Source organism: Schistocerca cancellata, chromosome 11 (genome assembly GCF_023864275.1).
Source record: "Schistocerca cancellata isolate TAMUIC-IGC-003103 chromosome 11, iqSchCanc2.1, whole genome shotgun sequence".
NCBI lineage: Eukaryota > Metazoa > Arthropoda > Insecta > Orthoptera > Acrididae > Schistocerca > Schistocerca cancellata.
Genome location: NC_064636.1, coordinates 164,172,731 through 164,298,003, shown reverse-complemented (window position 1 = coordinate 164,298,003; position 125,273 = coordinate 164,172,731). Strand labels below are relative to the sequence as shown.

Here is a 125,273-nt window from a genome sequence, read left to right as displayed (position 1 = left end):
CACCAGCCGGTAGATTCAGATGAGGAGTATATAGCATTACACGAGTAGTGGGATCCACTTTGCGTAACACGAGTGTAGGGGAGTCGAAAAAAGTAGTGATCCATGACGCCATAGCAACTTGAGGTTTTTTTATACATGTAATTCATTTCTAAATTTTATCGATTATTCGCAGAGTAATGAATTTAATTATAAACAACATTTAACAATTAACGAGTTTTAATGAGATAGATATAAATATGTTTTGACATAGCAAATCACCTTGTTGCATTATGCACGATATGTTTTCTCCTTGTAAGAACAAAAACTTCCGTGTTGCTTAAGTGCACGATCAAGTAGTCCTAGAGTACGGATCTTCTGTAACTTTCACGAATGGGTACAGAATTGTTAATTTACAACCCAGAGTTTATTTAAAAATTATTCTACGAAACCACAGCCCGACTTTAGTGCAAACAAATCGCGTGCGAATTCTCAAATATCAGCGCGGATTTTAAGATACGTGGCTGGATATCGGGCGTTATCGTCACGTGTACGGTTCAGTAACATTAACTGCAATTTACGGACATTAGCTCGATAATAACTATCAGAGACTTTTACGAATGGCATAGTAATCTTCTCGATGCTTAAAGCAAGTGAGAAGCGATTTACTGTCAGGATACGACAAATATCAATCATTACATAGTCAACTTAGCAACTCATAAACAGACAGTGATAGAATTATTGAAATGATCTACATGCATATCAGAAACTAATTACTCTAACTGTGAGTGACTTGTGGATTGGACGAGTCTTTTATTTCAGCTAATTGGTATTAATAACTTCTTTTGAGGTTGAAACTTCATCAATGGTGTCTCACTCATTCAGTTTAGTAGAATGATACATAGTAGTAGATACACTACTATTTATAGTTTTAAAGGAAAAGAGAGCACATACCTGTTTTTCTTTTGAGAAATGCTCGTACTTCAGTCGTCAGTCTTCTCAAAGCATAGACACGAGTGACACTCCCTCACAGTATTACGATATCATGAACCGCCACACACGTGGCCCCTACCAACTACATTTCTGAACTGAAAACCCTGAGATATAGCCACATTATGAAGAAGGAACAAAGAAGAGGAAAGATCAGCCGAAGAAACGGAGCAAAGAGAGAAGGGGAGGTCACAAGTGGCTAGTTTAGTTAGGATTGCTTGTATTGGAGACACGAGAGTGAAGTTTCTGTTCCTTTCATTAGCAATCCGGAATTCCAAAAGCTCGAGTTACACGAGATGATGGTAATAGTTGTTGCAAATATGTATAGTGTTTTTTTTTTTTCAGTCCTAACATGTAAAATGTTTTTCAAGTAATTTGTGTAAACAATGATTATGTCACAAGTTTAAAAGTTACAAGTTGTGAACATAAATGATTTATTAATGATGAAAATTAATATGAAATAACTTGTCACAGTAATATTGCCTTATGAATTTTGAAGGGGAAAACAACTTCTCAAATATCATTCACTTCTATTTAAATATTGTCCTGCGAACATAAAAAAAATGGTGTGACAAATTCATGCATAAACTTGCATGCAAGTAAAACATCTTAGACTGTGTGTCAGCTAATATTAAAATGACACTTATGGGTAGTTATAAGGAGCAAATTTACATCATGTTTTAATTTATTTATGTAAGTTTTGCAAAATTTTAAGCACTCGTACAAAGACATAAGGGACACTGTATATGAAAAGGGTCTTCAAGAGAAACTGTCCACATATCAAATATTTAACGTGTGTTGAATAAGGAAAACACACACACACACACACACACACACACACACACACACACACACACACTTGTGAAGTAGTGGTCAAACTTTCATGTGCCTACAATGATGAAAACATTCTACGTGCCCGTTGTAGTCACGATGGACAATGAATTTTACTATGGAGGAGGAACTAAAGCAAGTAATTTATGGTCGTATCTGGAATATTTTGAGCTCTTGACGTGATGGCGATGATACGGAATGATCTTTCAGACACTGCAATGTGTGATGGACAATGATGTCTGTATAACCACAGTCAGAACTTTATGGCTTCTCCGTCGTGGCATTGAATTTTTTAACCACACACATCAACATGCATTTATCCTACGGACACTATAATGATGTGCAAGTCGGCGTAGTCTACAAAGTCACAGACCTGAGGCTGAATTATTCTCCATAGTAGCACCGATAGTACCACAAGGCATGTGCACAAAAGACACCAATTGACGAGCAGAGATGCGGCTGCAGAAACTATTGGTGGTGGTTGCACCTCAATAATGAGCAAAATGCTAATTCAACCATTTGTTGATTCATGGTCTCTTAGAAAATGAACCTCTAAAGTTTTGTAAACTTCATTTAAACTGTAATATAAATAAAGCTGACATGTGCAGGGGATAAATAAGATATAACCCTGGCCACAAGTAAAGGGATTTGATCCCCCAGCCAGGCCAAAAGGTAGTTATGTTAGTATGTTTGTAAAACGCACCACTAACCATGGACAATAGTAATCAAGGAAAACATCAGTATACAGTACGGGGGAGGGGGGGGGGGGTAGTTGTGATAGGTCTTATTTTGATTTAGCCATAAAGTATACGTCATTTAATAAGAATCTGAACACTGTGGTGCAAAGATGCAAATAAACATGCCTGTGCCAAAAAGAGATTTGTAAGAAAAGAGAGATTAATGTATATCTGTATTCCAACATTTCCTTAGGCCAATATCAAATTATTCACTCTTCAACTACCTGTCTCTTCCAGTCAGATTCCGGGTGTACATATTTTATGTATGTCAAACAACAATATATATTTGTGGAAAAGTTTTTACAATATATCTTTTGCAAAGGGAAGTAATTTCATTTCTAAATCAATTCATCCAGAAAATGATACCTGAATACACCGTAGCCGGCAAACTTTGGAACACACAGAGATTGTATTATTTATGGTTGTATTATACTGCATTCTTTATCACAGAGCTGGACACTGCATCCTTTTCTTCAAGAAAGAAGAAGTGAATATCACTCTGTTTAAAGGAGCGTTAATGTATCAATCAATTTTGACTGTTACACTGGTAATCATGGCAAGAGGCTGTGGGGGTGCAAACTTGACAAGTGAATCGGTGCTGGTGAAAGTAGCCGCCAGCCATACACCTTGAAGTAATGTAAATTATTCGCACCTCCTTATGGTGCCAGTACTTACCAACCAGTTCACTATGAGCAGGTAAACACACATTATTCCTTAAGTGGCTACGGTTAGTTTCCTCAGCTTAACTGAAACTAACCACAAAGTATGTTAATGGAGAACATTTAAGTTTACATACGACTGATACTGACTTAAAACATAGGTGTCACTAAACGTCTAAACAAATATCTTTGGTTGCCTATGCAATGGTGACAATCTACAATAACTATTACAATGACTTCCAGTGAAGATTACAGAAATTTCTCGTCCTGTTCGACATCAAGAAATATGAAGCCTCAAACCATTACTGCGGTAACAATATTTAAATTGAAAGGAATTAAATCTCTGTGGTAGTGTTTACATGGCAATACACTGTCAATGTAGAATTCTAATACGCCATCACATTTGGTACATCTACATTAGGTGATATAACAGTAGGCAGATCTATGCAAAAAATAACTGTAGCTTCTTAGCATATTGGTATGTCCGTTTCTTCATGTTTTTCCAACTATTCAGTAACATAGAAGTAGTACATTATTAAAAATAAAGTGAGCAGTTGCGTAAGACTTTATTTCAAAGATAAATATGGATACATAAATTCAGATCCACCCTTAACACAAATAGCTGATGCTTCCCACTACAGTACTTTGGACACAGTGAAGTCAGTCAGTCTGCCTCAGGCACCAAGCGGCTGGGTTCCTAGTCAGTTGCCACTCTCCGACACGTTTGAGGCCGGGCGAGAAGTCACTGCGGACGGTTCGTATTGCTGCAGTGGCCAGAGTGACCGCACCATTTCCCGTCTCCACACTGGCCGTACCGCTAACCACTGTTCACATGAGAAAAACTTCAATTAACATTTTATTTCTTGCCTTACATACTCTCATTTGGATTTATTGTTATTTACATGCAGCTGAGGTAAATAGTAGAGAATCTGATAATGTCAAATTTGTTCCCACGTTTACTGATGTATCACTACATATGTTGTGAGAAAATTGTGAGATACCTGTTTAAATGTAACGTCTGCATCAAATCTTTAAGTCCTCTAATAGTGTGACCGTAATAACAGTAACTATGAAAGTTAATTTAAAAATGCTGTAACTGAGAAGGAAACAGACACAATAGTGCAGGTTGAAATGGCTAATGGCTTTGCTCAGGCAGCAATTATGAAGATTGCAAGAAAAAATTTTAATAGAGTAGGAAACAAAGAAATGGCTAGCAAAGGAGGGGAAAAGTATATCTCATTGTCATACTTTGCGTCTGTGTCAGATAGGATAGCAGTTGTCTTCTGCAAATATGTCATTACAGTGGAATTTCAAATGGATAATAAACTGGGTCAGTGCTGTGACATAGCTTACAACCAATACTGAATAAATTCTGTAACGCAAGTACCTGTAAGATTTTCTGCAGTTCATGTGAGAAATATTACATTGGGTAAACTGGAAGGGAGTTTCAAATTAGATTTTGTGAATATGAATATGCAAGTAATTGAAGTGTGTTGGGATTTCATTTAAAGGAGAGCCAACATCAGCTTAAAAAAAAATACTGAAGGTGACATACAAATTTAGCATTTTGGTTGTGAAGTTACATTACTGATAATTTTAAAAGAAATAAATATATACACACCTAATCACGTAGACGAATATTAGAGAATCGTCTTTCGTAAGTTTTGCATATTAACATGGGCAACAATGTAGGAAACGACATAGTCCTACTTATTGTAAAGAAGACACGTCAAGTTGCAGACAGGCATAGCTGGAAGACACTTACATATAGGTTTCGGCCACAGCCTTCATCAGTAAAAACACACACGCACACCTCGTGCACACGACCACCAACTCCTCCATCTTGGGCCAGAATGCCATTCTGGCCAGGATGCTGAAGTTGGCGGTCTTTCACTTATAACAGCTGTGTCTGAAAGCTACATGTAAGTGTCTGTCTTTTTAGTAAGTAGCAATCTGTCTTTCCCTACATTATTGATATTCCTATCTGGAGTTTCCATTGCACATAACAGTTTTTCCATGAAATCTGTATTGTTATATTGTATTTTACTGTTTACTTCATTGCACAATTGTGTTGGTAAAAATGAAATAATTTTAATCACCTTCACTTATTTAAAAATAATTATTTTAATTAACTTTGCATCAGATGTTATACTCTCCACTGCAATTATGAACAAATCATCTAATGTGGATCCATATGACACTGCCATTAATGGAATGTCTTTTACTGTTACACTGTATTTTACAGCTGACCTTTGTGCACGTGAGTACTGATGCAACTTTTATTATTTTACATTATTATTTCTGTTGCACAATAAAGTCTGCATTACGGATTCATTAGCGGTTCCTCGACAATGCAACTGTAGTCGGCTCCTGTTAGGTCAACTCTTTGTAGTTGATAACACGTTTTGCTCGACCTTTGCATCGACATTATTCAGCGTCCTTGGCAATGCTCGAAAAGAACTTAAATGGTAAGTATTTGTGTTCTTCCAAAAATGAATACAATTAATTTCATTTGACGTTTACATAATCTCTTTTCTTTGATTACACTGTACTGTATGATATCATCATTTGCACTCTTCTATTATTTGTCACCAGGTCATGTGATGACGGGCTACGTCCAAAACGTCTAGTGATCACAAAATAAAAAATTCAATACCGTCTGGACCACTATTACTTATGCAACTTACCAGCATTTTTAAATTCACCTGCATCGTGAATAGTCTGTGCATGGAAAAACAAACAGCACTCAAACAAACAGACCAACAGAGAAAGCCCCAAATAAAGTAAGTTAGGAGACACGTGCATACACACACACACACACACACACACACACACACACACACACACACACACACACACACTTTTTACAATCACATTTTATCACTAAATTAGAATGAACACATTTTTAATCTCTCTCTCACACACACACACACACACACACACACACACACACACCACACACACACTTTTTACAATCACATTTTATCACCAAATTAGAATGAACACATTTTTAATACAGGCATTAACTTTTTTTTGTAAATGTTCTATGCTATTTGTTAACAGAACAGCACAGCTCCCTGATACAAATTATGTGATGTAAGTTTGACAGGAAAAGACACGTAAATTACACAGAGAACTTTAGTTTCAGTGTTCTTGTGGCCACCCAGATGCATACTGTCAGAAAGTTTATACTATTCTGCATAGAAACTTGTACCACCGAGACAAGATACGTGCGGCACTTGTCGAACTGTCCACAAACTTGCAGCACTGGGCAGGCCGATACCTGCTCTCTGGAAGATTTGACTGCAGTGCTACGGAACCTCTGCCTACACAGCTTGGGTCCGTGAGAAGGAATGTCGCAATTCGTTCACCGCTCCTCACTCGGCAATTCGTACAGACACTCGAATCATTATCAATGTGTAAATCACAATTAGGTGTACAATATTATTTACAAATGTAGAAGATGTAGACTGAGCATTAACTTGATGCAAATGTTAATAAGCCTCATTAATAAGGGAAGGGTTCACACACTAGTAAAATGCAACACACTCCAGAAAGCTGCCATACTTGCACTAGCTGCAGTCAATCCTCATATAAATTCAGATCAAACACAAAAATAGGTATTAGTTACACACTTATTCTTCGTATATATAAATATGTGACATCACTAAAATTAAACAAGGCTCTGAGGTGTGATTGAATCGTATACAGAATTTGCAAATGAATTAGTTATTCTTCCAAATTGTACAGGAGGAGCTAGATAGGATGAGGAGGGAGAAGGGGGTTGGGGAATGGGAGCTGGCTGTTGGCAAGAGATCTGCTAGGAGGAGGAGATTTTCAGATAGTTTTACTATTGGTGTTTGTAATAGATTTGACCAACTGTCAGAGTCTAGTGGAGAGGAATCTCTAGTAGCTGTAGATGTAGGAAGTATGCAGCAGACCTCGGCAGTTCCGGTGGCTAGGACAGTTGCAAAGTCGGAGAGGAAGAAGAAGGTTCTGCTGTTAAGTAGTTCTCATGGTAGAGGTGTAGGCCAGCAGTTGCAGGAAGTGCTGGGGAGTCAGTACCAGGTCACCAGCATTGTGAAGCCTAATGCAGGGTTGGCTCAGGTGACTTAACATAGGGGGGGGGGGGGGGGGGGGGGGGGGGGGGTTATGTAGGGATTTTACAAAAGAGGATCAGGTAGTGATTGTGGGTGGGGCTGGTAATAGTATTGATAGGGATGGGGAGTATAACATAGATGGTGACCTGGAAAAGATAGCCACTCAGACTGGCAATACGAATGTGCATTTCGTGGAACCATTTCAGCGTCACGATCGACCTCGTCTTAATACAGCCGTCAGGCGTAATAATGTGAGACTCGGGGGTGCGCTGATGACAGAAAGCACAGGTCACATTTCAGTGGTGTCGGTGGAGTCTATCGGCAGGACGGGTTTCACTAGACACGGCCTGCACCTCGACAGGTATGGGAAGGGGAGGTTGGCAAAGCTTATAGGTGACAGCATAGGTGGGGTTGGTGGGATCACTCATGGGAAAATTCCTGCAGTAGTGAGTGTTAGAGCTGCACCTTTATTAGATTGAAGTCCGCTGATAGGTATTCCTGCTTAAGGGAAGTCTCTCTTAACAAGGGAATCACTTTTGACAAAGCTCAGGTAGCTGAGTAATGAGGGAATTAGTATATTTCATCAAAATATACAAGGTATTAGAGATAAAGTTAGTGAACTGCTTATAGATGTTGACTCTGAAATTATTGGTATATCTGAACACTTCTTAAATAAGGAGATAATTCAGAGGCTTCCTTTACCAGGATACAGGTTGGCTGGCAGCTTTTCTAGGAGCTCTTTGCAGTGTGGGGGAGTAGCCGTGTATGTGAAAAACGGTATCCCATTTGAGTCAATTGATGTTTCAAAGTACTGCACTGAAAAGGTGTTTGAATGTTGTGCAGGTGTGGTTAAATTTAGTGGAGCTAAACTTCTTACTGTTGTTATTTATAGATCCCCAGACTCCGATTTCACACAATTTTTGCTAAAGCTAGAGGAGGTTCTTGGTTCACTTTATAGGAAATACAAAAAGTTAGTTATACGTGGTGACTTCAATATTAATTGTATAAGTGATTGTGCAAGGAAGAGGATGCTGGTAGACCACCTTAATTCATATAATCTTATGCAAACCGTATTCTTTCCAACGAGAGTGCAAGGGAACAGTAGAACAACCGTAGACAATATTTTTGTTCATTCGTCATTACTAGAAGGGCATTCTGTTAGCAAAATGGTGAATGGCCTTTCAGATCATGATGCCCAAATTTTAAGTCTAAAAGATTTTTGTGCTGCAACGCAGGTTAAATATAGTTACCAACTTTTTAGGAAAGCTGATCCAGTTGCTGTAGAGACTTTTGTAAACCTTATCACTGAACAAGAGTTGCAAGATGTTTATAGTGCTGATACAGTAGACGATAAATATAATGCTTTCCTCAAGACTTTTCTCGTGCTCTTTGAAAGTTGCTTTCCGTTAGAACGTTCAAAACAGGGTACTAGCACAAACAGGCAGCCTGGGTGGCTGACTAAAGGTATAAGAATATCTTGTAGAACAAAGTGGCAATTATATCAAAACGTTAGAAACAGTCACAATCTAAATGCAGTAGCCCATTACAAACAGTATTGTAAGGTGCTTAAAAATGTTATTAGGAAGGCCAAAAGTATGTGGTATGCAGATAGAATAGCTAAGTCTCAGGATAAAATTAAAACCATATGGTCAGTCGTAAAGGAAGTTACTGGTCTGCAGAGACAGGTCGAGGATATAGAATCAGTGCGTAGTGGGAATGTCCGTGTTACTGATAAGTCGCATATATGTACAGTATTTAATAATCACTTTCTGATATAGCAGGTGAACTAAATAGAAACCTAGTCCCAACAGGGAATCATATAGTGCTCGTGGAAAAAAGTGTTCCGAGACTGTTACCTGAAATGCTCCTCCATGATACTGACAAGAGGGAGATTGAGTTAATAATTAAATCACTAAAGACCAAGAACTCTCATTGATATGACGGGGTATCTAGCAGAATACTGAAGTATTGTTCCATGTATGTTAGCCAAGTACTTAGCCATATCTGTAACTTTTCCTTTAGGAGTGGTCGGTTTCCTGACCGATTAAAGTACTCTGTAGTGAAGCCACTTTATAAAAAGGGAGACAGGGATAATGTTGATAATTTTAGACCTATTTCTATGCCATCGGTGTTTGCTAAAGTTATCGAGAGGGTTGTATATACAAGGTTACTGCAGCATTTAAATTCACATAATTTGCTGTCAAATGTTCAGTTTGGTTTTAGAAGTGGCTTAACAACTGAAAATGCTATAGTCTCTTTTCTCTATGAGGTTTTGGACGGATTAAATAAAAGGTTGCGAACGTTAGGTGTTTTCTTTGATTTAATGAAGGCTTTTGACTGTGTTGACCACAAAATATTACTGCAGAAGTTGGAGCTTTATGGAGTCAGGGGAGTAGCTTACAATTGGTTCGCCTCTTACTTTAAGAACAGAAAGCAGAAGGTAATTATCCGCAATATTGAGAGTGGTAATGATGTTCAGTCCCAATGGGGCACTTTTAAGTGGGGCGTTCCCCAAGGGTCGGTGCTGGGGCCACTGCTGTTTCTTATTTATATAAATAATAAGCCTTCTAGTATTACAGGTGATTCAAAAATATTTCTGTTTGCTGATGACACCAGCTTGGCAGTGAAGGATCTTGTGTGTAATATCGAAACATTATCAAATAATGTAGTTCATGAAATAAGTTCGTGGCTTGTGGAAAATAATTTGATGCTAAATCACAGTAAGGCTCAGTTTTTACAGTTTCTAACTCACAATTCAACAAGAACTGATATTTAATCAGACAGAATGGGCATGTTATAAGCGAGACGGAACAGTTCAAGTTCCTAGGCGTACGGATAGATAATAAGCTGTTGTGGAAAGCCCATGTTCAGGATCTTGTTCAGAAACTAAATGCTGCTTTATTTACCATTAGAACAGTATCTGAAATAAGTGACACTTCAACACAAAAAGTAGTCTTCTTCGCATATTTTCATACGCTTATGTCGTATGGTATTATTTTTTGGGGTAATTCTTCTGATTCAAAAAGGGTATTTTTGGCTCAAAAACGGGCTGTTCGAGCTATGTGTGGTGTAAGTTCGAGAACCTCTTGTCAACCCCTATTCAATGGTCTGGGAATTCTGACATTACCTTCACATTATATATTTTCGTTAATGTCGTTTGCTGTTAGCAATATTAGCTTATTCCCAAGAGTTAGCAGCTTTCACTCAGTTAATACTAGGCAGAAATCAAATCTGCATGTGGAATGCACTTCCTTGACTCTTGTGCAGAAAGGAGTGCAGTATTCTGCTGCATCCATTTTCAATAAGCTACCACAAGAAATCAAATCTTAGCAGTAGCCTAAACTCTTTTAAGTCTAAACTGAAGAGTTTCCTCATGGCTCACTACTCCTATTCTGTCGAGGAGCTCCTGGAAGAGCTAAAAAATTAAGCAAATTCCAGTGTTACATTCTTGATTTCTTTATTTAAACTAATGATGTGTCGCCTGAATATGTTTCTTATATTTCATTTTATCTGTTTCTGCAATCGTGTTATAATTTCATGTATTGACTCGTTCCACGACCATGGAGACTTCTCCTTAATGTGGTCCCATGGAACAATAAATAAATAAATAACAGAGTTTGGCAACAATCTCCTGTGAGTATACAGAAACTAACTCAATTAAACTTTGGAATTTTCCTATAAGAATTAGTGATGCAAATCTTTCTGTGCCCTCGTAGTCTATAAATGAGCTAGAATTAAATGACAGGAAGACAATTTCTACTTACACAATATCCTGTTTTAGTCCAAAACTGTTTTGCAGTTTATTATTTGTTTGAAGTACGCCTCTGACAGTGTGCGGCAGTTGGAGTTTATCGGCAGAAGTGCCTACGTCGCAGCAGGTGTGCAAAGAGCTACCGACACTGCACAGAGTACCGAGGAGGACTTCAGAGCTACCACCACGAGGGATTTCTGTCAATGTAAAAATAAACAATGAAAATAAAGAAAAATCTACATAAAAGCACTTAACATTCAGCTGGGGCCTAGTATCCATTTAAGATACAAGCTTACACTTGATCGTCAAACAAAACTTTATTGCTAATTGATCCTCATGGAAATCATTTTTAACAACAATTTAAGATCACCGATATCGAAAAGTAGGTTTGGCATCCAAACCCTTTCACTTTAAATGATCAGAAACGTGAAATTGTGGACATCCAGACACTGAGAAAAAGAAGCCCAACCGCAATCAGTTGACCTCAAAAATATCTCTGTGTAGCAATCCAAAGGGATATAAAATGGAACAATCACACTGGCCCAGTCGCAAGTAAAACAAGTGGCACATTTTGGTTCATTGGCGGAATAGTGGGAAAATGCAGCCCATCTACAAAGGAGACTGCCTAAAATCACTTGTGCCTGATCTTGGTCCATTTTCACAAAATGGAGAAATCACAACAGCTGTCGAACCAATAATGCTTTATTCTTTACGGCCAACTTCACAATAATATAATTCCACCTTCTGGCATACACTGTAACAGGGGAAACACTATGTTATAATAACCCCAATTCAAAAATAAACACATAAGAGGAAACTGGTGACTCGAAATTACTCACATAAAAGCACAGACTGTTCTGGTGTAACCACAAGCACCAAAACGAAGGGTAAGAACGCAAGACCAGAGTAGGCAGTGAAACGATGTCGGCCGACGGTGCGCGGAATACGACCACACGACAGGAGCGCCCTTGAGACGAAGTGAATGTAAGTGCCGCTCCTGCCTGCCTCGGCACTCTTATCGGCCCAGTATATGGACATTAGCAAACAGGATTTGCAGAGCAGTATTAGTGACGTGTGTCAACTTGCAGGAACATTGCGTACAGAAGGACTGAATTATATTGCACGTCACCCCTCGCCTGCGACAAAATTTTCTACATTCAAGTTAAGTATTGTAAATTCTGCATTATAGAAATAAAACTAGTAATGTTATTTTTTTGAATTGTTGCATCGTATTCTGAGAACTCGGAATCCCTTAGGCACCCTATACGAGACGAGTGGGCAAGACCCGACATAGATGAACTAAGGAAACTCCAGATCGGAGTATCAACAATATACGGAAAAGGATAGCTAACTGCTCACCGTAAGGATAAAACACTAATTTGCAGAAAGGCACAATGAAAAGCATTCCAGTCCGAGCTACTGGAGATAGCAGTCACATGGACGTAAGGTGTGTTTGGATGCTCTAAACACTAGAGAGGAAGGGAACCTGTACATATAGCTATAAAACCAAAGCTGTGTAACCAATTTAAAAGAAAATAATCAGACCAATTAATAACACAGTTAAAACAGAAAATTCTCCAAACAGACAAAACACCGAAACAAACTTAAGCGGTAACTTTAAGTATGTCATAATCAGCTAAAATACTTCTGTAGCACAAATCTCTATGTTCATTAATAGTTTCAAGAGGGTGAGAATGAAGACTTTTTAAAATTTCTCTCTCTTTAAGAACATTCAGTATACAACTTTTTTTACCTCCAGTGTGCAAGATTACCAAATTATCATTAACCTATTGTAGCTCACACCAATTGTCAATCAAATGCACGACCTGGAATTACCGACATCTTTACGTTTGTTTAAATCTCGTAAGAGCGTCTCTTTGTATCTGACCAATGTAGCTACTATTACACACCTATCCTGCATTACCATCAACACAATATACAGCAGTGTTAGGAAACGGATCCTTCTTGTACAGGTCATAACACTGCACATTAAACTTAGGTTTGGTGTGGGCAATGGCAGGTTAGGCCTAAGCTGTTTTAGTTTCCCTGTTAAAAATGGGTCGTGACTTGTTAACGTCTACCTGACTGCCTCGATCCAAAGCTTTCAGTATGTCAGGTGAAAAATGTGCCAGATCCGTTTTCTCCACGATGTTTCTTTCAGAATTATGATGATCGGCACGGAAAAGGTCATTCTGTTCAAGATGTGTCAATGTTGAGCTCACAGTACGTTCTAAGCATCTACAACAAATCGATGTCTGGGAAATTGGATGGTAGTTTTGTCTATCACTTCTACCATCCTTCTTGAAGATGGGTGTTACTTGTGCCTTCTTCCAACTTCTGAGAAAAGTTTCTCGTTTGAGGGATTTGCGACAGATTACAGTTTAAGGACTGACTCCAGCCACAAATTCAGTATACAATCTAATGGGATTTTTCAGTTTTAACCATTTCAGCTGTTTCTCAATCCAATAATGCTAATACTGATTTCGCACATTTTCAGTGGTACAAGAATTAAATTGAGGCAATTATCCTGGAGTTTCCTTTGTTAAAGGAACATTTGGAAACAGAATTAAGCATTTCAGCTTTCACTTTGCTACCCTCAATTTCAGTTCCTGTCTCACTCTCTAGGGACTGGACACTAACTGCAGCGCCACTAATAGCCCTTGCGTATGCCCAGAATTGCTTTGGATTTTATGAAAAATCATTTGACAACATTCTGGTACAATATCTTAGTCATTTAAAGCTTCGTGCATCACTCTCCTGACAGTAAAATGTGTTTCATTCATTATCTCTTTACCTATAGTCCTATGCTTTGTTTCACACCTATTATGCAGTAGTCTGTTTCTTTAGTGACTGTGCACCACGGAGGATCCCCTCCCCCCACCATTATGAATTGTTCTACAGGGTACATATCTATCCAGAGCATGATCAATTATTCTTTTTAACATGAGCCAGAGAACCTCTACATGCTCCTGCCCTGTGCTGATAGTTTCACGTTCCTCACCAAGATACAACACTACTGATTCTTTTTATCTAGCTTACTGAACATATATCTCTTTCTACTTACTTTTGTTGTCCTTCGTACTTTGCTAATCGTCGTTGCTACAACTCGATCACAGTCACTGATACCAGTTTCAATGTGGACATCCTCAAAGAGGTCAGGTCTATTTTTTGCCATTAGATACAATATATTTCCATCATTAGTGGGGTTCCAAACTACCTGTTATGGATAGTTTTCATAGAAGGCATTTAGTAATGTTTCAGATGATGGCTACTACTACAAAAATTATAATTTTCGATTGTTGGATAATTGAAGTCTCCACCAATAATTACAGTGTGATTGGGGAACTTATTTACAAGTTAACTGAAGGGTTCTCTAAAGTTCTCAGTTACATTAGGAGAAAAATATGTTGGCAATAGAAGGATCCAATTTTTTATGCCCACCCCTAATGTTGAGTCTTGCCCAAGCAATCTCTCAATCTCTCGTGCATCCCTAAACATCACGAGTCAATCCAATCTAAAGGTAACAAATCTAGCAGTACGCTGTGACGCCATCCTTTACTCTGACCTGATGGGCTTTACAAACACTAAAGAATGGTCACACAAGTTTTCTGTAAGTGGTGTCCTTTGTAACTGAAATGCACTTTCCTAATACTCTCCCAATAAACTGCCGTCAACTATTCGTCTTCTCTACAACTGTCCATATTTTCACGAGTAATTGGGAAGTATTAATTGCGTTCCTCTCACAAGTACAGAAAAGCCTGCAGCTCCAATTGATGAAACCTTTCCCGATTCGGCCCATTGAAAGTTTGGTGTGTAGAACTGGTAATTCTTAATTTATTCTTTATATATCTAAAAAGAAAGATGATGAGACTTACCAAACAAAAGTGCTGGCAGGTCGATAGACACACAAACAAACACAAACATACACACAAAATTCTAGCTTTCGCAACCAACGGTTGCCTCGTCAGGAAAGAGGGAAGAAGAGGGAAAGACGAAAGGATTTGGGTTTTAAGGGAGAGGGTAAGGAGTCATTCCAATCCCGGGAGCGGAAAGACTTACCTTAGGGGGAAAAAAGGACAGGGATGCGCGCGCGCGTGGTGGTGGGAGGGTGCATGGGACAGGTTTTACACCGGGGGCGGTTACAGGGGTAGGAGCCAGAGGGTAGGGAAGGTGGTTTGGGGATTTCATAGGGATGAACTAAGAGGTTACGAAGCTTACAGGGGTAGGAGCCAGAGGGTAGGGAAGGTGGTTTGGGGATTTCATAGGGATGAACTAAGAGGTTACGAAGCTTAGTTCATCCCTATGAAATCCCCAAACCACCTTCCCTACCCTCTGGCTCCTACCCCTGTAACCGCCCCCGGTGTAAAACCTGTCCCATGCACCCTCCCACCACCACCTATTCCAGTCCTGTAACCCGGAAGGTTTACACGATCAAAGGCAGAGCCACGTGTGAAAGCACCCACGTGATTTACCAACTGACCTGCCTACACTGTGAAGCGTTCTATGTGGGAATGACCAGCAACAAACTGTCCATTCGCATGAACAGACACAGGCAGACAGTGTTTGATGGCAATGAGGATCACCCTGTGGCTAAACACGCCTCTGTGCACGGCCAGCATATCTCGGCACAGTGTTACACCGTCCGGGTTATCTGGATACTTCCCACTGACACCAACCTATCCGAACTCCGGAGATGCGAACTTGCCCTTCAGTATATCCTCTCTTCTCGTTATCCGCCAGACCTCAACCTCCGCTAATTTCAAGTTGCCGCCACTCATACCTCACCTCTCATTCGACAACGTCTTTGCCTCTGCACTTCCGCCTCGACTGACATCTCTGACGAAACGCTTTGCCTTTACAAATGTCTGCTTGTGTCTGTGTATGTGCGGTTGGATATGGGTGTGTGTGTGCGCGCGAGTGTATACCTGTCCTTTTTCCCCCCTAAGGTAAGTCTTTCCGCTCCCGGGATTGGAATGACTCCCTACCCTCTCCCTTAAAACCAAAATCCTATTGTCTTTCCCTCTCCTTCCCTCTTTCCTGACGAGGCAACCGTTGGTTGCGAAAGCTAGAATTTTGTGTGTATGTTTGTGTGTCTATCGACCTGCCAGCGCTTTTGTTTGGCAAGTCTCATCATCTTTCTTTTTAGATATATTTTTCCCACGTGGAAAGAGAGAGAGAGAGAGAGAGAGAGAGAGAGAGAGAGAGAGAGAGAGAGAGAGAGAGACCCCCCCATGAACCATGGACCTTGCCGTTGGTGGGGAGGCTTGCGTGCCTCAGCGATACAGATAGCCGTACCGTAGGTACAACCACAACGGAGGGGTATCTGTTGAGAGGCCAGACGAACGTGTGGTTCCTGAAGAGGGGCAGCAGCCTTTTCAGTAGTTGCAGGGGCAACAGTCTGGATGATTGACTGATCTGGCCTTGTAATAATAACCAAAACGGCCTTGCTGTGCTGGTACTGCGAACGGCTGAAAGCAAGGGGAAACTACGGCCCTAATTTTTCCCGAGGGCATGCAGCTTTACTGTATGATTAAATGATGATGGCGTCTTCTTGGGTAAAATATTCCGGAGGTAAAATAGTCCCCCATTCGGATCTCCGGGCGGGGACTACTCAAGAGGATGTCATTATCAGGAGAAAGAAAACTGGCGTTCTACGGATCGGAGCGTGGAATGTCAGATCCCTTAATCGGGCAGGTAGGTTAGAAAATTTAAAAAGGGAAATGGATAGGTTAAAGTTAGATATAGTGGGAATTAGTGAAGTTCGGTGGCAGGAGGAACAAGACTTCTGGTCAGGTGGCTACAGGGTTATAAACACAAAGTCAAATAGGGGTAATGCAGGAGTAGGTTTAATAATGAATAGGAAAATAGGAATGCGGGTAAGCTACTACAAACAGCACAGTGAACGCATTATTGTGGCCAAGATAGATATGAAGCCCACACCTACTACAGTAGTACAAGTTTATATGCCAACTAGCTCTGCAGATGACGAAGAAATTGAAGAAATGTATGATGAAATAAAAGAAATTATTCAGATAGTGAAGGGAGACGAAAATTTAATAGTCATGGGTGACTGGAATTCGAGTGTAGGAAAAGGGAGAGAAGGAAACGTAGTAGGTGAATATGGATTGGGGCTAAGAAATGAAAGAGGAAGCCGCCTGGTTGAATTTTGCACAGAGCACAACTTAATCATAGCTAACACTTGGTTTAAGAATCATGATAGAAGGTTGTATACATGGAATAACCCTGGAGATACTAAAAGGTATCAGATAGATTATATAATGGTAAGACAGAGATTTAGGAACCAGGTTTTAAATTGTAAGACATTTCCAGGGGCAGATGTGGACTCTGACCACAATCTATTGGTTATGACCTGTAGATTAAAACTGAAGAAACTGCAAAAAGGTAGGAATTTAAGGAGATGGGACCTGGATAAACTGAAAGAACCAGAGGTTGTACAGAGTTTCAGGGAGAGCATGAGGGAACAATTGACAGGAATGGGGGAAAGAAATACAGTAGAAGAAGAATGGGTAGCTTTGAGGGATGAAGTAGTGAAGGCAGCAGAGGATCAAGTAGGTAAAAAGAAGAGGGCTAGTAGAAATCCTTGGGTAACAAAAGAAATATTAAATTTAATTGATGAAAGGAGAAAATATAAAAATGCAGTAAATGTAGCAGGCAAAAAGGAATACAAACGTCTCAAAAATGAGATCGACAGGAAGTGCAGAACGGCTAAGCAGGGATGGCAGAGGACAAATGTAAGGATGTAGAGGCTTATCTCACTAAGGGTAAGATAGATACTGCCTACAGGAAAATTAAAGAGACCTCTGGAGATAAGAGAACCACTTGTATGAACATCAAGAGCTCAGATGGAAACCCAGTTCTAAGCAAAGAAGGGAAAGCAGAAAGGTGGAAGGAGTATATAGAGGGTCTATACAAGGGCGATGTATTTGAGGACAATATTTTGGAAATGGAAGAGGATGTAGATGAAGATGAAACGGGAGATACGATACTGCGTGAAGAGTTTGACAGAGCACTGAAAGACCTGAGTCGAAACAAGGCCCCCGGAGTAGACAACATTCCAGTAGAACTACTGACGGCCTTGGGAGAGCCAGTCATGACAAAACTCTACCATCTGGTGAGCAAGATGTATGAAACAGGCGAAATACCCTCAGACTTCAAGAAGAATATAATAATTCCAATCCCAAAGAAAGCAGGTGTTGACAGATGTGAAAATTACCGAACAATCAGTTTAATAAGCCACAGCTGCATAACACTAACACGAATTCTTTACAGACGAATGGAAAAACTAGTAGAAGCCGACCTCGGGGAAGATCAGTTTGGATTCCGTAGAAATACTGGAACACGTGAGGCAATACTGACCTTACGACTTATCTTAGAAGAAAGATTAAGAAAAGGCAAACCTACGTTTCTAGCATTTGTAGTCTTAGAGAACGCTTTTGACAATGTTGACTGGAATACTCTCTTTCAAATTCTAAAGGTGGCAGGGGTAAAATACAGGGAGCGAAAGGCTATTTACAATTTGTACAGAAACCAGATGGCTGTTATTAAGAGTCGAGGGGCATGAGAGGGAAGCAGCGGTTGGGAAGGGAGTGAGACAGGGTTGTAGCCTCTCCCCATTGTTATTCAATCTGTATATTGAGCAAGCAGTAAAGGAAACAAAAGAAAAATTTGGAGTAGGTATTAAAATCCATGGAGAAGAAATAAAAACTTTGAGGTTCGCCGATGACATTGTAATTCTGTCAGAGACAGCAAAGGACTTGGAAGAGCAGTTGAACGGAATGGATGGTGTCTTGAAGGGAGGATATAAGATGAACATCAACAAAAGCAAAACGAGGATAATGGAATGTAGTCGAATCAAGTCGGGTGATGCTGAGGGTATTAGATTAGGAAATGAGACACTTAAAGTAGTAAAGGAGTTTTGCTATTTGGGGAGCAAAATAACTGATGATGGTCGAAGTAGAGAGGATATAAAATGTAGACTGGCAATGGCAAGGAAAGCGTTTCTGAAGAAGAGAAATTTGTTAACATCGAGTATAGATTTAAGTGTCAGGAAGACGTTTCTGAGAGTATTTGTATGGAGTGTAGCCATGTATGGAAGTGAAACATGGACGGTAAATAGTTTGGACAAAAAGAGAATAGAAGCTTTTGAAATGTGGTGTTACAGAAGAATGCTGAAGATTAGATGGGTAGATCACATAACTAATGAGGAAGTATTGAATAGGATTGGGGAGAAGAGAAGTTTGTGGCACAACTTGACCAGAAGAAGGGATCGGTTGGTAGGACATGTTCTGAGGCATCAAGGGATGACCAATTTAGTATTGGAAGGCAGCGTGGAGGGTAAAAATCATAGGGGGAGACCAAGAGATGAATACACTAAGCAGATTCAGAAGGATGTAGGTTGCAGTAGGTACTGGGAGATGAAGAAGCTTGCACAGGATAGAGTAGCATGGAGAGCTGCATCAAACCAGTCTCAGGACTGAAGACAACAACAACATATATATGAGAGAGAGAGAGAGAGAGAGAGAGAGAGAGAGAGAGAGAGAGAGAGCTGAAACAAAATGTACTCACCACAAAACAGCATCCTGGATTCTGGACTCCATTATGCCAACAGCCATGATGACAAAATCGAGCATTTTCTTAAAGTATGTGCCGTCCCCGAGACACACTGAAAAAGCCAAGTTACAGTGAACATCAGACAGCATATATAAATCCAGCTGTGGAGATTCAGTGCATTAACGATAATTTTTTAGAATTGTGCATACGTAACAAAAAATTAATAACTGAGCATTGATAGGAATTTCTGGATTTCAGCCACTCAGATCTGGTGCCAGTTATCTTCACTGTTCATCAAAGTGGGGTCAATTGTCATCATGGCAGCTGAGTATCTTTTGGAATAGGAAACAAAGCTGGAGAAGGCAATTGTCTGATTATCTCAAGTAAGACCTACCCCGGACAGTGAGGGAGAAAGAGCTTCTCACAATTTAAGAGGGCACATATTTATGGAAATGAAGTACAAGGGTTGTGTTGTGCAGTCTCAGATATAATTGACTCATGTAGCAGGATGCTTAGGAGTAAGAAATCAATTACACTGCTAGCACTGTATTTTCTTAAACTGCACAACCGATTTCAAGATAAAAGCTATCCAATACTTTAAACTAAGCTGTACATACTTAAAACACTATGAGATGTTGCTTATCATCTAATAAGGCATAACGCATGGTGATGAAATTGTTTAACAAACTGCCATTTTATACAAAACAGTTTAAAAGGGAAGCTTCTCTCGCTAGTATTTTACTAAAAAGTATGTGAATAGTATTAAAGAATTCCAATGACAAACAGATATTCTTCATTAGCACCATATTATAAATGATTGAAGTATATTAATTTTTAATCTGATCCCACAAAGTTAAGACATTAATTGTAATGCTGTGAGTGTACAGAATTTTAAAAAAAATTAAATTAGTGATTTCTGCCATATGCATTGTAGGCGTGAAGTTTTCTGCACTCTTATCATCTACAAATGAGCAAGTGTGTGTGTGTAATGAATGTTGTTATGGTGGCTACTGTGATGTTTTGTGTTAGTTGAATACTTGTTTAGGACAGTATGGTGTGGCTGGAGTTCAACAGCAGATGTCCTTACATCACAGCACATGCTGCATGCGGCTACCCACACTGCACAGACTTCTTACAATGAACTTGGAATAAAGTAAACTATAAGAGTCACTATTTCAAAAACAAGAGTCACAATTTGAATCTAATCTTGTATTTTCTTACGTATAGTAAACAAATAAATATATGTATCTTGTCAGTCTTAGCTATAATGAAAGATGACATATGCTATGGAGAAGAGCTGCATCCAAAACTATTGGCAGTTTAAAATCATAGCAGTGAAAGACCCAACGAGAGAAATTTTTTCAAAAAAAGAGAGGAGGGGAGAAGAATGCTACAGTCAGTAGTGTATGCAGTGGGGGCAGCAGCGTTGTGGGGACAGGAGGGGAGGGTATCGACGAGATCTGCTCAAAAAATTCCAAAACATTCGTAATTTCGCACCAATGGAGAGTCGGAGCAAAATGCGATTGGCATTCCTGCACACGCCTGTGTTTAATATGTAACTGCCGGAAGTTTCATTGTTGTATGTCTATCAGTTATTGTTCTGTGCTGTATTGAGTAGAACATTGTGTAGCACAGTTTTTGAACTTCGAGATGGCAGTTAGAGGAGCAACACGTCTGCATTACATTCCTCAAGAAAACCTTTACAGAGACACGCACCAAATGATGCAGGAAGGCTACAGTGGTGAGTGCTGAAGCCATACTCAGTGTTACGGATGGTTCACACGGTTTAAAGATGATGATCGATCAGGACACTCTTCGATACCTACCGACGACAATGTCAGGAACTGTGTGAACCAATTGAAGACAGACTGTCAGAGAGATCGGAAAAAAATGTAGCTTTTCATTGGGATCATCTCACGAAACCCTGCCACAGCATCTCGGAATGTTTTGTACTAATTAAGCAGATAACATATTGATTTAATATTATTGCGCACTTTTAATTTTTAAGAGGTGATCCCAATTTCATGTCCGCCTTCCTTTAATTAACCTGCATTCAAGTAATTTACAGTGCAACAATCACAGCAGCCGATGCAGCCAACGATGCCATTATGTGGCAATATTAACTTATTAAATTTAGCGGAAGCGAAAAACTCGCCCACTATTAACACAATATACATTTTTTTCCATAGCCGCCAGACGTTGCAGAAAATCCGTAGCTTTAAGATTCTTATTTTCAGTATCACAGCCGAGAGCAAGAGCCAGGACTCCGACTACAATGCAATGGTTAACAAAGGTAAGAAGAAATTCTCTCTCTCTCTCTCTCTCTCTCTCTCTCTCTCTCTCTCTCTCTCTCTCTCTCTCGTGTGTGTGTGTGTGTGTGTGTGTGTGTGTGTGTGTGTGTGTGTGTGTGTGTGTGTGTGTGTGTGTGTGTGTGTAACTCAAGATTTTTTGCTTTAAAGTGAGCTGACTAGCCAAGGAAATTAATATGAAACGCTTATTCCATTGTTCAACTCATATGCTCACGTTTTAAGATTCAGCGAGTCTAACATTCATTAACGTAACAAAAACTTAAGATTAATATTGTTAAAAAGGAGAACTTCACAAAAGCATTTAATTGTAAATCAAAATTAAATGAAATATTTTGATTCAGGCCCACCACGTAATTCAATAACAATAAACATTACCGATAAATAATAAATTAAATTACGACGGCCGACGGATGCGAGACCGCTGAGTTCATCCCACAGCTCACAGGTCGAGTCCAGAAAGACCTTCCCATTGTAATCTATGAAGAGCTTTTGGATCGTGCATACGATAATGAAATAGTACTTAAGAGAATCTTAACTGGTGACGAGACACAGGTTTACGCATTTGATGTCGAGACCAATGTTAAATCTTCACAATGGGTCAGGAAAGGTTCTCTAGGGGGGGAGGGGAGAAAAAAAATCATCAGGTCAAGTCAGATGCCGAGGCCGTGCCGATAGTCTCCTACGACCTCGAAGGATTAATTTATCACGAATTCACACCACAGGGAAAAACTATCAATCGGTAGTACTATCGAGACGTGCCGTGGCCTCTGCGAGAAGGAAACGGCCCGAAATACGGCGAGACAATTCGCGGCTGTCGCATCCCTGTCTGTGTGCAACTACTGTACAAAAACAATATCACTACGCTGCCTCCCTCCGTACTCTCCAGACCTGCCCCTACGATTTTTTTTAAATTTCAAACTCGAAAACCCCACTGAAAGGGTGAAGATTTGCAACGATAGACGAGATAAAATTCGCAGATGGCACTTTGCACAATCCAGCAAGAAGTGCACCGAGACTGCTTCTGGGAGGGGAAACAGCACTGGGAGCGACGTATCCACTGTGACAGAGAGTATTTCGTGGGAGACCGTGCGCAGTAAGCAAAAGGTAAGGGTACAAAAACTTTGTGGACAAAGTTTCAGAATTTTTTTGAACAGACATCTTACATCTACACTACCGTGGCAGAAGGTACATCCCACTGTACGGTTATTAAGGCTTCTTCCCGTTTTATTTGTATATGCGGGATGTGGAAAGAACTTCACTGCTCGTTCACGATATTTGAATAAATGGAAGTCTGAAAGTTTTTTAAAGCACTTTTTGTATTTACAAATGTAAGTGGTGTGCGTGTGTGCAGTGTGGGAGGTCAGTGTCGTGCAATCCCAGAGAAATCTTCACACGAGTATTTCGTCTTTCACGAACTGAAATTTTTAGATCTAATCCTGCTTAGCACTAACAATTGAAACACTCGTACTGCGATCTTTTCTAAGAGTTTTACTCTAGTTATCGACAGAAAAATTGTAACGCATATAATATGTGGCAACTGCCGATGTTCGAGTCAGGGGTTATGAAATCATTACCAGACTATCTTCAATATCTGTATCAGTATTCTCTCTATTCGAGACATTTTACTGTATATCACAGAAGGTTTTATGGAATTAACAGTACATTTAACAATGTTACATACACCGTACTGAACAATACAGATAGGGAAAGTTTTGCAGCACAATTCGACAAATCAATAATTTAGTTCCACTAGGTTCAATATTAGATACACTGTTTCTAATACGTAAATTACCTCCCATTTAATTCCGATCAAATGCCACACGAAGCAAATGAGCTAGTGTGATTTGGCATAACAACATTAGCACCACACACTATATCCTCGCCACAAAGCAACTCACACTCGCTCGGATTTCGGCAATGCGTGCAGTCGGAAAATTCTTGTTACCTCCAGCTGCTCATTTGGATAATTTTTTGAATAATTGGGAAGCCTTTTCACAAGCACATACTGAATAACCTGCAGCTCCAATTTCTGAAACCTTCCTCAATTCGGTCTCCAGAAAGTTTGGCATGTAAAACTAGCTTTCTTTTAATTTATTATTTATTTGACTCCTACGAACATTCACTTCTGTGACATCAAACTTTCTTCCTGCTGCAATGATGTTTGTTGTTTGTACAAGACGAATAACCATTATCTTAAAAGCAGTTTTGTGTTGCCTGTGTGAATCGGCAGAAACTGCACAACTTTGGCCAAAAACCGTGCCTCGTCATTTGCTGTCAACCTTGAAAATCGACAGTGCTGTTGAGCTGTACTTGCTTTAGTGTTGTTCTCGAGTCTAACACTTCATTTTTTTATGCCCATTCCTAGTGTTCTGTGCAAAAATATTTATGTTAGAATTAATTTGTTTCTTGTAGATATACATACTACTGCTGAGTATTTGCCCACTTGTGAAGTCTGCATATAAAATCAGGCGAAATGCTATTCAGAGGTGGTAGATGTTCATAAAAGTGCACAGGACACGTGATGCCCTACCACGATTGGTAGCACGAATGAAAGTTGCTTCCACTGTGCCCCATCCTACCCTTCAAAATCATCAAACTGAAGCAGTGCATGTCATCAACTACCAAAGCTGCTTCTGTGAATACAAAATCCTATCCACAATTCAGTGCGTACGTTAAGTCCGGGAACACTTTCAATTATTTATTGCACAAGAGTCAAACACTGCACTGATATCATACATATGTCACTTTGAAGAGAAACCCTGAAAGATTTTTTCACTTATATCGCCACAGCGTAGTTTGGTAATTTGCCGATAGTCAGTGCTAATCGGAAACACGGTGAGTTCAGGAGCGGAGCTGTGTGTTGGAGCTTGCCAAAAGCAAGTGTGCTACAGCTGTTCAACTGATGTGTACAACTAAGTACGGAAAGAAGCCACCAACAAAGAAGACCATTTACCACGGGCACAACAAAATCGTTACGGCGGGTTGCTTGTGCCTGGCAAGGCCCAGAGTGAGTGAACTGAATGTGGAGTGCGTACGAGAGACATTCGTAAAGAGGCCAAAGAAATCTGTGCGTCGTGCATCCCGTGAACTCGAAATGGCTCCAGTGGCAGTGTGGAAACTCCTGCAACGGAAGCTGTCTATGAAACCATTCAAATTGGAGCTAGTGCAGAAGCTCAATGACGATGAGAAAGACAAGCATTTTGAGTTTTGTTTGCGGTTGCAACAACTGAAGGAGGATGGGGATGGCATTGTTGATTGATTGATTTTTAGCAACGAAGCCACTTTTCTCACTAATGGGAAGTCAACAGAAATAATGGTCGAATCTGGGGTACAAAGCATCCACACAAATGCACTGAATTCGAGTGCGATTCGCCAAAGGTAAATGTTTTTTTAACCTCGTCACGTCGAAAACTGTACAGGCCGTTCTTCTTCGCCGAGAGCACTGTCACCGGATATTCCTACTCGGACGTGTTGCAGCAATGGCTGATGCCTCAAATGCAATCGGACTCCCCGTTCATCTTTCAGCAGGCTGGGGGCCCACCCAATTTTCATCGTGAAGTTTGTGGGCACCTGAACACGGAACTGCCACATCGACGGATCGGCCGTGCTACAGAAGGGGACAGCTGTTTCACGAAATGGCCTCCCCGATCACCAGATCTCATTCCCTGTGACTTTTTTCTGTGCGGACACGTTAAAGATCTGGTGTACGTACCACCTCTACCACGTGATGTAGCCGAGCTCCGGGAGAGAATACGGGAAGCAACTGCCACAGTCTACGATGCCACGCTGGGACGGGAATGGCAAGAATTCGATACCGTATCGACGTATGCCGCGCCATTCGTGGCTCGCGTATCAAATGTTTGTGAAAAAACTGTGGGATAATTCGTGCCCATTTATATTTTACTTATGTTAGTGTCATTTGCCTTGTGCACATTAGGAAATCAGTTCGTATGTCTTAGATCGATTCTTTAGCAGAAAAGGAACCAAATGAAGCTTGTGGAAACTCATTAAACCATCGCAGTGTAGCACTGTCCACATCGTCAGCAGCAGACGTCTTCATTCTTTCCTTGAAGGGTTAAATTTGCCACCTACAAAACTTTCTTCAATTTCTTTTCATGTTTTAAGGAATGTAGCTAACATTGATTCTGCAAGTCCATACTTCCTCGCCATGTCTACTTGTTTCATTCCACTATCAATGTCTTTGAAAACCTCCATTTTTGCCTCCAACCTTATTTGTTTCCGAGTGCGAGCCACTGTCCAAACCTTAGCGAAGTCCAAAGTGTTTACATCAACTAAAAACATTCACAGATTGCAAAAATCACGGAGATAAGCTGCATATGAACCAAAAAGACACTTCTGTCTGCTACTGAAGCTCAACAATGGACAAACTAAACACTCGTTCAAACAAAGGAGCTCTCTGACATTGGTCGGTCAGGACAGCTCGCCCGCGGCTGTACGCTACGTATTCTCTTTACCGCTAGAATAAATACAGTATTGTAGCATGTAGTGAAGCTTCTAGAAATAAAGTGCCAAAAGTCTTGCCTAATCAACTAGGGCCATACAAAATTATCGCTGTACCCGGGTTAACGTCGTATTGGTAATCGTTATACGGAGGTTTGACTGTACAATGCATTGTATAAGATTAAATACCATGATACATGAAGTCATCCCCCAGAAACAAATCCACTTTAAGAAATTTTATTCCCCAAGAAAAACTTGGACAGTTATATGTAAGCTCTTCAGCTACATGATATTTTTTTATTTATTTACTCATGTCCAGGGTAGCTACATGATATGATAAATGGTTTAGCACATCTGGTGAATTTTCTGGATTTTGGGCACAGAATCAGGGACCTTAGCCTAACAAATTGCAAGATGCAGGTATGCCAACATTTTGCAGCTGAGAGAGCTTACTGCAATTGAAAAGTTGGGTTAACTTGTAAAAAAAAGGCACAAATATGTCAAGATGTTTTAATTTAAATGACCTTAAAGCTGCCAGATAAATCAAAAAGCTAGTTCCCTACTTTTACATCTCCAGCTCTGCCCAAAGGATGTTCACCCTTTTTTGTGCTACGATAGCTTTTTCATTGCAGTTCTCAACTTGTACTCAACCATAATTTCGACTTTAGACCACCATAGCTTGGCAACCAATGTCAATTATTGTTGACTAAGGCTTATACTGTGGTATTGGATGAAGCTTTCACAAGACAACATGACAATCATTAATTGCATTCATTTGTCTCTAACAAAATTTGGTCTGATTCGCCCAAGTTTGAAAAACAGAAACAACGCGGAAAAAAAATCATTGCACGTAGAATCTGACTAAAGCTAGACTTTTAAAGCAATGTTTAAATTTAATCATAAGAATGCATTTTTAATTTTTTTGAATCACTTTAAACCACTTCCACACACTAGTTCACATAAGAATGAATTTAACATGCTACACATTTAGCTCGATTTCAATCCAGCTGATCTCGACAATGGATAAATATTATGTGATAAAAAAATTTCATTTTGAGTTTATCCATTTATCTACCTTAATGCAAAGTTTGTACCAATTTGTAAAAATTTAAATGTAGACACGGCGTGGTTCAAAAACCTTCCAGAAAAACATGTTTTTGGCATGTAAAATCTGAACGCTGCACATGCAAACAGTGCCATTAGCTAAGCATTAATTTCAGCCCAATTAACATCTTTTGCAGAACAAATTAACCGAGTCCCACAATTTGCCTGGGCAGCATCTATGGCTCGTTGTTCAAACCTTGCTTAATACACTATAACATAGCTGCAGTAAGACATATGTTCAAATGGCTATACAAACTGCTGCTGGTACAGGCTCAACTGTAAATTTTTTTATCCCCTGTTCCTAGCTCAACTAGGACCTGAGCAGCAAGATCCCTCCCTCCCCACCTCCCAAACCGTGATTCTGCACACAGCATTTTCAAATGTATTTGTTACAGCACTTCCACACTTATTATTACGGTTCAGTGGAATATATAGTGAAAGAGTTTCCTATTAGTGAAAAGTGCCCCAATTAAGCTTAGGAAGTGTTACATCATTGAAAAACATTAACTTTCTCTAAAATAACGAACTATGAACAGTGAGCAAAATAGCTACATTTGATCGCTTGACTTCAAATTTAATCTCTGTGGTGATTTAAGTAATTGATATCACTATCTGAACTGATATCGCTATACGATGGAAAGCCAGCATTTCAGACCAGGATGTTGGAGGTGGCAGACGTGTTGCACACATTGTAAAAAAAAAAACTGACTTCTGCATCCAAAACTTTATCTGTGAATGCAAGATAATTCTGTATTTATCAAATGATACATTTGGGGCAAAAAATTTTGTTTTATAGTTGGGTAAATACAGTAATACAGTTGAGAATGTTAGTCATCATTTGAACCCATGTTCACTACCATTTCTCAAGATTTCAAAACGTACCATAAGTTACCCAAAATAAAAGTGTTATATGCATTACCTATATAGTGAATATAAATGTTTCATGTGCGCGCACGCACACACACACACACACACACACACACACACACACACACACACACACACACACACAGAGAGAGAGAGAGAGAGAGAGAGAGAGAGAGAGAGAGAGAGAGAGAGAGAGAGAGAATATGCTGAAATTGAATGTACTCACCACTGAACAGCACCCTGGACAATTTAATTGTTCTGGGCTCTGCGATGCCAATAGCCACAATGATCAATGATCGAACTGTGCATTTTCTTAACATATACAGGGTGTCCCAAAAACATAGATAACACTTAGTATGTTGTGCAGGAAGGCACAATGATCGGTTTTCAAGAAGGAACCCATATCCAGTAACACACGGCTCGGGTGCTGGAGAGTGTCTAAAACTGAGACGGGTACGTGTTCCAGTTACGTCAATCGGTCCAACATGAGTAGCACGTCATGCTCTCTACATTAGAAACAGGGTTTGCACTGTGTACCTCCTACGTCAATGCAGAGTGTACATTGGCGGGCTGAGCCTCACGCACACGAGCCCGTACGGACGGTTGTCTTTCGAGTATTTTAGTCGCTCTGCACTCCAGCAATAAGGTCCTCCACATTACACGTGCACTGTACACCGTACTCTTCATATTACCTAACAAAAACTAGTCTAAAGGTTTCAGATCTGCCTACTGTGCTGGCTACGGAACGGTTCACCCCTACAGATCCGTCAATAAGAGTACGCGATATTTGGGTGATTCTGCACGTCGGCATCTAAGTGTGCCGGAGCTCTGGCGTATGACAGCCACGAAGATTTAGTGGCACTACATCCGATAGGGTAGACAACACATCTCTACTTTATGTGAGGTAGACCGGTCCTCTTAGTCTGGCAGTAGTTGTGGCCCCACGGTAATACTGACCCTGTGTTGACGATTTTGAACCGTGTGCATATGGATTTTCATCTGCTCAAAAGTGCATGTTGTTTAGGCTTAATATGCCATACCTAGGAAATGTGCTTTCATCTAGAAATGGTACCAAGCTCAGGAATTGTGGCCGGAGTATGCATTGTTGAAAAATACCATTGCACGAATTTCATCCGTCGTGGCTAGTCTTCTGGCTGTAATGCCTGGACTTTTAGTAGACGGTACAAATTCACGGACAACACGTCGTGCAGCACCCTTACCCGTGTACAGCACCTGTGCCACCTGCCAATTGCCGGTGGCGGTTTCTCTTCAAAATTTGTCGGCAAATCCTCCTCCAATTTTAGTGTCCGAGCCGAGTGTTTAAGACCCACATTACATTTCGGCACCTACCAGAGGAAAAATAATGTACTGGGGATAGTATTGGCAAGTACCGAGCACAAAGTGCTACTACTTTATGAGGGGGAGGAGGGGGGCAGGGGGTCAGAAAAGGGGGGCGGGAAGAAAAAGAAAAACCACCACGAGAAATTCGTCACAACATTGGGAAATTTGTTGTAACGTCTTTATTTCTTACTATTTTTACACGACATTTTGATCGGATTCGAAGTATTCTCCACTGACCACACACACTCCCCCAAACGATCCTTTCATTGTTGAAAATGGTTTTTAAACTCACTTATCAGGATGTTCTTTATGACTACAAGTGATTTTTGTTTTAGCTCCTCCACAGCAGCAAAACAGCTTCCTTTCATGTCCGTTTTGAGCCTGGGGAACAAAACAACATCCAGTGAGTACTGGGGAGGAGGGGGGGGGGGGGGGGTTGCAGGGCAGGGGAACACAATAAGTGCTATGCCATTTTCGGTCAAAAACTGGTTTGCGGAGAGCGCAGTGTAGGCCGGCACGTCGTCATGGAAGAACCAGTCGCCTGTGCGCCGAAGAGTTGCCGTTTTCTTCCGGATACTCTCCGTCAGTTTTTCAAAACTTCTGAGTAGAAATGCTCTTGACAGTTTGACCAGGGAGAACTAACTTATGGGCACAACACCTCTGCTCCGTGTCTGACTTCACTCGTGACCCGTTTAGGGACGAGGAGAGCCGCTCCTCATCCACTGTCTCGACTGCTGCTTTGTTTCAGGGCACAGACGTAACACCACAATTCACCACCAGTAATCACCTCGGAAAAATTCAGGGTCCTCTTTGAGCCGATTCTGAAGCTCAAAACACGCCCGAAGTTCACACTCCCTTTGATCGTCTGTGAGAAGGCGAGGACAAATTTGGCTGCAACCATTCTCATACGCAAATCTTCGAATAAAACCCCCCGAACTGAACTCCGTCACATTCCAGACATCTCACAGAGTCTATCACTCGTTCGGTAACGGTCTTCACAAATGAGGGCACTGACTTAACGTTTTAGTCACTTCTTGACATTGAGGGGGCATCCTGGATGGGTCGGTATTCAATTGGCATTTCTCCATTTTTAAAACTTGAAATCCACTCTTAGACTCTGGTTTTACTAAGGGCAGCAGCCCCGTAGGCCGGCTTAAGCACTAAAATAGTTTCCACAGCCAATTTCCCTAACGAGAAACAAAATTTCACAGCCGCGTATTCCACTCGACAATCTGGCATCACATTTTTGCCAAAATGGAAAAAAAGGCAATTTAAAAAAAAAAAAAAAAAAAAAAAAAAAAAAAAAAAAAAAAAAAAAAAAACACCACCCCTCACAGGTGGACCAGTGCACTCACAGTGACAACTTCGCAAACTGACTCAGGTGGCATGACCGTAACGTACTTTGTAAAAACAATGTGTTCCCCCACTCTCCCTCCCACTGCAGCCCAATTGCCCCCCTCCCCCCACCCACACACACCTCAGGCAGAGAATACCCACGTGCAACTTTCCAGCTTCTCTGCAGTGTCTCTCAATGGCCATGAAAGTGGTATACATCTGTTTGGGAAACTTTCCACATACAATCTTGCAGCAGCTTCTCCACTGCAATCCGCTTTGCCATTTGCAAGCGCCATGTCGGTCATTTCCAGAACTGTCACACTGCTGTCAAGAATGTCACTGCACTCGCATACCACACAAGGTCCATAAAGGATGCACTCGCATACCACACAAGGTCCACAGTAGGATGCACACAAGGGCCGTGTGGAGGAATGTAGCGTACACTTTCAGGTCGTCCATCCGAACTACAGACGGCTCGAGGGTTGCAAACCTTCCGTATTCATATACCAAAAAGGAATCAGAACGAAGGATCACAACTGTTCGTTTTCTGACTGATGCACTCCGGCACCGAAACTGTGCATTGTCGGATACGGGTCCTTCTTGAAAAATGATTAGTTTGCCTTTCTGCACAACATAGTAAGTGTTGTCAGTGTTTTGTTTGGACACCCTGTATAGTGTACACCAGACGTGCTGCAAAAGGGAGGTAACAGTTAACATCAGAGAATATTTACAATTCCAGCTGTGCTGTTACTATGCAATAAAGATGATTTCTGAGCTGCTAACGATTATGCACACACAACAACAAAATATGTAACTAAGAACTAAGTAAGAATAACTACGAATCAGTAGTTTCTGGATTTCAGTCACTCAGATCTGGTGCCAGTTTTCTTCACTGTTGGTTTAAGCAGAGTCTACTTTGTCATCATGGCAACTGAATACTTTTTGCAATAGGAAACTGAAAGCTGGAAAAGTCAGTTATCTGTGTATTGAAAGTGAGCAAGATTCACAGCTACACTCTACAGCGAGGGAGCAAGAGCTTCTTACAGTTTACCCAGTGGATGCTTCGGTACCAATTTAAAGCTGGTCAGTCTAAATCTACATCTACATTTATACTCCGCAAGCCACCCAACGGTGTGTGGCAGAGGGCACTTTACGTGCCACTGTCATTACCTCAGTTTCCTGTTCCAGTAACGTATGGTTCGCGGGAAGAACGACTGTCTGAAAGCCTCCGTGCGCGCTCTAATCTCTCTGATTTTACATTCGTGATCTCCTCGGGAGGTATAAGTAGGAGGAAGCAATATATTCGATACCTCATCCAGAAATGCACCCTCACGAAACCTGGCGAGCAAGCTACACCGCGATGCAGAGCGCCTCTCTTGCAGAGTCTGCCACTCGACTTTGCTAAACATCTCCGTAACGCTATCACGCTTACCAGATAACCCTGTGACGAAACGCGCCGCTCTTCTTTGGATCTTCTCTATCTCCTCCGTCAACCCGATCTGGTACGGATCCCACACTGATGCGCAATACTCAAGTATAGGTCGAACGAGTGTTTTGTAAGCCACCTCCTTTGTCGATGGACTACATTTTCTAAGGACTTTCCCAATGAATCTCAACCTGGTACCCGCCTTACCAACAATTAATTTTATATGATCATTCCACTTCAAATCGTTCCGCACGCATACTCCCAGGTATTTTACAGAAGTAACTGCTACCAGTGTTTGTTCCGCTATCATATAATCGTACAATAAAGGATCCTTCTTTCTATATATTCGCAATACATTACATTTATCTATGTTAAGGGTCAGTTGCCACTTCCTGCACCAAGTGCCTATCCGCTGCAGATCTTCCTGCATTTCGCCACAATTTCCTAATGCTGCAACTTCTCTGTATACTACAGCATCATCCGCGAAAAGCCGCATGGAACTTCCAACACTATCTACTAGGTCATTTATATATATTGTGAAAAGCAATGGTCCCATAACACTCCCCTGTGGCACGCCAGAGGTTACCTTAACGTCTGTAGACGTCTCTCCATTGATAACAACATGCTGTTTTCTGTTTGCTAAAAACTCTTCAATCCAGCCACACAGCTGGTCTGATATTCCGTAGGCTCTTACTTTGTTTATCAGGCGACAGTGCGGAACTGTATCGAACGCCTTCTGGAAGTCAAGAAAAATAGCATCTATCTGGGAGCCTGTATCTAATATTTTCTGGATCTCATAAACAAATAAAGCGAGTTGGGTCTCTCACGATCGCTGTTTCCGGAATCCATGTCGATTCCTACATAGTAGATTCTGGGTTTCCAAAAACGACATGATACGCAAGCAAAAAACATGTTCTAAAAGTCTACAACAGATCGACGTCAGAGATATAGGTCTATAGTTTTTCGCATCTGCTCGACGACCCTTCTTGAAGACTGGGACTACCTGTGCTCTTTTCCAGTCTTTTGGAACCTTCCGTTCCTCTAGAGACGGTACACGGCTGTTAGAAAGGGGGGCAAGTTCTTTCGCGTACTCTGTGTAGAATCAAATTGGTATCCCGTCAGGTCCAGTGGACTTTCCTCTGTTGAGTGATTCCAGTTGCTTTTCTATTCCTTGGACACTTATTTCGATGTCAGCCATTTTTTCGTTTGTGCGAGGATTTAGAGAAGGAACTGCCGTGCGGTCTTCCTCTGTGAAACAGCTTTGGAAAAAGGTGTTTAGTATTTCAGCTTTACGCGTGTCATCCTCTGTTTCAATGCCTTCATCATCCCGGAGTGTCTGGATATGCTGTTTCGAGCCACTTACTGATTTAATGTAAGACCAGAACTTCCTAGGATTTTCTGTCAAGTCGGTACATAGAATTTTACTTTCGAATTCACTGAACGCTTCACGCATAGCCCTCCTTACGCTAACTTTGACATCGTTTAGCTTCTGTTTGTCTGAGAGGTTTTGGCTGCGTTTAAACTTGGAGTGAAGCTCTCTTTGCTTTCACAGTAGTTTCCTAACTTTGTTGTTGTACCACGGTGGGTTTTTCCCGTCCCTCACAGTTTTACTCGGCACGTACCTGTCTAAAACGCATTTTACGATTGCCTTGAACTTTTTCCATAAACACTCAACATTGTCAGTGTCTGAACAGAAATTTTCGTTTTGATCTGTTAGGTAGTCTGAAATCTGGCTTCTATTACTCTTGTTAAACAGATAAACCTTCCTCCCTTTTTTTATATTCCTATTAACTTCCATATTCAGGGATGCTGCAACGACCTTATGATCACTGATTCCCTGTTCTGCACATACAGAGTCGAAAAGTTCGGGTCTGCTTGTTATCAGTAGGTCCAAGATGTTATCTCCACGAGTCAGTTCTCTGTTTAATTGCTCGAGGTAATTTTCGGATTGTGCACTCAGTATAATATCACTCGATGCTCTGTCCCTACCACCCGTCCTAAACATCTGAGTGTCCCAGTCTGTATCTGGTGAATTGAAATCTCCACCTAAGACTATAACATGCTGAGAAAATTTATGTGAAATGTATTCCAAATTTTCTCTCAGTCGTTCTGACACTAATGCTGCTGAGTCGGGAGGTCGGAAAAAGGAGCCAATTATTAACCTAGCTCAGTTGTTGAGTGTAACCTCCACCCATAATAATTCACAGGAACTATCCACTTCTACTTCACTACAGGATAAACTACTACTAACAGCGACGAACACTCCACCACCGGTTGCATGCAATCTATCCTTTCTAAACACCGTCTGTACCTTTGTAAAAATTTCGGCAGAATTTATCTCTGGCTTCAGCCAGCTTTCTGTACCTATAACGATTTCAGCTTCGGTACTTTCTATCAGCACTTGAAGTTCCGGTACTTTACCAACGCAGCTTCGACAGTTTACAATTACAATACCGACTGCTGCTTGGTCCCCGCATGTCCTGACTTTGCCCCGCACCTGTTGAGGCTGTTGCCCTTTCTGTTCTTGCCCGAGGCCATCTAACCTAAAAAACTGCCCAGCCCACGCCACACAACCCCTGCTACCCATGTAGCCGCTTGTTGCGTGTAGTGGACTCCTGACCTATCCAGCGGAACCCAAAACCCCACCACCCTATGGCGCAAGTAGAGGAATCTGCAGCCCACACGATCGCAGAACCATCTCAGCCTCTGATTCAGACCCTACACTCGGCTCTGTACCAAAGATCCGCAGTCAGTCCTGTCGACGATGCTGCAGATGGTGAGCTCTGCTTTCATCCCGCTAGCGAGACTGGCAGTCTTCATCAAATCAGATAGCCGCCGGAAGCCAGAGAGGATTTCCTCCGATCCATAGCGACACACACATCATTGGTGCCGACATGAGCGACCACCTGCAGATGGGTGCACCCTGTACCCTTCGTGGCATCCGGAAGGACCTTTTCCACATCTGGAATGACTCCCCCCGGTATGCACACGGAGTGCATATTGGTTTTCTTCCCCTCTCTTGCTGCCATATCCCTAAGAGGCCCCATTACGTGCCTGACGTTGGAGCTCCCGACTACCAGTAAGCCCACCCTCTGCGACCGCCCGGATCTTGCAGACTGAAGGGCAACCTCTTGAACAGGACAAGCACCCGTGTCAGGCCGAAGGTCAGTATCAGCCTGAGACAGAGCCTGAAACCGGTTCGTCAGACAAACCGGAGAGGCCTTCCGTTCAGCCCTCCGGAATGTCTTTCGCCCCCTGCCACACCTCGAGACGACCTCCCACTCTACCCCAAGTGAGGGATCAGCCTCAATGCGGGCAGTATCCCAGGCAACCACAGTTGTACTCCGATCGGGGGATGCGTGGGACGAGCTGGCCGTCCCCGACAAACCCCCATCCGGACCCCCACAGTGATGCCCATTGGCAACAGCCTCAAGCTGTGTGAGCGAAGCCAACACTGCCTGAAGCTGGGAGCGAAGGGATGCCAACTCAGCCTGCATCCGAACACAGCAGTTCCAGTCCCTATCCGTGCTAAAAACTGTCGTGCAAAGAACATCTGAACTAATCTACAGAGAGCGCAAACAAATCGACACAAAATTTAAACGGTTATTAAAATACAAGATTGCCTAGTAAATGCAGTAATGCTGCTACTTGCGCACTGCTGACACACTGCTCAACGGCGGAAGAAGACTACGCGATTTTACACTATTCGGGTACTAAAACGCGATGCTACAACTCTCAAATACTATAATACGCCCGAAATTTATGAATTAAACAATGCAAGTACCAAAAACATGCAAAGAAATTAAGAATTAAACTATGTAACAAATGAGTGAGCTAGGAGTATACGACTTGCTGCTGCAGCTGCTTATCCAACGGCGGCAGGGAGCACCCTCTGTGGCGAGGTATTATAGTGTAATTTATCACTATCTTAAAGTTACATGTTGCACAGGGTATTTAGGATCGACAGATGATGACTGTCGACTGCTGAAGAAAGTTTATTTAATGTAATTTGGAAAACGAGGCATGCGTGTTTTTTTTTTTTTTTTTGTGGTTTTAGGGCGCACAACTTCAATGGTCATTAGCGCCCTGACTACTCTAAAAATGCACCGCGAGGCACAAGTTGACAACAACAACTAAAAGGGAAAAAACAATAAAAGACAGACGGACAGGCAGAGGATTAAAAAACATCATCAAATGTCCTTAGCGAAGTTTGTCAAATTGATAAAACAAAGAACACGAGCAGCTGCTCGTGGGTCATCCGCTAAAATGGCATCGAAAGTATTAGGCAGGTTAAGATCGAGGCGCAGTGTGGTAAGATCTGGACAGGACATTAAAATGTGCCTAACCGTCAGCAAGTGCCCACATGGGCAGAACGGCGCCGGCGCAGCTGTCAGCAGATGGCGATGGCTGAACCGGCAGTGTCCAATTCTTAACCTTGCTAAAACGACCTCCTCCCGCCGAGAAGGGCGTGAGGAGGACGTCCAAGCCACGGGAAGAGGTTTTAAGGCCCGAAGCTTGTTGTCGGTAAGTGCAGCCCAATCGGCATGCCACAGCGACACGACGCGCCGACAAATGACCCTGCTAAAATCGGACGAAGGGACACAACAAGAAGCTGTCCGAGGCTGGAGGACCGCAGCCTTGGCCGCGGCATCTGCAGCTTCGTTCCCAGGGATACTGACATGGCCAGGAACCCACAGAAAGCTAACCGGCGTACCGACGTCCACCAGCTGCTGGAGAGAGCGTTGGATCCGGTGTACGAAAGGGTGAACCGGGTACGGATCACTGAGGCTCTGGATGGCGCTCAGGGAATCTGAGCATATGACATAAGCAGAATGTCGGTGGCGGCAGATGTAAAGAACAGCCTGGTAGAGGGCAAAGAGCTCAGCTGTGAAGACCGAACAATGGCCATGGAGCCGGTATTGGAAACTTTGTGCCCCGACAATAAAGGAACACCCGACCCCGTCATTGGTCTTAGAGCCATCTGTATAAATGAAAGTCATGTTGATGAACTTCGAACGAAGTTCCAAAAAACGGGAGTGGTAGACCGAACCGGGGGTGACCTCTTTTGGGAGCGAGCTGAGGTCGAGGTGAACGCGGACCTGAGCCTGGAGCCAAGGTGGCGTGCGGCTCTCGCCCACTCGAAAGGTTGCAGGGAGTGAAAAATTAAGGTGTTGAAGGAGGCGACGAAAGCGAACTCCAGGGGGTAGCAAGGCAGAGACATACAACCCGTATTGAAGGTCAAGAGAGTCGGCATGCGTGTTGACAGCACGGACTTTCTCCACATGTGCATGGTTAACTGAATGGCAACGGGGATGGCATCACTGCTGCCGGCACCTCACATTTTACCACACTTGTTATTCTTAAAGTTTTCTCCCGGCAACAGATCCCTATCACGGAGTCGCACCAGCCCCCGTGGAAGAAGATGGCTGCGACAATGCATAAGGAAAGGTAACGAAACAAAAGGGGTCGGAGTTAGTAGCACCGTTATTAACTGACTGATCACTGCAAATGAATTTCAGGTAAATTTGTCAAGCAGACAGAACTGTTTGAAGTTGTTTACTGACTACAATTTTTTTTGTTACAATATATGTGGTTTACAAAAGAAGAAAGCACTGAGAAGCACGCCAGAAAGGAGAAGTAGTCAACAATACGAGATGCACACAATATAGCTGGATGCTGGTTTTTTTGCATGGGAAGGGGGTGGGGTAGGGAAGGAGGAAGGAGAGGCAGAGGGAGAGAGGGGGGGAAGGAGAGGGAGATGGAGGGGGTGAGGGAGTGATGGAGGGGGGAGAAAGTTTTTTCCTTTCATTTTCAAGTCAAGACACAGGTAATTAAAAAAGGTGTTTTGACATTAGCAGCGTATCCACCAACTGACGTATTACATCACTCAGCGAAACTGTCACTGTGATACACAGGAAATATTTCAATATAAGAACTGCCGTACGTCAGGTCTATCTGTCAGGTGAGTCACAACAGAGGCTGTCTACTCTGGCAGATACAAGATACACCCAATCGTATCCACTATGTACCACGAGGTCACCGTCACCTTCGCAACAGCGATTATACGCCACGGACACCGTAAAAAGCTGGTAAGAGCTACTTCTTCACAGCGGACTGCTGTGGAGTCGGTTGTAAAGAACATTTATACAGCGTGTCAATATCTAAGTTACAAGGTGTGGCATCGGTCAACGGGTACCGTGTGAGTGTGCTGGGCTCGTAATCTTATGCTTAAAAATGATTTGTTTGGGTGCTAGTACCTCTGAATTGTGGAGGATGACGGAGGCACTTTTGACCACTAAAGCTAGGCAAGGAGTAAACAATTTACATTACTACTGTCAGTATATACCAGTGTAATCCACTTACAGAAGATGCTCAATACGAGCACCCCCAACTTTGATACAATTTATGTATCGCCTGGTGACATCTTGCCGAACTCTCGGAAAGATTCCTGGCATACCACAGATGACACCAGCCAATACTTGGATTTGTGTCATCACAAGGCCTCGTGCCGAATCTACAGGTGTCCCGTACACCAGAGCCTACGATTCGGTCGTCTACGAAACCTACCCAAACATCGGCAGCCTCGAATTTGCAGTGTGTGTGAAGATTTTCTCCCATCCGAACATCACTGTTTCTGGTGTCGGACGTGCTGTCCCCGGTAGAGGCGCACTCATTAGAAAACAGGATACACTGTAGGAAGCGAGGATCCCGCCTACTTTATTCGAGCGGCAGTCGGCAAGACTCGACACAATGAGGAAAGTCGTGCAGAGTTATCACGTGAGCCTTCCGGAGTTTGTAAGAACAAAGGAACTCACCGTGCAGAACGTGCCGCACTACCACCTGGTGTGCACTACAGCTAGGGTGCTGGTAGAAAGCTGCTCTGCAAAATTGTGATGCACAGCTTCTTCAAACTCTGGTCACAGATGGCCAATTTAGTGCCCGTTAGGATTTAAACTGTCTGTTTAATGTAAACACCTCTCCAGTCTCGCACACATACTGTGGGCTCGGTGAAGCCTGGTGGGATAGTGTTCATCACAGAGCTGGTGAGCTCGTCTTGCCCCGCTTTGTGCTCCTCGTACACGAAAAGCATATCTGTGCATATTTCAGTGGCGTACACAACCACCATTGTTCGTAGCCTCACGAATGATGGAAAATTACGTTCGTTATGAAACTACGGAACAAGACAGTATTCTACTCTACCGTCGTCTACGCGAGACTACGAAGTACAGTGTGTGTTGTGTAGCAAATCGAGAAATAACAACAGTAAATGTTGTACGTAGTACACAATGTGCCGTCTACTGCATGTCACTGCTCATTTGTTTGCCTACAGTCCCATTTTGGATGCTCTAGCATGTCAACAGTCTCAGAATGATTGCAATTTACTCCTTGCCTAGCTTGTGAGGCCCAGACTGTTTACGTCAAACATTTCGGAGACACTAGCACGCAAACTAAGCATTTTCAAATATACATTTATCAGAAAAATTTGTTCACACAGTACCCACTAGCAACCCGCATGCCTCATAACATAACTTTCGGTACACACTGAAGGGTGCCTACCCAAACTTGGAAAAAAAGAGATAAAAAAAATAAAATAAAAAAAAAAAAAAAACCGTGAGAATTCCAGGAATGGGTAGCAAGATTGCATCGTAAGAAGTTAATGATAATTAATAATTAACAATTAGCTTGTGTGTGTGTGTCTGGGGGGGGGGGGGGGGGGGAGGATGAGTGGGGCATTGCACAATTAGTGACATTACTCTTTCCTCTCATCTGAGAACACTACAGTTTTTAAACAATGATAACTTAACGGAATAATCTTCGTATAATTCACATATTTTGACATATTAAGTATATTAAAATTTATGATTTATGAAACCAAATAAAATAATTCCAACACCAGGTTAAAAACAGAATCCCCGAGATTTTACGAAATACCTGAAATTTCCTTTACTTTTCTAGGAAAAATACAATTCCCTGAGAATTCCAGGTTCTTCAGAAGAATTGTCACCCTGACCCTGTATGCTTCCACAGACATGCTGCAGAAGGCATGTTACAGTGAACACCGCAAAACATTAACAATTCCTGTTGTGCAGCTGCAGTGCAATAAATGTAATTTCTGAGCTACTAACAATTATCCATACACAAAAAAGTAACTAAGCATTAACACAAATTTCTGGATTTCAGCCACTCAGATCTGGTGCCAGTTTTCTTCATTGTTCATCCCGAAGTGGGGTCAACTTTCATCATGGCAGCTGAATATCCTTTGCAATATGAAACTAAACCTGGAGAAGCCAGTTATCTGCTTATCTCAAGTGAGCAAGATTCAGACCTACCCTGGACACTAAGGGAGCAAAGCTGCTCTCACTATACCCAGCAGGTGCACAGATATGGAACAGAAGTATGGGTGTGTGTGCTGCAGAAAAGCATAAAGCATGGTAGTATTCTTATGTAAGAGAGATGGAGTTGGTCAGGGTTCCTTGCAACTTCACATAAGACGACTCTCATAACGGGGTGTTTACGAGTAAGAAATTACTTGCACTGCCAGGCAGTACATGGTTCTAAAACTGTACACCTAATTTTAAGACACAAGCTTTCCAATACTTTAAAGTAAGCTGCACGTATTTATAACATTAAGAGTAGTGATACAAAATGCCTGGGCATTTGTAAGTTGGGGCAAATGTCCAGGATAAATGCCCAAAATTCATAAATACCCTGGCATTTATTCATCTTAAAGATTAACTAATATGCAGCACTTACAAAAGTTTTAAAACTGATATTTTGTATTGGAAAAGATGTTTTGTAACACTGTTGTTTTGGTTGGGTAATCAAGCTGATAAAGCTGTTTAAGAGTTGTTACGAAATATAAATTGGACTGTAAACATAACTACACATGTTTAATGAGGTCAATTCTTGTGGTAGTACATAAAAAAAGAAAAGAAAACTCAAGTTTAAAAGTAGTTCTTGAAAGAAAGTATAGTTTATATTAAGTAGGTAACCTTAGGTAGTATTTTTACTTATACTACTGCAAAAAATTGGAGTAAAAAATGCATATCCATAATGATGTTAATTAAGGAGGATTCATGTGCCGACTCCGATTCGACGAGTCCAACAGTTGCCGATTCTCTAGGAATCGGCAAATATTAGAATTGAACGATTCCAGTGTCTTGGGGATCAATTCTTTGTTATTAAATCTTTTTTATGTTAGTGTCCTCATTTTATATTCATAGCAAAGCAGTCTTTCGACAGTAGATAAAGAAATGAGCAGAATAGAAAAAATGTCACCACATCCGACAAAAAAGCATTCTCTATTGTTTTTCACTGAAAACAGTTCAACATTCAAGAATACAGTTACTATCAAGAAGGTTATCAATAGTCATTCAGTAACATTCAGGATTTGACACAAATCATAATTATAAAGTGTGTTACACTACAAAGCTATGTGTTAAGGACAAGGTTTTTTTAATACCGGCTTATCACTGCACGGCTGTTCATTATTGTGTGGAGTGACAAATCATGGTACACAATGTGGCAGGGAGTGGGTGTGGTGAATGCCCGATGAATGATATCTGCCAGCATGTGTAGTGCCAAAAGTAAAATTCTGAGGTAGTGGTGTTGCGGTGTGGTCCTGCTTTTCATGGAGGGGGCTTGCATCCCTTGTTGTTTTGGGTGGCACTATCACACCACCGGCCTACATTGATGTTTTAAGCACCTTCTTGCTTCCCACTACTGAAGAGCAATTCGGGGATGGTGATTGCATCTTTCAACACAATCGAGCACCTGTTCATAATGCACAGCCTGTGGCAGAGCAGATACACGACAATAACATCCCTGTAATGGACTGGCCTGCACAGAGTCCTGACCTGAATACTATAGAACACCTCTGGGAGGTTATGGAACGCTAAATCCGTGGCAGGCCTCACCGACCGACATCGATACCTCTTCTCAGTGCAGCACTGTGTAGAATGGGCTGCCATTCCCCAAGAAACCTCCCAGCAGCACCTGACTGAAAGTATGCCTGCAGGAGTGGAAGCTGTCATCAAAGCTAAGGGAGGGCCAACACTATATCGAATTCTAGCATTACCGATGGAGGGCACAACGAACTTTTAAGTCATTTTGATCACATAGTGTACCAGCTGGTCAAGAGATGTTTTACAGTTGTATAACACATCCTCCCAGTCATGTCAGGAGCAAAAGTCAACTTTTCCTACACGATGATACAAATATTCTGAAGTCTACTCTTGCTAAGAAACTGAGAACTCATAATAAATTGTTAACAAAGATGACTATGTAATCAATTTCTCTAGCATCTTTCACCCACCTACATACCCAAACAATAAATGATAAGTTACTCTCATTTCAGTTTGTAATAAGATCAAAGTTCTTAGTAATATGCAGGGCAATTTTTGTGGAACTTGGCAGCACATCAAACGTCCTTGTTCTGCACCCAAACACCCATAGCAATTTGCCCCAATTCATCTACACTAATGCTGATACTAAATGTATCATAGTCATTTATCTGTGTGCCTATGTAGCCACTGCAAAGTGTTCCTCGTCACAACAATAGTCCAAATAATCAAACTTTTCACCCAATGCACTATATAACAGTCTTCACCACCAACACTACAGGAGACTATTGTTAAGAAGTAGCTTACCCCAGCCTTTTTGTATCATCCAGCAAAGTCCCTGGCACATGCTGACCGCTGGGAGGCAACAATGATCCGGGTGGCACGCAGTTGAGATGGTCCGGCACTTCTACAGAGCCTCAAACTTACATGTGCTGGCACCTGTATGTGTGTGTATATACAGGGTGATTCCGTGATGATGTTCCAAAATTCCAGCAATGGTGGAGAGGGGTTGGGTTGTTTGGGGGAAAGAGAGCAAACAGCGAGGTCATCGGTCTCATCGGATTAGGGAAGGATGGGGAAGGAAGTCAGCCGTGCCCTTTCAAAGGAACCATCCCCGCATTTGCCTGGACGAATTAAGGGAAATCACGGAAAACATAAATCAGGATGGCCGGACGCGGGATTGAACCGTCGTCCTCCCGAATGCCGTCTAGTGTGGAGAGGGATAAATGTATCCATTTGATGTCAGGATCCCTGTACCGGAAGTAAATGAGCCTAAAGTAATAATCAAAAACTGTTCTGATAGCTCTGAGAGTGGAATACATGTACTGGTACTGTTACTGCTACTGCTAAGTTGCAGGGTATGCAACTTTCAGAGGTGATGGTATGGACCAAAACAAGAAAAAAATGTCTAGTACACATGGACTCTAAAACGCATACCTTAACAGCTATGGCCACTTCTTCTGTAGAGAACACATGTTTCACACTAGTGAAGTTGAACAAGTGTTCATAGCTCTTGTTGCTGTTGTTGTTGTCGTCTTCAGTCCAGAGACTGGTTTGACGCAGCTCTCCATGCTACTCTATCCTGAGCAAGCTACTTCATCTCCAAGTACCTACTGCAGCCTACAGCCTTCTGAATCTGTTTAGTGTCTTTGTATCTTTGTCTCCCTCTAGGATTTTTGCCCTCCACACTTCTCTCCAATATTAAATTGGTGATCCCTTGATGCCTCAGAATGGGTCCTATCAACCGAGTCCTTCTTCTAGTCAAGTTGTCCCACAAATTCCTCTTCTCCCCAATTCTATTCAGTACCTCCTCATTGAATACATGATCTACCCCTCTATTATTCAGGATTCTTCTGTAGCACCACATTTCGAAAGCTTCTATTCTCTTCTTGTCTAAATTATTTACTGTCCATATTTCACTTCCATACATGGCTACAAATACTTACAGAAAAGACTTCCTGGCAAATCTATACTGGGTGTTAAATTTCTCTTCTTCAGAAATGCTTTCCTTGGTATAGCCAGTCTACATTTCATATCCTCTCTACTTCAACCATCCTCAGTTATTTTTCTCCCCAAATAGCAAAATTAATTTACTACTTTAAGCGTCTCATTTCCTAATCTGATTCCCTCAGGATCACCTGACTTAATTAGACTAAATTCCATTATCCTCATATTCCTTTTGTTGATCTTCATCCTATATCATCCTTTCAAGACACTGTCCATTCTGCTCAACTGATCTTCCAGGTCCTTTGCTGTCTGACAGAATTACAATGTCATCGGCAAACCTCAAAGTTTTTATTTCTTCTCCGTGGATTTTAATACCTACTAAAAATTTTACTTTTGTTTCCTTTTCTGCTTGCTCAATATATAGATTGAATAATATCGGCGATATGCTACAACCCTGTCTCATTCCTTTCCCACTCAATGCTTCCACTTCATACTCCTCGATTCATAACTGCCATCTTGTTTCTGCACAAATTGTAAATAGCCTTTCGCTCCCTGTATTTTACCCCTGCCACCTTCAGAATTTGAAAGAGTATTCCCGCCAACACTGTCAACAGCATTCTCTAGGTCTAGAAATACTAGAAATGTAGGTTTGCCTTTCCTTAATCTATCTTCTAAGATAAGTCGTAGGGTCAGTATTGCCTCACGTGTTCCAACATTTCTACTGAATCCAAACTTATCTTCCTCAAGGTCGATTTCTACCAATTACTTCATTTGTCTGTAAATAATTCGTGTTAGCATTTTGCAACCATGTCTTATTAAACTCTTAGTTCGATAATTTTCATACCTGTCGACACCCGCTTTCTTTGGGATTGGAATTATTATATTCTTCTTGAAGTCTGAGGGTATTTCGCCTGTCTCATACATCTTTCTCACCAGATGGTAGAGTTTTGTTAGGCTTGGCTCTCCCAAGGCTGTCAGTAATTCTAATGGAGTGTTGTCTACTCCTGGGGCCCTGTTTCGACTTTGGTCTTTCAGTGCTCTGTCAAACTCTTCACGCAGTATCATATATCCCATTTCATCTTCATCTACATCCTCTTCCATTCCCATAATATTGCCCTCAAGTACATCACCCTTGTACAGACCCTCTATATACTTGTTCCACCTTTCTGCCTTCCCTTCTCTTTTCTCCAAAGGTATCTCTAATTTTCCTGTAGGCAGTATCTATCTTACCCATAGTCATATATACCTCTACATCCTTACATTTGTCCTCTAGCCATCCCTACTTACCCATTTTGCACTTCCTGCCAATCTCATTTTGGAAACATTTGTATTCCTTTTTGCCTGCACCATTTACTGCATTTTTATATTTTCTCCTTTCATCAATTAAATTCAATATTTCTTCTGTTACCCAAGCATTTCTACTATTTTTTTTTTACCTACTTGATCCTCTGCTGCCTTTACTATTTCATCTCTCAAAGCAACCCATTCTTCTTCTACTGTATTTATTTCCCCCCATTCTTGCCAATCATTCCCTAATGCTCTCTATTAAACTCTCTACAACCTCTGGTTCTTTTAGTTTATCCAGATCTTATCTCCTTAAAATCCCACCTTTTTCCAGTTTCTTCAGTTTTAATCTACAGTTCTTAACCAATAAATTGTGGTCAGAGTCCACACCTGCTCCTGTAAATGTCTTTAAGACCTGGTTCCTAAATCTCTGTCTCACCATTATATAATTATCTGAAACCTTCCAGTGTCTCCACATCTCTTCCACATATACAACCTTCTTTCATGATTCTTAAACCAAGTGTTAGCCATGATTAAATTATGCTCTGTGCAAAATTCTACCACGGGGCTTCCTCTTTCATTTGTTACCCCCATCCCATATTCACCAACTACTTTTCCTACTCTTCCTTTTCCTACTGTCAAATTCCATACACCATGACTATAAAATTTTCAGCCCCCTTCACTATCTGAGTAATTTCTTTTATCTCATCATACATTTCTTCAATGTCTTCATCATCTGCAGAACTGGCTGGCATATAAACTTCTATTACCATGGTAGGCATGGGCTTTGTGTCTATCTTGGCAACAAAATACGTTCACTATGCTGTCTGTAGCAGCTTACCCACACTCCTACTTTTTTATTCATTATTAAATCTGTACCTGCATTACCCATATTTGATTTTGTACTAACCCTTGACCAGAAGTCTTTTTCCTCCCACTGCCAATCTTCACTAATTCCTTCTATATCTAACTGTAATCTCTCCATTTCCCTTTTTAAATTTTCTAACCTACCTGCCCAATTAAGGGAGCTGACATTCCACGTTCTGATCTGCAGAAAGCTAGTTTTGTTTCTTCTGATAATGACATCCACCTGAATAGTCCCTGCCTGGAGATCCAAATGGGTGACTATTTTACCTCCGAAACATTTTACCAAGAGGACGCCATCATAATTTAATCACACAGTATAGCTGCACGCCCTGGGGTTAAATTATGGCTGTAGTTTCCCCTAGCTTTCAACCGTTTGCGGGATCAGCACAGCAAGGCAGTTTTCATTACTGTTACAAGGCCAGGTAAGTCAATCATCCACACTGTTGCCCCTGCAACTACTGAAAAGGCTGCTGCCCCTCTTCACAGCTCTAAAGGTGTGCATTTAATAGTTTACTAAATTTTTTCCCTCGTTTTATTCCATACCAGCACCTCCAAGTTGTCTACCAAACAATATTAGCAAAAACAGTACCAGGACACACAGCCGACTGTTAGAGGTATCAGAATAGTTTTCACTTATTACTTTAGGCTTGCTCTTTTCCAGTACAAGGATCCTCACCTCAAACTGATACATTTCTCCTTCTCCATTGTCCTTCAAAGTCTGTTAAAATCATTATCAAATCACTCTGTATATACATACACTGAAATGCCCAAGAAACCGGTATAGGCATGCATATTCAAATACAGAGATATGTAAACAGGCAGAAAATGGCACAGTGGTTGGCAATGCCTATATAAGACAAAAAGTGTCTGGTACAACTGTTGGATCGGTTACTGCTGCTACAGTGGCAGGTTATCAAGATTTAAGTCATTTGAACGTGGTTTCTTAGTTAGTGCACTAGTGATGGGACATCTCCGGGGGAAGCGACAAAGTGAAGATTTTCCCGTATGACCATTTTACCAGTGTACTGTGAATATCAGGAATGTGGTAAAACATCTGATCTCTGGCATTGCTGCGGCTGGAGAAAGATCCTGCAAAAACAGGCCCAACGACAACTGCAGAGAATCGTTCCACGTGACGCAAGTGCAACCTTTCCACAAGCTGCTGCAGATTTCAATGCTGGGCCATCACTAAGTGTCAGCATGCGAACCATTCAACGAAACTTCACTGGTACGGGCTTGTGAGCCAAAGGCCTACTCCTGTACTCACGATGACTGCACGACACACAGCTTCGTGCCTCATCTGGGCCCGTCAACTATGATACTGGACTGTCGATTGGAAACATGTTGCCCGGTTGGACAAGTCTCATTTCAGATTGTATCTAGTGTACGAATGTGTACAGGTATGGAGATAAACTCACAAATCCACGGACCCTGCGTGTCAACAGGGGATTTTTCAAGCTGGAGGACGCTCTGTAATGGTTTGGGTGTGTGCAGGTGGTGTGATACGGGACCCCTGATACATCTAAATGTGACTGACAAGTGAGATGGACATAAGCATACCGTCTCTGATCACCTGCATCCATTCGTACCCATTGTCCATTCTGACAGACTCTGGCAATTCCAGGAGGACAATGCGACATGTCCAGAATTGCTACAGAGTGGCTCCAGGAACACAGAGTTTAAAGACTTCTGCCAGACACCAAACTCCGCAGATGTGAACATTATTGAGCGCATCTGGTATGCCTTGCAAGGTGCTGTTCGAAAGATATCTCCAACCCCTCATACCCTTACCGATTTACGGACAGCCCTGGAGAATTCACAACACGAATTCCCTCCGGCACTACTTCAGACATCGATCAGGTCAACGCCAAGTCGTGTCGTCTCACTTCTGCGTGCTTGCAGGGGCCCTACCCAATATTAGGCAGGTGTACCAGTTTCTTTGGCTCTCCAGTGTACATTTACAGGTGCCGTTGCTGAGAACTTTGACGCTCTGTAGCACTGCTGGACAGTACTTCCAGACATAGGTTCCTATTCAAAATATTTTGTATTCACTCCTCTTCAGAAGTCGTCGAAGTCTGTAATGGGAATTTCCGAAGGTCCCGTATACTGTAAAGTGCACTATTTTGAGAGCCCTTAAACGGTCACCATCTCTGTCTTCTATTCTTTTATTCCTCTTTCAGATCAAATGTAAACCCATTATTTCAGTGTCATTCAATACGAGAAAAATTGTAACTGCTGTGTTGTGTATGTAACTCAACTAGGATTCGCCAAATTCAGTAACACAGGAGTACAGTTCTAGAATCAATTCCGTGAGATTAAGACACAGAGGAATTACCGACATCAGCTGGAAGTGTGGATTGACTGACTGAAATTGACGGGGACAGTTGAAAACTTGCCCCGACTTATTTAAACCCAGGTCTGCTGCTTACTAGGCAGATGTTCTACCCACTAAGCCATCAGGACACAGTAGTCACACTACCCTCTCACACCTCCCACCAGACCCAAATTGTCCACTTATCCACACACTGCCGACGTAGTGCCCCTCGCCCACTATCCTCATTAATCGTGGCATTTTGCCGATTCCCGTAGGAGTTTGAGCCTGGTATGCATCCACACTGAAGAGATCACTGGTCATTTCGTCTTAATTATATGTATGTGGTGCCTGTTCTTCAGATATCTGAAGTCATTGAGCTCTCTCGACTGACCCATTCTGCTGTTACTCATTTTATACCGGTCGATTTGCCTCTCGCGACAACTGGTGGTCAATTCCAAATTATGTGAGGTTGTACGGATACTTCTAGTCAGATAACGTATGTTCCGTGTACCGTGCCATCCCAGTAGTGCACGCTGCTGCAATAACTTAACTTACAAAGCAGCAATTGGGGAAGAGGTGGCTTTAAAGCAGTTAGGGGCAACTCATAATATGTCACATTTGGGAATAATTGTGGTATGAGGCACATGGGCCATAAGAGTCCACACATATGCTTTCAGAAAGAAATGGCAAGTGAGTGCAAAAGAATATGTAGTAAAAATGTTAACAGGAACTTAAAAAGACTCCAATAGCAAATCTGCCTGTGGTACTGCACAGGGAAGGTGGGTGCATGTTTTCTGTAAGGAAAAGATGCATATTGACAAAAGATAATCTCGGTAACAGTGCCAGAAAGTTGTTCACTGTCACTGGGCTAACAGTTTTTTCTGACACATCGTATTGCAATTTACCACCATAGAATTTTGCAGCCTCTACAATACTTGGCAATATATGCTGTTCAGTATGTTGTACATACACATGTTGTTAGTAACTTGCAACAGCTGTAATTTAAAACTACAGAGTGTTTCTTTGCTGTATGGGCAATATATAGATGGAATGAGGGGCAAGGACCATTCTTTGTGTGGTACGAGGATTTCACGTCGCCAGATAAAACTTTCGTCAGGTCCACAACATTCTGTCACGAGAAGCAGCCCTAGGTTATGCAATCTTTCTGCTATGAGTGTTTTAGCAATGACGAAAAATTAATATGGAAGAAGTTAATGTAAGTGTTGACACTGACAGCAGTTAGGCTTGAGCCGTGTTTGCTACAATAATACCTGTGTGTCATTACTGGAGTTTCAAGTTTTCTTAATGTGTGGCAGGTGTTTTATTCTGTGGTGAATATAAACCTGTTTGAGGTTTTTGTGAAGATATACAATACTTTTAGTGTTTTGGATTGCTTAAAGTATATAGGATTCAGAACCTTTTTCATCTGTGGCTTCAAGAATACTTAACTGTCAATTTGCAAAACTGCCGTCCAATATCCTAGACATTGATTTGTTGTAGAATTTTAGAACACATTCTGAGCTCAAACAGAATGAAGTATCTAGAACACAATTATCTCCTCAATGTCAACTAGCACAGATTCCGGAAACACTGATCATAAGAAACCCAATTCGCTCATTTGTCATGTGACAGACTGAAAGCTTTGGATCAAAGCAACGAAGTAGGTGCAGTATTTCTTGATTTCCGGAAAGCAACTGACTCAGTATCACACCTGTACTTATTGTCTTAAGTACAGCCATATTGTGTATCAAGTGAAATGTGTGACTGGATTGAGGACTTTTTGGTAGGGGAGACCCTTGTTATCTCAGACAGAGAGTAATCATCAGATGAAGTAACTTTGGGTGTGACCCCAGGGAATCGTGTTGGGACCCTTTCTGTTAATGTTGTATATCAATGACCTAGCATACAACATAAATAGATATTATTTTGTAAATGATGCAGTTATCTATAATGAAGTACTATGTGAAAGAAGCTGCATAAATATTCAGTCAGTTCTTGACAAGATTTTGAAGCGGTGGAAAGACTTGCAACTTTTTTTGAATGTTCAGAAATGCAAAATTGTACACTTCACTAAATGAAAAAATATAGTATCCTACAACTGGAATACTGTCGGAATCATCCATCTCACAGAAATACCCGAGTACAACACTTTGTAGGGATACGAAATGGAATGATCGTATAGGCTCAGTTGTGGGTAATGCAGGTGGTAGACTGTGGTTTACTGTTGGAACACTGGGCAAGTGCAGTCAGTCTACAAAGGAGATTTCTTACAAATAATTAGGTCTACTAACAACATTTCAAGAACCAGCTTTAAATGATGACTCTAGGAATATATTACAATCCCCTATATAGGGATCGTGAGGACAAGAGTAGAATTATTACAGCACGCAAAGGGGTATTAAAACAATCATTCTTCCCACACTCCATATGTGAACGTTGCAGGGAGAAATGCTAAAAATTGGTACAATGAGACATACCCTCTGCCATGCCTTTCTCAGCGGTTTGCGGAGGTAGACGTACATGTAGTCAGTCTTAGTTATACGGGCCTAACTTTCTACAACCACATTTTGTGCAGTTCCTTACCACAGTATTGTCCGCAAATCACAGTTGCGATGTCCCTCACACCTTCCGTACCCCACAGTGGCTTATTCTCATTCGCAAGGTTTTTAAGGTTACTTCCACACATAATACATACTTAGAATATTATCAGTCACAAGCAGTGATCTATCAGTTGCCCGACTGCGTACGGTGGACCATCACCGACCCTCCATCCGTACCGAGATAAGCCAGCTGTGTTCGACCTTATTCCGAGAACTGCTCCGCCGGACAAATATATACAGTTCTGCGAGACGATTACTCCGAGACACTTCCAGATGTTGAAAATTCTCCACTATTAACTATTTCATTAACAGACTCAAAGTTCAGCAATTCGAGAATAGTTTGCAGACGCACCCCAAAGAGGTGAGCAGCTCAAGTCTGGTGTCAGCTTTCTCCACAAATGAAGATGAGCACTGCCACACTACACCTCGGGGACAACTAGCGACAGGCCCTCACGTGGTCAGCTCTGTCAGATGTCAATTACAAGGTGGTAAAAGTACAACTGCGAATTGCTAATTTTTTAATACTAGTGTACAATTTTATTAAGTGGCAATTTTTTCTTTTTAAATTATAGATTGACATACAACATTTTATACTACAAACCGTATCAAAAACGGAGAGAGCAAGCAAGTACTATGTGAAGAAGGGAAGCATGAAATGTGGAAAAAGCTATACAAATGAAGCAAACTTTGAAACAATATTTATCAAAAGAGAAGGAGTAGTAAATCAGGATGACATGAAAGATAAAGGGTGTGATCACAAAGTAGTACGACTGATTTTATTACAAATAATTTATTGCAGATATTGATAGACACACTCGATAGCCTTCGAAATAGGAACCTTGCTGCATCTACACGTACATCTACACTCTGCAAACCACCGTGAGGTGTATGTCAGAGAGTACATCCGACTGTACCAGTTATTAGGTTTTCTTCCCGATCCATTCACGTACGGAGCACGGGAAGAACGATTGACTGAATGCTTGCAGTAATTACTTTAACCTTATCCTCACGATCCCTATGTGAACACAGAGTAGTCATTTAAAGCCGGTTCTCAAAACTTCGTTAATAGCTTTGCTCGGCATACTTTACATCTATCTTCAAGAGTCTTCCAGTTCAGTTTCTTCAGTGCCTCAATGACATTCTCCCACATTTTAAACAAACTTGTGACCATTTGTGCTGCCCTTCTCTGTATACGAGGGCAGTTCAATAAGTAATGCAACACATTTTTTTTCTGAAACAGGGGTTGTTTTATTCAGCATTGAAATACACCAGGTTATTCCCCAATCTTTTAGCTACACAACACTATTTTTCAACGTAATCTCCATTCAATGCTACGGCCTTACGCCACCTTGAAATGAGGGCCTGTATGCCTGCACGGTACCATTCCACTGGTCTATGTCGGAGCCAACGTCGTACTGCATCAATAACTTCTTCATCATCCGCGTAGTGCCTCCCACGGATTGCGTCCTTCATTGGGCCAAAAAATATGGAAATCCGACGGTGCGAGATCGAGGCTGTAGGGTGCATGAGAACAGTCCACTGAAGTTTTGTGAGCTCCTCTCGGGCGCGAAGACTTGTGTGAGGTCTTGCGTTGTCATGAAGAAGGAGAAGTTCGTTCAGATTTTTGTGCCTACGAACACGCTGAAGTTGTTTCTTCAATTTCTGAAGAGTAGCACAATATACTTCAGAGTTGATCGTTTGACCACGGGGAAGGACATCGAACAGAATAACCCCTTCAGCGTCCCAGAAGACTGTAACCATGACTTTACCGGCTGAGGGTATGGCTTTAAACTTTTTCTTGGTAGGGGAGTGGGTGTGGCACCACTCCATTGATTGCCGTTTTGTTTCAGGTTCGAAGTGATGAACCCATGTTTCATCGCCTGTAACAGTCTTTGACAAGAAATTGTCACCCTCAGCCACATGATGAGCAAGCAATTTCGCACAGATGGTTCTCCTTTGCTCTTTATGGTGTTCGGTTAGACAACGAGGGACCCATTCACACTCGGTCATTCGATGATTGTCTGCCAGTGAAATGAGTTCCTTTTAGCAGAGAAATCTTTCTCTACGCTTTTGACCGTGTTACTGAAGCAGGTTCTACAGCAAACATCAACAAGCAAATGTTCAAAGTCCTATACGAGCTTGTAGTACATAATACTTCATCACAGAATCCTTCGATCAAAATTAAATACGTGCAATTACCTTTGAAAAGCAACAGACTGTATTATGGCCATTACTGAACTATACATTAACATTACATATCACTTGTGAATCTCAAAAAACACAAATTATTGAATACGGCACGTAACAACGACTGTTTCATTACACACACACTTCCTACACATCCCCTCGTTACCCTGTATCGTAACAAAGTCCAGTCACATTCCAATTTTCTTACTTTTCTTCGCTCGCCACGGAGCAACGCAGAGCCGAAGAATAAATCTTTCGCTCGCACAGGCAAAACGCGCCACCTCGTGATTTACCTTCACTTTAAATGAATAACAATAGAAAGGTCGTCACACTGATTTCTATCTGCTAGCACAGGCCAAGGGATTTATACTGCCTACCCTGTGCAGGATGCCTAGCTCTACCACTGACATGCCACTCGCACTCAAGTGGACGGGTAATGACAGACCCTGTACTTTCTGCACAGGGGACAGGTTGCACAAGAGAGGAGAGTACTCGAGGTACCTCTCGTACAGGTATCACAGGTACGACTCTCGGGAGTCAAAACGTCATCCCTCTGTATCCCATTTCTGGCGAGGGAAGAGAGAAGTCCGGCAGAGCCGCATCTGGGCTGTAGGGAGGGTGAGGCGACGCCGTACCGAGCCACCTGCTGCCGCACCGACGGCATCGTGTGGCACGGCACGACGTCACAGTGGAGCTTCCGGGAACGGACTGTCCGGCTACACCTATTTGACTCTTTTTCACTACCTCTCGATACCGTCCGGGTCGAACTGTGCATTCGTGGTTTGCCCGAGCGGTACAAACTGCCCATGGATAATTTCTCGAAGATCAAATAAGACCGGAAACACAGTTTTCACTCTAGACTCGCTCGGCCAGGTATTCTTCGGACGAGGAGACACGTACCTTGTGCCTTTCCGATCTTTGGCATTTCCTCTCAAAGTCACACAGTCAACACCAGCTTTTGCCGTCAGTAACGACGTCACTGTTTTTCCAAACACAGTTCGGAGTTTCTGTAGAAATTTCCACACAACTCACTTTTCGGTAATTAGTCTCTAATCTGGGCACCGACGACGTGGAAACATTTCTCGTTTTCGAATCTTTTGTAACTGTGGTTTGATAGGCTCTATAAAAAAGGCTTAACTAATTAATATCCAGACAAATCTATAACCAAGAATTAGGGCCTGTAAGTTGTTTCACTTTTGTCACTCGTGGTGGCATCCGTGTAGACCTACTTGGGCACATCGAAGGTTTCTGCAGCAGCTTTTCCAAGTTTGAAGCAAAAATTCACAGTGTAGCACCACTCCAGAGTACGTTCCATGCCGCACGTGACGACACTACTTCACAAAGAACAGTGTGCTCACCCTCCACAGGCCCACACACGATTGCAGAGGGTTACATTCTGTTCGTGAAGGTCCCTTCCGTAACTCCCAGCCAGTCGGCCACCCCTCCATCAGTTTGTCTGGCTTACAGAAAATCAGTCCTATTACTTTTTCATCATATCCTGTAAGATTGTACAATTTGAGAGGTCACCAAGAGACCCAATGTAAAACAAGGCCTCTGGAGTACATGGCACTCCCTCAGAATTAAAGCCAATCCACACTTCATAGAATGGAATATCATGTGACAGCATTCCACAAGCCATTCCAAAATGCAACCGTCGCAGGTTGTCAACGGTACAGGAGGAGGGGAGTGGGGGTGCAGTACACAACTGGACTAAACATCACGACGCCGTAAAGATTTCGCTAGAAGTTTTGACACTAACAATTCTAAGAGGGTGGGGTGGCGCATGTGCCGTCATTAACTACTAAAGAAAGTTAACCCATTTCACTGCACTCACACATTACAAAGAGAATTATGTGCTTTTCTATCTTCTTAATAATAAGCAAAATAATAATTTTGCTTCATTCTCATATCAAATCACAAATTTTCCATGATTGTTTGAATTTCTTTTTTTTTCACTTAGTGTTCTTCCATAAGTGTGGTGAGACATCTTGAAGTGAAAAATGATTTACGTTTTTACAATATCAGAAGAGAGTCGACGCAGATTCAATCTCGCAATAGCATGTAGTCATAATGTTTTGGCTCTTTAGTGTATACCTTCTGCTGTTCAGCATCCCCTTCTCCTTTGAGTACTGGCTTGCCATCTGAGCTCTTGATATTCATACAACTGTTTCTCTTATCTCCAATGGTCTCCGATTTTCCTATAGGCAGCAATTACATTGTCTAATCAGAGTAACGTGACCACCTATCAAAAGCCTGAACAATGCCTTTTTGCAGAGTAGACGACTGTGGGACATTATTATGCAACAGCCTCCCCAAGATTATCATGAACTGTCAGATACCACCATTTTATATGCATCTGCGTATTTATCATATGACTCATTGCTTCCTAGAGCCTTTTATGTGTATCTTTATAGGTATCGTACAGTTCAGTTTGCCCAAAGAACCTATTCTTCTTTGTAAATATGTATAGAATATTCTGGAATGACGTACTTTCTCGTGATTGTTAATAGAGTGTTGTCATTGACAAAATAATGTACATATGTCAAATTAAATATCAGATCATAAAATTGAAGTAATAAATGTTTAGCAACAAATATTAACAGGCTGCGGACATGTTAGCATAAACAATTAACACATCTAATTGCCATAATTGCAATTGCTAAACTAGCTAACACAAAAACCTCATTCTGGTTCAAATGAAAATAACTATTACCCAGTTATGTAATTTCATTCATTATTCATTTTTATGTAATTCATTGTAATTAACGGTGCTTGTAAATTGCGCAGATAATTGCCTCTTGTTATTTACATCACACAAATTTACAAAATTCCGGTAACTAAGAAAACACAGGTATTTAATTTATATAATCTGGCGAAGCACGATCAAATGTTAGCAATAAAATCCACAGAGTCACTAATTATGAAATTAAAGTAAAATCAAAATGTTGAAATCAGATTGTGAATTAATTTTCACATCAAAAACCAAAGCTGATGATAAAAATAATATATTATTCTACATCATATGTTATAACCTGTACAAATGTAACAGCAGTTAGTTTAGATGAAAGTGTTTTTATTGTAAGTTACATTTTGTAATAAATTAACAATGATAACAACTGTTAAGTTTGTACATAAAGCGACTCAGTGAGGAGGTCAGTCAGTGTTTCGTTTACTTCAGGAGTCGGTGCTGTTCGGTTGTCAACTAATGTCAATAAATAATTTTGTCAAGCTCAAAACTTTTGTGATGTTCTTATCAATGAATCACAGGCCAACACAAGTTAAGTATTAACGGTCCAAGAAATTGTTACAACCTGCAAGAAGAGAGTAAATGAGGTTCTGGAAGGAACTGTAAGGGTGTGGGCATATGTCGACTCTAGTGCCTTTGCCAGCTGCACTAGGATTCCCAGCCGAGGATCCGCGGAGTGAACACCCCGATCGAGACAGTCTCACAGATACTCTACCGGCTTCCGGCTTTACGTCCGAGAAGTTCGGTGGCCGAGGGAGTACGGTAAATCGATCTCCGAGCTCTTCGAACCGCGCACGTACACTGCCAGCTGCGCGACGTGTCGCACTGTGCACCTGGCAGATTCCACTCTGCACAGGAAAATCGAACTGCACGTGCGGGTGCGCACAGTCCCCGAGGATCGGCGCACACTCGGGTGGACCCACTGCGCCGTGCAGAACGACTACTACACCTGGAGGATGCCACGAACACATTTTCCAGACAATAATACCACCTCCTCCTGTCTGGACCACTGCGGGATTTGTTGCAGATTATTTTCTTTCGGAAGTGTCACGTCGACGGAGCATAAAATTTAATTCGTCGGAAAAGGCCACCCCTCACCACTCGCAGAAGTCCGACTGCGGTACCGGCACGCAATTTCCGGCCCGTGTCGCCGTCTGACGACATTCGGCACGCGCGAACCGGGCACTCGCCGCGGAGGCCCGCATGCGGCAACTTTCGCAGGACGGTCGTCGAGGAGACACTGTCGGTAACCCCTCGGATAATTTGTGTGGTCAGTTGCTAGACAGCTGCGCATCTGTTCACCCGTACACACCTCCACAGTTTCTGTTGCACGTCACCTACAGCCTCTCGTGCACCACAGTTACGTCGTCACAAGTTTTGGAAAGCCCCATTTTTCCATACACAGTACACTTTAACCACAGTCACACACAAACAGTTCTCAAACTTAGCCAATTCAGAAATGCTTCCACCGTCAGTCCGAAATCCGAGGATCGAACCCTTTCGGATGTCCGATAAAACGCTCCATTTCCACATTACGACCCACTGTATACACCCTCCACTGCTAGTGCTGCCAGCTACCTTCAGAGTGGGTACTGCACGGCGATGTCTAAAATATGCAGTTGTCGTATTAATGTGACTGGACTGTGTATGTTTGCTCCAGTCATTTATGCTGTCACAGCCTTTGTAGTGTCCCTTTCGCAACATTCACCATTATCTAGGTGAAACATAAATAAAAATGACTGTATGTGACTCAAAATGAACTGCACATATCGATTTATCTGCGAAAGGTAATAACACTAACTATAAAAATATACAATATAGATCGATAGATGCAGAGAAGACACTTTTATTGTATGAGATTATAATGTGTAAGTAATTAAAAGAAGTAGTATTATCTTTGTAAGAGTATAAAACACAATGCAATGCTCATTCTTCTGTGTAGTCTATTCTGTTCTGTTCATTCTGGTGTTAACTGGAATAAGGTACGCAAGCTATTGTGCTGCTAGCATTTGTTTCTGTTGTAACGTAATTGCAAATATTTACTGGTGTAAAGTGTGTCCTAGTAAGAATATATTAGTATAAAGTGATCTCCGTGTGTTATTTCAAGAACCTACACCACGTTTATCTTATGAAAAGAATATTTAATGAAAATTATTTAGCATGTTTCCAGTTGCTGCAGAGCGAGTAACAGTGATCTCTGACTGATAACAATTAGCCGTCATTACGCGGTACATTTCAAAATATTTTTTCACAGCACAATGTCTGATAGCCGGAGTGGAAGAAATTATGTAAAAATATTCAGTGAGATTAATTGAAGGAATCCAGTGAAATAATTTTATTAAAACTTGTCTATTTTCTGTGATAGTAATAATTTCAGATCAGTGAACTATAGCTGAATAATACTACGCTATTGCATTTACAGTAATTTGTAGGGAGCCTGGCGCTCGATAAAACCAGATATAATACGGAATTAGCAACCTACAAAATTCGTTAGTTTGCTTATTATATCTCTTCTGTATTTTTTTTGAAAGCTAAACGTAAAAACTAACTTCACAGATCACGATAAATCAAAGGACAAACAAATTTACTAGGAGAGTGTTTCCTCTAAATAAATAGTTACATTATTTTTTTAAAGAGATATAAATTGCATTTATGTTCTAACAATTCCTGCTTACACACGTCTGAACTTTCAGTCAAACATGTTTTACACATCTTTTTTCCCTTTCTCCTGCATTTTTTTTACTGTCCTCTTTTTATCAATTCAATTCCTCCTGAGTAATCCAGGCCCTGTTTTCTCCATATCTAATTCTCACTGCCTTCACTTTTCATCTCTCAAAGCTACTCATTTGTCTTCTGTTTTATTTATTTCTCCTCGTTTCAGCCAATCGTTGCCTAACACATTGTTTGAAACTATCAATAGCTTTCAGTCCTTAATTGGTGTATGTCACACCACCTTAATTTCTTACCTTTCTGTAGTCTCTTCATTTTTAATCTACAATTCATAACCAACATCTGCTCCTGGAAAAAAAAGAAAACCATAGAATTAATTCAAGCACAGCTTACCATTTTCAGTGCAATGAAGAAGATATAAAGTAATATCTGAGCTTACATTAAATAGTGAGCAATAGTTAAGTCTAGATTTAGAAGAAAAATATAGAATAAAATTATCAAGGATGACTATTTTCAATTTAATATCACTAAAATGAACCTACACTACTACTTACCCACCACACCTAATAAAAGCAATCAAAAGCTTATATCATGAAACAAAAATTGTAATAAATAAGAGAGCAAAGGACAAATGAGATAAAAATCAGTCAGGGAGTGAGACTCGTGTGTTCTCTTTCATCCACTCTTTATACAACTAATACCGACAATGTCATTAAAATGGGCATTATCAGATAATTATCCTGCAGTTAAATTATGTAAACAAATTAATCTAAGTGCTTTAATATTTGAAGAAGATAAATAATACAAGAAAGTGAAAACAAAGTAATAATATGAGAAAGTGAACACAACTTCCATTTAGCAGTTAAACAATATAATGCAGAAACGAAAATAAAACATGACCTCCCTTCAGGTAGACCAGTCATCTGGTAAAAGTCTTCAGGTGACACCATTTTGATGACTTTTGCGTTGAAGAGGATACGATGATGAAGAGAACAACACCCACTCCCCACTCAGAGAAAATCTCTGATCCAGGCAGTAACTGAGCACACATCACTAGCACAGCATTAAGCTGCACAAAATTCTAGCAATATGCAGAACAATAAACAGCACACTTAGCTATAAAACCTGGAAAGATACAATGTCTTTCATCAGGGTGTATACAGGGACAAGAAAAAAAAATTCCCGGATTATTCCGGGATTTCTCCCGGATACCCCGTTTAAAAAATATGGTTTTTCCCGGGCGAAAATACACTTTTCATGTGCTAAGTGACAGTAGGTTTTCCGTAGATTTTCCCTCGGAACTGTAAAACTTATGAATCCTTTGAATGGTTAACGTTTTATACAATCGCATAGAACTTCCCGGAAAAAAAGAAAAGACGGGGCAAAGAAGGTTTTGGAGAGACCTTTAATTAAAAAAAAAGGGAGAGAAATTTTGGAAAGACCTTTGATTTGCATCAACATATACGCTGCATATTTTCACATTACAAAAGTATAAATTCGAATTGCACCAAACACAGCGCGTTAGTTTCCGGAGCGTTGAAACCGAGGCTGCGATGTCCCAGCCAATAGCAAGATCACTGGTCACATAGCGCGAACACGCATATCTTCTAGAAAAGCTAAGCTTTCATATATAATGTTACTCTCTAAGATTAACACGCTACAACAGAAGCTAAGCTTTCACATGTAATGTTGATATTTTTTTGCGTGTGTTATACTTTTAAGACACATCACACAAATCTGCCAGTAAATTTAAAATTATGACATAAATGTCTCGGCTCGAAATTCTTGTAAGTGGCTGGTCCTCAAACTGTTCTATTTCGAACTCTCTGTGATTTAGATATCCATCCCACTTTCTCACACGTAACATAATTCATCTTGCGTAAAAAGAAATTTACTTTGAAAGTAACGCTTTTCTAACCACCGTTCGCAATACTATTCGTAGACTGTTAGAAATAGGTTCGATTTACCAGTTGCCAGAGAGCACCAGAAAACAGGCATAATTGTGCGTGTGCAACTGCAGTGGTGTAGGAAGCCCGTATGTTCGTGTGTATAAAGCACTAAGAGAGCTTACATAACACCATAAAAGAAACAGTGCATCAGAGGATACTCCGAGAGCAGCGGAATTTCGTAAACCATACTAAAATGCATAATTCGGCTTGATGCGCAAATTGGCTTTTTCCAGATTCACAATGAAGTAGGTCCCATCTGATATTAAGCTTTTCAGTGTGGTTTTAGGGATGTAAATTTTCTTGGAGTACCAGTACTCTGCGATCTCATTTTTGGTTCTACTGTAAAATGATCGCCTCGGCGGAAAGATTAATGAAGCCAAATTTCTTTAGCAAACTTGCAAAAATAACTTCACTGTTCTGCAAGGCGATTAATGCTTGACCGCTACTAACTTGGAAATAAAATAAAATCAGAAAACTGAAATTAATAATATATTTTTGTCCTCCGTAATTATGTGAATGTATTTTAATTCACTTGATACCTCCCAGCCACAGAAATCCGTATTGTTTTCATTTGACGTGGGAGCAGTACACGAAGAGAAGCAGCGAATTCACTTTACGTAAACACGGGTCACGTGGAGGTTAACCCCCTCCCCACTACAACTCAGACAACTCTGTGCAAGCGTGAATCTGGCAGCTAGCGCGCGCGAGAAAAAAATTTCTCGTTTGCATCTGGCTGCTTGCTGCTACTACCGATACAGCTAACAGCCAATCTTCAAGTAGCGGGAAGCGGGAGAAGGTACTGCTTATACGCGAGTCAAATGCGCATGCGCAACAGATCGCTGGCAATTGGTCAAACGAACCTAATGTGAACAGTTGTGACGTCATGCTCATGGCAAGCAGTTTATTGTTACGAAGAATTACAGTCTTTGCCCTACGTCCTTTGACATATTTTTGCTATTTGCAGACGCTTGTGCATGCACGGTTGTTTGTTGTTGTAAATTGCACATTTCCTTTGCCACTAAAGTTATTTTTTTCCCTCTCGTTTATATTTTATTGCTGCAGTATCATTCTCTAGTAGCAGGATACAATAACATCCTTTGCTAGAGAATCAATTCTGCAGTCAAAATTACAAAAATTTAACTGAAAGCTAAAACAATGAAAAATTCCTGGAATTCCGAAAAATTCCCGGGTTTTTCCCGGTTTTCTCCCGGATGAAAAAATTCCCGGGTTTTTCCCGGTTGTCCCGGGTCGTATACACCCTGTTCATGAAATTATGGTGAAACCATTACTGTTGTATGGAGGTGAGAGCTGGATAAAAAAGTACAATGATAATAAAAGACAAATAGCAAGGATGTCGGGCCTTGGCAGCCAGGGAAAGTGGTCATGAGAGAGAGAGAGAGAGAGAGAGAGAGAGAGAGAGAGAGCCACATTTGCGCGAATTGTGTGTATGTTTATTTCTGAAGAGCACCTTCTGGCCGAAAGCTTTGTTGTTGTGGTCTTGAGTCCTGCGACTGGTTTCATGCAGCTCTCCATGCCACTCTATCCTGTGCAAGCTTCTTCATCTCCCAGTACCTACTGCAGCCTACATCCTTCTGAATCTGCTTAGTGTATTCGTCTCTTGGTCTCCCTCTACTATTTTTACCCTCCACGCTGCCCTCCAATACTAAATTTGTGATCTCTTGATGCCTCAGAACATGTCCTACCAACCGATCCCTTCTTCTGGTCAAGTTGTGCCACAAACTTCTCTTCTCCCCAATCCTGTTCAATACTCCCTCATTAGTAATGTGATCTACCCATCTAATATTCAGCATTCTTCTGTAGCACCACATTTCGAAAGCTTCTATTCTCTTCTCGTCTAAACTATTTATCGTCCACGTTTCACTTCCATACATGGCTACACTCCATACAAATACTTTCAGAAATGACTTCCTGACACTTAAGTCTATACCTGATAACAAATTTCTCTTCTTCAGCAATGCTTTTCTTGCCATTGCCAGTCTACATTTTATATCCTGTCTACTTCGACCATCATCAGTTATTTTGCTCCCCAAATAGCAAAACTCCTTTACTACTTTAAGTGTCATTTCCGAATCTAATTCCCTCAGCATCACCCGATTTAATTCGACTACATTCCCTTATCCTTATTTTGCTTTTGTTGATGTTTATCTTACATCCTCCTTCCAAGACATTGTTCATTCCGTTCAACTGCTTTTCCAAGTCCTTTGCTGTCTCCGACAGAATTACAATGTCATCTGCGAACCTCAAAGTTTTTATTTCTTCTCCACGGATTTTAATACCTACTCCGAATTTTTCTTTTGTTTCCTTTACTGCTTGCTCAATATACAGATTGAATAACATTGGCGAGAGGCTACAACCCTGTCTCATTCCCTTCCCAACCACTGCTTCCCTTTCATACCCCTCGACTCTTATAACTGCCATCTGCTTTCTGTACAAATTGTTTTCGTTGTACCTGTCTGCAACTTGACATCTCTGCTATATGGTGGGTAAAAAATCTACATTTTTCTAACTAGATGAGATTTTTAAGGAAAGGGAAGTGCTGCACAACAAGATTAAATAAAGAAAGAAAATATTACAAATGAGTTTAATGTCGGTTTTTTTTTTTTTTTTTTTTTTTTGTGGTTTTAGGGCGCACAACTTCAATGGTCATTAGCGCCCTGACTACTCTAAAAATGCACCGCGAGGCACAAGTTGACAACAACTAAAAGGGAAAACACGCTAAAAGAGACTGACAGGCATAGGATTAAAAAACAACATCAAATGTCCTTAGCGAGGTTTGTCAAATTGATAAAACAAAGAACACGAGCAGCTGCTCGTGGGTCATCCGCTAAAACGGCATCGAAAGTATTAGGCAGGTTAAGATCGAGGCGCAGTTGGTTAAGATCGGGACAGGACATTAAAATGTGTCTAACCGTCAGCAAGTGCCCGCATGGGCAGAACGGCGCCGGCGCAGCCGTCAGCAGATGGCGATGGCTGAACCGGCAGTGTCCAATCCTTAACCTTGCTAAAACGACCTCCTCCCGCCGAGAAGGGCGTGAGGAGGACGTCCAAGCCACGGGAAGAGGTTTTAAGGCCCGAAGCTTGTTGTCGGTAAGTGCAGCCCAATCGGCATGCCACAGCGACACAACGCGCCGACAAATGACCCTGCTAAAATCGGACGAAGGGACACAACAAGAAGCTGTCCGAGGCTGGAGGACCGCAGCCTTGGCCGCGGCATCTGCAGCTTCGTTCCCAGGGATACCGACATGGCCAGGAACCCACATAAAGCTAACTGGCGGACTGACGTCCACCAGCCGCTGAAGAGAGCGTTGGATCCGGTGTACGAAAGGGTGAACCGGGTACGGATCACTGAGGCTCTGGATGGCGCTCAGGGAATCTGAGCAGATGACATAAGCAGAATGTCGGTGGCGGCAGATGTAAAGAACAGCCTGGTAGAGGGCAAAGAGCTCAGCTGTGAAGACCAAACAATGATCATGGAGCCGGTATTGGAAACTTTGTGCCCCGACTATAAAGGAACACCTGACCCCGTCATTGGTCTTAGAGCCATCTGTATAAATGAAAGTCATGTTGATGAACTTCGAACGAAGTTCCAAAAAACGGGAGTGGTAGACCGAACTGGCGGTGACCTCTTTTGGGAGCGAGCTGAGGTCAAGGTGAACGCGGACCTGAGCCTGGAGCCAAGGTGGCGTGTGGCTCTCGCCCACTCGAAAGGTTGCAGGGAGTGAAAAATGAAGGTGTTGAAGGAGGCGACGAAAGCGAACTCCAGGGGGTAGCAGGGCAGAGACATACAACCCGTATTGACGGTCGAGAGAGTCGTCAAAAAAGGAACGATAAGACGGATGGTCGGGCATTGACAGTAGCCGACAGGCATACCGACAAAGCAGTATATCGCGCCGGTAAGTGAGCGGCAATTCGCCAGCGTCAGCATGAAGACTCTCTACGGGACTGGTATAAAATGCTCCGATCGCAAGTCGTAAACCCCGATGTTGTATGGAGTTGAGGCGGCGTAAGATGGATGGCCGTGCAGAGGAGTATACGAAGCTCCCATAATCCAGCTTGGAGCGGACGATCGACCGATATAGACGAAGTAGGACGGTTCGATCCGCTCCCCACGACATACCACTGAGAACACGGAGGACATTTAAAGAACGGGTACAACGGGCGGCCAAATATGACATGTGGAGACCAGCTAAGTTTCCTGTCAAAGGTAAGGCCTAAAAATTTGGTTGTCTCCACGATTGGGAGAGCAACGGGACCAAGTCGTAAGGACGGTGGGAGAAACTCTTTGTAGCGCCAGAAGTTAATACAGACCGTCTTCTCGGCAGAAAAACGGAAGCCATTGGCGACACTCCAGGAGTAAAGACGGTCAAGAGAACGCTGAAGACAGCACTCCAGGACACGTGTATGCTGCGCGCTGCAATAGATGGTAAAATCGTCCACAAAAAGGGAGCCTGATACATCAGCTGGGAGGCAATCCATTATTGGATTGATCGCGATGGCGAACAGAGCGACGCTCAAAACTGAGCCCTGTGGCACCCCATTCTCCTGGCGAAAGGTGTCGGACAGGACAGAACCCACACGTACCCTGAACTGTCGATCCATTAAAAAGGAACGAATAAAAAGAGGGAGGCGACCGCGAAGGCCCCATGTATGCATGGTGCGGAGAATGCCCGCCCTCCAACAGGTGTCGTAAGCCTTCTCCAAATCAAAGAACACAGCCGCGGTCGGGCGCTTCCGCAAGAAGTTATTCATAATGAAGGTCGACAAGGTAACCAGATGGTCAACAGCAGAGCGGCGCCTACGAAATCCACATTGTACATTTGTAAGTAGGCGTCGAGACTCAAGCAGCCAAACCAATCGAGAGTTAACCATTCGCTCCATCACTTTACAGACACAGCTGGTAAGTGAGATAGGTCGATAACTGGAAGGCAAGTGGTTGTCCTTCCCCGGCTTAGGAATCGGGACAACAATAGACTCGCGCCAGCATGCGGGAACATGTCCCTCAATCCAGATGCGATTGTATGTACGAAGAAGAAAACCTTTACCCGCAGGAGAAAGGTTCTTCAGCATCTGAATATGAATAGAATCAGGCCCTGGAGCGGAGGACCGTGATCGGCCAAGTGCGGTTTCGAGTTCCCGCATGGTGAATGGGGCATTATAACTTTCACAATTCGAGGAGCAAAAGTCAGGTGGCCTAGCCTCCTCTGCCTGTTTGCGGGGGAGGAAGGCAGGGTGGCAATGAGCGGAGCTCGAAACCTCGGCGAAAAAGCGGCCGAAGGCATTGGAGACAGCCTCAGGGGCCACAAGGACTTCATTCGCGACCTTCAAGCCAGAAACTGGGGAGTGGACCTTAGTGCCAGATAGCCGGCGCAGGCTACCCCAGACAACAGAAGAAGGAGTAAAACTGTTGAAGGTGCTTGTGAAAGCAGCCCAGCTGGCTTTCTTGCTTTCGTTAATAATACGACGACACTGAGCACGTAATCGTTTATAATTAATACAATTCGCCACTGTAGGGTGGCGTTTAAAGGTGCGTAAAGCACGTCGACGAGCACGTAAAGCGTCTCTACATGCTGCGGTCCACCAGGGGACCGGTACGCGACGTGGAGAAGAAGTAGGGTGAGGGATGGAATATTCAGCAGCAGCGAGAATGACTTCCGTGAGGTGTGCGACCTGACGATCGCAGCTTGTGAAGGTTTGATCCTGAAAGGTCGCCCTGGAAGAAAAGAGCCCCCAGTCTGCCTTGGAGATGGTCCAACTAGAGGAGCACGGAGAGGGAGTATGCTGCAGGAGATGGATAACACACGGGAAGTGGTCGCTCGAATATGTATCAGCAAGTGCATACCACTCAAACCGGCGTGCAAGTTGGGGAGTACATATAGAGAGGTCTAAATGGGAATAGGTATGAGATGTGTCCGAAAGAAAAGTAGGGGCGCCAGTATTAAGGCAGACAAGATTGAGCTGGTTGAAAAGGTCTGCTAACAAGGAGCCCCTCGGGCAGGAGGCTGGAGAACCCCAAAGGGGATGGTGGGCATTGAAGTCTCCAGTTAACAAAAACGGTGCAGGTAGCTGAGCAATAAGTTGCATCATGTCTGCCCTGGTAACGGCAGATGACGAGGGAGTGTAAACGGTACAAAAGGAAAACGTAAAAGTGGGGAGAGTAATGCGGATGGCGACTGCCTGCAGGCCGGTGTGCAACGTGATGGGATCGTAGTAAATATCATCCCGGACCAGCAACATAACCCCTCCATGAGCTGGGATTCCTACCATAGGGGGTAGGTCAAAACGCACAGAGGTGTAGTGTGCCAAGGCAATGTGATCGCATGGGTGTAGCTTCGTTTCCTGGAGGGCTACGACGAGCGGACGATGCAAGCGGAGCAGCAACTTCAAGTCCTCTCGGTTGGAGCGAATGCTGCGAATATTCCAGTGAATAAGTGCCATCGTAAGAAAAGGAAGATGAGAGAAGGGGTCACCTCGAAGGCCGCTTAGGGCCTGGCTTCGAGCGAGCACTGCCGCCGCTATCAGTAGGCGGACAGTCATCGTCCATGGGGTCTATAGGGTCATCGGCCATCTCGGGAGGATGGCCGGGAGGGGGAGCTTCCTCCGCCGGTGAACGGCCAGATGTACGGCTACCGGCGGTGCGGCCAGGCGAAACGGAGGACGGCCTGGGGCGGCAACCGCTGGGTGGCGCAGGAGAAGAGATGCGCCGTGGCGGAGAAGGAGAACTGTGCTTCCTATGCGCCTTTTTGGAAGGACGTTTGGTGGAAGTATCGGTCGAAGGCTGGGAGGTCGAGGGACGGAGGAAGTCTGCACGGGATGGTTCCTTCTTGAAGGACCGTGCATCTGACTTCGGTGTCTTCGACTTAGCAGAAGCTGAGGAAGTGGCTGGTGTCTGTGGTGTGATGGGAGGAAGAGGAGACGTCGACCGCGCGATCTTAGCACTGGCCGAACGGACGACCGTGGTGCTGAAGGTCAGATCGCATGTCTGGGTTGCGACCTCCCGGGTAGTCCGAGGAGAGGCGAGGACAGTACTATATTTCCCCGCTGGGAGCAGCGTGGGCTTCCTACTAGCCAATAGCTTGCGAGCAGCCGAGGTGGACACTTTCTCTTTGACACGAATTTCTTGGATGCAACGTTCGTCCTTATAGACAGGACAGTCGCGGGAGGATGCGGCATGGTCACCCTGACAGTTCACACAATGAGGAGACGGAGGTGGACAGTCACCCTCATGGGCATCCCTGCCACAAGTGACACATTTAGCCGCATTGGAACAAGACTGTCGAGTGTGATTGAAACGCTGACACTGGTAGCAGCGCGTAGGTGTCGGGACATAGGGGTGAACAGAAATAACCTCGTAGCCCGCCTTGATGCGCGATGGCAGCTTAACACTATCGAAGGTCAAGAAGAGTGTCCGGGTCGGTACAAGGTCGTTGTTGACCTTTTTCATGACCCGATGGACAGCCGTCACGCCCTGCTCAGCGAGGAAAGATTGAAGCTCCTCGTCAGTCAATCCGTCGAGGGAGCTAGTATACACTACACCACGAGACGAATTCAAAGTTCGGTGGGCCTCCACCCGGACAGGGAACGTGTACAGGAGGGTGGCCCGAAGCAGTTTTTGTGCCTGAAAGGCATTCTCAGTTTCTAGTAATAAGGTGCCGTTACGCAACCTGGTACAAGATTTGACAGATCCGGCTATGGCATCAACGCCCTTCTGAATAACAAAAGGGTTGACAGAGGAAAAATCCTTTCCGTCCTCAGTGCGAGAAACTACGAGGAACTGTGGGGCAGGCGGTAGTACTTTTGTCACTGTTGGCTGGTCACGTTTCCGTTTTTGGGTCGAAGTCGAAAGCGATGGAGTAGAATCCATTGCGGAGGAATCCCCCATGATTGCCAGCGTCTCCGATGGCGCGCTCCTTCCTTGTGGGGACCCTCTCAGAGGGCACTCCCGCCTTAGGTGAATGTTTACACCTCAGGTCACACCTCCCGAGAAACAGACGGAGGGACCAATCGGCATGGTCAGAAGGTATCAGCTCAGGCAATCACCCCTCCCCGGGCCTGGCCTTTACCAGGGGGTACGCGCGTGCCTTACATGTCTACCCAGGGCGGGGACTTACGCGTTACCCCGTCACCGGCTACGCGTGCGAACGCGTGGGTCGGCCTTCAGACACGCACAGGGAGGAAGGAAGAAGAGGAAAAAGAAGAGAGAGAGGGAGAAAGAGGACAGACTGTCTCAAACGCCGAGGCGGAGACCAGAGAAGGCAAGGAGAAGAAGGCAATGAGAAGGCAAGGAGAAAAAGGCAATGAGAAGGCAAGGAGAAAAAGGCAATGAGAAGGCAAGGAGAAAAAGGCAATGAGAAGGCAAGGAGAAAAAGGCAATGAGAAGGCAAGGAGAAAAAGGCAATGAGAAGGCAAGGAGAAGTCAAGGGAAAGAGTAAGGAAGACAGTGAGGTGGAGAAGAGCAAAGAAAGGGACCAACAAAAGGAAGGAAGAAACGAGAAGTTTAAAACCAAAAAGACCACGATTATAGGTCGTGAAACCGTCCGTCTCCGGACGCAGGCGCTAACTACCCCCGTGAGGGGGATGGACTCCTTTTAGTCGCCTCTTACGACAGGCAGGAATACCTCGGGCCTATTCTAATCCCCGGACCCGCAGGGGGGTTAATGTCGGTGCTAGTAATGAGGAAATAACTGAATACAGAGAGAGGTGGAAACAACATGTGAATAGAATGAAGCATGGAAGACTGAGATAATCCTGAGCTGCAAACTGAAAGTAATCAGACACAAATGTCGGTTGAGGAAAAGGTGGACATAAGCTTCACAGAGACAGAACAGGCACAGGTCTATTCCCCCACACATAAGACGACTATGAACCTGTGTCACTTGCATGCTTTCTTTGATGTAATGGTTATGTAATACGAGCTGAACAGAAAATTGTAATCAGTATGTCTTTCCCTTTGTGCACTAACACACCATGTCACAATTAGCAGCAAGAGCTCTAGCCACCTGCTGGTACACTGATTCACAAATTGACTGCAGGCTCATGATAAATAGACTGATACGAGGACACACAGGGGACCGTCAAAGACCACTACTGACCCTGTGGGAGGGACTGACGAATGGGCACTGGGAGCTAACCGTGACTGCCACACTTATACCCATTATTATTCGAGTTCCATTAATTACAATTTCAAATACCTTCATACTGTACATAATCGGTCAGTCGGTTAATACCTAAACATTCTACAGAAGATACCACATAAGAAAGAGTCAGTATAAAGGAAATTGGCTAGAGTGTGATCGATCCATTACGAAGCCCGAGGTAGAGGTTAGGTCAAAAGATGATATTGCTCAGAGATGGGGGAGGAAATGAATGTAAATACCAAACAATGGTTGTGGTAACTTATGAGTCTGTAACCTAGTGCAATGTTGACATCCATGAAATATTTAAAAGCACTTCACCATTTTTATCACGTACGTCATCATAAAAACTGTATCTGCAAACCAAATTCAGAAAATAACAAAAGGATAGTTGCTACATACTATATAGCGGAGATACTGTGTCGCAGAAAGGCACGAGAGAAAGAGACTGTCGGAAAGTTAGTTTCCGGCCAATAAGGCTTTCGTCAAGCAACTATCCTTTTCATCATAGTGTTAAAGATTCCATCCTGGATTTTCCATTGTTTAAATTCAGAAAATGTTATGTTAGATAACAGACCAGTCTCCAACTAGTATTCTAAAACATTGTGCACATATATCCCTCAAACTACAAAAATTTCAAGGGATATCCACTATGTAACTTTTATCACAAAATTTACTGTAAGCTTAGCAGAATTGAAGAAAAGTTACTGAGGATATGCTTACAGGATCACATATCAATAACTCGACCAATGGCATAGCGGAAGAAAGCACTCTTTTTCACCCTTTACTACATCTACATACACAGGGTCTGTCACATCAACTCTACATTTGCTTGTATTACTTCAATACAATTGTTGTGTGGACACTACAACAAAGTAGTGCAAACAGATGAGAACTTAAGACTGCCCGAGGAGAAAGTAGCAGGCCTCCTATTCACAGGATTCAAAGTGGTTCTACGAAAGCAGATCTGACTAATTCCTTCTGGTGTTGTAAGGGTCATACCTAAATCTTCTCATGGACCAGAAGTAGTCTCTTCACTCATTTCAAAATAAAACACCATCCGAAGCATTCCATTGCAGTTACAGCGTAACACTCTGCTGAGGTCAGCAGTGTCGTATACTTAACAGTTTGGGCCCGAACCCTACCGGTACTTAACACGAGTGTAGAGCAAAGAACGGCTCCAATCTAAAACTGCCACATTAAAGTGTCCACATAATACAAAATCCACATGGTGATACCCAGCTGACATATCCAGAGAGTGCGAGCTGCTCAGATCTGGTGCCAGTTTTCTTCACACATAACTACAGAGCTAAGAGCATCATCATAGCAGCTCAACACCTCAGTAAATGTAGAAGAGAGCATTACAGAGATGCTAAGGAGTGCGCTGCCTTGTGAAGCATACAGTACGCAACAGCATAAACAGAGACGAAGAAATTTGGAAGATGGAGGGGACCATTGCAAACCAGTTTGATATAACAAATGTTTCTTTGGGTGTAAGAGAAAGAATACAAATAATATTCACGCCACTCATAAAAAAACTTGTCAAAATAATAACTTTTTGGAAAGACATACAAGGTACGCCACAAGAGATTTACATAGTGGTTGTCCCCTTGCAATTTTCACAGTACGAGAATGTACTAAAATGCACCAAAATAACTGTCAGAGATCTGTCTTATCAAAAAACAGGTTTTGGAAGACTTATTAAAACCATTTTGCTAACTGCTGGAGGCATTAACTTGCCCACCATTGCAACGGACCAAAAACCAGATGAAATGTCACAAAATTAAAAAATTACACATACCAACTATTCACTTTTCTTAGTCACTTCTGATTATTAAAAAAGGGGGACAAAATTCAGGCAGACTCCTGACAGGTAAAGAACAAAGATGTTAGTATGCACACTGCTCATTACCTTACATATCACACGATGTAATTTTCTCACAAATTAGCAAAAAATGATCAAAGCGCCCACCACAGAATGCAATGCAAACTTTCGCAGCTCACATCACGTGCCTCTTTCTTTTGAAAGTTCAGTGCCACAGCCAAATAGCGTCACAGGCTACTGACCCACTGTTCGACCGTGTGTCTACCACTGGTTCGGCAGACAGTACTTTCCTAGTGGCTCCACAAGTAAAAAGCACAGGTAGGTAAGGCCGGTGGTGATCAAAGTGGCTAGACACAAAGGCCTCGTCTCCTGGAGAACGTAATGAGGCGTTGACAAAAATTTGGAACTGGGCTGTCACTACACTGTGCATCAGCCACAATTACCTGTCATATTGCTAAACGTGACATCTCTGATTAAAGAGGAAGACTGTTCAGCAGAAATTCCAAACATATGTCCATTAAGGTGTTTGGGAGAAGAACTGACCACGGGAGAGGAGTATCCGAGCAGGTGGTCGCCGATAATACCGGTCCAAATAACTACGTAATGCCACTGTCAGTCACATTAATGTGAACATCTGCCAAAAAGCCCGAATACCCACATTTCACAGTGCAGGCCACTGAGGGGCGTGCAGGAAAAGTGTCTGTGAGGTTCTGGAAGGTACCGGCAGTGATGTGGAGCTTGCCAACTCCAGTACAGTGGCCAGCTGCGCTAGGTGCCTCAGTCGAGGATCCCCGGTGCGAGCAGCCCGACGGGGACAGCCCCTCAGATTCTCAACTGAGTTTACATCCGGGGAGTTTGGTGGCCAAGATAGTACATGTGGTGTCACCGCCAGACACCTCACTTGCTAGGTGGTAGCCTTTAAATCGGCCACGGTCCGTTAGTACGCGTCGCACTCGCGTGTCGCCACTATCAGTGATTGCAGACCGAGCGCCGCCACACAGCAGGTCTAGAGAGACTTCCTAGCACTCGCCCCAGTTGTACAGTCGACTTTGCTAGCTACGGTTCACTGCCTACTTACGTTCTCATTTGCCGAGACGATAGTTAGCATAGCCTTCAGCTACGTCAGTTGCTACGACCTAGCAAGGCGCCACTACCAGTTACTATTGAGATTACGAAACATGTACTGTCAAGAGTGACGCTCATCATTAATGGATTAAAGTTAAGTATTCCACCAGCTTCGTCCGTTTTTCAAAAGTCTAATTTCCTTGTCTTGTTCCAGACATCACGCCAGCCTGCGTGAGCTAAAACGCGTGCCTTTCGGCTTCCTCTAGTATACCGGTGTTGGCTCTCCTGCCTCCTGCCAACCCACAACAGTACAGTAAACTCTTTCCGGTGCTCTCCGAAGGTACAATTCGCACTGTGTGACAATGCATTGTCGTGCTCATAGATCCTTCGTGCAGAGAAAAAACAAAACTGCACATATGGACAGACACAGTCCCCAAGAATAGATTTATATTTGTGTCGATCCACTGTGCCTTCCAGAGTGAGGAGACCAACCACGGTACCCCACAAAATCATTGCCTAGACCGGCAGTCATCGACTATTTCACTCCAGACCAACACCGACATTGTGGGGCACCACACTGTGCTGCACATGTACCGATTTTATTATTAACTAAAGCCCGACTTGCTTGCAATGTCTATTTCAATCGTTTTGTAATTTATTGGAAGTAGGTACACGTAAATGAAGCAGACACTTATCTGAAGAGAATAAGTAGAAGAAAAATTTCTTCATCATTGCAGTGTATGAATAAGTCTATTCCAAGTGTTCTGGGGTATACAATAATTTTGGTCTTTCTGTCTCGTGCAGAAACATTTTTCTGCTGTCTCCCTCATGAAGCCTGCACATATAACAGATTCCAAAGCGTGCAATCTAGCAGCTCGCAAACAATCAGGCAAATTTTTTCGCGTGTGTCTGTCTTCCGATTCAGACGCACGTGTCCGAGCGACCCACACACGATCGATTCGTCGCTCGCCTGGCGATCCTCGCTTCCTCGAGAAACATCTATTTCTTTCTTTCTCTTGTGTGGCCGATAGAACTAGCAATTGATGCTTCTTTCAGTACTTTTATTTTTATAGAGAAAACAACAGCAACTGTACAAAGTTTCAGCTCAATCAGAAAGTCTGCTTACACACAACAAAAGGCTACTCCCTTTTGTTTAACTGTTACACAGGGCTAACAAAATGTGAGAGCCTACAGAAATCTCTCCATACAGAAGAAGGAATGTGGAGAATTGCAGCACTGTCTTTCCCTCAGTACATTGTGGGTGAAAAATTTTTGCAGACAATGCAGGTCATTTTGCAAAATCACACATAAATTGGCCTATTATGTTTTAAGATTATACATTCCTAACAAACAGGCAAACATTCATTTTTATTTAGAAGTTTCGTAACCGACATAGATTAGCACGTTATCAGCCTCCGACGTGTACGGTAAGAGTGCAATAGGTCAGTTGCCAGCCCACGAGTACATTCAGAACTCTTCACGCTGACTTACCTCTCCCAAATTGCTACCACCCTTGGCGACCACAAAGTTGTGACACAAACTGCCTGCTGAAGTATTGTAGCATTGTTTGTATGAGCAGATTAATAACAGTAATGGTACTTATATTTAAATGCTTTATGTAATATGATATATGATCACTAATGTTCACTACATGTTTTGAAAGTCCGTTTTCTTGCACTCACTATATTGTCTTAAGATACCCTTCATTAAATTAATGCTACAAATAAGTGCCACGTTTGAAGACGATGACCTCTGTACTGTACATTTCACAAATTCACGTAACTTCCGTGTGAAAATTTATACGTTACGAGCTGATCAAAGTGAGTGATACTCGCCAATGGGTTGTCAGTACTGAAGGAAGAAAAAAAGCCCTTACTTCCTCTAATCCCCCCCCCCCCCCCACCGTCGCACTACTTAATCCTCTGTCCCTGAGGTAAGCAGTCAACTATTTTTAGCTCACAAACGAATTCACTCTGTCAATTAAAATTAAACATATCTTAAAATATTACTGTCTCTCTCAATATTCTTGTTTGTGATGGTGCAGGAAAGGTACACTCTTAAAAGTTAGTCGGTGTTAGTTGCTGGGCTGCAGCTTGACCACCACTGCCCCAGACCGTAGCACTCCCTCCTCCAGCCTGCACCATTCTGACAACTGTTGCAGGGTGTTTGCTTTCAGACATTTCACATCAATGGAACATAAACTGATTCACCCAAAAAGGCTACCTGTGACCACTCACTCAGTGGACGTCCAGATGCAGCACCAGCGTACAAATCCCTGCCCCTGTCAGTGGCTCGGCTGGCAGCAGTCAGCACAGCTGCACGAGCCTGGCACCTGCTGCAGCTTCATTTGCTGGGCGGTAATTGAGGAGAGACAGCCCCTCGGTCTATCTGGGTGGTCAGCTGCTCATCAGTTGCACACCTATTCCCCCACGTATCTCTGCAGGCGCCCTTCACCCGTCATCTACGGACCTCGATGCACCGGTTGTCTCGGTGCCAGTTTTGGGTAGTGCCATTTTGCCGTGCGCAGTACGCTTTAGCTACGGTGTCGTGCAAACAGTTTACAAACTTAGCCATTTTTGGAAATCCTTCCACACTCGGGGCAAAAGCCAATGATGGCGATGTTTTGCACATCACACAAATTGCCGCGTTTCCGCATTACGACAACTGCACTCATTTCTGTATCACCTGGACAAGCTTTATATACCCTTCACTGCTAATGTTGCCACCTGCTGTCCGAGTGGTTATTGCACTGAGACTGAACGACCATTTGACTTTATATATCTTCTGCACTATCTAGATTTCGGCTTTTATGCCATTATCGAGTACAATGCTCCGAGTCCTCGGACCGTTAACATGTCGTAACTGGTAAAGTCAGTGCAAAGAGGGTAAACGAGACTAGCACACGCCTTTAAGATCGTGTGCGAGTCTCGTTTACCTGTGTGCACGAGGATAATGCCTTTGCACAGAGCATGACAAGAAAATGGCTTCCTCATTTTAAGGAGGATCACTTCACTTCAGGAAGACAGTCGGGTTTTGACGAAGATTGTTAGACACATTAATCCGTAATGATCCACAGCAGGATATTTGAGAACTGCAAGTGTGATTAACTGTGATTATCGCACTGTCACGGGGACGACAAGCTCTACTCTAAAATTACATAAATCGGTGGGCAGCCTTACGTGCTTTCTCTGCTCGCTTATCAGTTGGCTCGAGAGCAACAACAACTCCTATCGTTTATCATTACTTGTGACAATAAATGGAGCGTTTACGCTAACACAGGGAAACTGAAATGAGCGAATGGCATCGTCGGCCAGGGGGGTGGGCGGCATTCGGTGAAGTTCAGCCGCGAAGTGCAAGTCCTATTTCATTCGACGCTAAAAGAAAGGAATGGTTAAAGCAGAACTCGCCATACAATGACTGGTGTGCATCCACAAAATATAACGTTACGCATCTGGTGGAACAGCAACAGCGTGGTGTGTTACGAATTTCTTCCCTGCGATTTAACGAGCACTGGTGAAATTTACTATCGACAACTCAGACGTCTTGCAGACACAATCCGAGAACAACAACCAGGAAGACTGCTTGAAAAGATGCTACTCCACGTTAACATCCACCCGCATTCTGCTGGTCTGACAAAAACACTATCAGGAGTTGAACTTTGCTGTCATTCCACACCCACCTTTATTCACCTTATCTTGCACCCTCATATTTTTACCTTTCCAGATGAAAATGTGCTCCAAACACAGCTCATTGAGTTTTTCGCCTCAAAACCACATGATTTCTACAGTGACATAATTGAAAAGTTATCCCAGCACTGACAGACTGTTGTAAATACTGATGGAGAATATATTACTGATGACAAAAGTCTCTGTTATGTGTATCTTGTATTTATCAAACTTCTGGAAAAATACTATGAACTTTTGCATCAACCCAACAGCACACTTTGTTGATCTTGTGAGCACAATTTTACATTCTTGATTATTTAAACAAGACACAAATATTGACACGTTTGCAACTAAACATCTGATTGGATATTTGTACAGCTTTTTTCAGATGACACATCATTACAGATCACCGCATCATTGGTAAAGAGTCCGAGATTATGTTGTTTGGGAGGTGATTAATACAGTACATAGAGCAAAAGGACCCCAATACAATTCCCTGGGGCACATCTGAAGTAACTTTACTTCTATGAATGACTTTCCATCTAAGTTTACAAGCAAATTTTACATATGATAGTGCTTTTGTTAATAAATTTTGGTGTAGTACAGAGCCACTTGTTCTTCAGAAAGCTTGAACATGAGAACAGTGTGACTTGGGCTGTGCACTTGTGAAGGATGTTTCCGGAATTCACTGTGTGTGGTATGGAGAACACTGCATGGCAGTCAGCAGGAGACATATGCAATTTAGGAAACAACATGGCAGTCAGGTGACTCAGAGTGAGAAAGGAGTAGCGAATTCAATGAAGTAGACCCAGGAACCAGAATAAAACTGCTGGGGGCAGGGCACAGAGGGGCGGGCAGGTGGGGGGTGGGGGTTATCAGGCAGTGTGGCGAAGATAAGGTGTTCGAGACTTGTCCATAAACTACTACATGTTTTCTGAAATTATTTGACAGTTTTAGTTTTTGTAACATAAAGTGTGTATAAATATGGTGTGAAGATGAATATTAGGCTACACTACAGGTCAATTTGTTACCAGAAGCTTTATTTGCCATTCACATTCATTGACAACTAACAACCAAATCATCACTTTTAAACCTAAAATAGAAGAAATATGATTTAGGTGTAGCTCTACAAGAATCTACCTGATCAATTAATGATGAGCAGTAAGAGATTGGGAGGGGTGGGAAGTAGGGAGGGGGGGGGACAACATACCACACCAATGACTTTTCTTTCCTCTCAGCTGAGCTATATACCGCCACAAGCAGTAGTTTAATCACAGTTTTTAAGACACCAATAATTTATATGCAATAAGATTCATATAAATAACAAACTTTGAAATATTAAACATTTTAAAATTTGTGATTCATAAAACTCAATACAATTCAGTTTCAGTGCTAAGTTAAAAATGCAGAATTTCCAGAGATTTCATGAAATTCCTTGAATTCTCAGATTTTTCCAGGTAAAATGTAATTCCGTAAAATTTCCAGGTTTTCCAGAATTGCCACCCTGATATACTGATGGACTTGGTCCTGGAGTGTTCCAATATGGGGTTTCGAGTTAGTAAGGAAAATTTCTATTTACCTCTGCAAAAATCATTTGGAAAAAATGTGATATGGTATTCTTGAGAGAGACAAAGTCCTGCGACAAAATGATGCCGGATGTGAATGGGGCTAGAGGTTCTGTTACAGGGGCTTCTATAAGGGAATTAATCAAACTGTTTCTAGGCCAATTGTTCAATTTTTTTTTTTTTTCCTAATTTGTTTTCTATAACTTGTGTACATTATACACGTTTGTTTTCTTATGTGCTTGTATAAAGAACAAATGAGTTTCTAGCAAACTGATTCTACAATTATTTTAAGCCCGAGTTTTATCATAATATGAAGTGGCTAAATGTCTGACCTATCTTGAATTAATATGACCAAAACTTGGGAAATACACCTTACCATATTCAATTTTTTTTATTTCATTCTTTATAAAACTCAGAACATTTATTCCTACATACTTTATATGTACAGTCTTTGACAAAATAGATTTGATTTTTTTCACTTAACATGTACACATTTTCCCTTATATATATAACTCTGAGCAGTATGGGACTCAACTGCTGTGGTCATAAGTCCCCTAGAACTTAGAACTACTTAAACCTAACTAACCTAAGGACAGCACACAACACCCAGCCATCACGAGGCAGAGAAAATCCCTGACCCCGCCGGGAATCGAACCCAGGCGTGGGAAGCGAGAACGCTACCGCACGACCACGAGATGCGGGCCATTTTCCCTTAAGTAGACACACAATCTATCCTGAATTGTTCTTAACACGACCATAAGTGGTGCACTGAAACTATGGTTTATATGCAACTTGGATAATGACTAACCATAGATTTACATGGTACTAATTCAGTTTCCATCACTGGATCAGCTGTAAGTGCTGTTTAGCCACCATTAGTTATGGAAACACTAAAGAATGTTCTCCAAACAAGTATGTCACAGGCTTGACTGTAGCCGAGTCATATCGTTTAAGCAGATGACAAATACAGTTTAATGTAAACAGCATACCAAAGTATGACCTGAGGGGGGGAAAAAAACCAGATCAATATTCAATTTAACCAATTCAACAGGAACTGTGGAAAGACGCAGATTTTAGCCATGCTGCTCCACTGTCCTAGCTGCACCATTTGGTACAGCCTGAGGCAACACTCCATGTAACCACTTGGAAAGGACTGTGCTGTTGTAATTCAAAGATTACCAATGCAAATAAGAATTGCTAAGTTACTAAATCTTTCCACACCAATTGGAAAAGGAGACTAGTGAAAAATGCTGATAAAGCAAAGAAATGGCTAACAGTGGTAATCACAGTGTGCCACTGAACACATTCTCACTCCTTTGATTTACTGGTAACTCACTAAAATAGGTTTAACAGCAACACCAAAATGCATTGGGTGAGCATGTTGGTGTAATGCAATAAATGTTGATAAAATATTTGGACTAGAGAGTGATATCTTGAATGTGATAGTGGACTATCTATGCTGTAGCCCAGTTTTCAAGTTTCATACCTGTTTCACACACTTTTCTTTATAAAAGCTATGTATTGCAAAATAAATAATTCGAAAAGATGTATAACATGATATTTATTGCGTTACAATTACTTTGTCTTTTGAAGGAGTTTGCTTTAGGTTATACCAGTCCCATGGTTGCTAAACTTTGTTGGCATATTCTTGCCTTAATAATCTGACTCCACACATGTTTTCCAACAATACAAAACTCTTTGTTGTTGTCGTTTGGTTTTACAGTGAAACCAATGTTTATACTGCCATTTTGAATTGAGACTTTGCAGTGAGAAGATGGGCAGGTTAGTTAAATTAATGCCAGAAAAGAAAGCTGCTATACTTGCTTATTCATCTGCTGGTCTCAGCACCAGAGAGATAGCCTCTAAGAGAGGATTTAATCAGTTTACGATTTCGAGGTTACTGAAAAATATAGGGAAAAAGGAAATGTTGATCATGAGAAAGGGAGAGGTCAGAAAAGGGCGTCTGTTGCCAAACAGGACAGGGTATTGAAAAGGTATTCACTCAACGATCATCGCCTGCCATCAACTGAACTAAAGCGAGACTGGGAAGAAATGTGCGACATCTCAGTAACCAGTAGAACTGTAAGAAATAGACTACTGGAGGCTGGACTCCTAGCCCGTCGTCCCAGAAGGCAGCCTTCATTGACCAAGATAATGTGACGACAGCGCACATGTGACACAGACACCAGAATGTGGAACAAAGTAATCTTTTCAGAAGACTCCAAATTTAATCTGCATGGCTCAGATGGAAAAGTGTTCGTGCCATCATACATAACACATACAAACACCCACAAGAACAGGTGGTCTGGAGGTGCATTTCCAGTCACGGAGTTGGTCGTTTTGATTTCATCAATGGCACTGTCAACACAGATGCCTACATAAGCATCCTTGAAAGGAAGCTTATGCCAACCATTAGAGACCAGTTTGGAGATGTTTCCAATTGCGTTTTTCAGGGTGACTCTACTCCTTGCCATAGAGCTTTGATGGTGATTCCTACGACTAATATTTGTACCCAACATGAAGCAGATTTTTCTTTGTTATTCATCACATACTTCTCTATTTCAGGTAAAATCGTTCCTTCGACAAAATGGGGTTCGGGTATTAGAGTGGCCTGGAAACAGCCCTGATCTCAATCCTATTCAGAACTGTCTGAAGGTTATGTGAAATGCTATCACCAAAAAGAAGCCACTGAATAAATAGGAGTTGTTGGAGACCCTTGTGAGTGTGTTGTTTCATGAACTGAGTTAGGAATACATTAAAAAGTTAATTCACTCAATGCCTTCACGATGCCAAGCGGTGATTATGGTGCGTGGTGGAGCAACAAAGTATTAAATGCAACAATGTGTTCATATGAGGCAATACAAACACTAAAATCCATCAGTGTTATGTCACAACATTAATATGCAGTGCTTCTTTCAACATAGTATTCATATTTCACAATAGCAAACAGAATAGCTGACATATCCACATCCACTCATTTTCCAAGAAAGTGTTAAATTATTAAAAACAAACATTTTTATATAAACAAAAATTAAGGATAAATTAGCTCAGTTATTCAATGATTGTTAACAAAAATTTGTTAATTGTAAGAGGTGACGCAATACATATTTCCACCACTGTATGTCGCACAAAAAGTACAAGTAAAAATCGGGAGGAGATGAGATGGGGTAACAGAAACCCAAGTAAATCTCAGTAAACCATACAACCAATTTAATACACAACAAGGCTATTCTGGAAAACTTAATGAACAAAGTAATCAAAACACATATGCTGGGAACCCACCTACATGAATTTCATAGCAAAAAGTCGTTAGAAGATCGGACATTATAATGAAAATCGTAACAGTTCTTCGCACTATTTCCTCATACTTTCACTTGCTTTGAACTAACAAAAACGCTATTGCAACAAAATTTCAAAACGCAGCCACATTACGAAAATACACCCTTCACTCAAAATTGTGCGTTATAAATTCAAAGTGTGTCCTGTAACTGGATGCCAAAATTACAAACTCGTAGCTTTCTTATTGCATTTTAGGAACTCAAAATGTAGATAAAAAGTTTCGAATTCGAGCTGAAATAGTAATACGTCTTGGAAATGTTTACCTTCAATGTCAGAAATAATAACGATCACCCAAATCGTTTAAAATGAAGTGTCACTTTTCAATAAGAAAACTTTGGGCACTCGGCACAGAAGAAACACCACTACTTATCCATTATCCAGTAACCGTAAGAACCTGAGTCTTGAAGTCTTCTAACGGTACACATGGCAGAAGGAAAGAAGACCTGCGTCTGCGTGGACTGCAGGATGACCAACATGGGAGCTTCAAATGTCGCCAGTTTTAATATAAAAAATCTTCAGAAAGTCGCTAGATTTCTGACATTCAATAAACGACTTTGCCATGCATATAATAAATTTATGGGCGAAATATATAACGAAACATGTAACCGAATGTGTAATATACCAGCAGGGAACTATACAGGCAGCAAGTTAAAGTGGGCACTAATTTGAAATTAAACGTACGTGCCTGAAACGTATTGTTATCCTCTGCCGTCAGCACATCAAAAAAGAAATCGCAGCTCCAAAAATTAATTAATGTAGAATAATGAAATTCCCGGACTGCATTTGTCCAGGTAAGATACTTCAGTGATTAACATTGCAAGATCACAGGTTAGTGTAAGCGTGAGATACGCTACTGCAAATGTAAAATGCTGGTATATTGATAGCCGATGTAATCTCCAGACTGTTGCATGCAAACGTATGTAAAATTATGGGAACAGAATTTGGAAATGGTAAGGGAAATATTATTTAAAGGGTTAAATGATTTTTGAAGATTATTCTGGAATATGTCATCGGGTAAAGGAGAAGGCGTTCGAACACTGTTGCTAATGAAGAAAAAAATTGAATAATAAGATTTCATTATGAATACGTAGGAGTAAAAATTAAAAATATTCCAATTTCCATTCTTCAGAGGAATTCTTGTGCCTCTTCAACACTGCGATGATACGTTGGTGTTTCCATTATTACTGGAGCCCTTGCAGGTCCTCACGATCGTCCAAACATTTAATACGATGTACTTTCATGGACTAATAAATAAATATTCAGAAATCCTTTTAAAACTGTCGCGAATATATTTTCACACACAACCTTTAATACATTCACAAGGTTAATAATACTTGGCGTGCATATATTTTTTTTCACAAGTCATATGCGTCTGGTCTCTTTCAGATATCATCACAGACAGACAGCTACTAATTAACAAGTGGGATAAATTCTAGTGTCAGATTCCACTCTTTGACTTTAACCAATGACGTAATACCTAATGCAAAGTTGCTTCATAGAGGAAAGCTATGAAATGAACGGATCATACTTGTAAACGAACGAATGTAGCTTGCGATAAAGTTACACTCACATTTCACGCGATTACATCCAAGCAGGTTGAAGATAAGTGAAATAAATAAGAACAAGAGAGGATAAATTTATGTCTGTTTAGAATCATTATCATAATTTATGCAAGCAGAGGATCATTAAACTGCATTACAGTATAGCGTATTGTGATATCGTACTATTATAAACTTGCATTAATATTAATTATTCATTCAAAGGGGAGAGGCGCACGAAAGTTGGGATTTTGAGCGGTGAGAAACTAAATTACAACAGAACAACGGAAAAGTGAATGATATTAAATACGAATTACTAACGTAAAATACGGGGAAACAAACACCCTAAATCCTAAGAACAGCAGGTACACAAGCAAGGAAAATCCATAAAAAGTAACAAATATTGGAATCTATAACTGGAGCTGAGCTGTATAAGAAGTCAATTCTAGTTACCAATTCCAATATTACTAATTTTTCCGCAGAAGTTCAGAAAGCAATTACGAGTGAAGAAATGGTATTATATGTTACACACTTCCAGCGAAAACGATATAATTTATGATCCATCGAATAGTAGGAATCAGTAACTACAATTGACCTATATAGTAAGTCATTTCTAGTTATCAATTCCAATAGTACTGTCTCGTGGTACTTCACAGAGCAAGCAATTACAAGCGCAAAAATCTTATTACATTTTACAACCTTGCTTAAAAAACGATCTTGTTAGTGAACTATCAAATACGACTAGAACTGACCTACATAATGAACGATGGAATGTGTGGAATCTGTAACTACAATTGACCTATATACCTAAATTCCAGTTACCACTTCCACGCTTTCAATTGTACATAATATATAAATACAGGTCAGTTGTAGTTATCAATTCCACGAACCATTTTCAATAATAAATTATTTATTTGTCACGGAAGTACAAAGAGAATGTAAACTTGTATACCTTGGAATCGACAAAAGAATTCACTTATATAGCTCAAATTTACTAATCCAATTCAAAGAACACTATTGTCCAATGTAGTAAAGAAAACATTTCCAAAAACGAAAACTTTTACAAACATCACTGCACACCAAAAAATGACAAAACCTTGGAACCGATAACTGCTACACGTAAGTCACACTAGCTACAATACCTCGAAAATAACAGTAGAATTTATACCTTAGGAATGAAAGTAAAATTATCAGAAGTATAGTAAAAGCATCGAAAAGGAAAACATAAAATTGGCTACATAAAAAGGAACTTACCACATATGAACTTCCAAAGAAGTAAAAGAATGAGGCTAACAAGAAGAACAAAATAAGAACATAAAACTAAATAATGTTAGGCAGTCAAACTATAACGAAATATGCAAACACCAGACTAACTAATCAAAAAATTAATGAGAAACACAAGCTGCCAGGCACGAAAGAGACACCACCCAACTCAATTTTGAACTACCACCCACCCCCAACCGGACCCAAAATTTTAAAAATAAAAAAAAGATATGAGAAGTCAATCAAATGAACCCACTAGCACAAGACACAACAACCAACCCCTCGCCCCACTGTTGTACTCAAGAAAATATTAAAACAGAAAAACCTCCACCCAGAGAATTAAAAAAAGTACCAAACCCTCAGACCACAGTAACAGAAAGAAACAAGAAAAAATATGAAAGTCACCCACACCTAACTAAGAAAGTGAGGCTAGATATACGCAATAATGGTTAGGAGCATTCTCCCCCCCTCCCCCACCACCACCACCAGTATTCATCCAAATGGCCTTGCAACTCTGAAATCCTCTTTCCGCAACCGACAACAGATTTTACAGCCCCCCAACACCCCTCAATAGGATTGGTACATAACCCCATCTTGTAATCTTTAGACTCAGTACTGTGATTTACAACCAAATGATGATAACCTCTGGCACCCAAGCCCTTGTGAAAGCAAACCCATCTGGCATTACTATTGAAACTTTCTCCACACGTCGTTCTATTAAAGATGTTAACACTTCTTTCATATGATTTGGAACGACCCTAAATACATCGGCACAATCCCCTCCAGAAACTACTCCAAAAACCCAAAGCTCCACCTCATGCCCCTTTTATACTTTCTCTTTCTAAAATGCGACTGTTCTACTTCAGCTATAACCGTTGCGCCCCCCCCCCCCCTCCCAAAATCATAAATGAAAACCAGTGCCACATGCAAACCCTGTTTCGCGCATGACAGATTTAGAAGAACATTCATCCCAAAAATAGTTAACATGACTATTACTTCTAAATTCAGCCTCGATCTTTCGAACCAGGTCTCTCTGCATATGGATCTCCATATATTATTTTTTCTGCACCTCCACGTTTATTGATCGGCAGTACTTGAAGATGGAACCTTTGTCAACACCACATAATTACCACAAACACTGCATTGCTAAAATCCTGCAATAACCCCAGACCGTAACTCCACGTGTATGTCGAGTGTGTCTACCACACAGACAAGTTGGTTTCAGCCCTTAGTTGGGCTCTTTCTAACCAACACACACCATCACTGGTACCAACCCAGAACCAGCTTTCATCAGAAAACACATCAGACCTCCACCCTGCCTCCAATGAGCTCTTGCTTGACACCACTGAAGTCACAAATGATGGTGTTTTGCCGCCTCAGATCTGTGATATTTCCGAACTGAGCAAAAACTTGATAGTAGTGTCCCCCTGTGTGCATATTTTATAACAGAAGCCATCAAAACTAGTTTCAGGGTAGTGGAAATTAAAATGTGCTGTGGTGCCTCTCCTAATCACAGTCGGGCTATTTGATTTCCCACCCCCATTAAAAAAGCTCACAATTAATACTGTGTGGGATTATTTGTGGCTGGGAGAATAAGAACTCTTTAGAAAATTTGCACTTCTTATTGCCTATTAGTTAATAACTTTCTCTTTTGTGTGTTATAAAATTAAATATAGGAAAAATAAGACTAGTAAAGACAAGAGACAAGCAAGATAGTATATATTTCTCCAATCCTTAGACCCCAAAAAATTCTTCTCTCTAATCTTGCTACATTTTTACATGGCATGCTTTTCTTTCTGTGAAAGAGTCTACTACTTCATCAAAGTAGGTCAAACGTTTTACCACACGAAAAATCAAAATGCCATTGTCTAATACCGATTAATCTGTTAATACGACTAACACTCAAGACTGGTGTTGGTTCTCTATTGGATTACGTTCATTTTGCCACTGTGTGCTAGATAAAACGAAATAGGCCCTTCTAATATTGCAGTAGTTGTAAAAACTAAACTCCATCCAAACAGGCTTTGGAAGGCCCAACAGAACCAACTTGCCGCTGTGTCATACTCAGCCCACATGCGTCACTGGATGTGGCTATGGAGGGGCATGCTGTCAGCACACCGCTTTCCCGGCCATATGTCAGTTTACGAGACTGGAGCCGTCAGTTCTCAATCAAGTAGCTCCACAGTTTGCCTCAAGGGCTGAGTGCACCTCGCTTGCCAACAGCGTTCGGCTGACTGGATGGTCACCCATCCAAGTGCTAGCCCAGCCCGGCAACATTCAACTTTGGTGATCTGACAGGAACCAGTGTTACCACTGTGGCAAGGCTGTTGGCTGCAGTAGTTGTAACACACCCCAAATAAGCGTAATTGTTTTGGAACAAAAGGTCATTTTTTATCTACTTCATTTACATAAATAGCCTGACAGAATATAATTCACAAAGTATCTATTAGGTCAACTACAACCAAAAAGTTTTATGTTAGGAAATAGTTTCAGATTTCATTCATATGGTCCAGTTTCTCAAGCATGATCAGTTGTATGAAATTTTTATATAAATCTGGAATCGCCATAGTCTTCCATATAATTTGTGTGCTGTCCTGAAGTTGCTGTATCCCACGCTCATTACCAAATTTCCATTTTTCTTTGACAGACTGTTGCCACAATTGTATCGCCGACCTGGTAGCTGACGGTTCTAGGCACTGCACACCGGAACTGTGCGACTGCTACGCTCGCAGATTCGAATCCTGCCTCAGGCATGGATGTGTGTGATGTCCATAGGTTAGATAGATTTAAGTAGTTCTATGCTCTAGGGGACTGGTGACCTTAGATGTTAAGTCCCATAGTGCTCAGAGCCATTTGAACCATTTGAAACTTGTTCTAACAAACAATCATGTCATCAATAATTCCTGCCACTGTCGAAACTTATTCTGCGGTTAACTTCACTAACCCTGTCACAATCACCATTTCAGTTATTACAATGCGTTTTCCGAGCTATTCCAGGAATAGAAATTAAGTGGCTGCTAACCAGGGGCTTAATAGCGTAGCGACCTGGCAAAAATTTTCTGTCAAAATCTCATTTTCTTGTGTGCACTGAGAAGATAATACGTAATCTTTCTTAAATGTTATCCCTGTTAGTCCTTTATTTCCAATCTCGTAGTATGATTCTATAAATTTTGCTAATAATTATAACAACGGTTATCATTCGCCCACCAAATCAACCACATAAACAAACAGCATTTGGCATTCATCCTTCAGGTTTATCCAGCTCAGCTTGTATAGTCCTGTCGTCTTTTGCCTGTGGAGAAGATTTTTACTTCTAGATGTGACAGGGATTACTTATGGGTGTTGTGATTTTTTTTTCCATCAGTGTATTTCCTCGTCTTTGATGTCTACTCCCTCTTCAACGAAAGAAGATGAAGTTGCTGAAGCTGAAGTTGGTGGCTGAGAGTAACACTGCATGATCATTATCTTTTGCAACAACTCTTTTAGCAGTTCATATGAATGGCCACATTTATCTTCCCTGTTTGGTCGATATTTGACACAGAATATATTATGCAACATCCTCACTTTCATTCTGCATTTGTCTTTTTGATTTTTCATTATTAACAAAACTGAACACACACTCGACATCTCCATTAAAATGTGGGAATGACAACAAATTTAATGTGATATTCACCAATTCATGGAAAAGATTTTTTCCTTAGGAGTCTCTATAACAATTCACTTCTACCCAAAATTTAACACTGTTATTGACTTCATATCACTGTACGTTGCATAAATTTTTCCACTGTAAGTCAAGACTTGTTAATACTAAATAATAGTGTGAAAAAAATTTTGCTCTTTCAATTGGAGACCGTTTTACAGGCCTTCAATACTCGCAAGGCCAAAATAGGATAATTTCCCACAAAATTTCAATGTTCTCAAGAAGACATTAGCTGAAGTAGATGTTTGTGTGTGTGTGTGTGTGTGTGTGTGTGTTTGTGACTGTGTGTGAGTGTGTGTTTGTTTGATATACAAGTGTGTGTATATATACAAAAACTTTCGGACAGTGGACATGTATAGGCTATGTATCTTTTCAATATAATATGGTAAACAAGTATAAATATTCTAAATAAAAGCTCAATATTGTTAGCAAAAAGCTTGAAAAGTTCTTAACGCATTTAATTTAAATTTTTACATGATGCTCTAATGAAGATTCCAGTGGATATAGGCTATTAATTTTTTTATTATATATGATGTACACACACACACACACACACACACACACACATATATATATATATATATATATATATATATATATATATATATATAAAATCGCTAACAAAAATCTCAAAAAGTTTTTTACACAATACTCTTATTAATGTTCGGACAGATGGTAAAGATTTTGGCGGTTTGCTATGAATAGAAATTATAGATGTGGTCATGTCCACATGGATTTCGAGAGTAAATGATGATAACGACAAAGTTTCGAAATTCCTTGAGAATATAATTTTAAAAACATATGGTAAAAATTTCGACGATTTGCCAAGAATAAAAATTATAGAAGTGGCCAGCCCCACAATTGCTACTTTTTGTACCCAAAAGTCATGCTTTTTCAGGGTTTTCTCAGGACCAACAATAAACAGATGGCGCTTGTATAAGATGCCTCAGTTCCCCCTAGACTACACCTAACGATCGGTTTGCATAAATAACACTTTGTTAAATACTCACCCTGAACTGCAGAATAACTACAGTATGACTGTTCTACAAATAGGTATACAAATGGTCGCTAGGATAAGGGCTGTCCAAAACACTTGACCCTTATCCCTGTGATCAACAGAACTAAGACATGTCCCCATGAAAACTCTTATTTTCGACTGCAGCTTTTTGGAGCATATTGGTACCGTGCGCTACTGACTATTAATTTAATCATGCTAAAATTACTTGACAGTGATGTCACTTTTGTATCTTCCAGCCAACATTAAACTTATGAAATTACCATTTATTTAACCTATACTCAGAAATATCGTGCTTCTCTTGGTTTTTTAAATGAACTGGAAAGTAAAGATAATGCTCCATAAACCAGTCTCATTATGATAAGAACACTTTAAGAATGGAAATGTAACTTAATATGAATGACAAAGAGTTGAATAATGTTCGAAAATGGACAGAAAATGTTTCATTAATGACTTAATTAAAACGGACCATCAAAAAGTTTCTGTTCGAAGGCCATAATCGGTAAACCAACCAGGCAAATTCACCATGAGCATCGAGTCCATCGACCAACTAACACACATATTTGGAGATACCCATCCGTAACTGCCTGGCATATCCTCAAACTGCAGGAATCGTTGATCCTGTAGGGCGACTTTCGACTGACTTGCTAACACATGTACATATTTCTTACTTTGATGGATGTCACAGCATGTTTGTTCTGTTTGGACACATTGTGTAATAACGACACCACTGTTCACATTCTAGCATATGTGGTCATTTAGCGTATGGGTGGAAAGACACTTGCCACAGAATTCCTTGCTTACATCTCAGCACTTATGTGCCTGTATTGGAATCGCGCTACACTGTATGTGCCTCACAGCAATGCCCTCATATGGAAACTCTCAGATCATCCCTTATACATGGGTGTAATTACTGTGCCCACTGGGCCTGTTATCTGGGTGAAGAGGGGAGGCCACACTCCAATCCTATAGTTTGGTATTCCTAATTTTTTTGAGCCATCAGTCTCCTGACTGATTTGATGTGGTCTTCAACAGATTCCTCTCCTGTGCCACTCTCAACGCGACCATATAATTTTGCTGTCGATTCACATAGTATTTTTGTAACAGTTCTCAAGTGCTGCCAGCACTTTCGCTGGTATGTGACATGTGCAAATTATGCCTGAAAGCACGCAATTTTTGAGAGTATTTTCATTTTTTGTTTCTGAAGAACAGCAAAAACTGATAACATGATGAAGAAAACTGAAAACAATTGAACATGTTGAGATCACATAAATCCAGTATGGCGGAGACAACAGCAGTATGGTTTGTTCTACTTTTTTGTGTCGTCTCAGTAGAGAGTGTGGAAACGAGGTGGTAAGTACTATGGCCCATCACTCTGAGAGAGTTTTCGTGGGTAGAAATACCCCACAATGCCAACGACATTTGCAGCTCACATTACAATCTGACCGCTTACTGTGATGGAAATGATGCAACAAAGTAATACGGTATCCCGAAAACACGCGTTATATTGACATTCGTGTTCTCATGTGGTGTCTATTTGTATCTATGAATCTGAAATGAAAATAAATAAATTAAATGACTGTCATAGCACAGGGTCAAGCAGTTCACTATGTAATGACTAGTGCAGTGGCATTGAGTGCCAGCTAACGTAGATTGCCAAGTACAATGGCAAGTGTCGTGACAACTTCCACATTCTACACATCATACCATGATGTACCATGAGGCATTTCTCCAAGAAAAGTAGGACAAGTATCTCCCCCTCCCCCATCCTCCTTTTCCATCTACCTACTATCCTCCTACACCTTCCATGTGCCTTCTGCATCTCCCTCCTTTCTTTGTCCATCTTCTCCTCTCTCTCTGGCTATCTCCTCATCCTCTCTCTCTGTACATCTCCTGCTCTCCCTGCCTCCATCTGTCCTCTCCTCGCCCCTTTTTCTGTCCATCTCCTCCTTCCCCTCTCTGTTCATCACTTTTCCCCTTTCTCTACGTCCACGTCTCCTTCCCCACTCTCTCTCCACCACATCTTGCCCTTTCTCTCACAATCCATCTCTCTTCACATCTGTCTGCTAATGTGTGCCCATCCACAATGGTAGCCATTGTAAGACACGCAGATGCTACCCCCACAGCATGCCTACATGCCAGTGGTGAAGACTCCTTTTCGCCCATATCGTGGCTACAATGGGAACTATGAGATTCTAACCTTCACAGTGGTGATTCTTGTATAGCAAGTAGTACATGTACCAAATACATCTACATCTACAACTACGTGATTACTCTGCTATTCACAATAAAGTGATTTCTCTTATTTTATCGTGATGATCATTTCTCCCTATGTAGATGGGTGTCAACAGAATGTTTTCGCAATCGGAGGAGAAAACTGGTGATTGAAATTTCATGAGAAGATCCAGTCTCAACGAAAAACGCCTTTTGTTTTAATGATTGCCACTACAATTCACGTATCATGCCTGTGACACTATCTCCCCTATTTTGCGATAATACAAAACGAGCTGTCCTTCTTTGTACTTTTTCGATGTCATCCGTCAGTTCCACCTGATGTGGATCCCACACTACACAGCAGTAATTCAGAATAGGGCGGACAAGCGTAGAGTAAGCAGTCTCTTTGGTAGACCTGTAGCACCTTCTAAGTGTTCTGCCAGTGAATCGCAGTCTTTGGTTTGCTCTACCCACAATATTATCTATGTGATCGTTCCAATTTAGGTTATTTGTAATTGTAATCCCTAAGTATTTACAGCCCTCAGATTTCTGTGACTTATCGCATAATCGAAATTTAGCTGATTTCTTTTAATACTCATGTGAATAACTTCGCACTTTTCTTTATTCAGGGTCAATTGCCACTTTTCGCACCTTACATATATCTTATCTAAATCATTTTGCAAGTCGTTTTGAACATCTGATGACTTTACAAGGCGGTAAATGACAGCATCATCTGCAAACAATCTAAGACGGCTACTCAGATTGTCTCCTATGTCGTTAATATAGATCAGTAACAATAGAGAGCCTATAACACTTCCTTGGGGAACGCCGGATATTACTTCTGTTTTACTCGATGACTTTCTGTCTATTACTACGAACTGTGACCTTTCTGACAGTGGTTGTATATAATTGCTAAATATGGAGCTATTTTATCACCATACTCTGAGAGGAATCTGACTGGTATACAATCTGGACCGGAGGCCTTGCCTTTATTAAGTGATTTAAGCTGATTTGTTACACTGAGGATATCTATTTCTATGTTTCTCGTCTTGGAAGTTGTTCTTGATTGGAATTCAGGAATATTTACTTCGTTTGCTTTGGTGAAGGAGTTTCGGAAATCCGTGTTTAATAACTTTGCTTTAGTGGCACTGTCATCAGTGACTTCACCGTTGTTATCGCACAGTGAAGATATTGATTGCGTCTTGCTACTGGTGTGCTTTATGTATGACCAGAATCTCTTTGGGTTTTCTGCCAGATTTCGAGACAGAATTTCGTTGTGAAAATTATTAAAAGCATCTCGCATTGAAGTACGCGCCATATTTCGAACTTCTGTAAAACTTTGCCAATCTTGGGGATTTTGCGTCTTATAAATTTGGCATGCTTTTTTCGTTGCTTCTGCAGCAACGATCTGACCCGTTTTGTGTACCAATGGGGATCAGTACCATCACTTATTAATTTATGTGGTATATATCTCTCAATTGCTGCTGATACTATCTCTTTGAAAACATTCCACAACTTTTCTACACTTACATGATCAGATTAGAAGGAGAAGCTACCAGGGCAGCCGCCTCCTGTGTGTAGTGGACTCCGACCTATGAAGTCGAACCCGGAAACCCAGCACCCGATGGCGCAAGTCAAGGAATCTGCAGCCTACACGGTCACAGAACCTCCTGAGCCTCTGATTAAGACCCTCCACTCGGCTCTGCACCAAAGGACCACAGTCGGTTCTATCGACGATGCTGCAGATGGTGAGATCCGCCTTAATCTCGGTAGCAAGACTGGCAGTCTTTACCATTTCCGCTAGCCACCTGAAACCAGACAGAATCTGCTCCGATCCAAAGCGATACACGTCATTGGTACTGACATGAGCCACCACCTGCAGTTGGCTGCACCCTGTACTCTTCATGGTATCCGGAAGCACCCTTTCCACATGCGGAATGACTCCTCCCTGAATGCACACAAAGTGCACACTCGCTTCCTTCCATCCTTGGCAGCCACATTCCTAAGGGGTCCCATTATGCACCTAACGTTGGAGCTCCCAACTACCAGCAAACCCACCCTCTGTGAATGCCCAGACCTTGCGGGCTGAGAAGCTTCCTCTGGAATGGGGTGGACGACTGCATCCAGCTCAGAGACATCGTCAGCCACAGATAACGCCCGATACCTGTTCGTAAAACGAACCGGGGAGGCCCTACGATCGGTCCCACGGAACGTTTTTCACTGCCTGCCGGACTTTGGAATGATCTCCCACTCGACCACGGGTAAGGGGTCAACCTCAGTGCAGGCAGTACTCGGGGAGGTCACAGCAGTGGACCGATCGCAGCCTGAAGCTGTGAACAAAGGGTCGCCGGCTCAGCTCGCATCTGTACACAACAATCACAGTTCCTATCCATTACTGCAGTCCTCCTGTTTGAAGCTCGTAAAAATATGTAAAAAGCGAACTTTGTTCTCGCCTTGTTAGTAGCAGGAACTAGCGGTGTGCTCTCGCTGACGGTCTAACTGACACTGAGAGGGGTGAAATCCATCCATTTGTTTGGGAAGACATACTAGCCTTTTCATCATAGCTTCACCTACATATCCATTCGAAACATATATCGCATACACCTCCTCCAAACTGTGTCCATCTCTTTCTCCTTCTATGTGTTTGTACCCCACATCCTCCCAACTGCATTTTGTAGATCTCCCCCTTCCCACTCTCTATGTCTCTTCATCTCCTCCTCAACCCTCTGTTTGTCCATCTCCTCTGCCCTCTCTCTTCCACCAAATCTTCTACCCCATTCTTCCTTGTCCATCTGCCTGCTGCTCTACTACACCTTTCACCTGCCTCCTGCATCTTTCCCCCCTCTTCCATATCTATGACCATCTTTTCCTTCCCCTCTTTCTGACCATCTCTTCCTCCTCTTTATACTTCCATCCCTCTTCATCCCTCTGTCCATCTTCTCTGCCTCCTGCTATATCACCCTCTTGTCCTTTCTGCCCATCTCTTTCTTCAACTTTCTCTATCCATCATATTGTCCATGCTTCCCTATCCATCTTCTGCCCCCCTCCCTCACTCAGTTCTTCCCCCCCTTCCCCACTCTCTCTGTCCAGCCCCTTATAACATTACTGGTAGGAATGTGAGGAAATATAATTGTTTAAAACTGCTAAATACTGATGTTCACTTGGAAATCTCATTGAATAGTCTCACCAAAAATGAATAATAGTGAATAACAAAAAAGGTTCTTCCACCAGGTACAGAACGTTATGTGTTTGTACCTAAAATTTAAACCGAAATTAATAAGAACGAAAATGTCAATAATGTTCTTGATGTAAATTTGGTGGTAGAATTAAATACTCAATTTCTAGAGTTTCATACGTGCTTTGCTGGTGATGTCCTGTTGTCTGTAATATGTTGCTATAAGAGACTATAGCAGTCTTCCCACATTGTGGAAATCATCAATGAAAGTGTAGGAGCTGCATTGAATTATTTTATTACTGTGTAGCTGGTGTGTGGCAATGAACAATTTGCGTTACAAACTGACTACATCTTGACTCTCAGAAAACTGGCTATAACTTGCATAATGACAGTGCTGCTGGATGTCTATTTATACTTTTAGAACAATCAATGTTACTGTTTAAGATGGAAATTTACAAAATTACAATATAAGTTTAATACACAGAGATAAACTCTTGACAGAGTAATTTAGGTACTTTATTTCCTGCTGAGTATGTATAGGTAGTACATGGAATAAACAATTTAGAAATGTAAAACAAGATAATATATGGAATAAACAAAGCATATTATATTTGATTAATTTATGAGCAAAATATTAGTTGAATTGTGTTCCTAACAGAAACTGAAGTTACAAATTAAATATGTATTTAATTACAAATTGAATATGTATTTAATTTGTGTGTAATTAATATCAAATTGCAATATTTGAATGTTTGACAATATTTTATATTCTTATATGAGGCTTAAATGGATCTTCAGAGGATGTTCTTTAACACTCACCTGCCTCATCTTATTCTCCATCCCCTCCTGCCCCTCTCTCCTTATGCATCCCATCCTGTTCCCTCTCTCTGTTCATCTCCTCCTCTACCCATCTCAGCCTTCTCCCAGCCATGTCCATCTGCATGTGTAGCCCTCGAAAAAAGGCTGGTAAAGCTGGCCATTACTATTTCCATGTCACACCTGCCATGCAGAGCAAACTATTCATCACAGGCTAGAAAGCTGTTTCTAGCCCCTGACATATAAGCTGGCATGCAAAGCAAGTCCATAGCAAAAGCCAATACTGTTGCAGCACAACATGCCTGTCACATAGAGCAGCCTACATGTTGGATGCTGGAGGACTATTTCTTGCACCTCAGGTGTAGCCTACCCTGCAAAGCAGGTTGATACATTAGTCTGATACTATTCCAACACAACTCGTCTGTCATACAGGGCACCCTACAGGGCAGGCATTGTAAAAAATAGTTTTTGCCCATATCTTTGCTCCTAATGGAGCTAGAAGGTTGTAAACCTCACAGTGCTGATATTCAGGAAGGTTACTGTTTGTGTGCCAAATTTGGTCAAAAGCGATCCAGGAGTTTAGGAAGAAATCCTGAACTTACCAATTCACCCATCGAACAATACACTTAGTATGGATGTCGCCAGTACTTTTTACAATCCAGGAGTTTAGGAAGAAATCCTGAACTTACCAATTCACCCATCGAACAATACACTTAGTATGGATGTCGCCAGTACTTTTTACAATCATCAATAAGTGTAACAATTTCTCTGTTACAGTGCTTTCATTTCCCTCCACTAGTATCAGAATTTTCAGCAGATGCAACTTATTTTCCAATTCAAAACGTTGAAAAAGTTTCTGACATTTCAACTACTAATATCTTGGTATACTGCGTCGCATTAAGATCTTATACTTGAACAGAACTGAACACCATTCTCTCCCCCTCTGAGAAGAAAAAATTATTTATTCCCCTACACGTGAATATGGTTTCATCAAACATGCAAAACTAATTTTTCATCCTGTAAACTTAGTGATTACCATGAAGAGATGAACAGTGATGATGTATTTAAACACTGGTCTTTGGTTGCGTAATGTGGTTTAGTAGAAGGTTGTATGACAGTCATGGATAATGCTAGTTATCAGTCATGAAAAAAAAGAGAAAATTATTAATTCAAATACAAAGAAGGAAAAACTGAACAGTGGATGGAAGAGAAAATTATTTCTATTTTGGACTGCTATGCTAAAGTGGAGAAGATGGAGGCAGTCACACCACAAGCACTTTTACAATAATTTTGAACTGTGGCACCAAAAAAGGGGCACGTGGGTGTCAGGCTTTCTCCTTATCATTGACAATAAAACCTGACAGAAAACTTACAGTGAAAGATAAGGTCACATCCAGAAATTGCACATTTAGAACGATACATGTGGAGCATTTACTTGAGGAATACATTGACGATAGCACGCTGTAAGCCTGGATTACGTGTGTAAGACATGATGAAGATTTGCTAGAATATACAAAGAAAAGCATCTGAGAAAGGCACTAAACTGCTTTGAAGGCCTCTTCAATGACTGTGTTTATCGAAAATTCCTCAAAGCTGTATAGACTTTCCCTCCCACCACTCCCTTTCCTGTCATTCTCCGTTTCGTATCTCCCCCTAGAAATTTATCAATAAGAGGCACACCAGCCTCCAGGCATGCTGGTGGTGGAATGTTTGTCAATGTTACTTGTGTGGAGCAGAAGACTCTTATTTTCTCTTTTGCACAAAGCTAAGGATTTTCCCTGCCTCGAGATGACTGGGTGTTGTTGTGTCGTCTTCATCATCATCATTCATCCCCATCACAGTCGGATGAAGGCAATGGCAAACCACCTCCACTAGGACCTTGCCTAGTAAATCGGTGCGGGTCTCCCGCATCGTTCCCCTACACTCTGTTAAGAAGCATGGGACTTCATTTCATTTCATTTCAAGGAATGATTAAATGTTGTTGTAATCAGAAGTGAAGAATCTTTATAATTTAACATATGAGCAACAATATTGTATTTGTGAACCGTATCAGAATACTTTAACCTGAAGAGGCTGCTGTCCCACTATAACATTTTCTAAAAAATCATGATGTATAATTTTCCAGTAATAGTACATTGTTCAAAATATATCATTGTCTGCTTCTAGCTATAAATTTTTTATTGCAATGTCTTATCTCATGATTTCAGTAATCAATCATTTTCCAGTGAGCGCCTTGTAATGCATCGTGCATGCATGCGGTGGACATCATTACTGATGACACTGTATTTGGCTCGACTGTTGTAGGCAGATGGCTTGTAATAGCTGAGGTGCACTCTGAGAACACGAGTGACAGAGCACTGCAGATAAGGTGGAGGGGTTGCCTTCTGTCCATGCCTGTCCAGTTGTCAGTTTCACTGCTTCCAGGTATAGCTGACCTACGCATAAACAGCATTAATCTTTCTCTGTCCCATTAATTCCACTAGCTGAAAAATGTTCCTCCCAGAGCATAAAAAAGGTAAATATGCTCCTCTTGAATGGACTGACAGAAAAGTAGAGAAGCAGATGCTTCAATCGTCATTCTGCCTTCCTCATTATAAATTTTTACATATGCATATTCATGCTCTTTTAACACACAACATTCAAAATCCTTTTCCCCTTGTCCTTTTTTGTAGTGAAACACCTCCCTCTCACTGCCACTGACTATGTGTGTCTCTCTCCCACTGCCTTCTTTTTCTCTCACCCTTTCTGTCTCTCCCACTGTTACTGTCTTCGTCCCTTTCTCTTGCTCTTCTTTTCCACTGTCTCCTTCTCTGTCACTTTCACTGTCTCCCTTTTCTCATTGCTATTGTATTTATTCTATTGTTTTTCCCTCTCATTGCCACTGTCTCTTTTTCCCTCAATTACAGTCTGCTGTCTCGGTTTTCAACGACTCGTGTCCTCGACGACTGTTTGCTTGGAATTTTATTCCCTAGACCAGGAAACTTTATTAAGTGGATGTAGGGGATGGCGGACAATGGTCAAATTCTTTTGTGTTAATGTTCACTGGTTTGGCAGAATGTGGGGGTGTGGGGGGGGCCGTGGGTGATCTTTCCCACTCATTTCTTTTTTTCATTTCGGTTGTTTTTGTATTATAACTTGCATATTGTGATAGAATGCTGTTTTAAGAGAATGGCACGATGAAGATGTATAACTCTAGGAGCAGTTTATTATAATTAAGTTCAGTTAATGACATTTCATCTGTAGACATTTTAGAAAAATTTATTACAAACATTGTAAAGCAGTACCTTACGTGTCTTTCCGATGGTTATGCGTATAAAGTCGAGCTGTGGTAGAGTGGTAGAAGGCACATACATGCAAATATTTTTTTCATCTTTGCGTCTGTAACACATTCTGGGAGTTCCATATCCATGTTACAGAAGTGTATCTTTTAGTACTCGATGTTATCCGTACATAAGAGCATGCTCTATCAGTAATGAGTTCCTTCCACTTTGTGACTTCACCTTGATTAAAAAACGAATGACGACACTGTTGGGAAAGAAACAATCAGCAATGACATTTACAGTCCTTCTTGTCACTAATATCTCACTGTTTGTTCCAAATAAGTCGCAATTTCCGAGTGTGGTTAGTAAATTGCTGCGAATGAAACGAGTAGCAACCAAATTTATAGTCTTGCTTGTCACAATTATTTACCTGCTATCAAATCCTTAAGAAAGCTTTCGTAAATTTGTCGGTCAAGACAAAAGTCACATCACACAAGCAAGAGACATCATATGAACACTTTCCAATCGCAGCCAATTGCCAGTCGTAGGAGTCCACACAAAACACCGTTGCCGGTAGGCGCGCCGTCAGGAGTGTGGGAGAGGTAGTGCTGGGGGTTACGGACAGGCGCTGCGGGAGAAATGCCGAGCGCTGGCGGAGAAGTGCCGTTCTAAACTGAAGCTCATAATTTCGTAAATTGGTGATCCCTTGATGCCTCAGAACATGTCCTATAAACCGATCCCTCCTTCTAGTCAAGTTGTGCCACAAATTTCTCTTCTCTCCAATTCTATTCAGTACCTCCTTATTAGGTATGTGATCTACCCATCTAATCTGGAGCATTCTTCTATAGCACCACATTTCGAAAGCTTCTATTCTCTTCTTGTCTAAACTATTTATCGTCCGTGTTTCACTTGTGTACATGGCTACACTCCATACAAATACTTTCAGAAACGACTTCCTGACACTTTAATCTATTCTCGATATTAACAAATTTCTCTTCTTCAGAAACGCTTTCCTTGCCATTGCCAGTCTACATTTTATATCCTCTCTACTTCGACCATCATCAGTTATTTTGCTCCCCAAATACCAAAACTCATTTACTGCTTTAAGCTTCTCAAATGAAATATGAGGAATGTTGTGTATATTTCACATTGATTTTATCGCTAGTCCGGCGCAATCGCAAATGATTGTGCTCCACCGGATCAATTTTCTCGAAATTTGTGACAGATTGAGCCCTCCAGCCAAGTCGAAAGAAAAATTGGATATGTTAACTAAATTTCATATGCAGCAACATAGTGCGTAATATACACCAAACGGAAATTATAGCGACCCCTACTTTTCATTGCAAACTTTTTCGAAGTTCTCAGTGCCTGGAATGTAAATATACTATAACCATTAACGAAAGGACGGTTACTTCATCGTGAACCTGACATATAAAGCCAAAAGTAATGGAAAATGAAATTTTTTTAATGAAAAAATTCCCCCATAATCATTTGAGAAAGACTACAAGACGTGCGCCTTAATTCTGTCATCGCTGACTGGCAGAAAGGCGGCAAACAGTTTCGATCTCCCCTTCTAAACAAACGAATGAACTCGCCCAGCGCTTCCGACGAAAACTGGTCACTGCGATAGGCCACCAAATCTTGCGCGGACTCTACTTAAGAATTTTTAGTAACTCGACTTATAAGGAGGAACATATTTGCCATTTTTTGTGCTCCAATTGAAGCCTTTGTCAGCTAGTTCCCTTCTTTTCCCTGTTAGGGTACAGTGTGCTACTTATTTGAAACGAATTTTTTGATCAGTATAGTTTTGACAGTTTATTAATATGCTTCGACACATTTAAACAACAAATAAATACGGAATGCAAGCTTAACAGAAAACCCTAATTCAATGCAAGTTCACTTTACGCTATTTTACAAAAAAAAAAAAAAAAAAACGCGCAAAATATTTGGGCTACACCAAGAGTATACAAAAAATTGCTGTATTTGATTTTCAAGTACAAAGAATTTCGTATAACAAAACAATTTTTTGTAAGGTGCTTACGCCACCAGGTCAAGACAATCTTTATAGGCATGAAGTGCCCGTTATACAGAAACTGCGCGTGATAAAATTTCATTTATGAAAAAAATGGCGAATGGTCACCTCAAAACCCTTGCCATGACCCTATAACACTTCCCATGTGTTCACTACATTAGTTAAACCTACATTTGCGCTGCAGGCCGGATATCATGTGCATAATATGATAACATTGAATCTCTGTATCTTGGTAACAGATAATGGTACCTAAAAAAGCTTTTAAGGTCCCCAAGAACATGATCTTCAGAACAGATGGAAAAATTTCAACTGTTTACCACGAATAGAAATTATAGATGTGGCCATATCCACAATTAGCACTTTTGGCAATCAGAGCTTTCGGTGTACATCATGGCAATGGGTACAGATTTTAGAAAACAGAAAAATGAGGTTTCTACATGAATGTCTAAAGATGTACAGTTAAAATTTAAGCACTTTCATACGGGTAGTTATTTAGATAATTGCGCCCCATGATGCAAAACCAGGTAACAACCGGTTTTGCGGTTTTCTGGATAAGTAAGTTAACTCTGAATCTCTGGACATCAGTGATGGATAAAGATACAGAAACACTTTTATAAGTTTCTTCTATAATATACGGTAAAAATTTCGACAGTTGCCATGAATAGAAATTATAGGAGTGGCCATCCTAAAAATTGGTGCTTTTGGTACCCAAAAATCAATGTTTTTCTCAGGAATCACTCATAAGCAAATGGTGGTTTTAATAGATGTTTAAAGCCCACCCTTGACCACAGCTAATCAAAAAGAACCAACCGATTTATTCAATTTGCGATGTTTAAATTTTGATTCTGTACTGTAGGATAGATACGGTATGTTCGTTCTTCCATCTGGTATAGAAATGGTCGCTAGTCCAAGGACTATCCAAAACATTTGACTCCTTATCTCTGTTATCAATAGAGCCCAAGGTATGACTGCCTGTAAAACCACATTTTCGCTTGCTCCTTCTTGGAACATATTGCTACTGTGCACTGTTGTATAAGGCAAGTGCTATACCAACTCGGCTATCCAAACACAACTTGTCCTCACAGCTTTACTTCCATCAGTACCTCATCTCCTACATTCCCAAGTTCGAGTATCGGTCCTGTATACAGCTTTAATCTGCTGAGAAATTTCATATCTGCGCACACTCTGCTGCAGAGTGTAAATATCAATCTGAAAACTTGTAAGTTTACATACGTGGGGGAGTTGGAAAATAAGTTTCCCTTGTCGACTGTGGTCAGAGTTGTGTGTGAAAGGAAAAAGAAGAGAATGAGACATTAAAGATAAGACATATCTTTATTTTTCTACATAATTTCCAAGTACACTGAGGCATTTGTCATACCGCTTTATAAACTTCAAAAAGCCTTCCAGGAAAAAATCGGGACGTTGCATACGGAAGAAGTGTTGAACGGCTTGTTTGACGTCAGCATTGCTGCCAAAGCGCCTTCCACCGAGAGTCTTCTTCAAAGCAGAAAACAGATGGAAGTAATTTGGTGCGAGATCCAGACTGTATTTGGATGGTGTAGGCACTCCCAACCAAGAGTTGCAATACGGCTTTGCGTTGCCGTCGCCGTGTGTGGTCTCGCTTTGCCATCCAACAGCAGAACACTAGATCTGAGAAGGCCATTCCGCTTCTTCCGAATCACCTCTTTCAATTTCGACAGAGTGGCACAGTACCGTGCAGCATTGATGGTTTCATCCTCCAGAAAGTCCAGCAACAGAAGTCCTTTGGCGTCCCAGAAAACGGTGAGTAGCACTTTACCTGCAGACGGAGTGCTTTTGAACTTCTTACGAACAGGTGAAGACGGATGTTTCCACTTCATGGATTCGGCCTTCGATTCGGGTGTGTAATTGTGGACCCACATTTCATCCCCCGTCACAATCTGAAACACATCATTGCCAGATTCATGGTGTATTGGTGTCTTGCATGTGCGCGTTCACCTGCCATGTCGTCTTTCGCCCATATCACACAACTCTGCCCACAGTCGACAGGGCAAACTTATTTCCCAACTCCCCCTCGTACATTCATACATACATACATTAATCCTTCTTCCATAGATCATCATTAAGACATTTTGTAGTGATGTGGAACATGTCACTTTAACATAAGTTTTCTTTACACAAAATAATTAATTAATGAATTTTTTTGTAATATTGTCTGCCTTTCATATGAATGTAAACTGTATGTGTGGCTTGGATAGTCGATTTTCATATTTTTCATTCATCAGGAACATCATATAGATGAGATTAGTATCATGAATAATGATTTCATTTTCTTTCTCCAACTGCCGTAAATTTGCAAACATTATGTCTGATTTTAACAAAAGCCTTAAATCCTAACATCATACTTCAATCAGTTCAGAATTCAAATGAATATCTTTCTTAATTAATCTTTCTGTAAGTCAAATTATAAGGCAATATGTAAGTAAAATATACTATACAACTTTAAAGAGAGGACAACATGTTTCATATGTACAATACAAACTATTGTTGATTGCAACAATGGCAAAATAATGGATGTAACTGAATTTTGCACAAGAGCCAAAATTATGCTTTCCATCCACCATTGATATATGTTCATTTGCAAGATATTTCTACTGTTAAAGAAGCATGGGGCAAGCTAAAGCAAATTTATAAAAAACTCTGACCTCTTATGTCAAATAGACTATTAAAGTCATTGCTGACAAACGAACTTCATAATTATTCGTCAGTAGAAGAGTACGTGTCAAAGATAAGTTTTATGATATGATTTAATGTTTGAAGGTAAACTAGAATGAACTGAGTAGTAAACGAATATAAATGTATGATTATGAGCTTAGAAAATACAGATTTGCCAATTATGAGATACTACATAAAAATTAAATTACTGCAAGAAGTAAGCAACAACACCTGTCATAAACCAACTACTAGCAATGCTGTGAGCTTACAAACAAAAGACTGATGTTATGATCAGCAGACAGCCTAGGTGCTATAACTGCAACAAGTGTGAGGATCTGGCAAAAAATAACCGCAACAAGAACAAAACTTATGGCAAAGCTTCAACCAAGATGGCAAGCCACCAGAGGTTCTTTCCTAATGCAACTGCAGATAAAGATGCATGGGCAGAATGGGATGTAGAGTCAACTGTGCCAGAGGAAATGCCCAAATACAAATGCAACAAAAAAGTTAAAACAGTGGTAGGCTTAGAAGTTCTAATCTATTCTATTATACTGTATAAAGACAGATTGTTCTTTACCGATATTACCAAAACACTCTAAAAGTTCATGACTGATTTCTGATATATATATATATATATATATATATATATATATATATATATATATATATATATAGAGAGAGAGAGAGAGAGAGAGAGAGAGTGCTCTATTGACCGTGACTGTGCCAAATATATCACGAAATAAGATTCAAACGAAAAAACTACAAAGAACGAAACTTGTCTAGCTTGATGGGGGAAACCAGATGGCGCTATGATTCGCCCACTAGATGGCGGTGCCATAGGTCAAACGGATATCAACTGCGTTTTTTAAAATAGGAACTCCCATTTTTTATTACATATTCGTGTAGTACGTAGAGAAATATGAATGTTTTAGTTGGACCACTTTTTTTGCTTTGTGATAGATGGCGCTGTAACAGTCACAAACATATGACTCACAATTTTAGACGAACCGTTGGTAACAGGTAGGCTTTTTAAATTAAAATACAGAACATAGGTACGTTTGAACATTTTATTTCGGTTGTTCCAATGTGATACATGGACATTTGTGAATTTATCATTTCTGAGAACACATGCTGTTACAGCGTGATTACCTGTAAATACCACATTAATGCAAAATGATGTCCGTCAACCTCAATGCATTTGGCAATACATTTAACGACATTCCTCTCAACAGCGAGTAGTTCGCCTTCCATAATGTTCGCACATACATTGACAATGCGCTGACGCATGCTGTCAGGCGTTGAAGGGGTCACGATAGCAAATATCCTTCAGCTTTCCCCACAGAAAGAAATCCGGGGACGTCAGATCCGGAGAAGGTGCGGGCCACGGTATGGTGCTTTGACAACCAATCCACCTGTCATGAAATATGCTATTCAATACCGTTTCAACCGCACGTTTGCTATGTGCCGGACAACCATCATGTTGGAAGTACATCGCCATTCTGTCATGCAGTGAAACGTCTTGTAGTAACATCGGTAGAACATTATGTAGGAAATTAGCATACATTGCACCATTTACACTGTCATCGATAAAATGGGGGCCAATTATCCTTCCTCCTATAATGCCACACCATACATTAACCCGCCAAGATCGCTGATGTTCCACTTGTCGCAGCCATCGTGGATTTTCCGTTGTCCAATAGTGCATATTATACCGGTTTACGTTACCGCTGTTGGTGAATGACACTTCGTCGCTAAATAGAACACGCGCAAAAAATCTGTCATCGTCCCGTAACTTCTCTTGTGCCCAGTGGCAGAACAGTACACGACGTTCAAAGTCGTCGCCATGCAATTTCTGGTACATAGAAATATGGTACGGGTGCAATCGATGTTGATGTAGCATTCTCAACACCGACGTTTTTTAGATTCCCGGTTCTCGCGCAATTTGTCTCCTACTGATGTGCGGATTAGCCACGACAGCAGCTAAAACACCTACTTGGGCGTCATCATTTGTTGCAGGTCGTGACTGACGTTTCACATGTGGCTGAACACTTCCTGTTTCCTTAAATAACGTAACTATCCGGCGAACGCTCCGGACACATGGATGATGTCGTCCAGGATACCGAGCAGCATACGTAGCACACGCCCATTGGGCATTTTGATCACAACACGATATCGGCCTTTTCCGCAATTGGTAAACGGTCCATTTTAACACGGGTAATGTATCACGAAGCAAATACCTTCCGCACTGGCGGAATGTTACGTGATACCGTGTACTTATACGTTTCTGACTATTACAGCGCCATCTATCAGAAAGCGAAAAAAGTGGTCCAAGTAAAACATTCATATTTCTTTACGTACTACACGAATATTTAATAAAAAATGGGGGTTCCTATTTAAAAAAAAACGCAGTTGATATCAGTTTGACCTATGGCAGCACCATCTAGCAGGCCAACCATAGCACCATAGCACCATCTAGTTTCCCCCTTCAAGCTAGACGAGTTTCGTTCGTTGTAGTTTTTCGTTTGTTGCTTACTTCGTAAAATATTTGCCCGGTCACTATCAATGGACCACCCTATATATATATATATATATATATATATATATATATATATATATATATATATATATATATGGTGGTCCATATATACAGAGAGACAGAGAGAGACAGAGGAAACAAGATTAGCAAAAATCATGAAAGTTCTTGCCTGATTCATTTCAAATGATTAAATAATTCGCTAATACATGTTCAGACAGACATAGACTACATATTTTTTAAAAATATGTGTGACTATATACAATGAAGCACTAAAGAAACAGGTACAGGCATTCATATTCACATACAGAGATTTGTGATCTGGTAGAACGCGGCGTTGCAGTTGGAAACGCCTATATAAGACAACAAGTGTCTGGTGCAGTTGTTAGATTGGTTACTGTTGCTACAAAGTCAGGTTATCAAGATTTGAGGAGTTTGAACGTAGTTTTATAGTCGGTGCAAGAGCGATGGCACACAGCATCTCCCAGGCTGCGATGAAATGGGGATTTTGCTGTACGACCATTTCACGGCAGGAAAAAGATCCTGAAAAAATGGGACCAACGACAACTGAAGAGAATCATTCTACGTGATAGAAGTGCAAACCTTCTGCAAATTGCTGTAGATTTCTATGCTGGGCCATCGACAAGTGTCAACATGCGAACCATTCAACGAAACATAATCGATATGGGCTTTCAGAGACGGACGCCCACTAGTGTACCCTTAATGACCCTACGACACACAGCTTTATGCCTCGCCTGGGCCCGAAAACACCGACATTGGTCTGTTGATTTCTGAAAACGTATTGCCTGGTCGAACAAGTCTCGTTTCAAATTGTATCGAGTGGATGGATGTGTATGGATGTGGAAACAACCTCATGAATCCATGGACCCTGCATGTCGGCAGGGGACTGTTAAAGCTGGTGAGCTGATGAAGGCTCTGTAATAGCGTGGGGGGCGTGCAGTTGAAGTAATATGAGACCCCTGATACGTGTAGAAACGATTCTGACAGGTGACACATACTTAAGCATCATGTCTGATCACTGGCATCCATTCATGTCCACTGAGCATTCCGACGGATGTGGGCAATTCCAGCAGGACAATACGACGCCCCACACGTCTAGAATTGCTATAGAGTGGCTTCAGGAACATTCCTCTGAGAATAAACACTTCCGCTGGCCACAAACTCCCTGGACATTAACACTATGGAGCATATCTGGGATGCCCTGCAGAGGCTGCTCAGAAGAGATTTCCACCCCCTCGTACTCTTACGGATTTATGGACAGCCCTGCAGGATTCATGGTGTCAACTTCCTCCAGCACTGCTTTAGACTTTAGTCGAGTCCATACCACGTCGTGCGGCGACACTTCTGTTTGCTTGCGAGGGCCTTAGACGATAGTAGGCAAGTGTACCAGTTTCTTTGGTTCTTCAGCGTAAATGTGTATACAATGGTATATACAGAGGAAAGTGGGTAGCAAAAGTGTCGTTGAGTTCTCGACCGATTTACTTCAAATTATTACATAATTTTAATAAACGTTTGGACAGACCTAGGCTATGAATTTTTAATACATGCAACATGTTATAGCGAAATGTTAGCAAAAATCTCGAAACGTTCTTCACTGACTTACTTCAGATTATTACACCATACTCTAATAAATACTGAGAGGGACATAGGGAGTATATTTTTTGAACCAAAAATGTACAGGTTTTCTTTCAAAAGTGAGAAAGAAAATGCTGTGCTGTGAAAATATGTGACTTCGTTTCCTTCTCTCACAGTCAGTTTTAATTATACAGGGTGGCGCAGGGAAACGGGAAATTTTGAACATTACAGTTGGCAGCACTGTAGCCCCGGCAGATGTTAGAAACTTTGCACAATTGATGTTAACGCATTGCCACTTAGTAATCATGGAGAATTGGACTGGTGCGGAACGTGCAGTAGCTGTGAGAGGGTTTTACAAAAATGGTGATAGTGCGACTGCCGCACAGAGAACATTTCGTCAGCATTGCCAGCTTGGACGTCATGGACGTGTCCCTATAAGTTGCAGACTGTGCAACACTTACATGAACGAGACCCGGCGTCACGTATGGAGTTTAGTAGTCAGATGTTGGCTAAAATCAATGAGGACGCGAATTTCCTTGGTAACTTATGGATATCAGATGAAGCCCATTTCCACCTGAACGGATTCGTGAACAAACAGAATTTTCGTTATTGGGCACAGGACAATCCTTGTGAGTTTCATCAGCGACCACTACATAGCGCCAAGGTCACAATATGGTGTGCTGTATCATGTCATGGTGTTATCGTCCCTTATTTTTTTGAATGTGAGGATGGTAGTGCAGTGACAGTAACATCCGCTTGATATGTTGAAATGCTTCAAACATTCTTTACACCGAGACTGTACGAGCTTAATCTTAACGTCGAAAACGTGTGGTTTCAGCAGGAAGGAGCCACGTCTCACACTGCTCGACAATCGATGGCAGCAGTTCGTCAGTTGTTTGGAAGACGCATTATTTCACGTAACGGTGACATTGCATGGCCTGAGAGATCCCCTGATCTTAGTGTGTGCGACTTCTTCCTGTGGGGATATCTTAAAGGCAAGGTGTACCGTACACGTCCTGCAACAATCCATGAACTGAAGGAGAACATTGAAAACGAAATCACTGCCACATACTGAATAATGGCATACTGAATACATTCACTTTCGTTAATAAATTACTAGTTTTATGAATTCATTCATGGAAATGACGTTATTTCGAAATTTCCCGTTTCCCTGCGCCACCCTGTACTAGCAAGCGATTTAAGCCATTAAACAAATGATTTTCGTGTTACTTCTCCTTACATATAATTTTAAACGAAAATTTGTGTACACAACTATGAGCTGTTATGTTTTCTTCCACGCATTCAGCTTTAATGGAAAACAGGAAATCTGTATCTGTTGCTGTTGTTGTGGTCTTCAGTCCTGAGACTGGTTTGATGCAGCTCTCCATGCTACTCTATCCTGTGCAAGCTTCTTCATCTCCCAGTACCTACTGCAACCTACATCCTTCTGAATCTGCTTAGTGTATTGACCTCTTGGTCTCCCTCTACGATTTTTACCCTCCACGCTGCCCTCAAATGCTAAATTTGTGTTCCCTCGATGCCTCAGAACATGTCCTACCAACCGATCCCTTCTTCTAGTCAAGTTGTGCCACAAACTTCTCTTCTCCCCAATCCTATTCAATACCTCCTCATTAGTTACGTGATCTATCCACCTTATCTTCAGCATCCTTCTGTAGCACCACATTTCGAAAGCTTCTATTCTCTTCTTGTCCAAACTAGTTATCGTCCATGTCTCACTTCCATACATGGCTACACTCCATACAAATACTTTCAGAAACGACTTCCTGACACCTTAATCTATATTCGATGTTAACAAATTTCTCTTCTTGAGAAACGCTTTCCTTGCCATTGCCAGTCTACATTTTATATCCTCTCTACTTCGACCATCATCGGTTATTTTACTCCCTAAATAGCAAAACTCCTTTACTACTTTAAGTGTCTCATTTCCTAATCTAATTCCCTCAGCATCACCCGACTTAATTTGACTACACTCCATTATCCTCGTTTTGCTTTTGTTAATGTTCATCTTATATCCTCCTTTCAAGACACTGTCCATTCCGTTCAACTGCTCTTCCAAGTCCTTTGCTGTCTCTGACAGAATTACAATGTCATCGGCGAACCTCAAAGTTTTTACTTTCTCCATGAATTTTAATACCTACTCCGAATTTTTCTTTTGTTTCCTTTACTGCTTGCTCAATATACAGATTGAATAACATCGGGGAGAGGCTACAACCCTGTCTCACTCCTTTCCCAACCACTGCTTCCCTTTCATGCCCCTCGACTCTTATAACTGCCATCAGGTTTCTGTACAAATTGTAAATAGCCTTTCGCTCCCTGTACTTTACCCCTGCCACCTTAAGAATTTGAAAGAGAGTATTCCAGTCAACATTGTCAAAAGCTTTCTCTAAGTCTACAAATGCTAGACACGTAGGTTTGCCTTTTCTTAATCTTTCTTCCAAGATAAGTCGTAAGGTCAGTATTGCCTCACGTGTTCCAACATTTCTACGGAATCCAAACCGATCTTCCCCGAGGTCGGCTTCTACCAGTTTTTCCATTCGTCTGTAAAGAATTCGCGTTAGTATTTTGCAGCTGTGACTTATTAAACTGATAGTTCGGTAACTTTCACATCTGTCAACACTTGCTTTCTTTGGGATTGGAATTATTATATTCTTCTTAAAGTCTGAGGGTATTTCGCCTGTCTCATACATCGTGCTCACCAGATGGTAGAGTTTTGCCATAACTGGCTCTCCTGAGGCCATCAGTAGTTCTAATGGAATGTTGTCTACTCCCGGGGCCTTGTTTTGACTCAGGTCTTTCAGTGCTCTGTCAAACTCTTCACGCAGTATCTTATCTCCCATTTTATCTTCATCTACATCCTCTTCCATTTCCATAATATTGTCCTCAAGTACATCGCCCTTGTATAAACCCTCTATATACTCCTTCCACCTTTCTGCTTTCCCTTCTTTGCTTAGAACTGGGTTGCCATCTGAGCTCTTGATATTCATACAAGTGGTTCTCTTCTCTCCAAATGTCTCTTTAATTTTCCTGTAGGCAGTATCTATCTTACCCCTAGTGAGACAAGCCTCTACATCCTTACATTTGTCCTCTAGCCATCCCTGCTTAGCCATTTTGCACTTCCTGTCGATTTCATTTTTGAGACGTTTGTATTCCTTTTTGCCTGCTTCATTTACTGCATTTTTATATTTTCTCCTTTCATCAATTAAATTCAATATTTCTTCTGTTACCCAAGGATTTCTATTAGCCCTCGTCTTTTTACCTACTTGATCCTCTGCTGCCTTCACTACTTCATCCCTCAAAGTTACCCATTCTTCTTCTACTGTATTTCTTTCCCCCATTCCTGTCAATTGTTCCCTAATGCTCTCCCTGAAACTCTCTACAACCTCTGGTTCTTTCAGTTTATCCAGGTCCCATCTCCTTAAATTCACACCTTTTTGCAGTTTCTTCAGTTTCAATCTGCAGTTCATAACCAATAGATTGTGGTCAGAATCTACATCTGCCCCAGGATATGTCTTACAGTTTAAAACCTGGTTCCTAAATCTCTGTCTTACCATTATATAATCTATCTGAAACCTGTCAGTATCTCCAGGCTTCTTCCATGTATACAGCCTCCTTTCATGATTCTTGAACCAAGTGTTAGCTATGATTAAGTTATGCTCTGTGCAAAATTCTACAAGGCGGCTTCCTCTTTCATTCCTTCCCCCCAATCCATATTCACCTACTATGTTTCCTTCTCTCCCTTTTCCTACTGACGAATTCCAGTCACCCATCACTATTAAATTTTCGTCTCCCTTCACCACCTGAATGATTTCTTTTATCTCGTCATACATTTCATCTATTTCTTCATCATCTGCAGAGCTAGTTGGCATATAAACTTGTACTACTGTAGTAGGCATGGGCTTTGTGTCTATCTTGGCCACAATAATGCGTTCACTATGCTGTTTGTAGTAGCTAACCCGCACTCCTATTTTTTTATTCATTATTAAACCTACTCCTGCATTACCCCTATTTGATTTTGTATTTATAACTCTGTAATCACCTGGCCAAAAGTCTTGTTCCTCCTGCCACCGAACTTCACTAATTCCCACTATATCTAACTTTAATCTATCCATCTCCCTTTTTAAATTTTCTAACCTACCTGCCCGATTAAGTGATCTGACATTCCACGCTCCGATCCGTAGAACGCCAGTTTTCTTTCTCCTGATAACGACGTCCTCTTGAGTAGTCCCCGCCCGGAGATCCGAATGGGGGACTATTTTACCTCCGGAATATTTTACCCAAGAGGACGCCATCATCATTGAATCATACAGTAGAGCTGCATGTCCTCGGGAAAAATTACGGCTGTAGTTTCCCCTTGCTTTCAGCCGTTCGCAGTACCAGCACAGCAAGGCCGTTTTGGTTATTATTACAAGGCCAGATCAGTCAATCATCCAGACTGTTGCCCCTGCAACTACTGAAAAGGCTGCTGCCCCTCTTCAGGAACCACATGTTTGACTGGCCTCTGAACAGCTACCCCTCCGTCGTGGTTGCACCTACGGTACAGCCATCTGTATCGCTGAGGCACGCAAGCCTCCCCACCATCGGCAAGGTCCATGGTTCATGGGGGGAGGATCTGTATCTATAGCTTATAAAATAATGATAAGAATACTACTATGGAATATGAATCGACTGAAACTTAGTAATCCTACCCAGCTGCAGATGGTGTGAAATGCTATCACTGAAGATTCTACCCTATTCTATCAGCAGCAAGGGATGTCTCCTGTACCCCACGATCACGACCATTGTACTCATTTATTTTAAGCGAATTCAATTCCTGATTAAGGTTTTGTTGGAAATAACAATGAACAAATCTCAGGGTCAGTAAGAGGGGGGAAGAGGAGATTGACAGAGAGAGAGGAAGGAGGAGATGGAGAGAGAGGAAGGGAGAAGGAGATGGGACGGAGACTGGGGGGAGGAGGCAGAGGAGGTTGGGACAAATACGCAATTCCTATACATATTTAGCAATTGCAAAGCATTTCGGGTTTGCTAGTAGCATATAATGACAACTTACCTGTGAAATGAATAAATTCTTCATATGTAGATGTTCTCATGGGCAACAGGTGAGGTAAAATTAGAGGATATTCTGTACATACCTCAACTTAGCATAAATCTATTATCTGTTAGTAAAATAGCAGAAAAAGTCCATTAGATATTTAACAGGAAAGACTATCACATTTTGGACACATCCAAGAATGTGGTTGCCAGTGGGTCGTCAGCAAATCGAATATATCGACTAGACCGACAATAGGATAGCAACTTTTAAGCAAAATCAGTATTGTGATCAAATAGTGCAGACTAGTGGCATAAAAGACTGTGAGATATCTATTCTGAAGCTATGTATGCGTTACACATAGGTCTGTCTCGTGGCATTTTGTGTAAGGAAGTGAAAAATCCTTTTTGAAGCCAATTTATCAGATAAATTCAGAGCATAATCAGTCTCCACTGCAGTCTGTCTAACAGATCTCCAGATAAGGGCCAGCCGGGGTGGTCGAGCGGTTCTAGGCACTACAGTTTGGACCCGTGCGACCGCTACAGTCGCAGGTTCGAATTCTGCCTCGGGCATGGATGTGTGTGATGTCCTTTGGTTGGTTAGATTTAAGTAGTTCTAAGTTCTAGGGGACTGATGATCTTAGAAGTCAAGTCCCATAGTGCTCAGAGCCATTTGAACCAGATAAGGCACTAAAAAAAAAAAAAAGAAAAAAAAAAAGAAAAAAGACTCCAGAAGAAACTTGGGAAACATAGCTGCCACATCCTCAACATTTCGGAATAGGACCAAAAAGTACTGAATATACTAGGTCTGTCTAAAAAGTATACGACCTTTGATTTTTCCGTGCAAAATAGAGACGATAATGTGGCGTCACTGCACACAGTAAGGGAAGGGACCTTTATGCGCATGTGTGAATTTTGTGCTCACCTTCCAGCGCGTCAGTTGCTTCCTGTCATTCGCTGAGTGAGGTGCTACACAACATGTTCGTCAGATTACCGATTTTCTCTAGATGACTGAATGTGTTAAGCAAATATACTGCATCAAATTTTGTCAAAAGCTTGGTGATTCTCAAAGTGAAACAATTCGTAAGTTTCAACAGTTGTTTGGAGAAGATGCGATTGGTGGAACACAAATTAAGGAGTGGCTCAACCGATCCAAAAATGGCCGCACGTTAATGGAGAGTGTCCAGCGTTCTGGCAGGCTCCATACTGCTCAGAGTGCAGCAGTTGTTGAGAGAGTGCAAAAGTTGGTGATGACATATTGTCGTTTGGCTGTGTGGGAGATTGCCCAAAAGATTGGTTTGACTAAAGATTCAGCACATGTAATTTTGCATGATGATTTGAACATGCACCAAGTGGCTGCGAAATCCGTGCCGCCGGAACAAAAAGACATCCGTTTCGAGGTTCCACAGGACCTTCTGGTCACCACCAACACTGATCCTGGGTTTCTGAACACCATCATTATAACTGGAGATGAGTCACGGGTGTACAAAAAGACAGTTGTCGCAATGGAAGCATCCCGAGTCTCCGAGGCCAAAGAAAGTGCGGCAGGTGCGAAGCAAAATGAAGGTGATGCTGACTGTCTTCTTTGATGTCTGTGGAACTGTGCATCACAAATACGCACCGGAAGGAAAAACAGTGACAAAGGAGTACTATCGAGATGTTCTCCGGCGACTCTGTGACGCAGTTCAGCGCAAAAGACCAAACATGTGGAAGGCGAAAAACTGGCAACTACATCACGACACCGTCCCCACACATTCATCCCACTAGATCCAAAATTTTTTGGCCAAACATGCAATTCCAGCCGTTCGCCGACCTCTCTGCTCTCCAGACATGTCTCCTTGCGACTTCTGGTTGTTTCCAGAATTGAAGACGCTAATGAAAGGATCCCGTTTTGAGAGTAGAGAACAGAGATAATGCGGAACACGACGACGGAGATGAAGACCATTCCAAAAGAAGACTTCCAGTGGTGTTTCCAGCAGTGGAAGGATCGCTGGTCTAAGTGGATGCAAGCGCAAGGGGCCTACTTTGAAGGGGATTAGGGTCCCAACCCCGTCAGGTATTCTAAATATTTTTTCTGGCCAAAGGTCGGATACTTTTCAGACAGGCCTCGTATATTGATAGAATACTGTAAAGTATGAAAGTATATAGGTTTTTCGAACATAACCGTTAGAGAATCATAAACATTGTGAACTTCATTTTTAATTATGTAATTCTAAACAGTATAAAGAAGAAAACGGGCCACAGTAACCATTTCGACTGTTCATCTCACTGAAAGAAAAGAAACGGAATGAAATAAGGATGACTGAACTACAAGAAAATGAACCTGAACCTGAGGCTATCTGCATTAAGTAGATTTGGATGAGTACTAGCCATAATGAGGAATTAGGCCCAGACAATGCAAACAATGATAAGGAGCAACTGTACGAATGTGAGCCAATATGCAAGTCGTCAGGCATTCCAAAACCAAAGAAGCTACATGACTTGCCAAATTCTTAATCAAAACAGTGAAATGGCTCCAATCCTTTGTCACTCTAAGAAACTGCAACCTCGCTGAAGGTAATGCAGGAGAAGTTTAAATCTTACAAAGAGAACCACATACGAGAATATGTCGTTTTACCTTCAGACAAGAAGCCAATAAATGCAAAATAGATCTTTAAAACTATGGACGATTTGAAAGGACACATTTTATACTATAAAGTGTGGCTAGTAATAACAGGTTGAGGTCACGAGCAAGGCCTTGACTATGATGTACCAGATATAAGATATAACTATCAAGGTATTTATTTGCTTTGACTGCTAAACATGATCTTGACACTGATCACCTACCTGTCACAGCTTTTGTACAAGATTACTTACATGAAGAGATGTATATGAAGGTGGCAGAAATAGGTCCAGTTATGAAAACAACGAAAGATGCTGAAATTAAAGACTAAAAACGCAGTATATAGATTGAAGCAAGGTGGCTGCTGCTGGAACCTGAAATTAGACAGTACACTGTTGAATGTAGCCTTCAAAAAGACAACAGCTAACCACTGTGTTATGCAGATCAAGGTTCAGACATTTTAAAAGTTGCCTTTTATGTGGATGTAGTGCTACTTGGCAGTAATAACCCTGGAGATAAAGATGTTTTCAAAAACTGAGACAAAAATTTAGTTTGAAAATTGTGGTGATGGTGCCGGCTGGTAAGGTGTCCGAATTTCTAGGAACTGCAAAGAAGTTTGTTTAGGGACAGACCAAACACATTATATGGAGCCAATTCTCAACAGATTCGATATGAAAGAGTTTAACCTAATATCTACACCGCTGGACAATAACCAGGTACTCACTCTTGATATGAGTCCAAAAACAAGAGCAAGAGCAAGAAGTTATAGAGAACTTACCCTCTCATGAAGGAATATGAAGTTTAATGTATGCTCAATTAGCAAAAGACGTAGCTCATTCAATAGAAATTCTCAGCTGTATTTGTAATAATCTGGGCACACCCATTGGCAGGCAGCAGAAGGATCTTTAGATATCTAGAACGTATGAAGATGTCGATTTTCAAACTTGAGGACTCCCACTGTGATGTAGACTGGGCTGGAGATTCTGAAGACATAAATATGGATATCTGTTTAATAAGTCTCATGGAGCAGTGACATCCTGGCAGAGTAAGAAAGAGTTGACAATATACTGAGGCAGAATATATGGCCTTGAGTCCAGCATGACAGGGGCTCTATGGTTCAAAGCTTAGACAGTTAAATATTCCCTAACCCAAACTACTGTGTGGTAACAAAGCAATTGACCTCTCTAAGAATTTTGGCTACAAGAGTTGAACTAAAGATATAAACGCAAGTCACCATTTTATTAGAGAAAAATACTCAAATTCACCAGGCAGCACACACCTTAAAACCTAATCTGACAGACATGATGATAAAACGGTGGCAAAGCCTGGCTATCATCTGCTGATACAAGGATTTCGACTGAAAATGTAATTTTTCGTTTTTGTTTCGTGATTTTTGCAGGTGTGCTTCTAGTGGGGATGTGAGAATTCAGACTCTATGCCTTGATTTTTAATGTACTTTTGTATTACTATGGTTTAACTATGGACGTTCTATGTCTGTACTCCATGTAATGTGTTATATAAGAATTTATCTTCCAGTTTTACCTTGTTAATGAGTGTGTAATAAATGTTTTCTTTAGAATTAGTCTGTAAATTACTCTGCTAACATGGAAGGTCTACACAACGTCATTTCACTTCGATCAATGGCAAATGAAACTGAGTTTATGAAATACCATATGCGATACAAAAAGTCGTAAGATGGTGTCAGAATTTAGAATCGAGCAATGGTGATGTTTATAAATGGCAAAAGCAAAATTTAGTATAGATGTTCTTTACAAAATTTGGGTGATAGCTGAGAAGTGAAATGGATTGACTTGCCCATTGCCCCAACTTAAATCCCATCGAGCACATGAAGGATGCATTTGTGAGATAGATTGCAGCATCACCTCATACACGAATGGCTGTACAACAGTTGTCAATGCGCTGGTGGACGGATGGAACACTCCTACCAGAACACCACATCAATCCTGTGACCAGTATGGGACCACGCTACAGAGCTCGCATTGCCATCTGCAGTGATTACCTGTGGTGATCACGCACTCTATTAAGAACCACGTCCTGTCTTTTCTAACATCCAGAGCAACATCATAAATTTCGTTTCTTTTGGTATCATTGTTGTCCTTCAATAAAAGCAACATTTCTGTTCATCTCTTCGCGTTTTTCAGATATCTTCTGTGCTGTACTTTAACGGTTATTTATATATGTACGGTGCAAGTTTCACCGAGCTGTGTCGCTCTGCACAGAATGTTAAATTTACTTTCATCATTAAGTTTTGCACTCCAGTCCATATTCTCGAGAAAATTAATGTTGTTTTGAAAAGTCTAGACGACACTTTTTTTATTCTTTCACTTCTCAACAGTGCAAAAATTATTACATGCAAATTTTGTTAACAACATCCATACTGATTCTTAGAAAGAAAACGGAACAGAGTGAATAAAGTAAAGACTATTGGCCTCTAAAGTGTATTGCCCTTTAAATATTGTCTAATATTCTGAATGCATATACATACATTGCTGTGTAAAATTCAGGTCATGACATATAAAGTAATATATCATATCAGCTCTGCTGAAATGAATGAAAGTGCGGAAGGATGTTGCAAGATCTTCCATTCGTGCACATAAAGTTGGACGTCACATGGCATGTTGCAGTGCATTGTGGTGGTGTTCTTCAGTACAGCATACATGACTTCACATGGGGAACAATCATAGGGAAATTGGAAGGAGGACGAAATGCAACGAGTGTGGCCCAGGAATTTGGTATCACTCACAGCATTGTTTTGCGTGGATGGGGAGCATTCAGAACCAAAGGCACTGCTGCTTGAAGAATTGGAGGAGGTTGACCACAGTTAGCTACAGCATTAGATAGCCACTACATTCTGTAACAGGGAAGAAGGGTTCATGTCAATCAGAGGGTGCAATTGCAACCACATGTAACAGGACTGCGAGGCTTTCAATCTCATGACGAATAGTGACAGTGCAATTGCATCGGGGTAGCCTCTTTGTCTAATGAACTGTGTATTTCTGCTTCAAAAGAGCTGACCTTAAAAAGAATTATTAATTAAAATTATTTTCTCTATTTGTGTACCATAAAATCTAAATCACTATTTCCGTTTCAGATATATAGCCTCTTTTGAGAGGCACCCACATGCCTTGCTCATATTGTGGCATCAAGCAGTCAGGCCTGCAAGATGAGTGGTCTGCCAAGCGAGTGGATTCATTCTTATTTATCGAGTAACATGAACTCTAGTACTCACACTTAAGGTACAAGTTATCCTCCTATATGATTAATACGCAACGGAAATACACATATCTGACTATCAGTGATTTACAGAACTCTGTTCACTACGCACTGGCAATACCACATTTTCTTTTTGTCTTTTATTTAACGGCTTTTATCAACACGTGGCCACCGCACTCAATATGAATGGCGCACACATTATAAGTTCGGGACATCATGACAACATACAATTCGAAGGAAAAGTCCACCAATCTTTTTCTTTTCACTATCTTATTTATTCCGATAAATTCTATAACCTAAACACACAAATTCTATAATATACAACAATAACACATGAGAAATTCCACCCAGTGGGCATGGCTTTACATTGGTGAATCTCTATATTATGGTCTCGTAATTATTTAACGCTACAGTACACTTTCTGGATAGGATGGTGGATCTTTTATTATACCTCACACTTCGACTCTCACAATCATCATCACCAAACTTTCCTCCAGACCGAGCGGTACTGAAGGAACAGGCATAACCCACTAATCTTTTGAAACTACCTTGCTACTCTCCCGTGCAAACCACACATACCCAAATTACATGACATAAACCACACTACGACATGGAATACAAAACACTAAATAGTCACAACACTATCACTTTCAGCTTTCCCACTTCAATTAGTATTTATCCCAGTTTCACACGACACTGCCCCACTTTGTAATTCTACTTTCCTACTATGAACTCTGGAGATATTTGCACGTCTTCCTGTGCAATGCAAGCCAAGTGGCGTTGCTGGATAGACGGCCGACTCACCTTGCTTCATGGAATCATATCACGCAAAGTAATATTAAGAACATATTCATCACACACGCGAGTCCTCAACTGATACCATGGATGAGTACTTCTCTTTATCCTTTGTCTCATACACAGATTGAGACTCACACAGTGCTCACCATGTGGAAGTACTCGTCTCTAATTTCAAGTCCTGCACACGCCATTTCTTAAATATTTCAACTTACGGTACACACGCTATTTCTTAAATATTTCAACTTATTGTACACACGCTTGTAATTCAGCTTAACTTAAGCACACGTAAGTATTTCAACTTATTGCTACATGTGGTTTCATTGTGACTGTTGGTCACTTCCGAAGATTACTACAATCCCATTAATATTACCTGCCTGACATTTAATTCTCCCCACAAAATTTCCTGAAATAGAGAAATTATTATTTGAAACTACTCTTAAATATTCCACATGCATACCATGACTCAACTCTTTCGTCATTACGGAGCACAACTAAAACAGGTCTTAACAGCACAAGATCCAGCGGCAGAGTGCTGAAACATGGCCGTTCTCCAGGTCCTCTCACACCTCTGTCGAAGTGGGGGAGCACCTTGCTACCGTATTGGTCAGCCACATTTCAGGCGCTCAAAGCTCAGGTAAATTTCATCTCTTTGGTCCCACCAAAGGAGGCCAAAGGATCGTCTCAAAGATGATCATATATTCACATTCACTATCTGCGGTTAGCAGACGACCATACATTCATTCATTTCACAGATCTCACCAAACTGGATGTAGGGACTTTTTTTTGCGAGTGCGCATGTGATCAATTAAATAGATAAACTGTCATTCTTTCCCACACTGGTATCCAGCTTCGCTGTATTAATTGAAATTGAGTTAGTTTTACAAAAAAATGTGTTGTTCTGACAAAAATAATGAAGTATGTTGTACCTATTTTCAATGTCGGGCGGTACTGTACCCTTTCACTTTTACTGAAGAACATTCACAGGAAAAATTTCCAAATCCTCACATAACCTTTATCATGTATCACGAAAACAAAGCAGACAATAAAATAACGACGAAGAAGACACAATGCACAAAACCCACTACAATAACACGAGGGAACGCATCGAGAGTAGGTTCTGCTGCATCTATCAAGATTGTCACAAAGACTTTCATCCTCAGAAAACTTCACGCTGACGTGCTGCTCTGTTCTGCTGAGGATCTGTGGTAATACTGTCATTTCATGTGTATTGTGCAATTTTTTGCGTTCCTTTCCATCAAGTGTGAATCGACGATTAACAATTACTCTTTTATTAGGGTTTCACACTTCAACTAATGATTTATACGAGAAATTGATTTTCCTATCCAATTTTTGTGTTGAGCTGGTATGACATAACTGTCGACGAGTGGAATCGGACACTAGAATTTAACCAAAATCTACACATCTACATGTACCTCTGCACATATTAAGTCAGTAGAATAGAACAGAATCTTTATTGTCAGATGACATATCATATACACTCCTGGAAATTGAAATAAGAACACCGTGAATTCATTGTCCCAGGAAGGGGAAACTTTATTGACACATTCCAGGGGTCAGATACATCACATGATCACACTGACAGAACCACAGGCACATAGACACAGGCAACAGAGCATGCACAATGTCGGCACTAGTACAGTGTATATCCACCTTTCGCAGCAATGCAGGCTGCTATTCTCCCATGGAGACGATCGTAGAGATGCTGGATGTAGTCCTGTGGAACGGCTTGCCATGCCATTTCCACCTGGCGCCTCAGTTGGACCAGCGTTCGTGCTGGATGTGCAGATCGCGTGAGACGACGCTTCATCCAGTCCCAAACATGCTCAATGGGGGACAGATCCGGAGATCTTGCTGGCCAGGGTAGTTGACTTACACCTTCTAGAGCACGTTGGGTGGCATGGGATACATGCGGACGTGCATTGTCCTGTTGGAACAGCACGTTCCCTTGCCGGTCTAGGAATGGTAGAACGATGGGTTCGATGACGGTTTGGATGTACCATGCACTATTCAGTGTCCCCTCGACGATCACCAGTGGTGTACGGCCAGTGTAGGAGATCGCTCCCCACACCATGATGCCGGGTGTTGGCCCTGTGTGCCTCGGTCGTATGCAGTCCTGATTGTGGCGCTCACCTGCACGGCGCCAAACACGCATACGACCATCATTGGCACCGAGGCAGAAGCGACTCTCATCGCTGAAGACGACACATCTCCATTCGTCCCTCCATTCACGCCTGTCACGACACCACTGGAGGCGGGCTGCACGATGTTGGGGCGTGAGCGGAAGACGGCCTAACGGTGTGCGGGACCGTAGCCCAGCTTCATGGAGACGGTTGCGAATGGTCCTCGCCGATACCCCAGGAGCAACAGTGTCCCTAATTTGCTGGGAAGTGGCGGTGCGGTCCCCTACGGCACTGCGTAGGATCCTACGGTCTTTGTGTGCATCCGTGCGTCGCTGCGGTCCGGTCCCAGGTCGACGGGCACGTGCACCTTCCGCCGACCACTGGCGACAACATCGATGTACTGTGGAGACCTCACGCCCCACGTGTTGAGCAATTCGGCGGTACGTCCACCCGGCCTCCCACATGCCCACTATACGCCCTCACTCAAAGTCCGTCAACTGCACATACGGTTCACGTCCACGCTGTCGCGGCATGCTACCAGTGTTAAAGACTGTGATGGAGCTCCGTATGCCACGGCAAACTGGCTGACACTGACGGCGGCGGTGCACAAATGCTGCGCAGCTAGCGCCATTCGACGGCCAACACCGCGGTTCCTGGTGTGTCCGCTGTGCCGTGCGTGTGATCATTGCTTGTACAGCCCTCTCGCAGTGTCCGGAGCAAGTATGGTGGGTCTGACACACCGGTGTCAATGTGTTCTTTTTTCCATTTCCAGGAGTGTATAATCATTTGATTGAAACATTGGTGACTCATCAATGAATAATTTTATACCTACGTAGGTATACATCAAAACAAGATATATTAAAAGAAAGTGTATTCATGGAGCGCGAAGGACTTTAACAACATAAAAAGATAAGTACAGGTTACATTTTTTCTGTTTCTTAAAATATTCCGCAATGGGTTAAATTCTTTTTGTGTTAAATATATTTCATGTTTGTTTTTGTTGCTTACAAATACGAACATACATAAAAAGAACACATTCCTTCATAAACAGGGCACATGTATATACATCTAAATACTTAAATATATAGTTTACCAAGACACAGATTTTATGGCTGTGGACACATATAAAGAGAACATTTACCTTCATTGAGAGAGAACATATCAATACACATAGATCATAATGTAGAACTAACAGAAAAACAAGCCAAATTTAATATCTCCTACTCGTCTTCCTCGTTTATAAAATCATCCATACTCCACCAACATTTGCTTTTTAAATATTTTTAATGTTTTCTCCTATATGTTCTAGCTTGCAGTCCTTGAATTTTGACTTTGTTTATTGGTGGGTTGCAAAGCCATGTAATATGGAATATTTTCAAGTAATGTTAGTCTGTGGCAAGGTAACATGTAATCTTGTTTATACCTCGTTTCAAAAGCATGTGAATCGAAATGTCTTCAAAAAGTAATGTTTTTTTTTAGCTCAAAGAGAAGTGTCTAATCTATTAACATGGAAGGAATTGTCAATAACTCAAGGCTCGCTAATAGTTTTCATGACGGTCTATTTTTTGTTCTGGTCAGAGCTCTGATAATTTTAGCTTGAACACATTGAGAAGGTTTCCTTTCTCAGAACCCCAAAAAATTATGCCATGCCTTACAACTGATATAAAATATGCGTGGTACACAATCTTCTTAACAGCTAAGTCAATTACTCTATTTAGAACCCTTATCGTGCAAAAAAACTATTTAACCGCTTTCATAAGCAATCCACATGGTCAATCCATGGCAGGCTTTTGTTTATAGTCACTCCAAGAAATTTGACAGGTTCTGCAGTGATTATTTCTTTGCCATCATAACTTAATGGTGCTATATATTCAACAATTTGTTTGGCCCTGAAGTGTACAATTAGGATTTTTGTGAGGTCTAGTTCATAGCATTATGATTTATCCAATTTTCTAGTTCTTGAATAGTTTCTTGTTTTCTGTGCTAATTCTTCAGTGTTTTTACAGTAGGCTACTACTGTTGAGTCGTCTCCATACAGAACTGTATCTGAAGTTACCTTACCTGACATGTCATTTATATAATACAGAAACAGAATGGGCCTACTCTTATTTCCTTCCAACTAGAGCAGGCTTTCTCACCTTAATGTTGTATAACTACCTACCAGGCATTCATACATAACTACCCTCTGTTTTCTATTATTGAGACAGGATGAGAAACAACTTAAAGATTTTTCATGGAAGCCATAAGAAGCTAATACGAGGAGCAGCTGTTTATCGTTTACCATTTCAAATGTTTTCGTAAGGTCACAGAAGATACTGGATACACACTCCTTGTTATTGAGGCATTTGCTTACTTTAGCGATAAGTTCATTGTTGGGTACACAGTGCTTTGCCTCATTGATAGTGTACGCACTGCTTTGCCCTTTCCTGAATCCATATTGATTATTAATAATAATGTTTGTTTTTGTTGTATTTTCTAGTTGGTTATACACTATTCAGTGTAATATTTTAGAAAAAATAAGTAGTACTGATATTGGACGAGAATTTCCTATCTCCTCTTGTCTGCCCTTTTTGTGGACAGGTTGAAGCTCCACATATTTCAGCCTGTCTGGAAAGCAGCCCTTATCAAACGATTGATTTATTATGTGACGGAATCGGGGTGCAATATTATCATATCCTGCCATTATTATCTTTGTTGGAATTTCATGTCAGCACACAATTAAATATTTCTTACAGATTTTGTGTTGGCACTTCATAGGAGGTATATGCGTAAATTTGAATTCTCATGATCTGTGTCACATTATGTTGGGATGTATGTTTGAAGGCGGAAGGTTATCAAATTTTTTGCAGTTATGCAATACCTGTTGAATTCTTCACATATATGTCTGGAGGTTGTAATCTTTTCTCCATCAATTTCTTAATCTAGGATTAAAACTTTTTGTTTTTTCAGCACCTATTTCAGTCTTGACAATCTGCCACACAGCTTTTGATTTATTTGTGGCATTTGAGATGTACTTACTGTTTGCCATTGTTTTGCCTTTTTAACTACTCTGTCAAATATTCTTTTGCATTTGTTTAAATAACATAAACTCTGAATCAAGGTTGTCCTTCGCTTCCATGTGCAGTTTCTTCTTTCTCGCACTAGACATCCTGATGCCTTCAGTTATCAACGAATCTTTTCACTGTTTTTTTCGTGTGCTATTATAAAGGGGAAACATTCATTGAGAACACTCATGAATGCTGGTACAAAAGCACTGTAGTTTGTGTTATTGAATACCGGATGCTGAACGGCCAGTAAGCTTCGTTTAGTCTAGAGACAAATGTATTCACATTTCGATGGCTCAACTTCCTGACTCGTTTCATTGTTACAATTTATCTAAATTTGGCAAAGATAAAAAGATCTGAATTGCCCCCCCCTAATTTTAAGATGAACTCTTCTGTAGCACCATAATTGATATCTCTCTCTCTCTATAGTCTATACGTGTTGCAGAAGATGCTGTTACTCCAGTGTACTTGTTAAAGCTAATGTTAGGCCATTTGTAGATGGCAAGTCTTTTAGAGAAATGGCAAATCTGTCATCAGCTGCTACATCTGTGTAGAAGTCAGGGGAAATTGTTGTAGTTCATGCAGAGTAACGCAGATAAATGACAGGTAACAACTATTTCAGGGACAAAATAAACTTACGCTTTATTGGCACAACACATATTAATACATTTGACTACCAAATTATATTACGTTGCCCCATCAACAAACATGGAACATGTATATTCCATAGAGTCTAATGCACTGTGCACATCATATCTTGTGCGCCACTATGCATACTGGAAAATGTTTGTTCAGATATACCGAACACTCCCCCTTGAATACATATTTTTCAGCTACTCAACACTATACAACCCAGGTTAAACCATAATGCTTCACCAGCTTCTGAAATTTGTCACTGAGACGCTTGGTTAGAAGATCAGATAACATTTTTTCTGTGCATAGATAACTGAGGATTAAATTCCCCTGTTCCACATTATGTCTTATAAAGTGATACCTTATGTCAATATGTTTGGATCTTACCCTGGTGACATTATTGTCTGCAAGTTTAATAGCTCCCATATTGTCACAAAATATCACAGTAGGCTTTAATGTTGGAG

At 41.4% G+C, this 125,273-nt stretch overlaps 1 long non-coding RNA gene across 3 annotated transcripts; it reads right to left on the bottom strand.

The window, feature by feature from the left end:
- Positions 1-3,740: 3,740 nt before the first annotated feature.
- Positions 3,741-81,872, bottom strand: LOC126108607 (uncharacterized). Of its 3 annotated transcripts, XR_007523566.1 has the most exons (5): positions 81,739-81,872; positions 59,212-59,263; positions 19,631-19,727; positions 11,058-11,241; positions 3,741-4,017 (listed from the first exon to the last, which is right to left on the bottom strand). It is a non-coding gene; the product is annotated as an uncharacterized LOC126108607 (long non-coding RNA). The 3 variants fall into 3 exon arrangements; XR_007523564.1 differs by lacking the exons at positions 59,212-59,263; positions 81,739-81,872 and adding an exon at positions 28,583-30,982; XR_007523565.1 differs by lacking the exons at positions 3,741-4,017; positions 11,058-11,241; positions 19,631-19,727 and adding an exon at positions 31,170-31,722.
- Between the last annotated feature and the right edge of the window lie 43,401 nt (positions 81,873-125,273).